The sequence below is a fragment of the Carex rostrata genome, chromosome 26 (genome assembly GCF_964058835.1).
Source record: "Carex rostrata chromosome 26, lpCarRost1.2, whole genome shotgun sequence".
Classification (NCBI taxonomy): Eukaryota; Viridiplantae; Streptophyta; class Magnoliopsida; order Poales; family Cyperaceae; genus Carex; species Carex rostrata.
This window is the reverse complement of record NC_135943.1, coordinates 2,201,648-2,319,688: the sequence shown is the minus strand read 5'-3', so window position 1 is coordinate 2,319,688 and position 118,041 is coordinate 2,201,648. Positions and strand designations below refer to the sequence as shown.

Genomic DNA, 118,041 nt, shown 5'->3' with positions numbered 1-118,041 from the left:
GCTAGTCGGTACTTGAGAAACCCAAGAGCCGTAAAGGCCATCCAAACAAACAAAATCCCAGCCGCTGAGAAAGCATAATACAGTTTCTTGGTATTGATTATTGGGTTAGAGTGGATGTAGAATCCAGTTAAAAAACCAAGTGCCAAGAAGGCCAGCAAGTGCTGAGTACACTGTTCCAGCCATCCAAAATCAAAACAACAACAAAAGGCCAATCAGGCCACCAAGTACTACACGCATAGCGTTAGTCACCCAAAAACCCAGAAACTAAATTTACCAGCAAAACCAAAACCCTCATACTGATATCTGTTCTTATCAGTACCATAAACAAAAAGAAAAACCAGAATCAGCAGAGATTGAGCTATACTAGAAAGTAAAAAAAAAAAAAAAATTTCCAAACAAAGAATCAACAAACAAGTACAAAAAACAGAACCAGAAAAAAAACCAAAAGTGAATATTTCGGATCTCTTAAAAAAAGGTGGGAAGAGTTAAGAGTGTACCTACCTCACATAACTCAAGCTTGATGCGGTGAGATCACAAATTCCTCTCACAACCGAACTACCACCATATCTCTCAGCCGTATCCGCTATGATTCAACCAGAAGAGCCACGGCGCAAAGCCATGGGTGACCCGTAAGTCCGCTGAGGCAAGGGACACGAAACCCAGGCCTTTGCGGTAGAAAACCTTGCTCCCGTCAAACCCTAGCTCCAAAATTGAGACCGATAAGTGCACAAATCAAAAATGAAGGGCATGTGGTTGATCGGTGTTAGTTTCTCCATTTCCATCCTCTGCCAAAGAGAGGAAGGCAGCGGAGAAGGAAGGGAGCGAAGAAAGGAGAAAGGGAGAGAGAAGAGATGGACTTGCCTCTTTTGTCGGACCGAGTGGATTTGCTGAACCGGGCAAAGCAAACACAAAATGGTGCCGGTTCAATAGCCAATGGGTGGGGGAGAAAGTAGCAGACCTGCAACCCGCTTCGAAATCATCACCTCCATTATTTTCCCAACTAAATGGGCTGCTACATATAGGGCCCATAACAGGTTCTGTTAATTTAGTTTTTTATTTTCGATCAAATGGATTTGAACCAAATCATAAAAGAACTATCAGCCCAAACCAGTAAATTAAATTGTGGCCCCAACCAAAAATAAGTATAATACCAAATAAAAGAAACAATGGGAGCCCAAACATATTTCAAACCGAAAATATAATTAATGAAGTTTTTGGAAACCTTCATAAATTTCAACATTTTAATTATAAAAGTTCAAAACTTACTTTTCTGCATTTTTAAAGCTATATATTAATATATTGAATGGTATACATAATTATGTTTCTGCAAGTCAATTACACTACATGATATTTAAAAAAAAAATTGAAGTTCTTAATATTACCACATTATTATATCCAGGTTCTAATTATTTATTTTTATTTAAAATAATAGTCTTAAAAATTATAATTCAAATTATGAGAGAAACACAAAATTTTTGAACATCCTTTTGATAAAATATTTAAATCTTCTAATTTTCCTATAACGATAGTATTAATTATAAATAGTTTGTAAAATTGCAAAACTAATACCTTTCAAAAGGTTGTCAATTTACTAAAACTCCAATTTAATGCATGAATTTGAAGCAATTTATTTTACAATTTATTTAAAACTTATTTTACAATACCAGTGCCGAAAAAGTCACTATAACAGTACCAAGAGCCAAAACAGACACCAAAACAAACAAACAAAAAAACAAACCAAGTGGCTGGCCAAACCGCAAAAAAATCAGTAAGAAATCCAAAAAATGGGTGGCTGATTGAGGTGGCTGATCAATAACCAAAATATGGGGTGGATGACCAAGGTGTGTCTATAATACCTCAAATTATACAAAATACCAATATCAAATGAAAATAATTGTACAAGAGCATGTACAATTAGAAAACAAATACTAATACCAATTATCAAATGACCAAATAGAAGAAATACCAATACAAAATACGAAGGTCATGGAAAATAAAAATTGGTACGTTAGTAATTGTGTGAACATAAAGAAAACAATAATGCTAACCTTGAGGGGGAGCAAATTGATGCCTCTATTTTAAGGGAAGTTTATGAAGAAAAATATGTAGCGGGTCAGAGCAACCCGATTCAACAAAATCAAGATCAAATGAGGCAATCTCTTCAACAACTGATTGTGGTGTCGACTCAACAAGATAACTCAAAAATGCGGTATCTTTTTTAATATAAATTAAAATTTCCTTTCATGATAAATTGATAATTGATAATCTAGACATAACAAAAATGACAAATTTAATAAGTTAACACAAGAATTTAAATTTGGCTAAATACCTTGTTTTTACATTAATTTAGATACAAAGATCGGATTACTGCGATTGTTTGAATTTTTAATTGTAGGATTGAAGAAATACGAAGAACATCGAGGGTGATGCAACCATCTTCAAGACTTGGAGACGATGCAATCCCTTTGGGATGGAAAAGGTGCAAGTCAAAATCGAAGTGTCGAACAACTTGCCAATATCTTCACTAAAGAATTGGACCCGAGTCCATTCGAAAACATTACAAGCAAGCTAGGATTGCTCGATATGACAATCCGAGCTTGAGGGGGAGTGTTGAAAATAATAAAGAATTGGAAGATTGATCTTAGTCGTTCATCATCAATCAAGCGGTCTAGGATCAATCAAGGATAAAATATTTGTTCTTTTTATTATCTTTAGAAATAGATATAAAGTAGATGAATAGTACCGTTGGTACAGTAAATAGAGATAATACCGTTGGTACAATAACGGCTAGTTGAGCCTTGTAAGCTATAAATACTACATAAATCATTGTAACAAAAAGATACGTCAATACAAAAATGCATTTTTACCATAAACCATTCTCTCTGTCTCTTTTCTATTTTTCTCTAAAATTCAACAACAATAATTTTATATTGAGAATCACGACTAATATATAAGTAATAACTAAAATAATGCCATTTTATATAAGAGCGTGATATGTGAGCTTTGACTTTCATCTTGTACTCCAAACAAAATCTCTCCGTTTATAATTCTTTTGGATAAAAGTGTTATTGTTCATTTACATTTATTTGCAGCTTGTAACTGCAACCAAATTTTTTATTTTTACCCTCTTCCAAAAAAAAAACAAAAAAATAAATAACTCTTTTATTTCCAAAAATTTGAATTTTACTAGTGTTTTAAATAGCGCACTATAGCGTTTTGAGACCTTAAACATCAAGCCATAGGATAAAAGTACATTATTTCAGCTACAACCACTATAGCAGTAATAGCGGTCTGCTATAGCGCGTATTGTGTAGCCAAATAGCGGACACTATGCTACATAGACTTTTAATTCAAGGTTCAAATTGAAATTTTTTTATAAGAACCAATTTTATTTTAAGGCCCAGATTGTTTTTACATATAAATTAAAAATTATAGATAATTTATGACATGATACTTAGGTTTATTTTGAATAGAAAAAAATTAGTTTATGTCATTGTGCTTAGGTTATTTTCAATAAAATAGAAAAATAATTTATGATATTATTAGAGATATTTTGAATAGGAATTTGTATTTTGCACTGGTTCAATATGAATATTATAATGTTTTAATTAATTTAGTATTACTTATTACTCTATGAGATTTTCACTAATGTTGATGATTAGTAGAATTATATAATATAATTTTTGAAAAAGAAAACATGTAGGATAGATTTTGCAAATTGAATTAGCGACCCAATAATAGTGTGTTTTTGATTAATTTTTTTCAGCCAAAATGAGAGTCACCGATTCAATCGAATTCCCAGAAGAAGAAAAAAAAATATTTGGTTTTTTCTGAAGATGGTAAAAGTAAATTTTCGGAATTTGCAATCAATTAAAGTCTGTCTTGAACAGTATTTCCTGTCACACTCTCGTTGTTCCGATTTTTTTATTTATATCCAAAAAAAAAAAATATAAATTTAAAAAACTAACCAAACCTCTCGTCAATTTCGAAAACTATTCAAACCGGAAAAAAAAAATTCCGGTTTCAACACCAATTTCCGGAAAAAAAATTTCCGGTAAATGAATATTAAAGCCGGAATAATTTTTTCCGGTTTTAGGATTTTTTTTTTAAGGAAAAAAAAATTTTCGAAAATTTTTTTTTTAGGAATTTTTTTTTTGAATTTTTTTTTTGAATTTTTAAGTTTTTATAATTAATTTTTTTTTTATTCAAGTATTACAAATATTTAATATATTTTTTAAAAATAGATGGAATACTATATAATTTAATTTATTCGAAAGACTGCTACAAATAATCCGGATCAACATTTTTTATGCTGGATTTTTTACGGCCGTAAGAAAAATTAATATAATATAATATATGTATAAGTATATATAATATAATATATGTATATATATGTATATATAATATATGTATATATTTGTATATATAATATAATATATATGTTAAAATGTGCTTTCCTATCAAATTTTATATTTTTTTTAATTTTTTTACTATTTATTAAGTATTTAACAAAATCGCTATATTCTGACCATTGAATTTTTGTACCCATCTTAATAAATAGTAAAAAATTTAGAAAAATGTAAAATTTGATCTGCAAGCACATTTTAAAATATCCATCATGTTGAACGGTTTGGATCGACTGTTTGGACTTTGAAAATAATTTGAAAATACCGATCGTTGAATGCCTACCGTTGAATGAAAACTTAAACGGAATTTTTGAGGCACTAAACGAGGGTTCCAATGCCTCATTTTTTTTTATACCTCATCATACCTCATATTTTATATCTTCATTTTCTTCATATTCAAAGTCTAAATTGTCGATCCGAACCGTTCAACATGATATCCATACTAAAATATGGTTAGGAATGAAATTTTATAATTTTTGAAAAAAATTTACTATTTTTTAAGATGGGTAGAAAATCACTGTTTTTTGAACGGTTCAAAAACAGTGATTTTGTACCTATCTAAAAAAATAGCAAAAAACAACAAAAAATTCCAAAAAATAGCAAAAAACAGTGATTTTGTACCTGTAACACTGTGAACTTTTAAAATTCAGATTTAATTAAAATAATAAGTGGTTAAATCGAATAATATATATATATACGTATATACGAAATTAGTGACGTGGATGGTGAACAATAATTATACGATTAATTGTGTTAAGAAAGAGGAGCAATAGGTGTTATATAAATCATTTAATCAATATCGAACAAGTGGAGGGTTTATTTTGCAAAAAGACCACTTACAAGTGGGGGGCCCTTGTCATTCTTTCCTCTTTCCCCTCCTTCCTTTCCTTTCCTGCGCCCCCATCCCTTCTCTCTTTTCCTTTGTTTCCGCCAAGAGAGAAAGACAACGAGAGAGTGAGAGAGAGACAACCCTAAACCCTCCCCCGGTGACCGTATTGCCCGAAAACGGAGATTTAGGAAGAGGAGCTCAAACCTCGCACATCCATCCGTTCCATTGGTAATTCCCCTTTCTATTTCTCTCTCATTTCTTGATTCCGTGTTTTTAGGGTTTCGGTGAAAACCCGTAGAATCGTACCAAACTGATTATTCCGTGCCTTTGTTGTTTCTATAGTGTAAATTGATTGATTCCGTGTTCCAAAGTGCAACCAAATTTCCAATTTACGGATTTTCCCAAAAATTGATTAGGGTTTAAATTGTAAAAGTGCCGGAATTTAATAAATTGACCTATGTATAGATCCTAACGAGCACGGCTATCGGGATTGACGAGCTTACCGAGTCGAGAGATCGCGGACCCTCTACGTGCCCTACGTAACCAGGTGCGGGGGTTCACGGGATCTGTTTTGGGGTTTATTCGTAGAACTAAATAACGGTGCATATTATTATATTTATGTTGATTGCTTGATTTAAATAAACTGTGGATAGCATGTTGAATCTCTGATTGAAAGCATTTGTTGCCGCATTGCATTAATTGTGATATTAGTGTAATTGAATTGTATAACTGTTATGATTCTCATGTTGGTACGGTTTATCGATTGTTGATCTGTCGTTTTGAATAAGTGAGTGGAACCACAGTATGACTTGGATTGATTGTGTGAAGTGAACAGTGTATCATAGTGGAAAGTCTAGCTAGCTACTAGACTTTCATCCAGGACCCTTATGCGCATCTGGAGAATGGCCCTAGTGAACCCAGTACCGGTTGGGTAAGGGAAGTGCAGTGTAATTTTAGGTAGAACTGTGGTTCAGTGATTCAGTGAAAGTGTCAGTGATTTCTTTTTGAGAAAAGTGATATTCTGTTGCATATTCGCGGAATATGCCCGTGTATATTTTAAGTGATGAATTGATGAGATTGTATGACTTGAAACCAGAAAATAGAACTGTTAAGCCGGAGGTCATCGATAGTTGATATCTGTACCTCATAACCAGACTTATATATATTATATCTGTGAGACCAAATCTTTCTGGAAATTCGTTGATTGATGTTGATGAGATGTGAATTGAAATCCGTTTGAATCTATTCCCGGTACATGTGCATTTTTTATTATTGGTGAATAAATAAATAGATACCCTTTTGCTAGTGTATTTAGTTCTGGTGATGGATTTCTCACAAATCCAGTAGCCCTTTAAATTCCGCACTGAGAAAACGGATGACAAGTTTTTCTCACCCCCTCCCCTCAGGGAATTTTTCCCTTTGAATTGATATGTGTAGGTAAACGCGAGTGAAGTGGGACTCGGGCTCGATGCGTGAGTATAGGCCGAGCTAATAGGTTATGCCAAACCTTTTATGCCCATTTTGAATGTGTAGTTGAACCCGTAGTCGGTTATTTTGATGTATAGGTTATTATCGAACCGTATTATGTTATAAAACCCTAACGGTATGTTTTAAATTGTTGTTATGACTTAAATGTTGAAATTGCATGTTAAATGTCATTAAAATTTCTAGTGAATGGGAAATAATTGTTTAATTATACGGGGATTTGATCGGGTTTGAAAACGGGGTGAAATTTCACGAAAATGGGCAAAGGAATGAAAAACAGTACCCTTATTGCGGGCCGCAATAACCCTATTGCGGGCCGCAATAACCCTATTGCGGGCCGCAATGAGAGTAGACAGAGGGAAATTCGTAGATTAAAATCCAACCAGGTCATTGCGGGCCGTAATAAATTTATTGCGGGCCGCAATGAATGGAGGTAGAGGCGATTTGCAGAGGCTGGAAATTTTGGAATTTGTTGCGGGCCGCAACAGCCCTATTGCGGGCCGCAATGGGGTTCTGAAAAATGCTGTTTTGGGTATAACTTAGCCAAATTAAATCGGATTTGAACCAAACTTGTTTTAAATCAAATCATATGATAATTTGATTGTATTTTAATTAAAATTTATGTGAAAAAGGACAAATCTGGACCGTCCATCTTGATCGGTAATTTGACTAATCTGGGCCGTCGGTTAAAGGATTTTCATGCAATTTGACTTCTCCGAAATAAAATTTTCCGATTTATCGGTAATTTGCTTCGTAACCTCTGCAATGCCGCAATGGGGTCCATCTTGATCGGTAATTTGCTTCGTAACCTCAGACAACGCTCGCAGGGGGCTGCCGCCCCCCTGCCACCCCCGGCATACTCCTAGAATCAGCCCCACATACATAAACATAACAATATATATATAAATCCGCATGAAAATCCGCATATGCGTCCGCATACCGCATATGCGGTATGCAGTGGTCTTCCGCATGCATGAACAAAAACGCATTTTAAAACACTGGCGAAAACTGCGCGACCCCCTGTTCCGGGGTGTGACAGTACCTTAGCATAAATATTTTGTTGAACGGCTCGGATCGACAATTTGGACTTTGAAAACGAAAATATAAAATAGGAGGTATGATGAGATATGAAAAAAATGAGGCATCAGAACTTCAAAAAAACTTCGTTTAGTGTCTCAAAAATTCAGTTTAAGTTTTCGTTCAACGATCGGTATTTTCAAATTATTTTCAAATCTGGCATGAAAAATGTTGATCCGGATTTTTTGTAGTAGTCTTTCGAATAAATCAAATTATATAGTATTTCATCTATTTTAAAAAATATATATTAAATATTTGTAATACTTTAATACAAAAAATAAATAAATTATAAAAACTAAAAAATGATAAAAAAGAATCCGAAAAAAAAAATTTCGGAAAAATTTTTTTCCTAAAAAAAAAAATCCTAAAACCGGAAAAAAAAATTCCGGTTTTAAAAAAAAAATTCCTAAAATCGAAAATAATTATTCCGGTTTTAATATCTATTTACCAGAAAAAAAATTTCCGGAAATTGGTGTTGAAACCGGAAATTTTTTTTCCGGTTTGAGTAGTTTTTGAAATTGACGAGAGGTTTGCTTAGTTTTTTTAATTTATATATTTTTTTTATATAAATAAAAAAATCGGCTCATTGTTATTTGTTTACATTAAAATCGTGTTATAAAGACCCTTAGGATTAAAACAAGAAAAATAAATGCAACAATTCAAATTAAATAAAAGTTCGTACAATATTGATGGAGCGATCATGTCACAAATTAAATTCGATAAGTCTATTTATGAAATTATTTTAACTGCAGAAATTGAATAAACAAAAAAGAGAGTTTGTGCTGAAGTAAGGATTTACAAAAGGTGAGGATTCGTTAACAATACATCAATTGGACAATCTTGACAATGATAACAAAAAAATTTGAAAAATTGAAATTCGACGTTTAAAATATAATTTATGATTTCTCTCAAAAAAAAAAATGGTATATTAATATGATGCACATTAAAAATGATAAGTTCGATGCAATTTTTTTATTCATTAAATGATTTAAAACTTATAATTATTTATATTTAATTTAACCACACTGGATACAAGACAGAACTAGAACATTGAGATATGGTGGCTGGGTAAATAAGTGTTCTGCAATTTTATTTTATGAAGAAACTAAAAGAATATTTTTTCCTAAATTATTAAAAAAAATTAAAGGATAAAACTAAAAGAACTTCTGGGGTGTGCATAGTACCCTTTTTCCCTCTATCTATTTGCACCCCTAATCGGATAATGTCAAATTACACTTAATTTTACTAAATCAATGCATTAGTTGAACAGCAGTCCATAACCCCCCCCCCCCCCCAAAAAAAAAAAAAAATCAAAAATATATTATTAAGATTTTAAAACTATTCATTATCAAATGTCACAATCCTTAAAAAATAAATACAGGACAATTTCAAAGTCAGCATTTGTTTTTAGTGTTAAAGAAGATATACATTGCTTACAGCCTTACACTATTGAGGTTTCTACGTATGTACGACTATTTAAAGACAGGTCTACTGCCACCTATTCTTGTCCCACCTTTACAACTCAATTTGCACAAAAAGTGGTCACCAAATAGATCCACTGACTATAATTTTCGTATCCCAAGCAACAATAAAGAGAATAGTATAAAAAACAGAAATTGAAAAAGAAAATTAAATTAAAAGCTATTAATTAGAAAGTGCGCTTTTAAATAGGTTCCATTGCCATATATTTTTGGTGCCAAAATATGTCACAATATTTTATATAAAGTTAAATATTAAATTCAAATGGTCAATCTTGTTTATTTATGCCAGAGAGATGACGTCCAAAGTAATATTAATTATGAGATCAAAACTGAACAAATCTATTTAATTGTAATAGGTTGGTTTTAGAGCATTCGCCTTTTGACCTCAAATCTAGTATAAAAAAGCTCAAAAATATATAATTTTACTTTAGTACAACATTTGTGAAAATAAACAAGATTTATTGTTCGAATCTTGATGCAAATTAAATGGCTCTAACCGGATATTAATCGGCCCAAATATGATCCGATGTCTCCCAGGTACCTGACTGAAACGGACGGTCCAGATTTACTCTCAGTTCATATTTTTAAATTGGCACGAATCTCAAAACAAAAATAATACTGCCCCCTATTCATCCCGAGTAATCACCGGCTGAGAGTAAATATAGGCCGTCCGTTTCGATCAGGTTCGGTCTGATACCTGAGAGGATACGGATTCAAAGTGAATCCAATTCTTTGGTTGTGATTAATTAGGTTTGATGCCACAACACACCAAATGGATCAATCTTGGGTTGGTTGCGCATGACATCAAGGCGTTGACGCTGGATGGCAAAATTTATTCAAGGTTATAATATGATATGGTGTGCTGCGGTTTGGGGTTTTATCTTCTTCATTATAATAATGGTGAATTTAGTAACAAATCTATTTAAATGACCTCTTCAAACCTGCTATTTTTGTAACTCATATGAAACCATTGATCATTTGTCTGTCACATGCCCAGTAATCTCTTCAATTTGGACATGGATAGCACAGCACAACAATTTTATTTTTAATTGTGAAACTATTTCTGACCTTTGAATTCTAGATGCTTATGTACCCCTTAAAGATAGTTTATTACTAGAACTAATTAGAGTTGCTATCATTTGGACAGTTTGGTTAACTAGAAACAAAATATGTTTTAACAACTCTCCAATACCTAGTTTAGCTAGTTTAAGTTTCCAAATAATTGTTCTAACAACCTACTGGTGTAAGTCCAACTCTGATGAATCTTATTTCAAATTAACCTTAGTTTTACCAATGGATGTAACACATTTGTATCAGGCAGATCCAATTATAATCCACTGGGGGACTGATACATCTATGGGGGACACCAGCAGCTGGGATTCAAAGGACGATCCCTGTCTTGGGTTAGAGGGATCCAACCTTCTGGACAAGGTAGAACTTGATGCCATTGACGCAGCCTATATGCAATCTACTGCCCCCAACCTTCTTACCAGCTCATCCCATGCCAGTTCCTCTGTGGATCATTAGTCTCCTAGCAAGACCTCTCTACTTACATACATGAACTGTTACTGCTTTATTTCTATTTGTTCTATAGGTCATCTATATCAGACAATTGTTTTGTATGATAATTCTGTAGCTCTCTAGTTGACTAACAACTAGACAAACTGTAGCTATTTAGCTGTTATTCTTAGTAAATATAGCCCAGACCCATATTTTGTATAAACAATTCCAGTTTCTAATGAAATAGGTGGTTTTAACACCACTTTTATAAAAAAAAAAAAAATGAGCTCTTTAGAACGAGGAAGATAGTTTTGTTTTTTATTGAGTTAATACTTAATAACAAGGGCATGGTAATATATATTATTACGGAATCTCTATTTTTAATAGTTCAAATAGTTGATTCAATATGTTAGAAATAAATAACTGTCGAAATTTAAGATTAGAATTACTGCAACGAAAAACTATTTGATATTGGAGGTTCCTTTTACGTCTAGTTATTCTAAGTTTTCACGTAGTTTGTTCAGTCTGTCTTGTCTAGCATCTGAAAACGCTAGTTGGAGACATGCCACAGAAATATACCGAACGTGTTTTATGGATACACAACTGAAGTACCTATAGTTCTCGGGATTCTCTCTTTTCGCGGATATCTAGATCTAGCTAACTGGCAAAAAAAATCGATTTCATATTTATCAGTTGTGAAGTATGTCACTATATATATTTATAGAATATGAAGAGACTCTTTTAAAATCACGAATCTCTTCATGAAAGAATGCATCTCTCATACATATAAAATACGCGTCTTCTCAAAAGAATACATTTCTCATATAAAATAGTTTTCATACCGAAAGTTGAACGTAATAATGAAAATTATTATGTTTAACGGGTTTTGATTGATTATTGAGCTTTATAAACATACATATGAATTTATAGCACGGGTGTCAGGTTGATCCATAATATGAATATTATCATGATATTATCATTTGTTATTTAAAAAAAAAAAACTTAGGATGCCATCCCATAAGACGAACAGTTACAAGGATTTTTTTTTTCTTTTTGTCATTTCAAATGTAATGCCCGTAGGCTGCTTACAAGGATTTTATATCGGACAATTTATACTCACCAAAGTCTTAATTAATGGACGTACTTTCAAAATGCGTTCAACATAGAAACAAAAACATTCAGGTCCGATTCATCTCTCTTTTTTTTCTTCCTTAGGTAGATGGAGAAGAAGAAGTGGAATCAAAGTTCTTCTCTTGCTCTGGATGCAACACCTAAATTCGTCCTTTTCTTTTTGAAAACATGTGTACTATAACTTCATCCTTATTATTTTTGAAATTCAGCTGTTAATATTTTAGGAGTTAATTAAAGGGGGAATTTCATGTATACCCCTCAAAAGTCTTGAATTACGTATTTCCCCCTCTAAATTTCATAATATCATATTTACCCTTCTAAATTTCAGAAACTCACACATTTACCCAACTTATTGACTTTTTTTTTATTAAAACTCATTTTAAATTTATAAAATTGTCCATTTTACCATTTTAAATAGTAATTCGTATCACCTAAGGCTGTGCTTCACAAAAACGAGAATAATTGTCATGAATAGAAAGGGAAGGGAAGAAAATGACTTCATATCACCTTGTCTTCACTCCAATTTGGGGTGAAAGATTTCCCCAAAACTCTATAGGGCGTTCCCCTCCGCACTGTAGCGTTCTCCTCCGCTCCCTCTCCATTTCACCTCTTATGGAACAGGGTGAACCCACGGACTCGGTGAAATCTCCCCTCTGCCCGTGTTTCTCCCTTCCCCTCCCCTTGCTTCCACTCGTCTAGTGCACACCCTAAGGTAACATAATATTTCTCTTTAGATCTGGACCGTTCAATTATAATTTGCACGACTATTAAAGTAGTGCATGAGTTTCATCTCGAGCCGAATTGGTCAAAATTGATCCAAACATAAATAGGGTCCGTTTTATAAGGGTTTTTTTTTTTCTTTGAGATGAAAATGAGAATTTAAGCTTTTTCATTTTTAAATATCCACAAAAGATTCCACAATGTAATTTGATGTACTGGGTATTTTTTTTTATCACATTTGCGGTCGGTGTTCAAAATAACGCGCTATAGCTTTTACATATATGAATATTCTAATTTTTTAATCAATTTTGTGTCATTTATTGCTATATGAGATTTTAGATAATGTTCGAAAATATAAAATATAAATTAAAAAAAAAACTATGTAAAAAAACTTTTGTTATAGCAATGCTATTCGTAATAGCTTTTTTCTTTACTTTTTCCACAATAACACAGTAATCGCTATTTACAACCTTATTTACAGCTATTTGTTTACAATCTTTTTTATGAAAAAATGATATGTCACCGCATAAATTCTTAGAGGTGGTTAAAAAAATAACAGTGTTAAATAATCAAATCAAATAATTTTTTTTTACATGATCACGTGTTCCATTTTGATCCATATGAGTCTAAGATAAAAAAAAATGACATATATAAATATAGTAACCCAACTTCGGGGCGATTATTTGGTGCTATGAGGACGGTTTAAATGCACCATAATTTTGTGCTCTAATATGTTCCACATCTTTTATTTTTATTTTTGAAGTTCGAATAGTCGATGGTCACATCTTCATAATAAAATATTCGAATAGTCCGAACAGTTCGAATAATTTTGTGCTCTAATATGCTCCACATTTTTGAAGTTCTAATATGCTCTAATATGCTCCACATCTTCATAATAAAATATTCTTGAAGACCAAATTTTATAATTTTTATATTTTTTTTCTACTTTTTTACATAGGTACAATATCACTTTATCGGATGGTCCAGAATCTCCTTAAAACAATGATTTTGTACCAATGTAAAAAAATAGAAAAAAAATTATAAAAATTATAAAATTTGGTCTCCAAAAATATTTTATTATGAAGATTATGTTGAGCAGTTCGGATCGACTATTCGGACTTCGAAAATAGAGATAAAAGATGTGGAGCATATTGAAGCACAAAATTATGATGCATTTGAACCCTACTCATGAAACTATTTTTTATTAGTCAATATACCAATTACACAACTGGGGAGTAAAAATTAGGCTTGTGTTTAGTAACTTAATTATTATTACAAAATATTTACTTGGACACATCACAAATATACACACTATTTATATATGAGGGTTCAAATGTCTTCTTTTTTGTGCCTCTATTTTTGGAAACTTTAATAGCTCAAAATCTAAAACTTAAAAATCAAAATAAAACCGTTAGATGTGATTTATGTTATTTTCTCTACGTGCTCATAAAAAATTATCACATTTTGATTTTGTTTGTATGTGAATAAATAAGTTGAAAAATCAACGTCTAGAAATTATCAACATTAGTGTGTTTTTTACAAGCTCTTGATGACAACCAAAACAAAATTGAAATGTTATAATTTTTTACATGTGCATAGATAAAATGATAGATCATATCAAACGATTTTATTTTGACTCTTAAATTTTAAATTTTGAGTTATTAATATTTTTAAAAATGAAGGCATAGTGGAGCATTGGAGGCATAAAAAATAGAGGCATTTGAAACCTCCTCTTTATATATAGTCGTCAATAAGGGAGAATGGTGGAAATATATAGTTGAATTTAACAATTATTATACCCCAATTAAAGCAATTTGCCTTTTCATATATATTGTTGGGATGCATAACTAGAAAAAAAAAAAAAAAACTTTGGCTTAAAATGAGATATCAGTGTCACGGTCCAATTTAACTGATCTATTGCTCTTCTCCATAGAATACATGGCTGTCTCAATTTCCTATGTGACCTTTGAGTGGGCAATATTTAATTTTTCTATAAATCAAAATCCTATATAACAAGAAAATGATTCTAATATAGACCCCACAGAATTTTAATCTCTAATCTAATTTATATATACACTCTCAATCTGAGTTGTAAAAAACGTCCGTTTAGACCGATTAATCGGACGATTAGTCGTTAGCGGTGATCAACCGTTATGATTTTTTTTATTAATCAGCCGATTATTTTATATTATTTCCGATTATCATTTGGTGATATCCTATCCATTCGACGACTGCATACTGTTATTTACAACACTGCTCTCATGTTCATAAGCCATCAAAATCTGGAGACAGCCTCAGCAATTCGAACAGTGACCGAAACTATATCACTCATCTGTTTAAGATTTACTGGTATTCCCTAACTAGAGGGATTGGCATAGGAAAAAATATTAACTCTGATGTTATTATCATTGGCAGATATAACTGGATAATTGAATATATTCTATCCTAATAGACCAAGAATGACAACAAATTTATATCCATTTTCCTTTGATTTGAAGGTGAAGCTACTGATCAGGTGAATGCGAAACTTACTTTCATTATACTTGAACAGAATAGTGCCCCTTTCGCATGGCTCAAGCGAGAATAGTGTTGTTCCGATCCATAGCGAGAATAGTGAGAATAGTGCTGTTCCAATCCATTCAAACATACTCAATTGCTATATAGAACAGCGAGAGTAGTGTTGTTCAATCCCTCTATCGCTATTCTAAATGTTCAATTCAAACAATATTTTCGCTATTCCGAATAGCACCACATTAATACTATTCACACACTCTTCCAAAAATTATTATTCTCAAATAGTAACTATTTTAGTTATTCTGAAATGCATCCAAACGTAACTTAAATCCAGACATTCAAAAGAAACAGCGATATCTTTTACGTATCTTGGGGTTTTATGCAATTTGCACTGAGAACTGCATTTAATGAGAAGGGGAACTAGTGATGAAGGACGCTTTACTTTATCAGAGACAACTGTAGAGAGAGAAGGGAAAACTTGAAATTTTGGATGTCTACACTTAAAATAACCGAAAGACGCATTACTTTATCAGGTTCAGGCAGGGACAACTGTATTAGAAATATGAATCAATGATACCGACCGATTTGTGTTACCATAACCTCACTATTTTTGAAGTTATACGTTTTTATGACAATGATATAAATTTAATATATTCATCAAAAGGACGCTTTCAAAATATATTGTTGGTTATATGTTTTTGTAAATAACGAAACATTATTTTTTTCATGTATGTTGTTTAAAGAGAGAAATCAACATTATTGATAAGCGAGAACAATATTTAATTTAGTGGCAAAGACAATATATTGTGTTGAGGTTTCGGGTTCAAAATTCGAATGAAATTTTATTTTAAGATAATATTAAAACAATTGAATGACTTGACCTACTTTACTAAGAAAAAAAAACATTTTTGATAAGCATGTTTGAATGTTGTAATGGGACCTCATATTGTATTATTCTTTATCAAACCACAAAGTTTTTCTGAAAAAGTTACTTCTTTTGTGTGTTAAATTGAATACAATATTTGATTAAAAAATGAAAAACAAAAACAAGTAACGATGAATATTTTGAACAGCAATAAATAGTTGGCCGCAATGAGACAACAATAATTTTATATTGAGAATCACAGTTAATATTTAAGTAATAACTAAAATATTACCATTTTATATAAGAGAGTGATGTGTGAGCTTTCACTTTCATCTTGTACTCCAAACAAAATCTCTCCGTTTATAATTCTTTTGGATGAAAGTGTTATTGTTCATTTACATTTGTTTGCAAACTTGCAACCGAAATTTTTAGTTTTACCATCTTAAAAAAAAATATATATATATAACCCTTTCATTTCCGAAAATTTGATTTTTACTAGTGTCATAAATAGCGCACTATAGTGTTTTTAGATCGTAAATGTTAAGTCATGGGATAAAAATGGGCTATTTCAGCTACGACTATTATAGCGATAATAACGGTCCGCTATAGCTATTGTGTAGCGCAAATAGCGCATGCTACATAGACTTTTATTTTAAGGTCCAAATTGAAAATTTCTTATAAGGACTAATTTTATTTTAAGATCCATATTACTTTTGCTTCTAAATTGAAAACTATAGATAAAATAAATGCTGTAAGAAATATTTTTTATAGCGTTTTTATCACATAATGCTTAGGTTTATTTTGAATAGAAAAAAAAATAGTTTATATCATAATGCTTAGATTATTTTGAATACGCTAAATAAATACTTAGTCATAACCATACTATACAACATGGTTATGACTAAGAAGTAGTCATAAGTTATAACCATACTATGCAACATGGTTATGACTAAGTAGTCATAAGTTATAACCATACTATACAACATAATTACTAGAAATATTTTAGGAATTTGAATTATACAACATAATTACTAGAAATATTTGAATAGGAATTTGAATTTTGTACTCGTTCAATATAAATATTATAATTTTTGAATCAATTTGGCATTGCTTATTGTTTTATGAAACTTTGAATAATATTGATAATTAGCATAATTATAAAATATAATTTTTGAAAGAAAAAAAAAAACTCTATGTAAGATACATAGCTTTTGCAGATTAAATCGGTGACCTTAATAATATATATATTTTTTTAATTTTTTCAGTCAAAATTAGAGTCACTGATTCAATCTGCTGATAAAAATCGAATTTCCAGAAGAAGAAAAAAGAATTATTTGGTTGCTTTCCCGAAATTTTTATTAATACTCAAAATTATTATAAAATTATACAATTTATCTATTTTTTTCATAGAATTTTGAAAATCGTTCCTTTCCATTACTCAATAACTAGACTAAGGCAGGCTTTCCGGTGATTAAATCACTGAACCAATTTTTTTGGTTCAGTGACTAAATAACTGGAAAGCATGCTTGTCCTACGGAAATGATCGGAGAAATCCAAAACCGGTCAGCTCACCTCCTCGCTATAAGTTTACCGTTGTTCTTATTTTGAACTTGTTCATTCATTTTTTTTCTCTAAATGGACTCGTCCAGTCAACCAAAAAAATGATATTTTGGGTATAAAGGACCTTCCATTTTTTTTAAATGGAGAGCTTGATTTTGATTTTGTTTCGTATTTATTTGGATTACTTCCTAGACCTGGCACAACAGACTGTTGTTCTCGTCGTTGGACCCCATCATTCGTTCTTTTCATTTTCGAAATGTATGCTGAGTCTATTCAAATTACTATTTGCTTTGCTTGGCTCAAACTGCGAGGTAGTCCCTGATTTTCACTGCACCGTGGGACCAAATTTCTAGAGTTCGTGTCCGCCAGAAGGTCAAAACAAAATTCCGGTTACTAAATAATTCGATAAAGATATGCTTTTCGGTTATTTAGTTATCAGATCGAGAAAATTGATTCGGTGACTAAATAATTAGAAAGTATGTCTTGATCCGGTTATTTAGTAACCGGAAGAGACAATTTTTAAGATCTCACGAAAAATGGATAGATTGCATAATTTTATAATAATTTTGAGTATAAATTAAAATGGGTAAATTTCGTTGTAGGTCACTAAACTTTGTTATTTGTCACGAATTGGTCACTGAAGTTTGATTTGTCTCTTTTAAGTCGCTCAACTTTGTTATTTGTCCCAATCAAGTCTCTCTATTTTTTTCATCCAAATTTTTAATGAAATATGCTAATTCTGTTAGTATTTTGGATGAAATATGCTCATTCCGTTAATATTTTGGATGAAATGAGTATATTCCGTTAATTTTTTGGACGGAATAGGAATATTCCGTTAAAATTTTGGATGGAAAAGTATAGAGGGACTTAATTGGAATAAATAACAAAGTTTAGTGACTCAAAAAGGACAAATCAAACTTGAGTCACCAATTCGTGACAAATAACAAAGTTTAGTAACCTACAGCGAAATTTACTCTTCTTATTTGCTTTCATTAAAATCGTATTGTAAAGACCTTATGATTAAAACAAGAAAAAATAAATGCAACAATTCAAATTAAATAAAAGTTCGTTCAATATTGATGGAGCGATCATGTGACAAATTAAATTCGATAAGGCTATTTATGAAATTTTTTAACTGCAGAAATTGAATACAAAAAAAGAGAGTTTGTGCTGAAGCAAGAATTTACAAAAGGTAAGAATTCGTTAACAATACACATCAATTGGACAATCTATAACAATGATAAAAAAAATAATTTGAAAAATTGAAATTTGACGTTTAAAATAATATTTATGATTTCTCTCAAAAAAAAATTATGGTATATTAATATGATGCACATGAAAAATGATAAGTTCGATGCAATTTTTTTATTCATTAAATGATTTAAAACTTATAATTATTTATATTTAATTTAACCACACTGGATACAAGACAGAATCAGAAAATTGAGATATGTTGGCTGGATAAATAAGTGTTATGCAATTTTATTTTATGAGGAGTAAACTAAAAGAATAACTTTTCTTAAAATAAAAAAATTAAAGGATAAAACTAAACAAATTCATTTAGTAGGGATTGCATAGTACCCTTTTTCCCTCTATCTATTTGCACCCCTAATCGGATAGAGGAGGGTTCCAATGCCTCATTTTTTTTATACCTCATCATACCTCATATTTTATGTCTTCATTTTCAAAGTCTAAATTGTCGATCCGAACCGTTCAACATAATATCCATACTAAAATATGGTTAGGGATGAAATTTTATAATTTTTGAAATTTTTTTTTACTATTTTTTAAGATGGATAGAAAATCACTGTTTTTTTAACAGTTAAAAAATAGTAATTTTGTACCTATCTTAAAAAATAGCTAAAAAATTCCAAAAAATTATAAAATTTTGGGTATGGAGTTATGGACTGCTGTTCAACTAATGCATTGATTTAGTAAAATTAAGTGTAATTTGATCCGATTGAGGAGGGTTCCAATGCCTCATTTTTTTCATATCTCATCTTAACTCAGATTTTATATGTTCATTTTCAAAGTCCAAATTGTCGATCCGAACCGTTCAACAAAATATTTATACTAAAATATGCATGGAGATGAAATTTTATATTTTTTGGAATTTTTTTGCTATTTTTTAAGATAGGTACAAAATCACTGTTTTTAAACCGTTCAAAAAACAGTGATTTTCTACCCATCTTAGAAAATAGTAAAAAAAATTCAAAAATTATAAAATTTCATCCCTAACCATATTTTAGTATGGATATTATGTTGAACGGTTCAGATCGACAATTTAAAATGAAGATATAAAATATGAGGTATGATGAGAAATAAAAAAAAATATGAAAAAAATGAAGATATAAAATATGAAAAAAATAAAGATATAAAATATAAGATATGATGAGATATAAAAAAAGTGAGTCATTAGAACCCTCCTCCATATATATTATTAAGATTTTAAAACTATTCATCATCAAATATCACAATCCTTAAAAAATAAAAACAAGACAATTTCAAAGTCAGCGTTTCTTTTTAGTGTTAAAGAAGATATAATTACATGGCTTACAGCCTTACACTATTGAGGTTTATACGTACGACTATTTAAAGACTGGTCTACTGCCACCTATTCTTGTCCACCTTTACAACTCAATTTGCACAAAAAGTGGTCACCAAATAGATCCACTGACTATAATTTTCGTATCCCAAGCAACAATAAAGAGAATAGTATAAAAAACAGAAATTGAAAAAGAAAATTAAATTAAAAGCTAATAATTAGAAAGTGCGCTTTTAAATAGGTTCCATTACCATATATTTTTGGTGCCAAATTATGTCACAATATTTTATATAAAGTTAAATATTAAATTCAAATGGTCAATCTTGTTTATTTATGCCAGAGAGATGACGTCCAAAGTAATATTAATTATGAGATCAAAACTGAACAAATCTCTTTAATTGTAATTGGTTGGTTTTAGAGCATTAATTTGCCTTTTGACCTGAAATTTCTATTTATGCCCTTTAAAAAAAAAAAAAAAAAAAACCCCAAAACATTCTCAAAATAGAGGACTTTCACATTTATTCGGGCCGCTAAGTCAATCTGCGGTTCATTTATGGGGGAACCGCAGATTGGCTTAGAAGTCCTTCAAAACTTAAATATATTCAATATTCTAGTGTAATTTTTCAAATTTTGGAGGATTGCCAAGCCAATCTGTGGCCCTCTATAAATGGATCGCAGATTGGCTTAACGGCCCGGATAAATATGGAATTCTCCCATTTTGAAAGTATTTTGGTTTATTTTTTTATGTTATTAATAAAAATTTCGGCCCTTTGACCTCTTGATCTAGTATAAATAAAGAGAAAAAGTTTTTGTCCACTAGATTTTGTCCATCATTTGTCCACAATCTTATCCAACTCCCGTTCTAACTGTCGGTCTCCGCCTCGTCTTGCTATTTAAACAGCCGATCCCTCAAAAAGTTCTGATCTCTTCTTTCTCTCTTTCTGATCTCTCATTCCGATCTCTCCTTCTCTCTTTCTCATCTCTTTTTTAGCACAAAACAAAACAAATCAAAGTTCTGATCTCCTTTTATCTTTCTCTCTTTCTCAAACAAAACAAATCAAAGTTCCGATCTCCTTCTCTCTTTCTCATTTCTCATTCTGATCTCTCGTTCTTTTTTTTTTATCGAATTGGTTATTATTTTCTTGCATTACTTGATCAGTCTAAAAAAGAGATGATCGGATCGGATCGGATCGGAAGAATAATCTGGATCGACCGCAACGCCAACGAAATCGTAATTGTTGTTTTTTTTGTATTTATATTCTCTGACTCATTTTTCCTTTGCAATGTCGATTTTAATTGAGATTACTGACTCGATCTCGTTTTTTATACATGATCGCAATGGAACCTTCAATCGTGGAGCGCGATTGAATAGAAGTTGTTTTTGTTGAAGAGCACGGCAAAATTCAAATCTAGTAAGTTATTTCTGTTGAATTTGTTGTTTTCGTTGTATGCAGTAACAGATCTAGCATTTCAAATGAAATATGGAGGAAAGAGATGATAGAGAGGCGATATCGAGTATTGATCTGTTAATTTTACTGTATTGCCCCGTTAATTTTACAGTATTCATCTTGTCATTTTACAGTATTCATCTTGTGAAAATCTGGAGGAAATAGATGATAGAGAGGCGATATGGAGTATTAATCTGTTAATTTTACAGTATTGTCTTGTTAATTTTACAGTATTCATCTTGTCATTTTACAGTATTCATCTTGTAGAAATCTGGAAGAAAGAGATGATGGAGAGGCGATATGGAGTATTGATCTGTTAATTTTATAGTATTGCCCCGTTAATTTTACTGTATTCATTTTGTCATTTTACAATATTCATCTTGTGGAAATCTGGAGGAAAGAGATGATAGAAAGGCGATATGGAGTATTGATTTGTTAATTTTACAGTATTTATCTTATAATTTTACAGTATTCATCTTGTATTTTTACAGTATTCATCTTATAAAAATCTGGAGGAAAGAGATGATAGAGAGGCTTCTTATTCATCCGAACAATGAACACAAGAGGTTTTTAATGTAAAAGTTATTTGTCCATAGTTTTTTTTATCTTGTGTTGAACAAATGTTGTTTGTGGTGAACATATTTTTTGTGTGATGATGGATGTATGTATAGATTTAGCAATTTTAGAGTATTCATGGTATTATTTTATGGTTTATATTTTGTAATTTTACAGTATACATGATTCTTTGTAGGTTGTAGTTTAAACTGAAATGTAGCATTTGTTACATTTTATCTTACAGTATAGATGGTATTATTTTATGGTTTAGTTTTAAAAATTTTACAGTATACAATATTCAATTGAAAATTTACAGTATTATGTGAAAATTTTACAGTATACAAGATTCAATTGAAAATTTACAGTATTATTTGAAAATTTCACAGTATACAAGATTCAATTTTACAGTATATATTGTACAGTATGCAAGATTCAATTGAAAATTCTACTGTATACAAGTTTTAATTTTTGCAGTATACAAGATTCAATTGAAAATTCTACTGTATACAAGATTCAATTTTACAATTCTGCTGATTCAATTTTACAATGTACAAGATTCAATTGTAAATTTTACTGTGTAGAAGATTCAATTTTACAGTATACAAGATTTAATTGAAAATTTTACTGTATACATGATTCAATTTTACAGTATACATGATTCAATTTTACAGTATACAAGATTCAATTTTACAGTATACAAGATTTAATTTTACAGTATACAAGATTCAACCCAGTGCGGACGCTAATAATTAACTCTAACTGCCAATAACCGCTAATAACTAACTCTAACTGCCAATAACTTCCTATAACTGTAATTTTCGAAAGTACAGTTTGAAAGTACATTTATTTTGTCCTGTTGTGCAAGTTGCAATCTTTTTCTAACTATCATGGAACCACTTCAAATAGTGGCTGGATGTTTTGTGATTGTCACACCCCAGATTTTGACCATCCGGAGCGTGATTATATAAGCATCTTCACACCTTCCTTGGCCCATCAACCTACGTCGCCAACAGAAATGAAAACAAAATAGCAAAATGGAGTCAGCTACAAAGCTCAGTAACCGGTTATTTAACGACACACTTCTTTATAATTGACTTAATTTAACAATTATTCAAATAGGCCGGATTAATCCACACAAATACACATCTAATTATGCACGCATATTTAACCAGCAATAGCACGTCGGTCTAGGTTATCCATAAAACCAGTCACATCATATTCACACACGTGTAATCCCTGTCACAGGCGATTCCCACATTCTCATAACACAATTCCTTTAATCCGTCAATCCAATGGGAAATCCATCCAACATTGGAAGGCCGCCAACTCACTGGGAAATCCATCCAACAGTGAGAGGCTACAATCACATATCAAATTCCAACCTCAGACCCGCTATCCCGTTAAATATGTCATCATAATCCAATATGCAAATACCAATATTCAAATCAACCATACAAAACGAAAACACAGTTATAGAGAAGTCCGGTTACCTTATATATAGCGAGATGTTCAGAATTTCCAATCGGATTGCAACGACGGTTGAGAATAAGTACGATGTAGTTGGAATTTGAATCAGACATATAATAGGGTTCTTCTTAATCGGTTGTGCAAGGAAAAAAAAAGTGAGAGAGATAGTATGGTAGGAAGTTAAATAAAAAAGTTTGTCATCGAATCCAATTATATGATCATATTAATTGAAGGAATTATAAGGATAGCGGCAGGAAATTTGAGGGGAAGTTAAAACGGGAGAGCGCATAAAGCGAAACAAAGAGGCGGCAGGAAAATGAAATAAAATTAAGGGTGTGGTTAAAATCCAAAACAAAATGGAAGTTAATTTATATAGGCTATTTAATTCAAGGGGTGCATGGGTGAATTGGAAGGGATGCATAGAGGGGTTACAGATATTTATAAAATTGAACTTTCGTAAATACAATACAATTAATAGTGGTTATTGCCATATTAAATTAGCATACATAAATGTTTGTGACCTTGTTATATTAACGCTATAAAGGGTGAAGATCTATTAAATTTAAAGTATACTCTATGGTGTAACACAAGTAAGATAGTAGATATATTATGTATTACCGTAATATTTCAAGTATAGTAGTATAACATATTATACTAACATCTAGAATATAAATCAAAGAAACGTGAATATTAATGACTAAAATTATTTTATTCATATTTTTTTTTTATCACAAATAAAATATGCTATCAGACACCTATAATCTTCATTATATTATAAAAAAGTCTTGTAGGTAATAATAATCATAATTCATTTTTTTTTCCGAGATGTTACAGTGATTAACTGATATATTTTATGTTATATATTGTATAATTATACAGCATGTAGAAGTAATTTTACAGTATTCGCGCAAGTCAAAGCTGTGGACAAATGGTGGACAAAAGGCTGTGGACAATTAGACGCTTCCTAAATAAAAGCTCAAAAAATATAAAATTTTACTTTAACAAATAATTTGTGAAAATAAACAAGAATTACTATTCAAATCTTGATGCAAATCAAATAGCTCTAACCGGATATTAATCGGCCTGAATATGATCCGATATCATTAATTCCCCTCCGATATCTATCCCCACCACCAGTGATGCCCGGGTTTCAAAGTGAATCCAATTGTTCGGTTGTGATTAATTAGGTTTGATGCCATAACTAGTGATTGGTAAACGGGCCGGGCCAGGCGGTCTGGGCAAAATCCGGGCACGGGTAGCCACGATCACGGGCGTCACGGGCACACGGGTACAACGGGCCGGGCATCACGGGTTTTTTTTTCAAAAATCTTGCCCTACCCGTTTAATACATGTGCCCGTCACGGGTTCGGGGCCACGACGGTCCGGGTACGAGCGGCCGGGCGGTCCGATCCGGTCCGGGTCCGGACCGGTTTTTTTTCTGTTTTTTTTTTGGTTTTTTTGTTCTGTTTTTTTTTTCGATTTTTTTGTTCTTTTTTTTTTTTTTTTTTTCTTTGAAAATCAATAAATTATAAATCCAAATTCATACCAATTTAAATTCATTTGACATGGTTGTATATTTGAACTCAATAATTTTTGTTATAATAAAATATAAATCAAAAATTTCTTCACATATTCAAAAAAAATAAATCTAACATCTTTATTTAACCTATTAAAAATAAATCCGAATTTCAAAAATAAAATCTAACCTATTCAAAACAAATCAAATTACTTCACATATTCAAAAAAATAAATCTAACATCTTTTATTAACCTATTAAAAATAAATCCGAATTTCAAAACTAAAATCTAACCTATTCAAAACAAATCTAATTACTACACATCTAACAAATCTAAAATAAACTAAATAAATCTAACAAATCTAACATAAAATAAATCTTTCAAATCTAATTACTTAACATTCAATAAATCTAACATAAACTAAATCTAACATTCAATTTAAATTCTAAATTTCTCTACAAAAATAAATCTAACATCAAATTTAATTTTTAAATTACTCTACAAAAATAAATCTAACATTCAATATTTCAATCTAAAAAAATTTAATCTAGCAAAATTTAATCTAACAAAATGTAATCTACCAAAAATTAATGTTACCTTTTTAATTTCACGGAAAAATCTTCGAGAATACCTTCGTAATTCCGTTTCCGTTTGCGTGTTTGCGTATTTGTTAAATTAACAACTATATTTTTTTAACAATAAAATTAAAATTGGAGAATAATAAAAATATTGAGATTGAGATTGAGAGAATGAGAGATGAAAATATTTTAGAGAGATGTGAAAATTTGTAAGGAATGAGTGTATATTTATAGAATTTTTTTTGGAGGGATTAAAATTTGAAAATAAATTAAAAAAAAAAAAACATGGGTAGGGGTCCGGGTAGAAAGTGGGGCTGTGGGGTATGGGGGGGGGGGGGGGGGGGGGGGGGGGATTTGAGTTTAAATTTTGAATTTTAGACCAAAAGTAAAAAAAAAAAAATCTGCCACGGGCTCACGGGCGCATGGGTTCACGGACACGGACTCACGGATATGGGTTCAAGGGTATGGGGATCCGGATTCTCACGAATTTTTTTTTTCCAAAAAACCGGGTCCGGCCCGTTTAATACCCGTGCCCGTGTGCCCGTGCACCCGTGCATACTCGTGGCACGGGCACAGTCCGGTCCGGGCACAGGCACGGGCGGACCGGTCCGGATTGGGCCCGGGGGCATTTACCAAACACTGGCCACAACACAGCAAATGGATCAATCTTGGATTGGTTGCGCATGACATCAAGGCGTTGACGCCGGATGGCAAAATTTATTCAAGGATATATATAATCTGGTGTGCTGCGGTTTGGGTTTTTATATTCTTCATTACAATAATGATGAATTGAGTAAAAAATCTATTTAAATGAGCGTTTTTTTTTTTAGGAAATATTTAAATGAGCTCTTGAGAACGAGGAAGAGGGTTATATTTTTTATTGAGTTAATGCTTAATAACAAGAGTATTGCAATATGTATATTACGGAATCTCTATTTTTAATAGTTCAAATAGTAAGAAAAAATACAAATAGTTGAATTAAATATGTTAGAAATAAATAATCGTCAAAATTTAAGATCAGGATTACTGCAATGAAAAACAACTTGATATTGGAGATTCCTTTTACGTCTAGTTATTCTAAGCTTTCTCGTAGTTTGTTCAGTATGTCTTTTTCGTGTCTAGCATCTGAAAACACTAGTTGGAGACATGCCATAGAAATGTACCGAATGTTTTTTACGGATACACAACCGAAGTACCTATAGTTCTCGAGATTCTCTCTTTTCAGGTATCTAGATCTAACTAACTGGCAAAAAAAATCGATTTCATGTGTATCAGTTGTGAAGTCTGTCACTATATATATTTATATAATATGAAGAGACTATTTTAAAATCACATTTCTCTTCATGAAATAATGCATCTCTCATACATATAGAATACGCGTCTTCTCGAAAAAATACATTCCTCATATAAAATAGTTTTCATACCAAAAAGTTCAACGCAATATGAAAGTTATTATGTTTAACAAATTTTGATTGATTATTTGAACTTTATAAACTATATTACATATGAATTTATAGCACGGGTGACAGATCGATCCATAATATTCAATTATGATATTATCGCTTTTTATATTTTTTTTGTCATTTCAAATGCCCGTAGGCTGCTTACAAGGATTTTATATCGGACAATTTATTCTCACCAAAGTTTTAATGGACATACTTTCAAAATGCGTTATTCAACATAGAAAAACAAAAACATTCAGGTCGATCCGATTCATGTGTCTTTTTTTTTCTTCCTTTGGGAGATGGAGAAGAAGAAGAGGAATCAAAGTTCTTCTCTTGCTCTGGATGCAAGAAGTCATGCAACACCTAAATTCGTCTTTTTCTTTTTGAAAACGTGTGTAATATTACTTTATCCTTATTTTTTTTTAGAAATTCAGCTGTTAATATTTTAGAAAAAAAAATTTAATAAATAAGAAACAAAAGAGATATGTCATACTATCACACCTTAGCAAATGTTCAAATGAGAAACAACAAATAACGTACACAGGCAAATATTAACAGCTGAATTGAATTACATGTTTAATATTTATTAAATAAAAAAATTGGGACATAAAAGTTCGTAATGAGAGAGGTATATTGTTGTCTAAAAATTTATGAATAAGATATTTTATTTTTTTAGTAATATTAATTTTGACTTAAGATAGGGTTGATTTTTTACAATCGGATGTCCACTTCTCCTAGAATTCGTATTACCTAAGGACTAAGGTAATATTACTGTTTCAAGATTATTAATTAAAGCATCTCTGTGAGTTCTACCTCGAGCCGGATTGGTCTGAATTCTGATCGAACGGTTGTGATTCAAACATAAATATTTGATTATTTTAGAGAATATGGATTCATGTGCACTTGATATGTACAAATTTTAGAAGTGTCGTGCGAATTTTAACATAGATCAAACTGCGCCAATGAAATATCAGACCGACACCGATTCAGAATTTTGAGTCGATCAGTTTGCGCAAAAACAGAATTTGTATTTATCCTTCCAACTTGGAGGAATGGAGAAAACTAACTTGGGGTCCGCATGATGCTAGAACAACACAGCACATTTATGATGGTGCGTCTTGCATGGTTCCAACTTCCAAGTTAAAAGCATTGCTAGCGTTGAGAAAGCGTACGTATAGTATGGCAAGTTGGGAAGCAGCTTGGGTCCGATGTCCATTGGTGTTACGTTACGAAATTTCTATAATTAAATTCAAATGATTTGAAAGTAAGAATCGAAAATCGTGCTAACAAAATTGAGGTTTAAACCTTAATTAAGGTTCCTCTAATGAAGTAAATTAAGTGTGAATCGAAACCGTGTCGAAATTTCGAAGTTCTGAATCTTTATAGGCCCAGTGCGTCCGCACTGGTGGTGAGTGCGGGTGAATGACCCGCACTGGATTCTGTTTTCCTTGGTTGTATTCTGAATTTCTTCTCAGTGCGTCCGCACTGAGAAATTCTGTATTGACTGAATTTTTCAGAATGAGACTAACTACTGAGTGCGTCCGCACTGAAGTATTCTTTTCTGTGTATTTCAACTACTGAAAATCTGTTCTAAGTGCTGAGTGCGGGTGGCCGACCCGCACTGAATTGAGTGCGTCCGCACTCAGGGGATCTTTTCATAAAGGCCCAAAATTTCTTTCTCTCTCTCTCTTCCCCTGCGCCCCTTCCCCCATTTCTTTGTGATTTTCGCCCAAAGAGAAGAAAAAGAGCGTGAGAACTTTCTGTTCCTTTCAAACCCCCGATTGTTGCGAGAAATCGAAATCGGAACCGAGTAAGCTGCCGAGGATCTCTCCTATCTCTCCTATTTGGTATTTCTTTCTCTTTCTATTTCTCTCGAAAAACTCAGATTTCTCGATTTCTCAGATTTCCGTTTTAAACTCGAGATTTGTGTTCGAATTGCTCGAGGACTAGTTCCTCTACACTCATTGCTTGTTTATGTTCAATCTTTTTCCCGATTTCCTTCCGATTTGTGGATTTTGATTTCTAGGGTTTCGTGCCAAAACCCAAATTGAGTATAATCGTGAATTGACTAGTTTAATCCAACTGATTAGACTTATAATCGATAAGGTTACCTTTTGATCTTGAATTTTTAGAACGTTTAACGGTTAATCTGAGGTTTTGACCAAATTAGGGTTTAACCAATCGGTGAATTAAATTGATCCGAGAACCAAAGTAGTGAAACGGTGAATGAATGGTAACCTAATTGGAATTATGTAGGGTTTCAAAGGACCCAGAAGTAAAGGTTTTAAGTAAGAACGAGGAATAAGAAAGATCGGTACCAAAAAGGCCTAAAACTGATTAAAGAAAGTATAAGCCCTAAAAGTAACCCGAGTAAGCATCTCGATCGTGAACCAATGTTAAACCAAGTATACGTATAATATAGGTGTAGGCTCGGTCGAGCAAGACTTAGCGAGGCAATTCGAGACGCCTGATCCGTAACTAAGCGGTACACTCGTCGTAACCAGGTGCGGGATTCTTGGACTTGTTTGATACTTTATTTTCATGAATTAAACTGTGTATTCGTTTGTCATGTTGAATATCATTGATTGCATCATTGAATTGTGTAAAGCATTTGCATAGCCCAATCAAATTAAACTCGAATTGATGTGACTTGAATGATTTGCATGCTGGTATGGTTATAGGTAGTGTCGATCTATCATGATCTGATTTTGATTGAAAGTCACCACGAACTGTGTATGTGAATGGATTTACGAAGTTAAGCACTTGGATCCAATGAATTTGCCAAGTCGGGCTGTATGCTGGCTTGGATTCCCAGGATCCTAATGGCCTTAGGTGAACGGCCCTCGATATTCCCAGTACCGGTTGGGACGAGGGAGGGTGATTATGTTATGAGATGTGATTGGAAATCGTGGGTGACATGTGTAACGTCTATGGCTCGGTGGCATTCTCCTACGTGTTAATGCATTTGGAAGGTCAATTGAATATGACGAATATTGGAAACGATTCTAAAAAGGATTTTCTTTATATGATTTGAACCAGACCTTAATAAACTGTTAAGCCAAGCGATTGCAGATGGGTGTCAGATAAAGGGTCCAGCTTGGTTGGCCATCTGTAGGTGTCAGTAACCCTACAGATGTGGGTTTGATAAAGGGTCCAGCTCGAAAGAACATCTGTAATTGCTACAAGCCCTAATGAATCGAGTTAAGCCAAAATATGTGTTGTGTTTGAAATTCATCTTGGAAATTTCGTGAACTGTGTTTCAGGTTGATAAATTGTTGTCGAGCACTGGCATTCTGTTATTTATGATTATGTATATATATATCTGCTTGCATTGTTATTGTTTGGGTTTCATTTTTGAATATAGAGTTTGATTGCAAGTCCAATAGTCTAAACTGTGGCAAATTCGCAGTGAGAATTTATTCTCACCCCCACCCTCCCGGTTATTTTACATGTACTGGTGCGACTGATTCCGGAGAGGCACGCGAGTAGTAGGCCATAGTAGCTTACCATCTCATGACCCTAGATATATTTTGGTGTATAGTTTTAGGGTAGGCCTCATGGTTGGTATCCGGATGAGATACTTATGTTGTATTATATTCTGATCAGACTGTGTACTCTGATTTGTGTATATATAAACTTAGTTTATATTATGATCTGTTGAATTGTTGAGTAAAATTTGATTAGCCTTGTAAGTATACACGGCGTTGTATGCTTACGGCGAGAGACTGTTACGACCCGTGGCCGCGGGGTGTGACAATTGGATCCAAAGTGATTCCAATGGGTTCGATAACCGTCGGATCTGTTTTAGGATTCACACCCGCAATTTTGCGTCTGCTTTAAAATTCATATACACGAATCCTAAAGCAGATCCGACGGTTACCGAACTCATTGGAACCACTTTGGGTCCAATGGGCATCGGACCCAAGCAAATCTCGGCAAGTTGACAATGAAGTGAAGTACCTGTGCTTTTATTCTTTTGGTTAGTAATTCATGAACAAGAGTATGGCTAATGTAACATCAGTGTCATTTCAGTTTATATAACATCAACTCTAAAATCTATTAAATCGAGTTCAAATGGTGAATCCAAACCGTTCAAACTAATTTATTTTATGAGTAATGCGTTTACATGCCAACTTTTTATATTTTCAAGTTATTTTAGTATCAAATCAAGCGGCAAAAAAATTAAAAAATGAATGTATTAAAATTAACTTAAAAACTCACACATTTGACCGCTTGACTTATATCAAATAAATTCAAAAACTTATAAATATTACATATAAACGCACAACTAATGAAGTAGATCGGTTTGAACGGTTTGGATTCATAATTTGAACTCAATTTGATAGGTTTTGGAGTTTGTGTTATATAGACTGAAATGACACTGATGTTATATTAGCCATACTCCATGAACAAATACTTAACTTCATAATTTGAATACGTTTTTCTTAAACTAAGTTAAAAAAGAAATTCAAAAATGAAAATATACACATGTAGTCTTATGTATATATGATTTTTTTTAAATAGAACCAATTTTAAATATTTTAACAAAATAAGTAACATTGTTTCGTTTTTACAAAAAAACAGTTCCACTAATCCTGTTCCAATCGATGGAGCTATTTACTATTGATTTATGTGGTCAGATTGTGTATATATATATGAGTCATAAAATGGATCCACCGATCCAGCGGATCAGTGGAGCAAATATCTTTGTGCTTCCACAGATCCACAGGATCGGTGGATTCTTTTTTTGTAAAATTTAAATTAATGGTGCTTTGTTTCGTTAAAAATATTAAATTTGATTCTATTTTAAAAAAAAATCTGTATATATTAATTGGTAACAAGCTTTTCTTTTAAAAAAAAATCATATTTAAACTTGTCGTTAAGATGTTCAACTATTCTGTCGATCTCTCCCAATGTTAAAATCCTCTAAAAATGCATCATCGTTAAATAACGTAAAAGTGTTTAAATTGATTAAATTGCAATTTTAGTTTTAGAAAATTTAGTTTCATATTTCAATAAAATACAATGTCTTAATGATGATGTTTCAAAAACTTTATACACAATATATATTAAATTTACACCTCTCATATTTTCAATATTTTGAAATTGTCTCAAGTTTCAAATTTGAGATGTCAAATTGTATAGCATTGAATTAAAAAAAAAATACTATTTTTAAAATTATTTCCAAGAAAATGGTTAATTGAGAAGCCAAATTTATTAGGATGAAAATTCAGAACGCTGAAACAAAAAGTATATACTGCTTTTAATAAAAAAAAAGGGTGTAAATATTAAGAACTTCAAATTTTCTATAAATCATATATTATCAATTCAATAATAAAAATATTATTATTAGTTTGAAAGTTCGAAACAAAATAATATATCATATTTAAAAAATAATAATTTGAGATTAAAGAAAAAAAAATCACGAAAATAATGAAAGAAATATTTTCGAAACTATGTAGGAAGTTGTCTAATTGTGAAAATAAAATTTTTGTTTGTGAAATACAACTTAACTGAAAATATGAAAATCTGAAAGAAACACTTTTTGGAAGAGATTCTTTTATTCTCTCCTATAAAGTTGAAAATCTGACCATTCAAATATAATTCCAACGCAGCTTTTCAGAACGATATGTACAAGGCGATTTTTCAACCTAGTCTTTTCTATGGAGGAGAAATTTAAAGCAATACATACAAATATACAATAAATGTGTTTTCTAATTCAATTTAAAATTTACTTTGCAAAAAGAATAAACTACGGTTGTTCCATCAGAACAAAAAAAAAATGTGTCTCTGTCTTACACTTATGTCAGGATCGAGACACGGGATATATATGACACGTCATTATACAATTGATATGATTTACGTGCTTACACATCTAAGTTCTGTGAGATTTAAATTTGAACACGTGTTTAATATTTTAACCATGCACTGAAATGGTCAAATTCTGATCTTCCCGCTTTGCCAACGATCAACGGATGTGTAAGTCTGACCTTCTAAAGGTATAGACTGACGGCGTTAGTTTACAGTGTCAATTTTTTACATATTAAGATTAAAATACTAAAGTAAGCCCCTAGAATTGATAGTTAGTTTATGGGTGCTTAGTTAGATGCTTTCAACCATCATGTCATCTGTTGACCGGGGCAGTTTCTAGGTTTTGGATTCGTTACTATCCCTTGCCACGTCGATATTTTGGATTAAATCAAAAATGTCAAATGCTCAAACCAAGGAAAAAGTATACGGAAACAACTTAAAGCCTCCATAGTACGCATACTTTATAAAATTTGGTATTCTGGTTAGGATAATTTCCGGTTAATATTTTTAAATTATTTCTAGAAACTTATGAGATACAATTAGTGGTGGATATATTGAATGAGGTAAATTTATTCTATTATTTTTTCAAATTTTGTATGTATGTATATATATATACTTTTTTGCATAATTTATAATAAAATGCTATACTTTTGTAAAATTAATTTTTATTTTCAGTTAAATTTTTTTATACAATTGACTCTTATTGTATGTTTGACTCAATTATTTGAAAATCTGACTGCGTCTCTGATTTTAATTACATAAACACCTCTTTGATCAAACCTCGTTTGGGATCACAATTCTTTATAAATGTTCCAAAAAAAGTTAATTCTATTTTTAATTAAGACAAAATAAATATCCACGGCAAAAACCAATTTCAACAAAGGGAGCATATATCTTTTGAAGTTGCCAAAACGAGAATTCGTATAAAGGCAGTTTGTCTTACTTAGAGAAAATATAAATTAATAATTAAAACATTTGTCTTAGAGAGAATCAACTAAGCACTGTCATTAATTGGATTTGATCTAGCCATCGCCGTAGACTGATTATAAGAGGTGAGAAGCCGATATAAATTTGACTAATTATTATTCCCATGTGGATCCTAGATTCGATCCACGAGAGAACCTGCTGTAGCCTTATCATAAATCTTTTCATAAAATATGGCGATTGTAATGGCGATTGTAATGGCGATTGTAATGGCGATTGTAATGGCACCGACCTAAACCCTTGGCGGCTAGCCTTATCTTCTTCTCCCTAAACTGTCTTTTCCCCTCTCCTACATCTACCTCTTCTCCACCGATCTTCTTCTTCTCTATTACTTTATCCTCTTCTTCTCCATTATCCCTTCTTCCCCTTCTCTAACACTTCTTCCCCTTCTCTAACACTCTATCTTCCTTTGACCGGACCAAATTTCCCAAAAAACCCTCTAATACTTAATTTATCCATAAACCTCAGCCAAGCTACTTAACCTTCTACAAAGTGTAGTCTAAGAAAGTATGAATTCCCAGTACCCTTATGCCCAGTGGAGTTTTGATCAGAATTCCGTCTTCTTCTCACGAAATCCTCACCATGAAAAACTTGTCAAAGACGCTACTCAAGCGTTAATGGTTATCTTCTTACCGGGGTCTGTTGACAAGGACTACACCCGTATTCAAGATTACCTGGTCCGCCGGTATGGGGGAGAAAGACACCACTATAGAGTAAGAAGGTGCTCTAGAGTCAGGTTTCTGATAGTCCTGCCTGAATATCTAGACAGAGAGACAGTCTTGGGGGAGGGAAGAGCCTGGGCCGATTCAAACAACATAGCTATCTATCTGTACGATTTCAAGGAGAAGTGGGAGGTAACACCCAACCCCATTAGAGTGTATATTAGAGTGCTCAACTACCCCTACGAGTTCTGGCACCCCTCCTATTTCAGCATGTTCACCGCGGGGTTTGGCGAGGCCTTGTATGCTGATGGTGAGAATACAAGAGGTATAGACAGGTCCACTCTCAGGCTAACAATTAAGGTGTATGACCCTTGTCTCATCCCCTACAGTTCAATTTTGCACTACGAAAAAGGGTGGACCCAATGTCGCATTGAGATCATTGGTTGGGAAATGGATGATTTCAGCCTGCCGGCTGACTATGCCGGGAAGACATCGGGAGGTTCCATGGAGGAGGTGGATAGTGCAAACGAATGGTCAGGCACGAGTCCTGGGGGCGACACTGTGCTCCGGCATCAACTAGCTGAAGCACACACAAGGCTATCACAACCGCCGCCGGCAATGGCAAACTTTCGGAGGGGACTTGCTGACTGTATCACTGCCCGGTCCATAAGACAGAGGTGTAGTCCAGGTCCATGGAACAAATACAATGCGACAACTCATCCCATAGCTGTGGGGGGTGATTTCAAAAAGGATACGGGCACGCGCGTCTGCCTAAGCAGAAATGGGACACATACGCTGAGGAGGAATGTGCTGACCCCACTTGATCTTCTGTGGCCTTCTGGAACTGGCATCAGCAATGTCATGTTCAGCAACTTCCTCAAATACCCCCGCCACAGGGTCTCAAAAAAAACTCTGCCTCACACAATCCACCCTTTCTCTTCACAAATAGCCAAAAAGGCTCTCATGCTTTCCAGAACGATTCTTCCCTCTCACCTTTTATTACCTGCCTCACGGGTCCCACTGAGGAATAGAACAGAACCTTCTGCACCTCTTAACAGCTCATTCTCCATGCAAAATAACACAACACCACCCATATTAACCCTATCAATTTCCAAATCTCACTTCAAAACAAAACCAGCCGCCAACTACAATCACTTTCCAGAACAACCTTCTATTCTAGGCCCCCCACCAATAAGAGTCGCTACCCCTCAGTCCGAAACCTTCCTTCTCAAATCTCCCCCCAAACCTAGTCTAACTCAGAAAGGGATTAGAAAGAAGATGAATCCATCTGATGAGGAACTTATAAAAAAGTTTGTTGATCTACAAACTGAAAGCCAAAGTGTTGATCTTACTGTTGCTCTCCCCTCAACTGCTATACAAAGTCGGAACTGGGACAAGTGCGTCTTAGTTAAAGTTATCTCTGACCGCACGATTTTTGATGCACAATTCGAAAGGCAGATGAGACGTGCATGGGGGGTTCATCCTTCTACCAGTTTCACTATGACCGAGAGAGGCATTTATCTGGTGGAGTGCGAAAATAAGAGGGATTTTAACAAAATCATTTCTGAGGGTCCTTGGTCATATAGAGAGGACTTGGTGGTCACAACTGAATGTGCCTCAATGGAGGAGGTCGACAACGCAAAGTTCACACATGCCGAAATTTGGGTTCAGTTCCATAACCTAAGAGCTGCCACCTTGACAGAGGAAGGGGTGCGCATACTCACTGAAAAAATAGGGGTGGCAGTGTCTGAACCGGCCATTGGGTTTGTTAATGGTAAGCAATTTTTCAGAATCAAAATCTTAATTCCGTTGCAAAACCCGATTAAGGATAAGTTACGGGTAACAAATTCCTTATTGGGGGATATTGAGGTTTATCTGGTTTATGAAAGAGTGGGCCGTATCTGTTGCTTCTGTGGCATGCTGGGCCACGAGTTATCTTCTTGCGCAGATAGAGCTAGATTGGCAAAAATCAAAAGCAAGATGGCAGGTCAGAATAGGCCCGACCTAGAGGGGATCCTAAAGCCCACAAGGGGAATGTGGATCACAAACCAAACTCTACTGCCTATCCCCTCGCAAGGCCCAAAACCAAAAGAAGGTACACGGCCCAGCTCGGGACAGAAGGAGAAATCAAAACCAGATCCAATAGCGGGTTTTAAGAGGTCTCTCAGTGAAATTACTAAAAACACCCCTAATTCCGGATCCTCTATTGGATCGGGTATTTTGGTGTTAGCAGGAGACTCGTCTTCTCCAACTGTGGAGTTAGATGAAGGGGAAAATGAAGGACAGGAAGAAAATGTTACTTTTCGCAAATTCAAGGCGGCAAGACCCTCGGCAGGTGCTGGGGCGCCGCTGCTCCAAAAATGAGTATCTTTTCATGGAATTGTCGAGGCAGCGGAGGGCCTTCGACAATCTCCACCCTCAACCGTTACCTCCGCAGCACTGGGGCTCCTCTAGCCTTTATTTCAGAAACAAAATGCTCAGACCGAACAGCTAGGAAACGAATCGCAAGGTTACCATTACAAAATTGTGAGATAATTCCCTCTCGAGGAAGGGGAGGGGGTTTATGGATGTTGTGGGCGAATGAAGTGTCAGTTACAGTTCTAGAAACCTCCTTTTTCCTTTATTGTCGCTAAGGTTCACTTCGGACCAGCGGCGAAGCCTTGGCTGCTCTTTGCAGCATATGGCGACTGTGACGATAGGAGAAACGATGAGATTTGGAGCAGGCTTCATGATTACTCCTCCACTAATAATTTGCCGGTTTGTGCAATTGGTGACTTTAATTGCATAACTGAGCAAAGTGAAAAACAGGGGGGCAATTCCAAGTTAAAGACAAAACATAAAAAATTCCGTTCTTTTTTGCACATGGCTGGGTTAATGGACTTGGGTTACTCAGGTCCAGCATATACCTGGGCAAATAATCAAAAGGGTCGCTCTTTAATCCTTGAGCGGCTGGATCGTGCGGTGGCAACAGCTGATTGGGTCAATTTGTACCCGAATTCGAAAGTTTTTCATATTCCGAACTTCTCTAGTGATCATCTCCCAATCCTATTGCGAACTGAACCAAAACCGAAAAGAAAGGCCAAGGTTTTTCGGGTGGAACAATGGTGGTCATCTCAACACGACTTCGGTGATGTTTGTGAGAGGGTGGGAAGAATTGGGGGGCAGAACTGGGAAGAATTATGTGGTTCTTTCAAAAGGGAAGTGAGGGTCTGGGGTAAAGGCAGTAGAAACCCGAATTGGGAGGTGGAACAAATAGAGAAAGAAATGGAAGTCCTCATTAATCAGCCGCTGACAGATGCCACTAGAGATAGGATACAGGTATTGCAAGCAAATCATCAGGAATACTTGGTTGCACGAGAAGCATATTGGCTGCAACGATCGCGGCTTAACTGGGATTTAATGGGGGACCAGAATACCAGGTTTTTCCACATGACCGCGGTTGTTAGAAGGCGAAGAAATAGAATCCAGGCGATCCAAAACAATGAAGGGGACTGGTTGGTTAAGGAAGAAGACATACGAAGGCTCTTTGTAAATCATTTCAAGGAAATTTACAAGGCAGACCCTCCCATTGAAATTAATACTCTCAATCAGTTTACAAATGCCATCAAGGATGAATTTGTAAGTATCCCTCAGACTGACTGGGAAGGCCTTGATAAAATCCCGACTGCGGCAGAAATTCTCTGGGCTGTACAATCTCTGGGCCCATTGAAGTCGCCGGGCCCAGATGGGATTAATGCAGCCCTCATACAGCAACAATGGCACTCTTTTGGGCCGACAGTGATCAGTGAAGTGCAAGTCTTCTTCCAAACAGGTGTAATGAAGGCTTACAATGCGCATTCAAACCTGGTCTTAATCCCAAAAGTTGAGACTCCAGCAAAAGTAACTGACTTCCGACCAATCAGTGTTTGCAACATCATCTACAAGATCATATCCAAGCTTCTTGCTAAGAAGATGCAGCCACTGATGAATCGAATTATCTCAAATGCTCAAACAGCCTTCATTCCTGGAAGAGAGATAGCAGATAACGTAATTCTGTTGAGAGAAGTCATACACAGCTTCAAAAGACCTTACTGTGAAGACCAACAATTCGTGCTCAAGGCCGATCTTGCTAAAGCCTTTGATAGGCTGAACTGGGACTTCCTTTTTCACATACTCCCTGTGTATGGCTTCCCTCAGCGGTTTTGCAAGTGGGTAGAGGCTTGTGTCAAATCTGCCAGGTTTACAATCCTCCTAAACGGTACTGGTGACGGCTTCTTTCTACCGTCAAGGGGTCTTAGACAGGGTTGTGCTATGTCCCCTTACTTATTCATTCTCGCAATGGACCCCCTAGCCAGATTCCTGAATCACAACCTCAAAACCGGCCTCATATCGGGTCTCAAATTGGCGAGATCCGCTAATCCCTTAACCTGCTCATTATTCGCTGACGACCTTCTCATCATGGGGAAACTTACATCAGCAGAGGTAATTAACATTACCTCCACTCTTAACAGTTTTTTCCTTGTTTCAGGTCTTTCGATTAATGAGGCGAAATCAAAAGTCTGGTTTTCATCCAACGCATCAGCTCACAACAAACAAATACTGATGGCATGTTTCCAAGTCACTGAAGCAACAGCTGATGAGAAGTACCTAGGGTGTCCAATTGCTGTTGAAGGGGACACATCTTTTGATTATCTAATTGAAAAATTCGAGAAGAGGCTAAATCACTGGAAATCGAATTTTTTAACACATGCGGGGAGGCTAGTGCTAATTAAGTCAGTTTTGGATAGTCTACCGATCTATGCCATGGGGACTATACTCATACCGCCTAAGGTGATTACAAAGCTAACCGCAATTGCACGTAATTTCTTTTGGGGGGGCAAGCATGACAAAAGAAGTTTAGCGTATGTGGCTTGGAAGGATGTAACGTTACCTAAAGGGATGGGTGGTTTGGGGTTGAGAAGTTTGGCTGAAATGAACAAGGCCTTAGTGCTCAAAATGATGTGGAAGTTGGCAAGAGGGGATGATGTTCAATGGGTACAGGCTTTACAAAAAAAGTACTTTCCAAGAGGTGCTTTTTGGTCAATACAGAGAAGTAGTCGGTGTTCTAAGCTATGGAAGCAGTTTGTTCAGCTGAGACCAATTATGGCAATTCATGTGGCATGGAAAGTTGGTAATGGCGAGAGTATTAATATATACTCACAACCATGGTATCCGGGTTGGCAAGAGCTACGTGCTACAAATGCTCAGCAAAGAAGTGAGCGAGTCTCATCTCTACTAGATCCAGTAACCCGACAATGGAACTTCCAAGCTTTACTGCAATTGTTTGGTTTCACTAAAGCACTCACCATTGCAACTCTCGACTCAATTAAGCCAGCACCAAATCCAGCCCCTGACACTTTACTGTTTACCTATGCCAAAGATGGGAAGTTTTCGGTGAAGAAGGCATATCAATTGCTAAAGCAGGACCCTGGTCAAGCCAATGAGAGGAAATTTTGGGATTGGCTCTGGACTGGTACCAGCTTGACTCCGAAACTTAAGATCTTTGTATGGAGATGCGTGAAGGGAGCTTTACCAGTAAGGGCGATTCTGTCATATAGGATCAGGAGCATCTCTCCTCTTTGTCCAATTTGCAAATCAGTCCCTGAAACAATTATGCATACATTGTTCCACTGTGACTTTGCAAAAAGGGCTTGGCTGGTCTCAGCTGTACCCTTGAGAACCGAGCATCTGGTTGGCAGCTTCGGGGAAACAATAGCATCTATGGCTAATGGGCTGTCGGTCTATGAAACGTGTGATTTCGTTAGCATGGCATGGGCTATATGGAGAATGAGAAATGAAGTAGTCCTTGGAGGGAAAAAGCTCTCAATGGAGGCATGCAGAGCTTTTTGCAAAAAAGAAAGGGACTCATGCCAAATTAAAATCCTGACATCCAGGATGGTACCAACCACGCAATTGAGGGAGGGGCAGGAAATCTCAATATCGCAAGGTCAACAGCATCATGCCTACTCATGCTATGTTGATGGTTCTTGGAGCAGTGGAGGGTCGGCAGGGATTGGAGTTTGCCTTGTGAGGGAAGGGAAGGTCTGCGAGTGGTTATCCAAATCAATACGGGCTGTCAATTCATCCCAGACAGAAGCAAGGGCTCTACTTGAGGGGTATCAATTGCTAATTGAAAGAGCAAGTGGAGAGGGTATTGTATTCTCTGACTCTAAAGAAACAGTACAGGCTCTGGCAAGCAAACTGCCTGTTATTGGAGATTGGAGATCATATAATGAGATATGGAGTGCGTGGAACATTCAAGCTCATAGCTCATATCATGTCAGTGCAGTTCACTGTGGTAGAGATCATCCTCTATTAGGAATAGCGCACAGATTAGCAAATCAAGGAAGGTTGTATGGATGGGAAAAGAGAGGATATGCAGAACCAGTTTGTAATCTAGATGAACTGGTATAGGCCTACGGGCCATGTAAGAACCAAAAAAAAAAAAAAAAAAAAAAAGAGAACCTGCTGTCATCAGAAGGAAAAAAGAAGAAGTGAGCAGCCTTCAAATCACCTCCGTTTCTTAAAAAATGGAAACAGTGTTTATACACCAAAACATACACAGTGGATAAATTAACCGGAGAGAAGCGTATACACAGCCGATTGGATAATTTGGATCTTGTGGCAAAGGAATGACCAAGTATGTGGGTGCGGAAAGAGCTCCCCTCTGTACATATCCTTTGTTTATCCATATATCTAATTGGCTCACAGAAAACCGTGTGCATTCAACAGAAAGTTCTTTATCGTTGACGAGATCTCCACTTTTTATTGCACGTGAATGCCTGACTGTCGTCTGCTAAAACGATCACCCCCTTAATTCTCGTGTAATAATCATCCTAATTTTCTCTGTGTCACGGGTTATATAATGTCCAACCTGACCTGCTACACGGATTGATATATCAATAAACTTACGAAAATGTGATCAAGGACGATGAAAGCGGGAAGGTGCGGCCGTTAACATCACCGTGTTAGTCGTGGAGTAAGTTTGACATTTACCATTCGTGGAAGAGATGTGGAAACCTAATCGTTTCCTCTTCGCTTCGCTTACAAAAGAAACAGTTAAAGAGGGCAATATGGTCATTTCTCTTGTGGCGCCAGCCGTCATTCAACCGTGAAGACTGTAATTCTGTAAAGCGCCGAAAAGCCCATGTCAGCCCCACTTTGCAAGAGCCGCAATCTGATGGGAGATCTCAGCCTTTGGTTTCTGGATCGAACGGTTGGCTGTCGCTGACGCCAGCTTTTGTATGGGCCTGTTCGTCTTTACCTTGTCCGTAAATATAAATGATCAAAAGTTTGCGGAGGACCTTTAATTAATGTTATTTACTTTTGTAACGACAATTTTACATTTTTTACGGCCTATGGCCGTGGGCCTCCGAGAACAAAATAATAATTGAATATTTCATCAAGTATTTAGCAACCACAATCATATCTGAGAAAATTACAATATTGTGAAATAAAGAGCTTTTTATACCGTCATTTATTTGTTATATATTTTGCTTACAAATATTAGAAGCCAATGTGGTTCATTGTTTTTTTTTTTTTTTCTAATTTGTCGAGGTTGATTAAAATTATAAATATTAATTGTTTTAGGACAGAATATTAAGTTCAAAGCCAATAAGATTGAGCCTTATAATCTTCACGTGTTGTAAACTTGCAAATTTATTTGAAATGTCAAAGATTAGGTGTTGTAGAAGATAAATCACTAATTTATTATTCCTTTCAATACAACATAATACTATGAGGTAACATAATATTTTCTGTTTATAATTTGAACCAATCACATTCCAAATGAATGTAAGGGGTCCTTTAATAGATGTATATTCTAATCGGATGATTATAACCTATTTATGTGACCATAGGTGATATACATATATAGGAATATGCTAGCATGCTATGCATAGCATAGAGTCCCTCCATGCAACGCCTTCGACTTTTCAAAATCCTAACGGTCGATCCGAACCGTTCATCTTGTTCTCCATATTAATATGTGTTTGGGGACCAAATTTACATTTTTTGAAATTTTTTTACTACTTTTTTAGATTTATTGAAAATCGCTGTTTTCAGCAAATCTGGACCATAAAAAAACAACGATTTTCAATAAATCTAAAGAAATAGTAAAAAAAATTCTAAAAAATATAAAATTTGGTCTCCAAATACACATTAATATGGAGAACAAGATGAACGGTTCGGATCGACCGTTAGGATTTTGAAAAGTCAAAATCCAAGGCGTTGCATGGAGGGGCTCTATGCTATGCATAGCATGCTAGCATATTCCTACATATATATATATATATATATATATGAGGAGGGATACATTTACACTCTTTTTTTGTTGGCACCTGATTACACTCTATATTTTTAAAGTCCAGACAGTTGATTCAAACCGTTCAACATAATGAATACATTAAAATGTGCTTGCAAATCAAATTTTATATTTTTTTTGAATTTTTTTATTATTCATTAAGATATGTAGAAAAATTCAATGGTGTAAGTGAATCCCTTCTCTATATATATTCATTGTCTAAAAGTGAAAATATTTTTAAAAATCAGTAAGAGCATCTACATCCTTGAAACTCTTGGAGTTTCTAATCTGATGTGACAGTTTCTAAACCACTTTCAGGGATGCAGATGGATTTCTTATTTAGCAACTTTGCTCCAAAGTTTATTAATAAGAAATCGTTTATAAACTCTGACGTGGCCAAATAATTCGTTGAAATTCTTTTCTCCTGTAATTTATTTACTTATGTGGCAATTAAGAAACTCTAATTTTAGTTTCAGGGATGTGGAGGTTTAGAAACTTTTAGAGACAAAATATTTAAAAATTAGTTAATAGTTATTTAGAAACTCCAAGAGTTTCAGAGATGTAGATGCTCTAAAATCAGTGTTCTAAATAGCGCGCTATAGCGGCGCTATATCGCCCTATAGCGGCGCTATATCGCCCTATAGCGGCGCTATATCGCCCTATAGCGGCGCTATATCGCCCTATAGCGGCGCTATATCGCCGCTATAGCGTTTTTGGAGACCAAACGCTACGCTATGACATTAAAACACGCTATTTGCGCTACAGACGCTATAGCGGTAATAGCGGTCCGCTATAGCGTATAGCGTGTAGCACAAATAGCGCGCGCTATGCAACATTTGCTGTTTTTTTTTCCAATTTATATGAGCTTTAAAATAAATAAATGGTGAAGATATTGTTTAATTTTGATGAATATTACATTATATCAAATTCAAGTCTGCTATAATAATTTTTTCATTTTGCTCTTGGTTTTTTTTTAACTGATGATAAATCAAATAAATAATTGCTAAATTATGGAAATTTTAGGGACTAACAAGAATTTCTTCAAGGATCATCTGTTTATTTTACTAAAAGTATGATTTTTTTCTTTTCAATTTCTAGGTTATTTTGAAATTTAAATAGAAAAAAGATAAATTATGTTATGATGTTGAAGATATTTTAAATAGAAAAAGATCGATAGTTTATGATATTAGTATTACTATAGATATTTTGAGTCGCAATTTGGACTTTGTATTGGTTCAATATGAATATTATAATTTTTTAATCAATTTGTTATTATTTATTGTTCTATGAAACTAAATAATGTTGATATTTAGTACAAATATATAATATAATTTTTATAAAAATAAAAAAACGCTATTTGGAATAGCTTTCGTTATAGCGTCACTATTCGCTATAGCGTCGCTATTTGCTATAGCTTTTTTTGGAGGCTCCCTGCTATGACGCGATAAACGCTATTTAGAATCTTGTCTAAAATCAAAATTATTGTGCTTTATTAAAGCCAGGATGTCATATTATCAAGTTCAACAAAACTATGATTTGTACGCATCTAATAAATTAAAATAATTATGGACATGTATGAAAAATCTAAAAAAAAAAAGAATAATTGGAAACCACTGTGCCACTACGACGATTCCGTCCAACCATGGCACAGCTCATTACAATCCCCACACGCCTCAATTGACCTTCTTTCTTATATATCTCCCTTATCTCTCCCTAACCTCTCCGTTTTAGTTTTCATTCACCTCATTTCCCCAAACACAAAATAAAAAATGGCGATTGATTCTTCCTCTTGCTCTTCGTCCTCTTCCTCTTCTTCTTCAGCTCCTTCAGATTACGACCTTCTATGCTCTCTTCTCCGCCTATCCCGTGACGTATCTCTCTACCCCCAACCCAAGGCCCTGCCACGTGGCAGTCAGGCGTCGCTCGCCCGCCGATGCAAGCTTCTCTCCGCGTTATTCGAGGAGCTACACAATGGGCCTGATAGAAATCTCCCACGCGGCGCCTCCCTCTGTCTCCGCGAGATCCAGCTGGTGCTCCAACGGTTTAAGGCACTCCTGGCCGATTGCTCAGCCCGCAGCCGTATGAGATTACTCCTCCAGTCCCAAACTGTTGCTTCAGAATTTCACGAGTTAAATCTCGAGATCGCCACGCTGCTAGATATTCTTCCCATCTCTGAACTTGAAATCAGTGATGATACACGAGACCTTGTTGATCTTGCAAGGCGCCAGTGCCGGAGATCTCGACCAGCCGTCAATCCAAACGAAGAAGACTTAAAATCCGATGTGCTTAAACTGATCGAGCAGATCGAGCGTGAGATCGTACCGGAGAGGTCGACACTCGACTCAATTTTTCAGAGATTGGGTCTGGATGACTCCATCAGCTGCCGTGACGAGATGGAGTGTTTGGAGAGGGAAATTGGGGACCGTGTGGCACAGAAATGGACAGCGGCAATGATTGCCCTAGTCGGATTGGTGCGCTATGCGAAGTGTGTGCTGTTTGGTGCATCGACCCCGAGAGCGGATCTGTCAGCTGGAAAATTCAGCTTCTCAGACAAATCTGAGCTTGCTGTGCCGCAAGATTTCAGGTGCCCCATTTCTCTTGAATTGATGAAGGATCCCGTTGTTGTGTCCAGTGGTCAGACTTATGATCGGGAGTCGATTAGCAAGTGGTTTGGTTCAGGCCATGCCACCTGTCCCAAAACGGGTCAGATTTTGACTAACCTTGAACTAATCCCCAATAAATCGCTCAAGAATTTAATTGCTCGTTGGTGCCGTGAAAACAATGTGCCCTTTGAAGGATCTGAACCAGTTAAAACAGAGTTGAATTCGTCGAGTGCAAACAAAGCCGCTCTCGAGGCTGCACGGATGACAGCCACATTCTTAGTCGAGAAACTGGCAGGTTCGCCGTCCATGGAGGCGACAAACAGATTTGTGCATGAAATCCGTCAGCTTGCAAAATCTGGATCCGATAACCGGATGTTCCTTGCTGAGGCTGGCGCGATCCCGTTGCTGGTCCCACTCTTTTACTCAGCTAATTCAAATCTCCAGCTGAATGCCGTTACTGCTCTGTTAAACCTCTCAATTTTGGAGGCCAACAAGCGGAGGATAATGCATGCTGAGGGAGCCGGCAATGCATTGATTCATATCATGGCAGAAGGCGCGACGTGGTCGGTCAAAGCGAACGCTGCTGCCACTGTTCTGAGTCTATCGTCGGTTAATTCCTACAGGAGACGACTAGGGAGAAAACAACAGTTGTTGGAAAGGTTAGTAGAATTGGCTTGTAATGGTCCTGCTAGCACAAAACAGGATGCACTGGCTGCGGTTTTATGTCTTGCTGGTGAGAGAGAGAATATTTCAAGATTGGTTGAAGCAGGAGTGGCCAAGATGGCAGTGGAGATGTTGGATTCTGAGGAAACCGGTGAGACAGCGGCAGCAATTGTAGCTTCAGTTTCTAAGCGTGGTGGTGCAGAAGCAATATCAGCTGTCCCAGGTGCAATAGCAAAACTAGTTTCATTGATGCGAGGTGGCACTGAGAGGGCCCGCGAAAGTGCGGCTGCAGCATTGGTTTTGTTATGTAGAAGGATTGGAGGCCCCACGGTGCAGAAGGTGGCTGGGGTTGCAGGGGTTGAATGGGTAATTTGGGAATTAATGGGGACAGGGACTGACCGGGCCCGCAGGAAGGCTGCATCACTTGGTAGAATTTACCGGAAATGGGCCATCGCATCAGCCGTGGCAGCTGGTGAGACGGGACGAACTCCGGCTTTGTCGGCTGTAAGCATGTCAGAGTCGAGTATGGTTGCTTAAATCGGGTTGGTCTCTAGATAAATTGATTTTTGACAAGCTTTTATCTAATTGTACAAAAAGTTTGGTTTAGGGTGGGATTCTTTGATGGGCAACTGAATTCTCGCGAAACTTGTAACTGTGCATACGAGATTTCTGTTATTTTTTTTAATTACTAGTCAAGTGTATTGTTTTCATCACTTTCTGTAAATGTGATTAATTTAGTTTTGATTTGTTCATCAGGTAATCTAAAAAAAAAGTGGCCTTAAGGTTTCATATTGGTCTATGATGATTTTCTTTACCAGCTCACAAAATATTTTGATCAAATTCCTTTTTTATCCCTGGCTGCATGTAACAGGTGCTTACCTTGACATTGTTTCATACCAGTTGAACATTCATTTATACATTGATGTGAATTCCTTGATGATCCTGGATTGCTCCATAGGCGATGTCCTTGCATTCTCACCTCTATATTTTATATATTTACAAATGAGTCCCTTTAGTAATTTTATTTTTGCAAAAGATGTCTTACTTTATAAAGATTCAAATTTCTTCATTCTGGTTTGTGGTTTGTCAAAAGTATAAGAAAAAAAAATCAGTTCAGACCAAATGCTGTAATTCAGCTAAAATTGTATACCTAATGGCAATCCAATTTGCTCCAAGAAAACAACAGTTTATTATAATTTCGTTGGTTGCTGTACAAAATTTAGTGCCAATCAAGCCAAGATGAGTTATAATGTAGTCCGACTAGTATTATAGTTTGACCTCATCAAGGCTGTTTGTAGAGTGAAATTACTGCTCTTAGTTTTCTTTTATTTATGTCAAATGAGTTTGTTAAGATGTTCAAGGCAAGAACAACTTACCAGATAGTGTAAAATTTTAATAGAGAAATTTTATTTTGTGAATTCAAGATTTTATTAATTCTTGATTGATTTTACAGTACATGGTTGACCCCCTATTTATAGGGAACCAATTACAGCAGCTAATCATGGTTAGACTCTTTTTAATTAGAGTTCTAACCTCCTAACAACTATTTACAAAAGTAGATACAGCTAACAACATTGGCTAACTAACTTGCTTACCAGCATTGCTAACTAACTTGAGCTGCTGACTTGTGTTCTGGTATTGTATCTGATTCGTCGGATGCCAGTATAGCCTTATTATAGTGGAGGCTGCTAACATGGTAATTTCTCAACTTGACAGATATATGGTATATAAATAATAGAAGAATTAATCAATTTTAAAGTAAGAAAAAAGAATATATATAAAAAATATTAAATGTATATTCAAGTACAAATAAAACTGCAATGCAGAATCTATGAAACTTATTATCACACACAGTAAAAAAAAAAAAAATGCGAAAATAAATATTTACTAGAATAAACAGAAATAAAAGAGAATAAACGGACAATTAAATGGGAATAAACGAAATAATCAGCCGATTAATCGGAAAAATCCATTAACAGACCTTCGATTAGTGTATTCGTAGTGGTTTAATTGCCGTTAACGATTAAACAGGTGTTTAATTGGCCGTTAAGACTGTTTTTTAAACTGGCACCCAAAAAAAATGGTATATACAAACTTAGCCCATCTTCACGGAGCCGCCATGATCGAATTCTTACAAAAGAACTCCAAAAAGATGGTATATACAAACAAGCATCGTCGTGAAGCTCCTCTTGGGAGTAGAGGCGACGCTCTTCGCCATTTACTTCACTGTTTCTTTTCTTTTTTCCTTCTCTAAATGGCCAAAAATTTTATTTATAGCGTAAGAAAAAAAAAAAAAAATCAGAACACCTTTGTTTATGGGGAATTTCAAATTTACCCAGACCACAAAGCCATTATGCGGATTCAAATATTGAGGTTCACACAAACAATCTGCAGCGCTAGACTAGAGTCTGCAGAACCAATCTACGACCCCTACTATTTATTTTTTTATTTTTTTTCTTATAGAAACATTTAATAATAAAAAGGCAAAAAACTTTGAGGCATAAACTTTGGTTCTCAGAGGACGCGAATTCCAAGAATAAAAAAAAAAGGTAAAAGTAAAAGTGGGGCCGCAGACTGGCTCTGAAGACCTCAAGTCTGGAGCCGCAGATTGTCTGTGCGGACCCTATTAATTGGGGCCACAGACTGGCTCTGCGGCCTGAGTATTTGTGGAATTCCTCCAAATTTAGGGTGTTTTGGTTTTTTTTTTCTGCTATAAATAAAAATTTCGGCCCAAATGGCTAATCATTTACTTCATTGTTTTTCTCTCTCTCTCTCTTACCGAGGGAGGTGAGCATCTCTCTCGACCATGGTGAGACTTTTATCTATCAAAAAACGCATTGCGTCGGGAAGGAAAAACGCATCCTTCTGTTTGTTTAAATGAAACAATTTCAATGTGACGTTTCACGTGGTGAGCATGTGTGTAACTAAATTTAGATTTTTATATATTTGACAACATGAAATAGATGCATAAAATCGAAATTAATGATTAATGACAGAGATTGAAAATGATTTAGATCAATGGTGAGATTTTGTGAATAGATGACTGATATATTCTCTGGACAAATAGGTGTTTGGACCTAAAATTTTTAAGGTGATATTAGTAGTACTGATAGGCTTTTTATTTGCACGGTTAACAATTTTTATTAAAATGGAAAAAAAAAATTATTTCTTAATCTGATAGAATTAATACTTGACAAATAACCCCCCGAGTGCTCCTTGAGCTGTCGTCTATTTACTTAATTTGACTAAGACGAATAATTTGAATTTTGCAATGTCTCCCTGTTATCAACTCGGCAATTGCCCCAACTTGGTACGGGACCAGTTAGTTTGGTAATACACTAAGGCATGAAATAAAGTATCTTTGGGACCTAGCACCAACTCTTGTAGTCTGTTTGGCGCACAATTTTTTAGGAGAGATTTCTGCGATGTATAAGCTAACCTAACGAATAAACAATCGGTTTGCCCACCAGCAGGTATGCATTAAAGAAGGCACATATATATCTGAATGGAGGAAAGCAACCAGCACATAATTAGTCCTATTAAGCTACCTCTCCTTTTCTTTTCTTGAGAGGAAAGGGATTATAGTCCATTACAAGGGTAAGAAAAGGCGCTTTTCTTTGTCCAGTCGGCTCTAATTTTATGCTACTTTGCTTACATTCCATCGGACAGCTCAAAACATTCAATCCCTTTTGTCAAAAGAAAGCACAGGGATGATATATGGTTCCTTGAAGGGTAGTGATACGTTGGCTTGGAACATTTTATAGAGTTTGGCTAGTATAACATAAATATCATTTTAATCTATATAACACCAACTCTAAAATCTATCAAATCAACTTCAAACGGTGAATCCAAACCGTTCAAACTGATCTACTTCATTAGTTGTGCGTTTACATGCAAAATTTATAACTTTTCGAATTTATTTAGTATTAAGTCAAGCGGTCAAATGTGTGAGTTTTTAAGTTAATTTTAATACATTAATTTTTCAATATTTTTACCGCTTGATTTGATACTAAAATAACTCGAAAATATAAAAAAATTGTATGTAAATACATCACTCATAATGTAAAACGGTTTGAACGGTTTGAATTAGTTGTTCGAAATCGATTTGATAGATTTTAGAGTTAGTGTTATATAGGCTGAAATGGCACTGATGTTATGTTAGCCAAACTCCATTTTATGAAGTTTATTAGCACTTGAATAATTTGTTTAAAGTAAGGCTTGAAAACTAACTCCTTGGAATCAGTAAGAATCTGCATAAAGAAATTTTAATTCTCTCTGAAATTTGCAACGAATCGAATCTTATTTGATCCTTGTATGTTGTATCTGCAACTTTGAATATAGATATCCGTATTTGATCTGTATCTGATCCGTATTTTAGACGCACCAGATGGATTGAAGGATAATTACAATAAGAATGAGACACTTTTTGTGAGGATAAAAAAATAATTTTTCACGACGGAGTACCATTATTGTTCTGCTTTTTCTATTTGCGACGGTACTTTTTGCGACGGAGTGCTGTCATAAATGCGTTTTTTTCCTCACGAAAAGTGTCTACTCTGTTGTTATAATATAGTGCATCATGTTTCTTGATTTCTGGAAAAATAATTCAACATTTATAAGGCAAAGACAAGTATGGTCTGTGTATTGCACATTTAGTGCAATTTCATTTGCTAATGAGGGGGTAACAAAGTGAGTACCTCATGCAGATACAACCTGTGTTTGATATTTTAAAGAGATAATATGAATAAATAATAATATTGCAATGACTTGATCAACAATCTCAACATACTTTTTTAAATAAAATACTCTAATGATTAGTAGTAATGATCCAATGCGGTATAATACCAGTCTATCTTGGTAGTTGAATAATATTTTTTGCGTCATTTCTGTTCTTATAAAAAACGAATTTGTGTATAATTAATACCGGTCCAACTTGGTAGTCGAATAACATTTTGTTTGCATCATTTTTGTTCTTACAAAAATCTGATTCGGTGTTGATTTGTTCTTGAATGAGAATTAGATGCCAACTTGAAAACCATTGGTTCTTTTTTTGGAGTAAAGGTCTCAAACTCCCATTAATTTTCGTAAACCTCAAAATTGTTTATTTATTTATTTATTTTAAACATGCTAGCATCCATTTGAAAGATTCCTCAAAACCATTGATTTTTTATTTACATATAATTTTCTGGTAGATACAATGTCAAACCATTTAAGACCTTTTCTTCCCTTTTGCCTTCCATCTATTTTCCTTGTAGTAATCTAAAACATGAATCACACGCACCTTGTTTTTATATTTATAATTATGAGAATCTTTTCCCGGAACTGTTCTTTGGTTGTTGAGACAGAGACAGATGTTAGCACGAAGTTGTAATCAATGATAAGCAGATTTGAGTCAAAATTAGCTGTGCCTACTTAAGTCTTATCTAGAGATATGAAATAATGTTAACAATTAAAAAACTAGTAGAGCAAGCAAGGATAACTATTTTGTTTTGGTTAACCAAATAAGATACTAAGATTAAATTCACTCCTTTTCTGAATCTCTAATAAAAACAGAATATTACCATAGAACAAATGCATGATATGGTTAACCAACGAATCAGGGAAATTCAAAGACTGGGATCTACACAATGCTGATGCGGCCTCAGTCAGGCCCACACAATGCCTCTGCGGTCCCATTGTTTTCTTTTTGTTGTTTTTTCGCAAGTGATTTGGAATTTGTGCATTTGTTGGTGATTGCTGCTACTTTCTAAATATATAATATTAAATAATGGAGCTGCAAAGTTTTGGAATTGCCAAATTTATGTTAAATTTTTGTGCTAAAACCAAAAAAAAAAATGAGTGCCCTCCTGACTTGGGCTGCATCGGCATTGTGCAGACCTCAGTTTTTGGAGTCGCAGAATACCTGAGCGGCTTAGGTAAATTTTGAATTTCTCCAAAACCGGAGTGTGTGTTTTTTTTTCTGGTTATGGTAGAAATAAAGATTTTGGATAGAGACTGAGCGGTAGTCTTCAAGTCGTGTCTTCCATTTGATTTCTTTTTTTTATTCAATTTATTTTAATACAGTAGAAAATCTCAAATTAGTGTATAAAATTATAAAAGAGTGTGAGAGAAAATGTTAATGACTTGATTATCTCCTTGTATTGTGAAAACTTTCATTGATCTAGTGAATTTGTACCGTGTGATTCTATGATTTTTTTTCAAAAGAGTTTCTACGTAAAATCTTGGTCTCTTTTTTTAATTTCTTGTGCTTGTTTGTGTTGATTTCTGGTTTGACTTTTATATTTCTTTATACTTGGGACACATACATTGGGTAAAGATTTTAACATAGTTTTAATTTTACGGAGTGCACTATAGAATCAAAACGGTGCTTACATATGGTTAGTGTGCTGCATGAAGTCAAACCTGCTCTGTTAAAATCTTTAACACACATTGTTTATGTATACTATAGATAATCAATAAAGTGAAATGGATGAAATAGTTGAATTTAACAAGTAATGCTACCCCCATTTAAAGCAATTTGTCTTTTCCACATACATTGGCACGCATAATTACAAGAAAAAAAAGAAACGAACAGGTTTGGAAAGTAAAGCATTAAATGAGATAATTAAACAGTGTCACTGTCCAATTTCCCTGATTCGTTGCTCACTTGCTCTTCTCCATACGGATACATCCCCTTCAAATAAATTAAAAAGCTCACTGGCCATCTCAATTCATAGGTGACCTTTGAGATAATCAAAATCATATATAATAAGAAAATAATTTTGGTGTAGACCGTAGAAAATTACAATCTGTAGTCTCTAAGCCAATATATATCAATATCAATCTCAGTTGCATGAAAGAGAAATCGACAAACATCATAAAAGTTAAAGATATTGAAACCGCAATTTCAAATCCATGCTTTACTTCATTTATTCCGATTCACTGCCCGATTCCGAGGGGAACAATGATGGTGAAAAGCACGATCTGATGTTGATGGTTCTCCATTTGCTCATTGCTGTGGATAGGTATGTATAAGTTTTTTTTTTTTTTTAATTATTATTTTTTATTTGATGAGCAAATACTAAAATATAGGTATCAGTTGGAGAGGTTAAGGTTGATGTGTGAAGTTTTACTGTGTAAGAATTTCAGCTTGAGCAATGTTGGAACTATGTTACTTTTGGTCAGTGTTTTAAAAATTTGTCTATTCGATCGAATATTCGTATTCGGTTGAAAACCAAATAGAAAATAAGTATTCGGTCCAATATTCAGTTTCGAATATTCAGCCGCATACTATCTATTCGACCGAATTTTTTCGAATAGAGAATAAGAATCCGAATAAGTTATAATTTAAATTATTTAATATTTTGATTACTTTCTCCTCCCTGTGCAGCTAAACGCCTAAACTTAATCCTTCTTGAATATCATCGACTAAACCTAACCCCTTTCTCCTCTCCTGTGCGGCTGTGCGATCAGTCACCATCACCTCAATCACCAAGTTATCGGATCTCTTCCGCCGGCCTCCTCTCTACTCTCAGTCACCAAGTTATCGGATCTCTTCCGCTGGCCTCCTCTCCACTCTCAGTCACCAATCGCCGATCGCCTCTCCTCCGTCAAGCCCAGCCCCTCTTTTCTTGATTGTCTGACTTTTTTCGGTTGTATTAAACTGTTGAGTTTATTTTGCTCAACATGTGACAGATTTGTGTATAATTCTAATGGCAAATTATTTTGCTTCTGATGAGATTATACACAAACTGATGAGATGCCTCTGATATTTTATTTTGCTTGTTCTCTCTTTTTATTATCTTTATCTATGTTTATCTATGTATACAAATTAATATGAGCTTTCATTTGAAAATCCGAATATATAAATCCGTATATATGGCCGCATACCGTATATGCGGTATGCAATGGCTTTCCGAATACTGATTAAGAACCGATTATTAAAACACTGCTTTTGGCTGAACAACACAATTGCAGTCAACTCAAAGCAGAGTGTCTCAAATTTATGAGTTCTCTTGAGGTTTTTAAAGTTGTAGCAAAGACTGATGAATTTCTCAATTCGTAAGTATTTGTCCATTTATTTTGAAAGATATTTTAGTTTTTATTTTAAAAATGTTCATCTTGATAAGATATGTCTGTCATTTTCTTTTTTTTTTCCGTTTTAATATGACTTTTTAAGTTGTCACTCTTTAGGAAATCAGGAGTATCTTATTTTCCACTTGCATATGTTACATGGACATTCAATGTGAAAATGACTACCACTTTGTAATGGGAGAGGGGGCGTCCGACGCCCATCGGACCACTTTTGTGTTCGATGGGTTCGCTCACCGTCAGATCTGCTTTAGAATTCGTGTATACGGATTTTAAAGCAGACACAAAATTGCGGGCACGAATCCTAAAGCAAATCTGACGGTGAGCGAACCCATCGAACACAAAAGTGGTCCGATGGGCGTCGGACGCCCCCCTCTCCCCTTTGTAATTGCTTTCAGTGTTGCTAATCTTTTTTATTTTTTGAAACCAAAGTAATAGAAAGCCCAATGCTAAGCCCAGCCCGCGTAGGAAAATAAAAATAACACCTCCCTCTCCACCCATATATCAATGTATCTAGTTTCCTTAACCCATGTATCATTGAAGAAGCAGCCTGTTCCTGGATGCAAAACTTATTATTTGTAATTTGTTTATCATGAATTATGAATTATATGTTGGATGTACTTATTGTGTATTTAATTTTCTAGACACATTATTCATTATTAGACATTTATTGTGAGAGAAATGGAATACTCGTAAGATGTTTGATCAAGTTTTTAGAAGTCGCAAATAGTGTGGTCATGTAGAAATCATTTACTAAACCAAATAACAATCACTACGCAAGACTGAATTTACTCTATTTCATTTTTTTTTTTTTTTTACTTTCTATTTATATTGAAAGAAAATCAGAACTATTGAAATTAAAGAATAGAAACGGACGGAAATCTGGCAATGCATTAAAAGAGTGAGTCTATGGTACTATGCATATCACGGGTTGTTACCGTGCTACGGCTCTATATTCGAGTTTTCAAATCCTAACAGTTGATCTGAGCCGTTCATCTTGTTTTCCATATTAATATGTGTTTGGAGACCAAATTTTACATTTTTTGAAAAAAAATTACTATTTTTTTTAGATATTTAGAAAATCACTTGATCTGAAAATTCTGGACCATCCAAAAACAGTGATTTTCAATAAATCTAAAAAAATAGTAAAAGAATTTCAAAAAATGTAAAATTTGGTCTCCAAATACATATTAATATGGAGAACAAGATGAACGGTTCGGATCGACCGTTAGAATTTGAAAACTCGAATATAGAGCCGTAGCACGATAACAAATCGTAATATGCATAGTACCATAGACTCACTCGCATTAAAATTGTAATGAAGGGTTTAGATCCAGTGGTATCTAATACCACGAAAAGCCGTGGTACCATATTCCTGCTTAATAAAATTGCACACCTTACATACATAAAAATTATATTTAACCAATGTATCAAGATTTTATTCTCCAGCTCCTTTGAAAGGTTTATTGAAAGATATCTTACATAATCCCAATTGCAGCATTCAGTTGTTTCATTGGAAGATATCTTACCACTATATCTCTTATTAGAAAGATTATTGAATTGATTGTTGTAAACTTTTTAAGAATGCAAAGTATAAGTACTGCATGTTTATTATTTGTTTGTTCACTGAAGATACTGAGAAGAGAACTGTCTAGCAAAATTTGATTTTGTTGCAGATTTATCAATGCTATAATATCAGAATTTTGTAGGGTTGCATGTGTGAAAATGCTTCTCAGACTGCAGAATTTTTTATTTATAGATTTAATATAAAGATATAGGATAATAAAAAAATTCACGGAGAAATTTCATTTTGTAGTCTTTTTTTTGTTTATTATAGACGTATTATAAAGATATAGGATAATTGATAGATTGTATGGAAATTTTGATCTCATAGAAGAAAATTTAAAGAAAATTTCAGTTTTTTTAAGATTCAACATACCGTACCTTGTTATATTCATGTCAAAATCAAACACACACAACAAATACAATGTATAAGGTGTATCTATTCCAGTTTTATCAGCATATAATTTTGTCCGTGCAAAATAATGCTAGAAACAAACGCATCCAACATTTGTATTGATCTATTTTACATTTTTAGCTCTAACTTATATCTCTCTCAATTTTCCATCTTGAACATCACATCACAACACAAGAAAGATATCTATGCAAATAAAAATAGTTAATATCTAAAAATAATATCAACATGTAACAATTTCAAATAGATGGAGGTTTCAAATAAAGGGCGAGTCGAGACTAATTAAACACTAAATCAAAATAATTTACAAAAAGATTCTATGCAAGGATAACACGAGTCGCTCTATCTAGTTCCGAGTGAATTCATTCACCGAAAGAAACTTAATTTTTGAGTTTAGATTCGGACCCTCAGATCTGTTTCGGCACCAAAATTAAAGCGGCAATGGGCGAGTGCGTTTCCTCTGAGATATCTCAACTTTTGCGTGGCCGACGTGTCCGGTGCCTATTCGGGGGTAATGTAGGGGGTCAGTATTATGTGTGCTTTCAGATTTGTGCAGAACGTATTTAAACGTGCATTCTGATCGGACGGTTCCGATCTAAACTAAAAATTTGAGTTATTTCAGAGGAACCGGACTTCAGCAGACCCAAGTCCCGATCAACTACGCAACCCTTTCCTTTTTGAGAAATGAGAAATAATAAAGGGATTGATTTATTGTTAGCCGAAAACGCAGGGTCTTAATCGATAAAAAATTTCAAGTTCCCAAGAACCCGACCGACCAGACCAAGAGAGCGAGCGAGCCATCTTCCCCCCTCTCCCGCTCAGAGTAGAAGTTTGATCGACCAGACCAAGAGAGCGATCACTTCTCTGCCATGCCATGGTTGGTTAATCATCTCCTCCCTCTTCTCTCTCTCTTTTTAATCTGATCGGCGCTCAATAGTTGAAGTGGTTTTTCTCTTTTTGACAGTTCTCCATTGCCGCTATAAACGATACAGACTCGGACAAACAGTGGGAACCCCTCGCGCCTACTAAAGAAGCTAAGGTCTCAATTCTACTTCTCATTTTGACCTTTTTTTTTAGTTATATCGCTCTTCTTGTACATTTCTTTATGTGAAAATTTATTTGTTTCAGTTAGTGAGAAAATGGCTTCTGTAATTCGTAAACCCTAAATATACATTGCGACATAGTTTCTTTTGCTTGAAATTACAACAATAGAATTTCGCGCAACAAGTCATGCTGTTTGTTTCTTGAAATTTTAATTTAACTCATGCTTGTTGGCTTCCAATCAATCAAGCGACCACTTCAAAGCTTCCAGTTTCCGTATTGATTTTTAAATCATGCTGAATTTGGTCATGGATAGGAACAAAATGTGAAGGTATTATTGAAAACAAAAACCAAGCTTCAGGGAAAACCATTCATTTACTAAGTTATGGAATGCTTCAATTCTATAAATTCAGGAATTCTTTCTTTCTCAAAAGTACCATGAGGGGCTACTCAAATTGCAAGAAAAAGACTTCGCAAAAGCACGGGAATTGCTTGAAGAAGTACTAAAAGACCCACTCATATCAGATATTCTAGCAGATAATGGTGGTAGTGACCATCATTTGCGTCAGCTAAGGTTAGTAGACAGTGATTTGTTCTGTTGAGCAATTTAGAAGCTAAGAGTCAGGCTTTAGCAGAAATAAGACAATTTCCTTAGTAGGGCATCAGATTATATGATATAGGTCCCTGTAAGAGTGGCTTCTCTTCCATTTTAGGCTAAGCTGATCTTTTTCCTAATTTATTATGCAGAGGTTAAATACCAATCTTGAAATTTGATAATTTTTAGAAGTTATCCAAGGCTTTCAAATTGTAACCTCACAGTCTGAAAAAAATATGTACAGGTATTATTGTTATTTGTAAATTTAGCCTGTTACTTGTGAAAGGCTTAACTTTACTTTTATTGGCCGCCAAATTTTTGTTAGTTCCTTTTGTCAAGAAGTGGAAATTCATAAACGGAATAGGAATAAGCAGAAAAGAAAGGAAACAGACTGATAAGAAGGTACCTTGTTCCAGTCTCCAAAATGCACCTAGAAGTACCAAAAGAGCCAAAACAGAGAGTGCCATTTTGTTCACACTGCAACAGAATAAATGGCTTTTACTGAATAAACCACATCTAACTAGGTTAGGGCCTAAGATAATTCTTTTATTGATTAATTTGTGCTAATTCTTGGTCTTGCCTAGGTTTTTGTCTCTGAAGAACCTTGCAAGTGTTTTCCTTCAGCTAGGGCCTGAGTACAATGAAAATGCAATGCAATGCTATCTTCAAGCAGTTGAACTTGATTGGGGTGATGTTGTTGTTTGGAACCAACTTGGCACACTGTCGTGCTCAATGGGTTCACTTGGCATGGCAAGGTGGGCTTTTGAGCAAGGGCTCATATCTAGCCCAACTAATTGTAAGCACTTATATTTCATGTCCTTTATTATTCCATTTTGCAAATTTTGTTACGTGCTATTTTTTCTAGTATCACCATTTGCACTGATATTGTTGAATGGCCCTGTTTCTGAACATTTTAGTGTGATGGAATTGATATACAAGAATATGTAATATGGGGCAACAGTAGTAAGTACTAACCAATAGTTTCAGGGTGTCAAAGCCAATAGCTAAACAACTAGAAACACTTAAATGCATTACTTGGGGTAAGAATTAAGTACCTTCATTTTTACTGCCTTTTCCTTTCCACCGACTCGGTACAAAATGAAGGAACCCTAACTCTAATTTCCAACCCTTGAAGAACATTAATGGAACATAGGCTCACACACAAAAACGTACAATTCCGATCAAGTGAACAACACATGAGGTGCTATCATCAAAGAAAAAGGAAAGGACAGACACACGACATGCACGCACTAGGCACAAACTCACAGAGACAGACAAGCAGCCCCCCTTGACTTGACAATTTGGAATAAGCAATACTGTCAAGTTTGGCAATAATCGAGTCATTATGAACCATGAATTGACTCCTTATCTTCATGCAGGGATCTGTATGGAAAAACTCATGGAAGTATTAATTGCTATAGGAGATGAGGTGCAGTGCCTTGGTGTATCAAAACGGTTACTTGAGAAGTGGCCTTCTCATTCCCGTGCCATGCATGTGATGAATGCAATTGAGCGGTCTGAATCGGGACCTCAAGGTTTTGACAAACTTGAGCCGGAGCATCCCAGACTGAAGTTTAAGAGAAAATTGGATTTGACCAACAGCCCATCAAAAAGGATTAGACAGGTTATCCAATAGGGTTTAAGCCTATCAAGTCAAATACTACAAAATATAGTGCACAATTGAGTAAAGCTTGCATGTGATTCCAAATAGGTTTTATGCATTCAAACTGATGGAATTGTTGAGGTGTCTATCTGACAATGTGTTAAATACTAAAATCTTGTTTAAGAGGAATATGTTTTCTATATCATGTGTGTTTTATGTTTTTGGGTCACAATGCACCAGTCCAAGTCTCAAGAAAAAACAGTGTGGAAACAATTCATATTGACGTAATCCAAACTGCTATTTGAATTGTCTTTATAATTGTGAAATTGAGTTGTACTTCTACCTATTGTTGGTATAGTAAGGTAAATAAATAATTATTTGTTTGCTTTTGTTTTGTTTGAGCTTTCAGTTGTAGGAAAATAATGAAAAATATATATTAAAGATTTTAGTGATTTTTCTTTTGTTTCGGAATTTGCATCTACTAAGACCCTAACTTCCCACACACCAATTTGCTTTGACAGGACACTGACATGCAATTGACGGAGGCCACATGGTCAGCTCTTGTGAAGGGAACCCTTAGCATCCTAACCTCAACTGATGTGCATTCTTACTGCAGTGTAAAAGCTTATGTAGATGGCAGCATATATAAAGAATCAGATGAAATGGACAAAAAAACAATTGATAGTACTCCTTGCACAAAAGAGAAAGAAGCAAGTGCTACTGACAAGGAGCAGCAATCTCAAGAGAGGCGTAGCACAAGGCTTGAGAGGCTCAGGAGCCGAAAATCAGGGAAAGACGAATTTGAATCAGGAAGGGATACAAATGTCATTTCCCAGAACCTTGAACAGTTCATACTAAAACAATCAAGCAATAAGGAGGTCGACTGCGCCAGTCCTAGCTTTCAAGTTCCTGATGTTTCAAAGTACACACCTGAGATCGAAGCTAGTGATGTGAAGCAGTTCATAGAACTAATTCCAGAAAATTGCAATGCTGTTAAGCTAGGTAATATGTTGCTAGAGGAGTTTACTGAACTAGCACTTCCCTATCGGGATTACTTTGTTAAACTTCCCGAGTTGGACAAGTTGACTAGACAATGGGGTATGGAGAGATCCCAGTGCTGCCATATGTATCTTGCTGAGGTATGTTTTGACTTGGGATCACGTTCCGATAACAAGCTGAAAAGTGAAGAGTTCCTCTCTGATTCGAATTACCATATTTGCAAGATCATTGAACATGTTGCTTCTAACCTCCCCGAGTCTGTCACCAAAGAAGGCCTATTAAATGACATGACCACTGATAACTTTTTGGAGGAAATACATAATACCCCCCGGAAAAAAGATGATAGTGAAATCGATAATACTGTCGAGAAGGAAATACCTAGTACCTTAGCAAACAAAGATTCTACTGATAAAGAAGGTAATAACACCGCTAACCAGGAAAGCTGTGATGACATCTCGTCCTTCTGGGCCCGTTTTTATTGGATTAGAGGTTGCCTCTCTCTTGCATCCGGTGACAAAGGGAGAGCTTATGATGATTTTAACCGTGCCATCTCTCTTCTAAAAGAGCCTGTCTTTTTACCTCACTGCATGAACGAGAAATTGCTAACTATTGATAGGATAAATCGTGAACTAAATTCCATAAAGCTTGACTTTCTACTGAGGGATGAGAATGAAATAAAGAAAAAGGTGCCACCCACAGAGTGTATCAAGTTGCTCCCTCCTCTCCTTTTCTCTACCAAGGATGTGAAGTTGGAAAGTCGTGAGGCTGTTGCACTGCAGATATCTGCTTTGGATTTGTTAATATCAGCATGCGAGAAGGAAGAGAAAATGAAGTTAGATGTGTATTTGGAGTGCCACAAGAGGAAGCTACAACTGATGACAGCTGATGCTGGTATAAATGTAATAACTTCTGATTTGGAAAATTTAGAAAGTGTGAAATCAAGGCAGATTGAAAGGATTGTTGGAATTGTAAGAGATTTAGCCAAAAGCACGGGTCTAATCAAATCCTTTGCTGGCAAGGGTGACTCCGATGTAAGTTAATATTCCTTTAATTTGCAAAGTTTGGATTTGATAATAGCTAATGGTTGACGTCCTTGTTTTTTCAGTTTTGTTTTTGTTGTATTTCCTCATATCCAGTCCTCCGAGTGACTTAAAGCAAAGAATCAAGCCCTTTGGTTTCTTATCAGATTCCTACTTCATTGAGAAAATCTAATTAAGGCCAGTATAGCTTTTCAGATTTTGTAGACCAGTACAATCCCCAAAATCTTGTGCAAAGATCAGAGAGACATAGAGAGCAGGAAGTGCCATTTTTAGTTATGATAACGTCAAAAATTTATGAAAATTTTGTCACAATCATGAACGAGAACATTTATATCACCTCACTAATTGTAGTCTGTGCAGGGAACTTTTACTTCTCTGGCATGCATAATTGCCGATACACAATCTCTGCTCCTGACAGTTGTGCACGGTTGTGTGAAGTTACTCCTTTCCAGAAGATCACTTGTGAACAAGTCAGAACAGATAGAGAGCACTTGCCTCGTAGATGCGGCTATTTCCTTCTGTAAGCTTCAGCACCTCGATCCATCCGTCACTACTAAATCTCAGGTAGTGTCTGCTTCCTTTGAACTAGAAGCTGACCATTAATTTTTTGGAACTATGTTATATGTACCCCTTTAAAACATTGAAATGTTATAGACACCCCTATACTTCTATGTTATCTGACCACTTGCATGTCAAACTACCATATATCTCATCTTCTATTTTGTTTTGTAATTTCCGTGCTATCCTATTCTTTCTCATTTATGTAGTTGATTGGAGTAAAGAGGGTTGTTTACTCATCTTTTTGGATAGTGATATCATTTTTTTTTTTAATTTTGTATCGTGTTTAATTTTTGTATTTTAGCATCATCGAAGCATTTTTGTGACACCTTGGCATTTTGGAGGGGTATTCATCTAATAATTGATATGTATCAGGGGCCTACCTGAAATTGCTTAAATTCACAATGTGATCTTGCTTTTTTATACGCTGACCACAGGTGGATCTCATTGTTACGGTGCATGAGTTACTAGCAGAGTATGGGCTTTGTTGTGCTGGTAAAGACAGTAAAGGGGAGGAAGGGACGTTTCTGAAGTTCGCAATTAATCACCTTTTGGCTCTAAAATCTCTTCATTGTATGTTTTCTTTACACATATCTGGAAAAGAAAGATTAAAACAAGCCTTAGGTTATGAGAGATTTATCTTACTTATGTGGTTTCAACTCAGGTACAAACAGTGTAGAGGAAGATGCACCTCATGATGAACAAACCAAGGATGACGATTTGGAAGATAATGGTGCTAAAATTCAGTATTTGCATTGAATGAATAAAATACAAGTATAATGATAATTATATATTTATGGAAACAGTAGTTGCTTATGGGTTTTTTTGGGAGTGCAGAGATGGAGGAACTGGAATCATGTATTGATGGTGCCTTGGATCAGAGCTTCTTCTGTCTTTATGGGCTTAATATGAACCCAGATTCAACCAGTGAGGAGGATCTAGTGACACATCAGAATACTAGTCGTGGAGACTATCAAACCAAGGAGCAATGTGCTGATGTATTTCATTATATACTGCCATATGCCAAGACATTATCTGTACATATATTCTTACCTTTTTCTTCTTTATTTTTTTGTTTTGGGGGGGTCATCATTTCTCTACTTAATGCCAGAGTATTAATAGAAACCAAAAACAATCTAAAGCACTACCAATTTACAAGAACCATAATGCTTTATTTTGGTCATCTCAAATGGCAATTCTAAATCTTCTGGTTGATCTGTTTAAGTTTGGTGGACTGTTCTTGATTTTATTTTCAAATTATCAACCAAAACTGACCTGTTGCCATTTGTGATATCAAACTGCTATTACCTTTTGTGTTCTGGGTCCTAATCTACTTTAATTATTCCCATTTTTGCACTTAAATAACTGTTGTTTTTCAGAGATCTGGTTTGGTGAAACTGAGGAGGGTGCTGAGAGCTATCCGCAAACACTTTCATCAGCCACCAAATGAGGTGATGGCTAGCAATGCTATTGAGAAATTCTTAGATGGCCCAGATTCTTGTGAAAAAAAGCTCTTTGAAATATATGAATCTAATGGAGGCAGGGATGCTATCATGAACATATTTTTCCCTGATGAACGGAGTTCGAAGGAGTTTGAAAAGCTATCTATTTCTAGGTCTGGTCCATCTCTGTAGACTTGTACTTCAATAAGTTTCTCTGTGTTGCTGTAGTAACAAATTTAAGCACATGAAAGCACTGGCAAGTACTAAGGTTTATTCACATGCATCATTGTCCTTAAGAAGTAACCCTGCCACTTCATAGTGTGAAATGTACATATAGTTCTGCAAATCATGCTTTCACATCTTCTAAAAATGCTTAAACCACTCCTTGCCCATGATTATTTATCTCTTTATAAATAGTAGAATTGTGGGTGATATGGTACTTCCTTTCTACAAACAAAGTAAGGGAGGAGCATACTCAATTAGAGACTATGTTTTGAGGTGTACATGACAGTTTTCCATCCTGCAGCGATACCGCCTGATATTTTGATGTTTCGGGCACATAATTCTATCAAGTACCAGTTGTTTCAGCACATATCTATTAGCAAGTTGCTTAATGTATCAGAAGTTCCTATGCAATGATTATCATGTAGGTCATCATATTTGTTATAAGCATTTCCTAATGCAAAGGCAATCTATATATGGTTGTTTTTAATAGGAAACTTCTATTTAGTAAAAAAAAAAAGTCTCTGCCATGTTGATAGCATTAGTGTATACTACGTCAGATGATCCCATCTAGCGTCAGACTTCCTTCAAGATTTAGCTTACAACTAGTATTGATCTTGTTGTTTGAGATTCTTATGTTTAGGTTATATCATCATCTCAGATCGCCCATTTGGATCTCCACAAGTGAAATTAGGACAATTAGTATAACTCTTATAAACATAGCTGTTAGGATCATAAATCATGTTAAATTGGCTAAAGCTTTTACAGTGGCGAAGCTAAGAATTTCTCATTATCCTAAGTATAGGATGCTTCAGTTGTTGAATTGAAAATATTTTTTTTTTCTTTTTCTTTAAGTCAAAATTCTATCGGAGGAAAAGAAATTATGAATTATCATCTTCCATTAGAGCATATATTGTGTTATTTGAGCTATCTGCTGTAGAAGTAGGCCAACATCTCTATTGGCAAATAGGAGGTTTACAAATCCATGCCCAAGTATTTATTATTGTAATTGCAATCTTGTTAGTATCGGTCATCATAGCTGTTCTGACTGATGGTTAGAATTTCTTTGAATATATTCTTGAATTTATACTAAACTTAAGCAAAACTCAGATTGGAGACAAATATGGTCCTTGGGTTCCCTTTATAGACCTACATTCCCTTTTATTTACATTTCTAATTGGTCAGATGCTCTTTTCCCTTGGAAAATCGTTGAGTTACCTCATGGGAGTTAGCTTCCCCCACGAATGATATAAATACTAAAGTTGCTTTAGTTTTACTCACGTAAGTGACATATTTTATGCAGGTCTTAGCAAAAATGGATTGAATTATTTCGAGAAATATATTAAGCCAACTCAGAGATAAAGGTTTTGTGAAATCTTCTAGAAGATTTCACAAAACCTTTATCTCTGAGTTTTTGCATTTTTTGGAAATATATACTTGCTCTGCTATTAATACTTTCCATTTCAACACATGAATTATACCCCGAGTTAAAGAACTCTGTGTTCGCTATCCCGATCATGACTTTCCTACCCCTAGAGGGGAAGTCAAGGGCCTTCCATTTTAAGGCTTTGGGCGAGGGAGTTGAACCCCCGGCACCGTGGTTTGTAGCCATATGGTCTAATCCTTCTGAGCTACAGTCCCCACTCCGTCTCCACTGGATCTGTTCCTATGAGTACCCTTAAAAGGAACCCTTTCTTAGCCATTTGATTTTGGGTTAAGGTTAAGAAGAAGGGAAAGCGTTTTTCTTCTAGATTTTATAGAATAGAGAGGAAGGCGCGTTCTGAGGTGTAAAGTGGAAGGGATGTTCTAATTGAGGTTTTAATAAGACAGATTTTGCAGCTTCACTAGCACTGAGCTCTTATGTTGAACTTCTAACCAGTATAATAACCCAAACCATTTATCTCAATCCAGGATGGTTGACTGGATTATAACCTGAACACCAACAGGCATGACCATGCCTATTGGCTAAACATAATCTGGTAACATTTTGGACCATGGGACTTAAGTTAGGTCTCGCTTCTCTGTATTTGCACCTAGGATATCTGGTGGTTATGGCAATAATGAAGGATATTGGTATTGCTCTAGCATACCCAAAGCATGTGCACTAAAATTAGTTCATTTGAATTGTGAGTTGCAACTTGCTGTGTTGTGGTCTAATTCTCTTTTTATTTTGTACGTGTCAATTTCAGCTCAGAGCCATACTTGGAGGTGTATAGTAACCTTTACTACTTCATCGCGCAAGCTGAAGATACAAGTGCTACAGACAAATATGCTGGATTTGTGCTGAAAAAGGAAGGCGAAGAGTTTGTGGAACAAAATGCAAATATCTTGAAGTATGACCTGCTGTACAATCCTTTGCGTTTTAAGAGCTGGCAGAAGCTTGCACATATCTATGATGAGGTAGTACATGATTAATTTTTTCATTTTCTTTGTTATGGTTGAAATCCTTGATTGTAATTTGAACGTGTGATCTCAGAGCTTAATTTCATTCTACCTACATGTCATGGGGCATATGCCCATAACTGTTCCAAGGTACTTTTTATTCATTTGTTCATTTATATTTTCAGAATTACTTTAGGCTAGCACAAGTTGATGCTATGTGTCATTTGTAAAACCTTATCCGCTAGAAGTCTAGAACAAAGTATGTATATCTGCTTAACTTTTTTTGCATGTGAGTGTAATGATGGCATTAACCTGAATTGCAGGAAGTGGATCTGCTATTGAATGATGGTAGTAAGCACATGAGCATATCTGATTGGAAGAAGAATACGACTATGCATGAAAGGGTTCATACAGGGAGAAGGCGCAGTAGGCGGTGCTTGTTAATGAGTTTGGCCCTGGCAAGCACTTCCGCTGATGAGGTACTGCTGCTTCCAGTTACTGCTCTTTATTAGAGTTTTATTCTTTTATGCTCTGATATGAATTGGCTTCTTTCTCAGAGTGAAATAAATGAGTTACTGGCGCTGGTATATTACGACTGTGTACAAAATGTTGTGCCATTTTATGATCAAAGGTCAGTGATACCCACCAAGGATGCTACATGGATGGAACTTTGTCATAGTTCAATGAAGCATTTTGAGAAGGCTATTGCACTGAAGTATGTTTCCTCAACTGTTTCTCTTCTTTTCTTGGCTGTAAACCCTAATACCTGCTCTTTCCCAAGAGCTTTATATTTCATTAAAAAAAGCTTGAAGTATGTGAAATGACTAAAATAAACCTTGCATTGTTATTTACTATGAATGATATTTAATTCCAATAATAAAGCAGAAAAAGTTAAGGAAGAGGAAATTCAATTATTTCACTGTTCCAAGAGCTGACATGATCAATTGTTTTGATGAGTAAATAGAAAGGGTGGGTTGGGGTTCAGTAGGTATTATTGCCTCTCTTGGCTACTGTAGTTTCTTATAACAACTCTTTTCTCCAACTTCAAATTATAGACCTGAATGGCTCCATGCATTTTACCTCGGGAAGCTCTGTGAAAAGTTGAAGCACTCTCCTGCCAAAGCATTTTCATACTATGCCAAAGCCGGAGAACTAAATCCAACTGCTGTTGATCCTGTTTATAGGCTTCATGCATCACGTCTGAAGCTACTTTATACTCGAGGGAAGCAATCTGATGTCATCCAGGTTTGTTCCTTTCCACATGTATAGTTCCCTACTGCTATGAAGCAGATTTATGTCATATTAACATTGGAAGAAAGAATTGGAAGGAAATTATCCAAACAGTGAAATTAGTGCTCTCCTGGAGCAGTGAGGTTAGCTACCAAGTTCAGTAACCCCTTTTACAGTAACAAATTTGAAATATTTATACGTGCTTCGTGCTTTATATGTAAGAGAAATGTTTTCTGTAGTTAATCTGTGGGAAGTAATCTGTAGTCCTTGCTTCTGTTTCCTTTTTGTGCATTAATTTTTTTTTATCCAGATAGTTGCTGCTTATGCCTATAAGGACTCGACAAAGGAGACCATATCAAGCATGCTTGGTTGGAAAGCGGATGATCTCAACTCTTCAAAATCAGATGCCAGCATGATTGATTCACCTAAGGGGGAAGAAAGTATCGACCCCAAATTACTGGACAAGGTTTGGCTTGTACTCTATGATGACTGTATATCAGCCTTGGGTATATGCGTAGAGGGAGAATTGAAGCATTTTCACAAGGCAAGATACAAGATGGCGCTGGGGTTGTATAGAAGGGGAGATGCTGGTGACTTGGAAAGGGCCAGAGACGAGCTCTCGTTCTGCTTCAAGTCTTCACGGTCTTCGTTTACGGTGAACATGTGGGAAATTGATGGCATGGCAAAAAAGGGAAGGTAAGAGTTTCTCCTTGCAATTATGGTAATTCAGTATGCAGTAGTATGGTACCAAACTAGGTTAGCATATTTTGTTTAGTAAGTAGCCCTAAAGGAGAATTGTCAAATAAAATATTGCTGATGTTCTCTTCATAGTTATAACCGTAGTATGGTTATACAACTGCTAGAGAAGTCAACTGATAGAATTTCTTCCATAGGTAAATAGCTAGAATCAATGGATCAGGTGCATTTTAATTGTTGCTAACTGAAAAGTGGTAAAAATGGGGAAAAAAAATTAATTGACAGGGTTGGAAAATTGGTAAGTCTAAAGCCAGACAACTTGTGAAGAGGTAAGTCCTCTGCCCCGTGTATCAATTTTCATGAGGAATCTCATCTTGGCCTAGAAAAGGCCTTCTTTTTCCCAAAAGATATTACTATATTAAATGGCTGTGCACAACCCTTTCTAAACTTGTGACTATGATTTGAATTAAATGCTGAGGTTTAAAATTAGATGGGATCCATGTATATCTAACCTAACTATGTTGGGTTCTTTAACCATTATGAGGCTCATATTCTCATTGAATGTGTTTCACACCTTGATCAGCATAAGATATATATAGTGTTGGTAGCCTAGGAAGAGATTTGTACTGACAGATTAGGTTTTTCCTCAAATGCTACTAATTTAACTTTGAAGACCATCGACTCTCTTCACCTGGTGATAAGCTCTTTTGATCACATTAGGGCAAGGTTTAGATTGACAGAAAATGATGCTCACTCGAGCTGGAGCTCCAGTTTTTGCACCAAATTGTTGGATCACTTCAGCTTGAGTCTATACCCGATCTTTGCCATCAGACCGGGTGTAAACCCATCATGGAGTTCATACTCATCCTTCAACAATACTTGTATGTTTTGTGGCCTAATGTGCTTGAAGAAAGATCCTAACAGTTTTTTTATGATTCTTTTATGACAGGAGGAAGAATCTGAGTGTTGGTGGGAGCAAAAAGAACTTGGAAGTCAGCTTGTCAGAAAGTTCGCGCAAATTCATCAGTTGTATCAGAAAGTATATGCTCCTTTATTTGAACCTGTTGGAGAGAATTCGTGACCTGCCTACTCTAGAGAGGGCTTACAGCTATCTTCGAACTGACAAAAGGGTATCAGCTAGCTCCCTAGATTTATCTTACCAGTGTAACAGTGTAGTAGTGTATTAGTTTGTGGTCTCGAACAATTAAGCCAATCCAGTGGCAATAAGAAACTACTTTTATGGGTTCCATACTACTAGCATATACCTATTAGTTACCAGCTGCATCCCTCTTTTGAAAATTATCAAAACATAATGTTTTGCTTTGGAGTAGCAGCTGATTGTCTGTTACTTGTACTTGGAGGCATTTTCTTATCTATGTCTTCATTTAATCTTATTGGAGTAATTTCATGTGATCCCACAAAATGTAAATGTATTGAGTAATCGATTAATTGGTTTTGGTCATTTTCGTCAGGGTTCTGTTTTTTGTAGCTTAAAACGGGCCATGTGACTCTTATTGACTGAAATAGTTGGTAATATGCCACTTCCAAAGTAAAGTAAAAAAATTTCAGATTGAGAATTGCTGTGCATCAAGAAAAGCATATGAATTTTAACATGGACCCCAAAAGTTTCATCTTCTGCACCATTTCCAGTCCCATTATTTTAGAAGATTTTCCAAAACTACCCCATCTATTTCACTTGTTATCTCTAAATAAATAGTATCCCTCTAAATTAAAACAGGGTTATTTTGGGTAGTTTTGAGGGAATAAAGAAAAACGGGATTTCTATGACTGTTTAGGATGTCTTCATCTTATCAAAAGGGGATAATGAGATATTTTGTTTTTGATCAGTATGCTGATATTTGTTTTGGTGGATGACTTTGGTTGTATACAGTTCTATCTGTGCATAGTGGACATGGTTCCTGTCGCACTAGGGAAATACATTCAAGTTCTTACTTCCACAATAAAAGTTTCGAGTGATGCTGCTGCAGTTGAGCAGCTGTTGGAGAAAATGTTCTCTGCATTTATGGATCATGCAAGCATGTGGGGTGAGGTTGGCAGTCTACCTGAAGTCAATTGCCCTGAGCTATCAGAGACCAACTTATTTGGGTAACTTACAATAACGAAATTTGTATCTTTGGAACCAGGGGCGGAACCAGACTTTCAGACTATGGGGGTCAACCATATAAATTTTTCTGCAGAAAATGGGGGTCAATTTTGTAGTATCATGTCATTTTACTCTAAATTATATAGAAAATGATATATAAATATAAAAATTTTGAAAAAAAATGGGGGTCAATTGACCCCCATTCCTCCTTTCTCCCTCCGCCTCTGTTTGGAACAATTTAGTGGGGATTAGGAAAAATGTTATTGAAGTTGATTGAGCTTTAAGAGTCCAGCAGAAAAGATTTGAAACAGTTATTTCAGTCTGAATTTATACCAGGGGACATCCTGACAAATTTCTATAGCTTCTTAAAAATGGCTGCTGTTTGGCTCAGATTCCTATAATAATGCTTACTATTGATTTACTCTTTTCATTTGCCAATTCCTGGAATGATGCCTTGCACTTATGAGTCTGTAATGATGCCTACTATTTATTTATTCCTTGGCTAATTCCTGGAATGATGCGTTGCAAGTAATGCTTATATATATTATTCTTATTGCCCATTGTTACAGTTATATTCACCAATTCATCCGGCTGCTGGAGAGTGACGTACGACTGCATCAACTTGAAACAATAAATGAGAAAGTTCGAAAGCGTTTCAAAACCCCCAAACTTTCCAATAACAACCTTGCAAAAGTTTGCAAAAATGCTTCCCTCGCCTGGTGCCGTTGCCTCTTAATAAAACTTGCATTGATCACCCCTGTCCCTGATTCAGCTGGGACTAACCTCACTGATGACCGGTCATCATCAGGAAACAATTTAGTGCTCTATGTTGATCTTCAACCTGACGAGCTCCTGATGTCATCACCTGAGGGGCAAGAGAAGTCCAAAGGTCTTGACATGAACTTGTTTGAAATTCTGTCCAGAATAAAAAATGTCCAAATCAGGCGGGTGGCAGATGAGAAAATGGAGGAGGCAGTTGGTTTGATGAGGTCTACTTATAACTTCTATCGAGAGAGCTCTTGTGGGACATTTCCTGCTGGTGTTAATCTGTACACGGTTCTGGTGCCTCAACCTGTTTTGATGAGCGATGGCATGCAAATACAGGTGCAACCTTCCCAGGATGTCGTAGGAAACTTGGACCTTAGCATCCCTAGGAAGCTGCTTTTGTGGGCTTATACTTTGGTTCATGGTCGGTACTGTAACATATCTATGGTTGTCAAATATTGTGAAGAAATGAAGGTAAAGGAGTATTTTTTTCACATCTTAGTAAAGATTTGCTTTCTTTTATAAAAAAAAAATTGCTTGCTATTTAGAGAAAATGTTGGTGAGTGCAGATAAGAACAAAAAAGGGGCTTCCGGCAATTACTAACACATCTGCTTCACCTGCTTCACCTGCTTCACAACCTTCCCCATCAAAAGTTATCAGAAGCACAACAGGTTTGCTTCAAAATTTATTGTGTTTTATCCATATCTGTTTTCTAGGTTTTTTGAAAGAATATTGTTAGAGGAAAAAAAAAGAGGGAGACTTTGTCTGTATTCTTTAGGTTACAAGTTAAAATCAGATGCTCTTTTACCTTGAAGTTTCAACAACCACATTAGAGTGTTTTATGATTTGAATAACTATCAAACAAAGTTTAATAATAATTTTTTTGTAAGCATGCTATTATGCTAAGGTGGTAGAAGATAATAGTGTTTTGGTGAGCTTCAGTTGCTGATAATGAGGTTTTTTCTTTTTTTGGCTTATGTTTGACCATTAGTTAAGATGGCAGTTTGAAATGGTAAATAATGTCGTATTTGTTCGGTGCCATGTCCTTAGACCTCCTTTAGCCTTAATCCTTCTTAATCCAGCCGAACAAAGATTTCTTAAACTGGATTAAAGCATCTCCTTAGAATAGATCCTTAAGTCGAGTCTGGCCCCTCTTTAGCAAACTGACCTCTAAAGGGAACTCCTTAGACTCATTTTGCGGACATTCCTACCCCTCCTTAGAGGTCCTTTATTTTTTATAATTTTTTACCTGTTTCTTCTCCCCACTCCAACCCACATCCCTAGGTAAGAAAAAATAAATCCCCTCTTCTTTCCGGCCTTGATTGCCGGCTCTCCAGCGACCATATTCCAAATCTGACACCACAGATGACTTCTTCTTGAGATGACCTATCCATAGACATCTGTTTCGAAGGCACTTCTCCTCTGCCACCCCCCGCCGCCCCCCTCCCCACACCTCCGGCGACCTCAATTTGATATTTTTTTTTGTTATTTCTGTTTCTTTTTATTTTGTTAACTGTAGGAACAATTTGAAAGGCAACATACACAAATTACAACAGTTGGTATTTTTGACCTTGATTGTTGTTTCTTCCTTTTCTTCCGTTCTTGCTGTTTCTTCTTGTTGATTGGGTTGTTTCTTCGCTTAAGAAATCTGATTGGGTTAGATTCATATGCACATCATTAATTAGCCGCTTCAATAGGTGGTTATGGTTGGGACTGCTAAGTGTAGACTTTCAATATAATGGGATAGCACCGGTGTACAAGCCAGATATGAATTCACAACATACTAGAGTCCAAATTCCTAATGCTAAAATTCAAATAATTCATACTCTTTTTGGTTGATCAGATCTTGTGTTTCTTTTTATTGTTACTACATTGCTAGTATTAGTATGAATTAAGTACTGATTCATGGCCATATTTGCATAATGGATCAAGTATTCACGCTGCTTGCTAGTATACACCAAAGTGCTCTATCTTCATATTACCGGTATGGCTTTTCTAATAATATCAAAATTGTAAACTACCAACAAAAGCAACAACTCTAAACATATCTCATTACAAATAACAGAGAACAAAATCGATACATAACTCAAGAGGAAAGGAAATGTCAAATCAAATACCTACTCAAAATCCAACTGGTACGTTGGTACCAGTCCAAAACATCACTAGGACAGCTGGTAAGGGACATGAAAACCAAGAAATAAAGTTTAATTGAAGTTATGAAAACCTGATTTTTCTTAACTATGCCAGGCAAGATAAATGCTTAAAAAAGATCTATTGATGATAAGAAGGTTGCTAGTATGATAAATACAAACTGTCGGAAGCGTAAAAATCAAGTTCATCCAACTTGATCATTCTTTAATTAGTTAATTAATAATTTCTGAAAATTAATTAGGGTGTAATATGCAGCTAATAATTATATTGCATAAATTATATGTGAAAATAAATTTATGAAATATAAAAGCATCATTCACTATATTCTATGAAAAAAATAACTTAAAGGTTATATTGGTCTATTACAATCTTTCTCATACTATGACATGTTTTAATTGTATTGATTCAACTTTCTTAAACCACCACTCCTTAGCAAAGATTATTTTTTTAATCCTTCACCCTTAAGGAGGGTTGCCGAACATGGACGTCATGATCATACTTTGAATATCTAAATCAAGAGGTTGGGGGCCTTTGAGAGAATTTCCCTCAATGTAATGCTATATGTAATGCTATATTTCAACTTGCACATGGTGCGTTTTTGCTTTTCAACATGCCTTCTTCCTGGTTAGTAGGTACAGGTGGCAGTAAGGAAAAGGTAGACAAAGAAGAGGTGGGTGAAGCTGAATCAGTTGTTAAGCATAGCGATGAAATGGAGGTAAGGAGGTTTTGCACTTTTTTTTTCTGAAATTATCCCAATTTAACGGATGGCTTTTCTTCTGACCTAGAAACAAATGTGGGTATGCAGATAATAACGACAAGGCTTCCAGGGACTTCTGAACTGGCTATTTCTCAACCTTCAGAGTCAAAAGTTGATATTGACACTGCAGGTTTGCTTTAAAATTGTTTAGTCCACATTCTCAATTTTTTTTTAGAAATATAAACAAAAGGAACACACTATATTATACCTATTTGCAAAAATAATAGTACCGCTACTTGTCTAGTAAAAGGTCAATTAATCCAGGTTCTTTAAAAACATTAGTTATTCATGCGTATCGCAGAGAGTTAGTTTTGAAGTTGTTTATGAATGGAAGATTTTTTTACTATTCCGGTAAATACAGGCAACTAAGTAAAAAGTCCGGCGCTTAGATACAACTATCTCTTGTATTCATTAGGTGCATGTAGTACCAAGGAAAAAGGAAAGACTGATGAGATATACGAACACAAGCATGCTAAACAACCTGAGGCTATGAAATCGAGCATGGCACCGATGCAGTTACAGAAGTGTGACTCATCCAATGCAATTGAGGACGCTCAAGAAGACTGTGGAGGGAACAAGAATAGTAATACTAATTGAGTTTGAGATTTTGTGCAGTGGCTCCTGTGCTGCTTGCTAAGTTAATGTGTGACCGATTTTATTGAGTTGGTCATTCGTCTTCTCCATTTATTTAGTTGCGCCTTTAGAAGTTGAATGGGCATAGCAATGTGGGGCTTCAGCTTTAGCTGGAACAATGGAGATTATTTTGGCAATTTTGTTGTATGGTTGTTTGTCTGTCGAGCCGTGAGGATGTTGATGGCTACCTTTAAATATCTCAAGTTATTGTTAGGGGCCAGCTAATTGTTCTCCGGGACAGACAATTATTTTCCTATTAAATATACCAGTTCTAATATATTTTTGTAACGAGGCTAATGTAAATTCTGCCAAAAAAAGAAAGAAAAAGCAAAATCAGCATGTCGTCTGAAAATGACAAGTTACCCCAAAAAAATGCTAACAAATTAAATGGTTGTCGCTATACCCTCGACTCCTCGAGAGGAACATGGAAAGCCTCGTTTCTTTATTGATATTACCATTTCTCCATTATCATATCACTGATGAGGGTGTAGTATATGCCTTTGATAAATGCATGTAAATTTTCTTTTAAATGTATTACTGTAGCTTATGTTTGCGTAAAAATTGATGCAATTTTTGAAGTTGATTTAATAATTATTTGTGCAAGTATTAGATAATATTTGATTGTTTAATTACATGAAATAATTTCATAATTAATCAAAAACATCTATTATCCATGCAAATTGCTTTAAATGCTATATTTTAATTATTTTATAAATGTTTTTGAAATTACCCTAACAATAATAATTTGTATATGTTTTAGATACTATTTGGAGCATAACTATCAATGTTGACAATTTAATCACTTTAATATGTTCAGGTCCATAGCTTTTATTGAAAAACTAGATGTATTTAGGATCGAACTTTCTTAAAATTTTATAGATATATGTTCTTTTTTTAGTTATATTTTAGATCCTTTGTACCAGCTTTCTAATATGTTCTTTCTTCCGATCCTAAACTTCTTTTTCTTCACAAAACGGAAGCCGCAGAGAATCTAATGTAACTGAAAACAGAAAGAACCATTTGGATTGAAAATTTGTTTTGATCCTCCTATGCATCGAAATTTCAAAATACTCTCTCTTTTTTCTATATAAAAAAAATGAGTGAGTCTGTGGTACTATGCATATTACGATTTGTTACCGTGCTACGGCTCTATATTCGAGTTTTCTAATTCTAACGGTCGATCCGAACCATTCATCTTGTTCTCCATATTAATATGTGTTTGGAGACCAAATTTTATATTTTTTGAAATTTTTTTACTATTTTTTTAGATTTATTGAAAATCACTGTTTTTGGATGGTCCAGAATTTTCAAATCAAGTGATTTTCTAAATATCTAAAAAAATAGTAAATTTTTTTCAAAAAATGTAAAATTTGGTCTCCAAACACATATTAATATGGAGAACAAGATGAACGGTTCGGATCGACCGTTAGGATTTGAAAACTCGAATATAGAGCCGTAACACAACAACAATCCGTGATATGCATAGTACCATAGACTCCAAAAAAATTCTCATCAGTTTCCCATCAACTGGGCCTCGCCATGGAGTGCGTATCCTCTGAGATATCTCAACTTTTGCGTGACCGACGTGTCCGGTGCCTATTCGGGGGTGATGTAGGGTCCTTATTATTTGTGCTTTGAGATTCGTGCAGAACGTATTTAAACGATTGGGATTTTCCACAAAGTCACGCAAAGTTTGAGATATCTCAGAGGATACGAATTCCTCGCCATGGGCTAATCTGAAATTGGTTTCCACGATTTTCTGAGGCAAGATCAAACATTCAATCTTGTTGTGAACTCCTTTGACCCACAACTCGAGTATATATCATTATACCGCGTGTGAGGTGTGACCCGGTTTTCGGCATATTCATCGAAACAGAGAAATGCAAAAAATTAAAAGATCCGAGACGTTTATCATCACAGTAGATGGCCCTGATGGAGTCTTGCTGTCCCGTGTTGGTAACGTGTCCCCCTTCCATTCGTTGTTGTTACAGCCGTGGGTTCCCCATTGTTTTCACCTCTATCACCTCTTCGGAGTTCTCATAAGAGCGGACACTACATCTGGATCATTTGACCCATTAAACTGCTATGTACCATCTGTTACATCTGGATCATTTGACCCATTTGACATCGTAGAACAAGTATGTAAAGTTTTATTTAAAAGGTCTGAACAGATCGTGAGATATCATCTCTCAAAAATTGCTCGAACGGCTAAAGGAGTGTTTCTGAGTCCAACTTTGCATTCCTGGTTAACATAGGAAAACATCTTCAAAATTCATGAAAATTGACCGACATGTAGTCTTGACATCATATAACAAGTTTGTGAAGTTTTATTTAAAATATCTGAACAGATCGTGAGATATCATCTCTCAAAAATTGCCCGAACTGCTAAAAGAGTGCTTCTGAGTCCAACTTTGCATCCCTGGTTAACATAGGAAAACATCTTCAAAATTCATAAAAATTGGCCGACATGTAGTCTTGACATCGTAGAACAAGTCTGTGAAGTTTTATTTAAAATCTCTGAACAGATTGTGAGATATCATCTCTCAAAAATTGCCCGAACTGCTAAAAGAGTGCTTCTGAGTCCAACTTTGCATCCCTGGTTAACATAGGAAAACATCTTCAAAATTCATGAAAATTGGCCGACATGTATTCTTGACATCGTAGAACAAGTCTGTGAAGTTTTATTTAAAATCTCTGAACAGATCGTGAGATATCATCTCTCAAAAATTGCCTGAACTGCTAAAAGAGTGCTTCTGAGTCCAACTTTGCATTTCTGGTTAACATAGGAAAACATCTTCAAAATTCATGAAAATTGACCGACATGTAGTCTTGATATCGTAGAACAAGACTGTGAAGTTTCATCAAAAATGTCTAAACAGATCGTGAGATATTATCACTCAAAAATTGCCTAGGCCATTTGAAAAAAACAAAAAAATAAAAAAAATTTTGGACCGCAAATATTCTATACGGTTCGAATTTTTAATTCGGGCCGCAAAGAATATATGCGGTTTGGGTAGAAATAAAATTTTTCGGAAAACGTGATTATTTATAATAAAATTATTTATTTTTTGGATAAAAATAAAAATCTCGGATATAAAAGATCGGTTGGTTCAGGTATTATTTTGACAAGCCGACAAAATCTCGATCTGGACCGAACCAACTGTTTGCACAATTGCACACTTCATTTTTTTTTTTTTTTTTCTGATATTTCTGTTTGCATGCTTTTCGAGTGAGGCAAATAGCCTAATAGGCAATGTAATATTCGCAGATATAACGGTGGAGACTGGAGACGATGCGCGAAACTTAACCCCGCGGTGATGAGGTTGCAACCCCAAGGTCCGCAACGCCAAGGCGAACTGGAGCCTCCAGTTCCTCTATTTCTCCTCTCCAACGATTCGTGGAACCCTATCGCTTCCACGGCGAGCTATTGGGGGACCCGCACGTCAGCCAGACTCCACGCATTCGGCGCAACAACACCCGCATGTCTTCCACGGTTTGATGTCCTAACTTAATTACTACTTTACCCAACGAAAAGGTGCAAACATGCTGACTTGTAGCAAATCATTTATGACCTCCAGTTGGATCATGACCTAAAAACGGGTTTGTCATGCTGCTATCAAATTGATTGAGTCAAACATAAAGTTTTAGCTCTAAAATAAAACTGTAGCTCTTTGTGTTTTAATAGTCACTGTATATATAGCTCTAGAATAAAATTTTCCTATATCGGGGTGCATAATATTTAATTTCTAGGTTCACAAGGGGGCAGGGACCTTGTATGGGCCATTTCTTTACTAGTTAGAAAGATCATATGAACCCACTACGACTTGTGAAATTGTAGCTCTAATGTAACGTTGTAGCTCTTAATGTAAAACTGTAGCTCTATCCGTTTTAATATTCCATGCAATTATTGCTCTAACATAAAAAATTTCCTATATCGGGATGCATAACATTTAAATTCTACATTCACAAGGTGTGTGGGACCTTGTATGTGCCATTTCTTTACTAGTTAGAAAGATCACATTAACTCACTGCAAATTATGAAAGAGTTTTGGTGATTTTGTAAAACAACATGGACATATTGCATGATGCCCCAATTTCTAGATTCACAATCTGGACCGACTTGAAATCCTAGACCTTGAGCCATACTAGTGCTTATCATGACATTTAAGTTCAAATTCACAAGGTGGCCAAACTTTTTTGGGGCCCATACTCATATTAGTATGGGAAGTGCTTGAAAAGCATTAGGCAGGTGTAGAATAGATTTTAGGTGCTTTTGTAGAAACAACACTATTTCTAGATTCTGAGCCTTGTTCAAGGGTTCTGCCCCGATCAATTTCGAAAGTGCGTATTACATTTTCAAAGCTTGCTCGTATAGCAAAACTTATGTCCTATTGCTATAAACATTTGTTTTTATTTAAGATTCTAGTGGAATACAGGAATAGAGAAGCATAATCTTTTATAGGGGATGTTTGGTACCCCAAATTTTGTGGACTATATAAGAAGAGATCTTCTGGAAGCAAATTGCCAAACACAAGTATAATAGATTGGAAGTTGGTAAAATAAAGTTGGACATTTTCTTCCAACTCTTTGGTGGAAGAAGACCGAAGTTGCCTACATTTTATTACAAAAATGGACCTTCATTTGCTCTTCTTTATTTTTTAAGCATTCCTTTTATAGTAATTACTCTTTATCAATAATAATAACAATAATAAAAATATTTTTTATTGTCCTTATTTGTATCATCATCATCATCATATATTATTACTTTATATTAAAAATATTTATATGATTACAATTAATAGTATTATTACTACTATGATTATTCTTGCAATCATCATCATCTTCTTATCATTATGTTGCTGTTATTTTCATTTTAGGATATTTATTAAAAATGATAATAAGTAGTAATAATAATTATATAATAAAATTTATTGATAATTTTAATTTCATAATAGAGTAATAAAACTATGGTATATTCGCATTAATGATGATGATGGCGGTAGTTATACAAATTATTATTATTATTATTAATTTAATCATTGCCATAAGAAAATTTAATGTAAAAAGATAATGTTATTTTTTATTTCTATTAAGAATCAATACCTTTTTCTTCCAAAATAGAGGTACCAAACACCCTTACAAAAAATGGAATTGTGTGGAAGAGAGTTCTTTCGGAAGATCTCTTCTTCCACCTAATTCTGAAAGTAAGGAGGATTACCAAACGGGGCCTTATTTTTCTCCTTTTTCCCTATTCCACTTATTGCTGGCCCTTGCACAATTTCTATGTTCATGAGAAAAACCGCTGGCGCAAATGGTTTGTTATAAATTCTTTCTAGAAGTGGGACACATGGGCCTTGTTTATCATTTTAATCCAATGGTCACCATTAGGTCCGTTTTTCCTATAAATAGGTTGAAGTCTGGAAGCACTTTAGGGTTGCAAGAGAAGCTTTGCGTAGAATTGCGGCTTTGTGCAATTTAATTAAGAAATGAAATAATTTTTGAGCAGACTGAGGATATGTGTTTAGATTGCGAAGATTTTGAAGATCGAAAAATTCAAGGGAGCTTTGGCTGATTCGTTATTTATCACGTAAGTAATTTATATTTTATTTGTTTCAATATCTGCATTGCCATAGAATTTTTTTTAAACAGACAGTGATTTTGCTTCTTGGATAGTGGATACTGTATCATCACTTGATTAATTTGTGAATCCCAAAGATCTCGATAAGATGAAATGGAGGTAGGGGGTTCCAATGCCGTATGGATCCAAAAATTATTTTAGTGGGTCTCTCAAATCGTCCAATTCCAAGGTTCAATTTAGATTAAAGGATTTAAAAGGAGTTACAAAAAATTCATCTTGGAGTTGGACAAAAATTTGTCTTGTGTACTCTTTCTCCTCCATATTGTTCTGGTTCATTTCCTCTCCTGCTCTACCAAGAGAGCGATTTCTAAGTGCTCATCAAAAGCCGATCTTTCATAATATCTCAGTATAGAGCACCTTTGTTCTTTTATTTCACATTTGGAAGGATGAGGCCTGAGCGTTGCGGCCCTTCTGATAAGGTCCTCGCTTGGGCCTCGCCATTCTTTTGGAGTGCTATCTTAATCTCCAGACCCCCAAATGTAGAACTCTCTCTTTCTCTATTATATTTCTCGGTCCCTGATCATTCTCTGCTGTATGGGAGTCGCACTAATATTCTTAAGGTTTTTTCCCCTTTATTTTACTTGTCGGTATAGTTTAAGTTTTGGTAAAGCCCACTCAGATCATAAGCCAGGTTGAGCATTTTGAGATGTAGCATCCAATGGGTCAGGTTTGGAATATTAGATAAGCTCATAATACTATCGCTCATTTATACAAATTATTATGGGTTCCATCACATTGTTTGATTTGAGCATGTTAGATCTTCATCTTTCTATAATAAAAAGTTGCTTCTTGTCGTCTTGGCTCGGGTCATAAAAAGTCGTAACTACCATCACCTCACCCGAGCTAAGCTGTCTCAAGAGAACTGACAGTGAGCGTCTTGTTAACCAACTACTCAACATGGTATAGCTTCTCTTCCGGGTCATGCAACCCCTTGATGAGTTGACAACTTGTAACGAAACACATTGGCGCTCAAAAGAAGTTGGGAGGACCCGGCCAGCATAATTTAAATCACGCGTGTTCCATTTGGTCTCTTGTAAATGACATACATCGCATTTAGAGTTCTTAATAACATTTCTCAAAATTCCCCAACCCCTATAATTCCAAGACAATAATTTGATAATTTTCCATTAACATAAAATTATAACACTAGAAACTCTGACAGCTAACACTAAGTGCTTCCCTGGTTTGACCAAGTCACTCTATGTGTTCTTCAATGTTTTTGTCGGGCCTGTTGTTCTTGAGTTGCATGGACCGCTCTCTCATGGTTGTCTTCAGCCATAGTTTCTAAGATGTCTGCAGTCTTGAGTCCACAGCCCAATGCAGTGCCTGTACAATGCACGTACTCAACCTGGACCTGATAAAAGCCATCAGGATTCAAGTTCACCTCTACAGGCCGGTCCGTAGATGGGCCTGGTAAAAGAGATCTTTTAGTTGATCCAAAGGGCCTGGAAGGGATATTGATTTTCAAATTATACTTCCACTTCTATCAGGCTGAGCTGCGCAAGTCCCTTAGTACCTGTTCAGTAGAACTTCTTTAAGGCTCCTTAACCTCTTAATCTTCCCGGACATATCTTCCTTAGCTGGATTTAAAAAGTCTCCTTAGCAACACATTGCTAAGCCTGCCTCCTCCCCTCATGATGTGAGCCTCCTTTACGTCTCCTTAGGGTCACTTTTGAAAATATTTTGGATGTTTTAGCCCCGCTCCTTAAGGAGCAGCTTCTTTCTTTAATATATTTTATATGTTTTCTCTCTCCTACCAGCACACAATCCTCGGTAAGAATAAGAAATAATTCATCCTCTCCTGCTTAGATTGGTGATTCTAATGTGAAACTCGAAAATCCAACATCACAAGAAACTTTGTATCGTAAAGTTCTTCATTTTGACATCCATCTTGAGGGTATTTATCTTTTGTTTATCTTCTCTTTCTCTCTTTGCAAGGAAGCAGAGAGAAATCTCAAACTGACAACAGCCTTCCTTCAAATTCAAGAAGAACCAAACCAGTGTTATACCAACAACAGCCCTCCTTCAAATTCAAGAAGAACCAAACCAGTGCTAAAAACTCCATCAAACTGACCATTTCGAACCAGAATTTGGTGCAAGATTCAGTGGATACAGAAACAACTAGCCTCCACCAGCTAACGGAGGAGGAGTGTTCTAAAGTGGCCCAGGCTCTATTTTCTGATATCCATAAATCTGAAGTGTTCTCTCGAAGGTCTTTGAGGAGAATCTAACCAATGGTATCTCCATGCCCTGGAAGGTATTTGCTCGTGTAACTGAGGGGGTTGTTGACCTATCTCTTAATGATTATAGAAAGGTAAATGCCATGAATCAGTTATTCATCTCCCACATACTCTGCTTTTTTTTTTCCTTTTTTAATTTTCTCAGTATGATTTACCGTATTTGTACACAACGTAAAATGATATTAAAGAAACAGAAACTTCTTTAGTCCAAGAAGCAAAAGTTAAAGTATTTGTCTCTGTAGGATAAAGGGTTGGGCTGTGGATGTGCGAAGGAGAGATGTAGCCAAGAGAGCTGTGATCATGTGTACCTCTTCGACAACGACTATGAAAATGCAATGGATAAAAGCAAGCCCAAAGGTTTTCTTCAGTTTCCAAATACTTTCAAAAATTACTTTATTTCTTCCTGGAGAAATTATTTATTATGTACTGGTTGAATTCAAAGGTTGCTACCCCTCAAAAGAGGAAGCATGATGAAGATAAAGAAAACAAAGGTGAAGAATCAAAAGTCAAGGAACAGCTCTTCAAAAAGCCCAGAAAGTACTGGAGTTTGTCGGTGCTTGCTGGTGAATGGCAAGTCTCTCTACCCCTTGACTCGCCACCTCAGTCTCACTCTCTCTCTTTTGGATCGGTTACTTCATGCCAGCTTTTTTTTAAGTGTAATTTGTCGGTTCTTGCTGGTTAAGCTGCCTACACTGAGCAATATTTGCTTTTATGAGGAAACTGCTTAGAAAATATTCCTTTTTTTGTTTTTGTTTTGTTTTGATCCCTTAGTATTTCTATGCTTGTGTATAATAAGTATTTCTCTATATGGTTATTTTCAGGTGAGCAAATCTCTGAGGCAGTCATAAGCTAGTATATATTGAGCATAATGGCTGTTTTTCGGCTCATCCTCTCCAAAAAGACAAGTTCTACATGCTAAAAGTAGATTTGGCCATTGCGGTACTGAAATCAGAGACTGAGGTGAGTTCTGAAATTATTTATTTATTTCAAAGGTCAGGTACTACTGCCAAATTAAATTGCGAGATCTAATTAGTAGTTGAGTTGTTTATTCTGGCTTAGAGTAAAAGATGAGATAGTAGGGTTAAAGAGACATTTGAGTTGTTTTAGTCATGAGAGATTTGATTATTGTCTGTTCAATTACATTCTAGGCTCGGGTAGGGTGGAAGCAAGACTGAACCCAAAGTGATGTTATGTTATGTTATGTTGCCAATGGACATTTCAGGGGAACCCAACACTTCTGGCATGGCCTGTCAAGCTTAGATGGTAGGCCAGGATGGTAGAGTTGGATATTAAGCTGCAGAGAGATGGCTTTTCAGTGCAGGTTGATTTAGCTAGTCCATGAATTTTGCTTGTGTGTTCATAGGATGTGTGTGTGTTGTAAGGGTAATATAACATTTTGTACTAGGATTGGACTCTGATCATCAGAGATGTATTTCGAGGACCAGTAATATAGTGCTGATGTTCTATATATTTTTGTTCCGTGTGCATTTTGAAAGCTTCTATTACGAAGTTGAGGTGCCAAAAAAGGATAAAACAAAGGTCCCTTGTAACCTCAATTCCCAATAAAATGTTTGAAACCTGGAAAGTACTCCAATAAATATTTTTTAGTCAAATCTGTCACGATTTGATTAGGAGTCCGTATACCTAGGAATATACGCGCCTTCATAACAATTTGTTAACTGATTATTTTCATTTTCACCTTCGGACTATGTATTTATATCAGTTGGTGGAAACTGTTTATGCTTGCTTGATCTACTCTTCATACTTGTTGAACGAGAAGCTCAGCAGAGCCAAACCAGCACACCAGAATCTAGATTTAGCATCTGCGTGCTAAAAATATTTGACTAACACTACAAGTTATTGTCTACAATTTTTTCACATGTTACTTTAAAGATATAAGATCTAATTGCAAATCTAGACTAGCACTATCAGTTTTATAATAGAAGTTAGGTGTCAAATAATTATATTAACATTGCTTATATTATTATTTATATTTTGTACAATGCAAATAATATTTCATGATCTGGCTGGAGGATACATAGAATTAAATCGATATATTTAATTTAAGTTAGATTTTCTCAACCGTCAGATGTAGATCGAAAGGATCGGAACAATAAATGCCGATGGTAAATCAATTTAGAGCCATGCTTTAACATCTGAATGGTTTCGCATCCAGCTGGAATAACATATTCAATGATCCACCATCAGTTTCCCATCAACTGGTTGCGGAAGAAATTAGTTATGTTGTTATTGGTAATCAGTTACATGGTATGGTGTGATTTGCGCATGAAATGTCTATTTGTAAGATGTATTTTTTTTCGATCGAAAATAACATGTCATATTACATGATCAATTTTTTCAATATTATTTTTTTATTATTCAAAAGTTTCTTATTTTTTGATTTTTTTATGAACTTAAAAAAAAAAATTAAATGTGACTAGTCATGTCACATTTGATTCCGTCACATGTGGTAACGGCATGACCATGTAATTATTCAAATAATGTGATTGTCATTCATCATTTTAGTTACGTTTCGTTTTTCTTTAAATCTCTTGCTATGTGCAAATGTGCACTATTTTTTGAGGAAATATCGAAGTCAATCTGTTGTAAGCTTCTTTGACCCCGCAAGTTAGTATAGTTTGCATGTGACTCGATTTACTGCATATTCATGGAAAACAGAGAAGTGAAAAAAAAGAAGTAAAAGTGCGGAGTTTTTTATTAATATAAAAAAAATTGATAGTAGTGAAAGAATTTGGTAGATTTTGAAATATAAGAAAACCGTGATAGTTTGTGATGGTTTATAACATCCGACGGGACATTATAAACCATAACATTTAGATTAGTGGATTTAATTAAACTCCTAATTAAAAAAAAAGCAGGACGTTAAAGTATATATAATGTCCTGACCCTTGCAAAAAATTTCTCAAGTTGAATAATTTGATAGTTAACATTCAAATGATATAATTTCTCAAGTTCGAGTCCGGACATTATAGACTGCAACATCTGTTTTTTTTTTTTGGGGGGGGGGGGGGGGGGGGGTTTGTTAATTAGTAGTTTAATTGATTTCACTAATGTCAAATTTATTAACTATTGTCGATTGTTTTTTGTTTTTTGTTTTTTGTTTTTCCTATTAATAAAAAAATCGGAGGAAACGTGTTGCAGATTAAGTTGACCCATTAAAAAAAGTTAATGTCAGCTGATGCACGGTTAGCCTCATAGTTCAAATCACTGTAATTTTCAAAGAAAAACAGCAAACGGATGACCCGTTCAATCTGATTAATCTTTGATCCAATCGAACGGTTATGAAGTAAAAGGGCCGCCTCTGCCGTGGATTAGCATCAAGATTTGTAAGTAAACAAATTGGTTGGCTCAGATCATCAGTAATTTGACAAGCCGAACAAAATCTCGATTTGGACCGAACCATCTGTTTGCACGCTTCTGTTCGCAAACCATTTTTGAGTGAGGTGAGGCGTGGGGTTTGCGGATGTAATGGCGGAGACGGTAGACAAAGGCACGAAACTTGGCAACGCGATGCGGCATCTACCTGATGAGGCTGCATTGCCCCAAGGCCAAGGCGAACTGGAGCCTCCAGTTCCTTTCTCTCTCTCTCTCTCTCCGCTCCAATGACTCGTGGAACCCAATCGTTTCCGCGGCGAGCTATTGCAGGACCCGCATGTCAGCCAAGCCCCACGTATTCTGCGTAACAACTATCCGCCTATCCTTGTAAGCCTCCTATCTCATAATTGTGCTAAGATATCTTGAAAAGCATTAGGCAAGTATAAAATTCAGGTGCTTTTGCAGAAACAACGCTACTTCTAGATTCTGAGCCGATCAATATGGAAAATGCGTAGTTTAGCAAAAGTAAATGTACTATTGCTATAACATTTGTTTTATTTGGGACTCTGGTGATACACGAATAGAGAAGCATAATCTTTTATTAGGGGTGGTTTGGTACCCCAAATCTCTTGTGAATAAGGTATAAGAAGAGGTCTTTGTCTGTAAGAAAATTGCCAAACATGAGTAGAATAGAGTGGAAGTTTGTAAAAATAGTTGGAACATTTTTTATTTTCCAATTATTTGGTGGAAGAAGAAATCTTCTGGAAGAAGACCAGCGTTGCCTCCATTTTATTACAAAAATGCCCTTCATTTGCTTTTCTTTAAATTTTTTAATCATTCCTTTTATAGTTATTATATTTATATTCAGCATGATAATAATGAAATATTTTTATTGCCCTTACTCGTATCATCATCATCATAATATATTATATATATAATTACAATTAATAGTATTATTACTAAGAACTGGCCTTTGGTCTAGTGGCAAAGACACATGGTCTCTATGTGGAGGTCATGGGTTTGAAACCTGGATGGGAGAAATCATTTATTGTATTACAAAGGTATTAAATAGTTAGGTGGCTTGACCTCCAATCTTTACTCAAAAAAATAGTATTATTACTACTATGATTATTATTACAATCATTATCATCAATTCATCATCATCATTATGTTGCTGTCATTTTTATTTTAGGTTATATTTTTAAAAATAATAATTAGTGATAATAATAATAAAATTTATTGATAATTTTAATTTCATAATAGAGTAATAAAACTATGGTATATTTCGCATTAATGATGATGATGGTGATAGATATATAAATTATTATTGTTATTATTATTATGTTTATGCTTAATAATTTGATCATCGCTTAGGAAAATTTAATATAAAAAATATATATATTTTGAAATTTTTATTAATAATCAATATTTTTTTCTTCCAAAATAGAGGTAACAAACACCCTTACAAACCATTAGTGGAAGAGGAGTTCTCTCAGAAGATTTCTTCTTCCACCTAATTCTGGAAGTAAGGAGGATTACAAAATGGGGCCTTATTGTTCTCCTTTTTCTCTATTCCACTTATTGCTGGCCCTTGCACAATTTCTACGCTCATGGAAAAATCTGCAGGCCCAAATGGTATGTTATAAATTCTTTCTAGAAGTGGGACACGTGACCCTTGTTTATCATTTTAATCCAACGGCCATCATTAGATCCGTTTTCCTATAAATAGGTTTCAGTATGGAAGCACTTTAGGGTTGCAAGAGAAGCTTTGCGTAGAATTGCGGCTTCATGCAATTTAATTAAGAAATAAAATAATTTTTAGCGGACTGAGGATATGTGTTTGGCTTGTGGAGATTTTGAAGATTGAAAAATTCAAGGGAGTTTTGGCTGATTCGTTATTTATCATGTAAGTAATTTATATTTTTTTTTGTTTCAATATATCTTCATTCTCATAGAAATATTTTTTAGGCAGGCAGTGATTTTGCTTCCTGGATACTGAATACCAAACTTGTAATTTTCTTATGGTCACTTGATTAAGTTACAAATCCCAAAAATCTCGATAAGATGAAATGGGAGGTTGAGTGTTCTAACTCTGTATGGATCCAAAAATTAGTTTAGTAGGCCTCTCAAATCATCCAATTCCAAGGTTCAATTCAGATTAAAGTATTTAAAAAATAGTTAGCAAAATCTTGTGTCCTCCGTCTCCTCCATGTTGTTCTGTTTCATTCTCTCTCCTGCTCTACCAAAAGAGCAATTTGTAAGTGCTCATCAAAGCCGATCTATCATAATATATCTGTATAGAGCGCCTTTGTTCTTTTATTTCATATTTGGAAGGACGAGGCCTGAGCTTCTCAAAGCTGATGATAAGGTCCTCGCTTGAGCCTTGACATTCTTTTGGAGTGCCATCTCCAGATCCCCAAATGAAGAACTCTCTATTTCACTATTTCTATTTCTTGGTCCCTGATCATTCTCTGCTGTATGGGACTCTCAATAATATTCTAAGGTTTCTTCCCCTTTATTTTACTTGTTGGTATAGTTTAAGATTATGTAAAGCCACTCAAGTTAACATATTCATCTTACCTAAAACATGCTACTCACCAAATATAATTTAACATTGTTCACCATGAATTATTGGCGTAAAAAGAGATTCTTCCTGAAATGGTAGTGACAATCAGGCTCATCTGGTTGGGTCCGAATGTCCGATCATGGTGTTCGAACTTATTTTTATGAGTTGGGGTTGGGCCCATTGGGGTTGAGTGTATATTAAGGGCATAGGTTCTTGTATCAACCAGGTCAAGTTATTTTTTAGATTTACAGTTATTGAGTTAGAATTATACACGTTGAAATTGTCCCAGATTTCTGATGGGCATGGGTTAAGTATAGGTCAGTCAGGCACTCAGGTGAGAAACTTGACTCCTATCAGGTTATCATCCTGACAAAATTTACTGTTGTGTTTTCTTCAGCTTAGATCACAAGTCAGATTGAGCATTTTGAGATGTAGCATCTGATGGGTTGGGTTTGGAAATGTTTTAAATTAAATAAGATCATTATACTATTGATCACTTGTACAAAATGTTCTGGGTTCCATCACATTGTTTGATTTCAGTATGTTAGATCTTTATCTTTCTGATTTGTACCAGTTATACAACTGCAAATGTTCAAAGATCTTTGTTTACTTGGGTGTTATTTTTTATGCCTTTTGAGCTGTGAAAGACTCATGTTATTTTTTTTTGAGAAAAATGATGCTTTAATCCTCACCGATTTTTCATTGAAAAACCAGTGAAAATAAACTGAGGAAAGGTATCAAAATGGTACCTATTACCTCAGTGAGTACAAAAAGAACCTGAACGTTAATTTTTGTAGACCTGTCAGTTTACTGGATCTAAGAGTGCAAGCCTAAAGTATTACATCACAGTTAACAAAATAATTTAAAAGCAAGTTTTATAGAGAGGCCTGCATCAATTTGAGAACTACTAAGATAAGTCTTAACCATAGTGTTTTAACTGCATCAATTTGAGAACTACTAAGAATTACCAGACAGTTGAAGAAGTCCCCTAATTGGTGTTTTAACTGCCTCCAGAATTGCCTACCTGCATATCTTCCCCTTAGTGTTTTTTTTTTTTTTTTTAACAAGCCATAGACATAGACACATTTTTAATTTTTTTTTTGGGGGGGGTTAGCTTGCCAAACTGAAAAAAAAAAAAAACCCTCCATAGTCTAGCATAGGAATGGACTGAAAATAAACCAGTGGTAGACCATCTCCAAATAATCATTTCATCTATTATAGCAATTATAGCATCTAGATTATGGTGTGGAAGGTGATTATTGAGTTGTATCCATTCTATAAGTAGGGTATATGTTTTTTATTTTTTTATGGGAGGGGTACCTGTTAAATGTCTATTAAAAGACAAAGATAATGTAAAATTCCTAAAAACATCCTATACAGTAATATTTTTATTAGTAGCTACTAGCTACATGAAAGAGATGAGGATAGTGGGAACTTAAAGCACAATCACCACACCATCTATCCTGCCAGAAAAGAGTTATGTTTGTCATTACCAATAGAAAGCCCCGCGTTATAATTTGATGGCTTCAGTTATCTACAACCGTTAGTCCTATTGTATATTCCTTGACTGAACAAAGAAAAAAAAATCACCTAATTTTGCATGTTTGAATGATCACATTGTAATCTGGCTTGCAGGAAATGCATGAGCATTTCTGATTGGAGAAAGCACACTGCTCTACATCAAAGGGTTCAGGCAGGGAGAAGGTGCAGTATGCGGTGCTTGCTTGTAACTTTAACCCTGGCAAGTACTTCCTCTGACGAGGTACCTCTATCTATCGTTTGTAGTTTTCAATTGTTTTTGGTTTCAGATGGTCCTGATCTGAAGGTGAAAGCTAAATAATAATAATCATTTATTACCTTTGCTTTTTTTTACAGAGCCAAACAAATGAGTTATTGGCACTTGGATATTATGATGTACTACATAATGCTGTGCCATTTTATGATCAAAGATCTCTGGTGCTCACCAAGGATGCTACATGGTTGGCATTTTGTCAGAGTTCAATGAAGCATTTTGAGAAGGCTTTTGCTCTCAGGTACATTGTTTCGACTCGTTTTCCTTTTTCTCTGGTCATAACCCCTAATTGGTCCCCTCCACACTTTATGTTTCATCCTAAACAATTGGCCCAGTTAACTCAGTATATGAATGACTACAATGCCCCTTTGTGTTTTGTTCTTTTGCTGCTGAATTTAATTTATTGTAATAAAGAATTAAGAGCATCATGAAAAAAAGATAGTTATTTCCCACTTCAAAAGGCTAATGGGATATTCAAGGTTTGTTTTAACAATTCTTCTATTTCCCTCCATAAATCAAATTCCAGTTCAGAGTGGCTCCATGCCCTTTACCTGGGAAAGCTTTGTGAAAAGTTGGGGCGCCCTTCTGCCAAAGCATTTTGGTACTACATGAAAGCTAGAGAGTTAAAACCAACTGCAGTTGACCCTTTCTATCGGCTTCATGTGCCACGTCTGAAGTTGCTTTATACCCATGGCAAACAATCTTATGTGATCCAGGTTTGTTTCATTCTATACTTCAAAATTGCATTACCAGCATGAAACTGCCACGTGACATAGAAAACAGAAGGAAAAACAGAAATTGGGCCGCTTGTGGACCAACAAGGCTCAATGCCAATAAGAAGTTTATTAATAATGGCAGAAGTTTTAAATCATGGTTGTATTCATATCTTTATATAACTAATGAAGAATGTTATCTGTAAATTGACTAGCACAAAGTACTTCCACCAAAATTGGCACTCATCCTTGATTTTTATTATTTCATTTTCTTGCATCATTTTTTTTTTCAGACAGTCGCTTCTTATGCCTATAACGAATCTGCAAAGGAAGCCATCTGTGCCATGCTTGGATAGGAAAAAGACAATCTCGACCCCTCAAAATGCAATGACGAAATGATTGATTTGCCAAAAGATGGAGGAAATTTGGGTCTAGAATTAATTGAGAAGGCTTGGAGTGTCCTTTACAACGATTGTGCAAGGAGAACTTAAGCACTTCCTCAAGGCTAAATATAAGATTGCACAAGGGTTGTATAAGAGGGGAGATCTAGGCGATTTAGAGAGGGCCAGAGATGAGCTCTCATTCTGCTTAAAGTCTTCAAGAACTTCTTTTGCGATAAATATATGGGAAATTGATGCGACGGCCAGAAAAGGAAGGTAATATTTTCAAACGTAAAAGAATACAAAAATGGAAAAAGTTTCTAAAATATTTTTGATATATTATCAAAGTTAGGAGTGCGAGTCTTTTTCATTTGTATAAACGTACCAGTACATTTTTTACCTAGTGTACTATTGGAAAAATACTTTTTACAATTTTTTCTCTTGTTGTTTTTGTATTCACAGGAGGAAGAATATAAGTGCTAGTGGGGGGCAAGATATGCCTGCGGCCTAGCTTATCAGAAAGTTCCCACAAATTCGTCACTTGTATCAGGAAGTACTTGCTGCTTTACTTGAACCTCTTGGAGAGAACTGGTGACGCATGTACTCTGGAGCGGGCCTATACCTATCTTTGTACTGATAAAAAGGTATCAGTAATACTCGTTACTAGATATATCTCAACACAACACACCGGTTAAAGTACTAGTTGGTACAGTACCAACTAGTTGGGGGCACTGTTTCTTGTATGGGTCATGACTTGTTGGGGGCACTATTTCTTGTATGTATAATAATTAGTTAATTGGTAAGATCTTGTGTACTCCATCAAAATCTGAATGTGATATATGCCCTTGCATTGATAAATTATACCAATACAAAATATTTGATATCACACCGAGTCCTGCAAAAAATGATATAAATTGAAGTAAATAAATTTGAAGTTTTGTCCTCTTCTTTTAAAAGCCCTACACTTCAAAATATTCCCATAAAGCGGAGAGAAATTATACATGCTCTAGGTTCTATGTTCTAGAGGGGTATGCAAGATATTTTTCATTCTTCACTGTTATTTAAATTTGATATATTGCTGTTTGTGGTGATAAACTTGAAAATCATTCCAATCTTTATATAGGATACATCACCTCTAGCTATACAAAGAACAGCTTTAGTTGGAATTTTGTTTGTGTGCATCTTAGTTTTTATGCCAAGGTAAATATCCTAATGGATCTTCTGCATGACTTCATTTTAGCAGTTTTCTGTGTGCATAGGGGACCTTGTTCCAGTTGGTCTAGGCAATTATATCCAAGTGCTTTCTTCCTCAGCGCAAAATGCATGGGATGCTGCTGCTGCCAAGCAGCAATTGGGGAAAATGTTCACTGCTCTTATGGAGAATGTGGGCTTGTGGAGTGACAACGCATCCTCAAGCTGAACAAACAAAGTTTGGATATATATGTTACATCAAGATGCTTCTTTCTCTTGGTGCTGGTGTCTTTTAATGAAACTAGCATCCATCAGCCTTGTTCCTGATACAGCTGGGACCAACCTTAGTGACAATGGGGCCTCCTCGTCAGTAAATGGCATCATGCTCTACACCGACCTCCAGCCTGATGAGCTCCTGGTTTCATCACCCATTGGGCCCACTATGTCAAGATCTCTGGACAGGAACTGGTTTGAAACTTTAATCCACGGACAGAAACATGCAAATCAAACAGGTGACAGAAGAGAAGATGAGGCAGCAGTTAATTTTATAAATGTATGTAAAATTGTAAATGCATTACTTGTAAAGAAAACTTATTGGTTTTAATAGTTTGAATTCATCTTTTGAAGCTCGTATGATAGATTTTTGAATGTTGTAGCACACCATATCAGTATGCTAGCCAAACTCTTAATACATGGAATGTAGATGCTTTAGTTACTTTGTTTTAATGTCCAATGTTTCAACACAGATGAAATTATTCTAATCAAAAGTTTGGATATATATGTTACTTCTAGCTACTTTAGAAAGAAATATTTTAATCAAAAGTCTAATCTTGCGAAATTCTAGTGAACTTTTTTATGATTTCCTTCTGTGCAGCTTTCTGTGTGTATAAGGGACCTTGTTCCAGTTGATCTATGGCTGTATATCCAAGTGCTTCCCTCTGCAATTTAAAATGCACAGGATGCTGCTTCTGTCGAGCAGCTGTTGGGGAAGATGTTCACTGCTCTTATGGGGATGATGCAGATTTAAAGGATCGGAAGTTCGGAACAATAAATACGGAAGTAAATCGATTTGACAACCGATGGAGATTTTCTTAGAGCCGTGCACTATATATCAATGGTTTCGCATCCGGCTGGATTGACATATCAATCAGACAATCAATTGGATTATTGGAGAGCCCCAGTTTCCCATTTGGGCCTCGCTGTATGCGGATCTGCGATTGGTTCCCACGATTTTCTGAGGCAATATCAAACATTCAATTTTGTTGTAAGCTCCTTTGCCCCGCAAGGCCGCAACCATAGTGACAAGATACCCCAATTATACCCTTTTAATTCTTCCATAGTGACAAGATACTCCAATTATACCCTTTTAATTCTTTTTTGGGTGATACCGAACCGAACACCGAATTATTCGGTTGACCGAACTTTGACCAAATTAAACCCGAATAATTGTCGAATTTTACGAACTTTTTCCGAATTTTACGAATTATTCACGAATTATTCATAAATTTTTCCTGAATTTTTCCGAGAAAAATTATTTTTTTGGTTTTTTATTTTTTTGCTCCCTTGCAGGACTGAGATTTTTGATCCGGATAATTCCGAATCATTCCCGAATTATATCCGAATTATACCCGAATCACGAATTTTTGATCTTGCCGAACCGAACCCGAATAATTCATTTGTCACTATGGCCGCAACTCTGTATATATACTGCGTCCGACACGGTTTACTGCATATTCATCAAAACAGGGAAGTGCAAGAAAAAGTAAAAGATCCGAGCCGTTTAGATCATCATAGATCATTTTTGTAAATAATGATATGCGTTCGTCGGATGGACAAAGTACCGTCAAGTAATTATTCAGAAATAATTGAGAATAATTGAACATAATCAGAAATAATCAACTAATTATTCGAGAAAATTCATAATGATTTGATTACCGCTAATAATTAATCAACCGATTAATCATTGTAATCGGACATTTCTTACAAAACTATAGTAGATGACCCTGATGAGTCACGGTAACGTGACACCCTTCCATTCGTTGTTGTTACAGCCGTGGGTCCCCCATTGTGCACGAACGTGCTTTACCTCTAGTTGGTGAAGTAAATTAGTCAAGACGTGATCAGTCACGTCATGTGTATCTATTACGTGACGTGATTTGCGTGTTGCGTGACGTGACTGCATTCAAGCTAAAAGTACACGTCATGTTATGTCACAGTATAAAACATAGAGTATCCAATTTTTTTGGTACGCATAGAATATTCACGTTTCTCTTTTAGTGTAGATTAAGTGATACTGGTACTCATGTAGTACTGATTTTTATTTTTTATAGTTTAGTCTAATGAATATTGTAATTTAAATTTTTAAAGTAATGTTAGATATTTAAGGTCTTTCCTCAAAAAAAAAGAAAATTACAACATTATTAGTTTAGAATTTTTTATATTCTTTATATATTTTTTCTATATTTTCAACAATTTAAATTAAAATATTAAAAAAAATGACATGACTAATTTACGTCACATCACGTATAGTTACAACGTGGCTATTCGTGTGACGTGATCATCCGTTATCATTTTGATCACGTTACATCACATCACGTGGAAAAAAAAAATTAGTCACATCACGTCACGGCATGTTTCCTTCTCTACCTCGTTGAGAGTTCAGAATTCTCATAAAAACGGACGCCACATCTGTACCACTTGACCCATTAAACAGGAACATGTCATCTGATGCACGGTTAGCTGCATAGTTCGAACCACTGTAATTTTCAAAGAAAAGCAGCCAATGGATGACCCCTTCAATCTGATTTCTGCGCATCTTGACCCAATTGAACGGTCCTCCTCTGCCATGGATTTGCACCAAGATTTGTAAGTATACAGATTGGTTGGGATCATCAGATGTAATTTTGAGTTTTTGACAAGCCGAACAAAATCTAGATTTGGACCGAACCAACTGTTTGCACGCTTCTGTTCGCAAACCTTTCGAGTGAGGCGTGGGGTTTGCGGATATAATGGCGGAGACTGTAGACAAAGGCTGCATTGCCCCAAGGCCAAGGCGAACTGGAGCCTCCAGTTTCTTTCTCTTTCTCTCTCTCCGCTCCAATGACTCGTGCAACCTGATCATATCGTTTCCACGGCGAGCTATTGTGGGACCCGCATGTCAGCCAGGCCCCATGTATTCTGCGCAACAACTATCCGCCTATCCTTGTAATCGTCCTATCTGGTCTCTCATAATTTGTGCTAAGATCTCTTAAAAAGCATTAGGTAAGTATAAAATAGATTAAAGGTGATTTTGCAGAAACAACGCTACTTCTAGATTCTGAGCCGATCAATATGGAAAATGCGTATATCATTTTTTAAGCTTGTAATTAGTTTATCAAAACTAAATGTACTATTGCTATAACATTTGTTTTATTTGGGACTCTGGTGATACAGGAATGGAGAAGCATAATCTTTTATTAGGGGGTGTTTGGTACCCCAAATTTCTTGTGGAATAAGGTATAAGAAGAGATCTTCTTCTGTAAGAAAATTGCCAAACACGACTAGAATAGAGTGGAAGTTGGTAAAACAAGTTCGAACATTTTTTTTCCAACTATTTGGTGGAAGAAGACCAATGTTGCCTACATTTTATTACAAAAATGTCCTTCATTTACTTTTCTTTGTAACTTTTATATCATTCCTTTTATAGTAATTATACTCTTTATTCAATAATAATAACAATAATAAAATGTTTTTTATTGTCCTTATTTGTATCATCATCATCGTGATATATTATTTTTATAATTACAATAATAATATTATTACTACGAGTACGGCTAACGCGCTTCCTCTAGCATATGGGCTGAAATGCTTCCGGTGGAAAGTTGAAATTTCAAAATCCAAAAAGTCGATCTGAACCGTTCATCTTCTTTTCCATATTAATATCTACTTGGAGACCAAATTTTACATTTTTCTGAAATTTTTTACTATTTATTAAGCCATTTTGAAAATCACTGATCCAACGGTGGCTTACCAAACAGTAAAAATCAGAAGCTACCGTTGGATCAGCGATTTTCAAAATGGCTTAATAAATAGTAAAAAATTTCATAAAAATGTAAAATTTGGTCTCCAAGCAGATATTAATATGGAGAAGAAGATGAACGGTTCAGATTGACTTTTTGGATTTTGAAATTTCAACTTTTCACCGGAAGCATTTCGGTCCATATGCTAGAGGAAGCGCGTTAGCCGTACTCTTATTACTACTATGATTATTATTACAATCATAATCATCTTCATTATCATTATGTTGCTGTTATTTCCATTTTAGGATTTATTTTTAAAAGTAATAATAATTAATTAAATTTATTGATAATTTTAATTTTATAATTTAATTTCATAATAGAGTAATAAAACTATGGTATATTTCGCATTAATAATGATAATGGTAGTAGTTATTACATTGTTATGTTTATGTTTTTAATTTTTATCATCGCCATAAGAAAATTTAATATAAAAATGTAATGTTTTTTTTATTAATTTCTATTAAGAATCAATGCCTCTTTCTTCAAAAATAGAGGTACCAAAAAATTGGAAGTTCTCTGGGAAGATCTCTTCTTCCACCTAATTCTGGAAGTAAGGAGGATTACCAAACAGAGCCTTGTTGTTCTCCTTTTTCCCTATTGCACTTAGTGCTGGACCTTGTACAATTTCTAGATTCATGAGAAAAAACGGTAGGCACTAATAGTTTGTTTATAATTTCTTTCTAGAAGTGGGACACGTGACCATTGTTTATCATCTTAATCCAACGGTCACCATTAGATCTTTTTTTCCTATAAATAGGTTGCAGTGTGGAAGCATTTTAGGGTTGTAAGAGGAGCTTATTTCGTAGAATTGCGGCTTCGTGCAAATTTAATTAAGAAATAAAATAATTTTAAGTGGACGGTGAGGATATGTGTTTAGGTTGCGGAGAGTTTGAAGATTGAAAATTCAAGGAAGTTTTGGCTGATTCGTTGTTTATCATGTAAGTAATTTATCTTTAAGTTTGTTTCAATTTCTCCATTGCCATAGAAATATTTTTAAGTGAACAGTGTTTTTGACTTCCCAGATGCTGAATACCAAACTGAATTAATGTCTTATCATCACTCGATTAAGTCATGAATCCCAAAGATCTCGATTAGCAAAACATAGATGAAACTGGAGGTAGAGGGTTCCAAGTCCGTCTAGATCCAAAAATTAGTTTAGTGGGCCATTCAAATCGTTCAATTCAGATTAAAGGATTTTAAAGGAGTTGCCAAAAATTCGTCTTGGAGTTGACACAAATTAATCTTGTGTACTGTCTCCTCCATATTGTTTTGTTTCATTCTCTCTCCTGCTCTACCAAGAGAGCAATTTCTAAGTACTCATCAAAAGCTCATCTATCACAATATCTCTGTATAGAGCACCCTTGCTCTTTTATTTCATATTGTGAAGGACAAGGCCTGTGCTTCTCAACGCTTCTGATAAGGTCCTCACCTGAGTGCTATCTCCAGATCGCCAAATGAAGAGCTCTCTCCTCTCTATTCCTATTTCTTGGTCCTTAATCATTCTCTGCTGTATGGGAGTTGCAATAATATTCTTAAGGTTTCTTCTCCTTTATTTTATTTGTTGGTATAGTTAGTTAATGTAAAGCCCACTCAATTAACATATTCATCTTACCTAAAACATGCCACTAGCCCCAAATATTAATTTAACATTATTGTTCACCATGAATTATTTTCCTGAAAAAAGATTCTTCCTGAAATGGAAGTGACAATCAGGCTCATCTGGTTGGATCCAATCATGGTATTGGAACTTATTTATAAGAGTTGGGGTTGGACCCATTGGGGTAGAGTACAGATTAAGGGTATAGGTTCTCGGATCAACCAGGTCAAGTTATTTTTTAGATTTACAGTTCTCGAGTTAAGAATCATACAAGTTTAGGTCGTTCCAGATTTCTGACGGGCATGGTTTAAGTATAGGTCAGTCAGGTACCCAAATTGAGAAATTCATCGTGTCCTCTTTATCCTCCATGTCACGCTGTTTCATCCTCTCCTGCTCTACCAAGAGAGCAATTTTTAAGTACTCATCAAAATCCTATTTATCATAATATTTCTGCGCCATTTTACTTTCCCACCCTCTATTAGTGCTTTGTAGGCGGGCTTAGCACTGTACATCCCATTCCCCTCTCCCAGCGCCATATGAGGTTGTCTCTTTTATCCGAGAAGTGAATTTGTGCATTGAGCCTCTCATGTTGCATCAGGGCATTGAGTATTGGTTTGGCATCCCGTGGTGAGATGTTGGGACATGGGGCTCTTCGTGGTCATCATAGAAGCCTCTCAGAGGGATTCCTTGCCGTGAATCGTACCAAAACGAAATGGTCATTCCATTCCCGACTTCCCAATGTGTGCTCCAATGAAACGAAGGTTTGATCTTTTGTAGCTGTTTCCAGAAAACTGATCCTTGTATTGCGCATAGATGCGGTCCATGCGCATAGGTGCCTTTCCAGTACATTGTTGTCACGATCTCCGTCCATAGTGCACTTGTATCGGTAGATGATTGCCACCACCAAAGTAGTAATAGCGTTATGTTTTGAAATTCCAAGTCTGATACTCCCTTACATCCCCATTCTCTCTCTCTCTTTTTTTTTTTTTTTGAAAACTTGAGAGCGGCTTATCCCTACTCTCTCTCTCTCTCTCTCTCTCTCTCTCCCTCATGGCAACCCCCACCTCACTCCTTTCTCCAGCTCATGTCAGCATATTTATATATATGCGTTTGTCTGTTAGGTTTGGTGGCTTATGATATATATGCTCAAAATTATATTATTTGTTTAATTATTTTTTTCCCAATTGTGGGTATTATTTTTTTCCAATCTGATTATAAATTTTTGAATAGGATGAGTCATAAGTAGCAGTACATATAATTAGGGTTCTTTTAAATAGTTTCTCCTTAGGTTAATAAAATCTTTGATTTTTGACAGCTTAATGCATAATTGTATTATTCATCATCAAATGACAATTTTTTTTTAGGATTCACAAGACTAATGGGGAAAAATGAAGCTACAGATGTTGCTAAAAAGGTTGGAGAACTAATAACAATTTTAGAAGGAAGTAAAGGGGCGGGTTTGAGTTCAGTTGAAAAGGTGATTAATACAAGTTCTAATGCCCATGAAGATCAAGCCCAGTCTCAAGTTGCTTCTGCTGGTAAATTACTTACAAAAAGGAATATATATATATATGAAATTTTGCAATAGTTTTTTTTTATATGAGTTGGTGTTGGGGTTGGGTACAGATTAAGGGAATAGGTTCTATGATCAACTAGGTCAAGTTATTTTTTAGATTTAAGATCTCAAGTTACAAATCATACACATTTAGATTGTTCTGGATTTCTAGGGTTTAGGGTATAGATCTCAAGTTATTTTTAGATTGTTACAAATCAAGTTATTTTTTAGATTTATAGGGCCAGTCAGGTATCCATGTCAGGAACTTGAGTCCTATGGTGTTATCACACCGACAAAATTGACTTTATGGGGGTTGAGTTCTCTTCAGATTAGCTCAAATCACAAGTCTGGTTGGGCAAGTTGAAATCATGAGATGTAGGATCAGATGGGTCAGGTTTAGAAATGCTCAGACTTCAGATTAGACTAGATCATATGGAAGAACCAATACTATTGATCATTTGTACTTTCTGGTCTAATACCATAACTACCAGGTATAATAATGTAGTTAGATCTGATTGTTTCTAACAATTAATCAACAACGCATCCTCAAGCTGAACAAACAAACAACCAAATTAAGCTTCTAGTTTTAAGGACAACCACATTACACACCACATCATAACATCATAAATCTTTTTGTTCCAGGGAAGTTTCAACAATGGATGAATGTAATGGACCTATCACGAGACTCAGTAGTCATCGCCACGAGAAATAACTTCCTTGCAAGTAGGCCGAAGCAAGATTGTGTGCTCAAACTTTGACACATAGCTTCCTTTCACTTCACACAGAGGAGGTAAGGGCTACAATAACATGTCAAAGTAAAAAATGTTAGGTATGTGGAACTGATGAAAAGAGAATGTAATCAGATGGGTATGTGGAACTGATGAAAAGATGTCCATCTCTTCTGGTATAGTATCAAGAGTTTGACATCAACTTCCTTCCTTTCAAGAAACAGAGAACAGAGAAGCTTGCGTTCTGTAACTTTTTTTTTTTCTTTCATAAATTTTCTCAACAATTATAGTTGAACTTTAATGTATTCATTTTTTTACCACTTGACTTTGTACTAAATGAATTGGAAATTTTATAAATTATGTATGTAAATGCATTGCTTGTAAAGAAAACTTATTGGTTTATCAGTTTAAATTTGTTGTTTGAGGCTTATTTGATAGATTTTTGGATGTCGTAGCACACCATATGCTAACTACATTAGCACACTAACCAGACTTTTAATATGATACTCGAAGGACTGGACTGTGATATAACTTGGATAAGAAATTAACTATATCTTATGGATCCTCAATAACTTGAACATAAACAATGTCTAAAAGGAGAGTAAAAAGGAAGACTGGTATCCACCTAGTTGATAAAATAAAGCGCTTGAGAATATGAGGTATTGCAGTTTTCAATGGTATATGTATGTACTATGTAGTCATGTAGGCAATTTAGGCATATTTGAAAGGTAACCAAAGGAGTTTTCCTAATTGGATAAATGCTCGGTAGATATATGGAATATGGATCGGACAGTGATACAATCATATTTTTAATTTGCGGATGCTATCCGAATATAGATCAAATGTTAAGTGAATACGTATTGAATATTAAATGGATATTTAACGGATATAAATATGAATATGGATATGATTTAAATATTGTAATAGAATTAACATTTTTTAATGAGATTTTTTTTTATTAAAAAATAAATAACATATAGTATAGATATAATTTAATTCCATGTGTTTTTAGCTTTAACATAAAATTTTCTTACATCAAGGATGCATGCATAACATTTTAAGTTGTAGGTTCAAAAGGTGGGCGGGACCTTGTATGGACCATGCCTCTACTAGTGAGAACCATCCGAAATTTTTATTAATAGGAAATATAATAAAAAAAATATCCAGATTAGATAACACTTTTGATTTTTTTCGAGATATAGGGAAAACGTTTTGATTTATCACGGCCTCTGGCCGTTATGACTTATCACGGCCAAGATTAGCACTAATTATCGCACTTATTTAATATAAAAAAAAAAAAATTTCATGCCCGTGATTGATAATCACGGCCAGCATATATGCCATATTAAAATGGACAAACTCAGATCTCATTCTACACGTGTCCATATCTCATTCTACACGGTCAGATATTGCACTGGATTTGAATTCTGGCCGTGATTATCAATCACGGCCAGGAACTCTTTTTTTTTTTTTTTTTTTAATAAGTGCAGTAATTAGTGTTAATTCTGGCCGTGATAAGCCATAACGGCCAGAGGCCGTGATAAATCAAAACGTTTTCCCTATATCTCGAAAAAAATCAAAAGTGTTCTCTAATCTGGATATTTTTTTAATATATTTTCTATTAATAAAAATTTCGGTGAGAACCATCATATGATTATATGAACCAACTGCAAATTAATAAAAGGATTTTAGGGGATGTGTAGAACTATAGGCAATATTTTTTTTTTTATTTTTATCATTAAAACGCCCGTAGGCTAACTATAGGGAATATCGATGTAACATTGAACATGTTGCATGATGCCCCAATTACCAGATTCTTGATGTAAATTGAACATGTTTCAACTTCATTCTTTTAATCTTAGTAATGTAAATTGATTTCAACGTCATTTAAAATCAGATGAATTTTCAATTTCAACTTCATTCTTTAATTCACGTTGCAACGGACTGTAACTGACTAACTGTATACCGAGAACAGAGTTGTACATGACTCCATACAAATGTCAAAGCACGGCCCATAAAGGCCCAACCCATACATCAACCTCGTAACTTTCTCTTTTGATCTCACCGGCGGATAATCGGAATTCCCAGTCCCGAACCAGTTAAGGTAGATCGGAAAACTCTTGAGAAGAAAGTTTCTCCGTTGATAGAGAGAAGAAGAAGATGAAGTTCGTAATGGAGTTCGCAGAGAACCTGATCCTGCGTGCAATGGAGGATCCGAAGGCGCGCGACGAGGCACAGAGGCAGCACGTCTACCGCATGAAGGAGCGCTGCAACAAGACCAAGGCTAACTGGAGCCTCCCTCTCCGCCCCTACGGCTTCTGGACCTTTGACCGCTTCAACGCTCAGCTCTTCTGGGACCCGCAGATCAGCCAGGCTCCCGGCCGCCGCGACCCCTACGACGACCTCCTCCTCCGCAGCAACCAGCCCCCCTCCTCTTCCTCCTAAGCTTGTGAGCGCCTTTCAATCTCTCTCTTATGTATACCCCTCGTACTTATTGTTTAGATTCTTTGACGAGTTATTGTCCTCGATTTGCAATTTAGGGCTAGATAATTACATAAAGTAGTTGCTTGCTTGTCTGTATGAGTGACCTATCTGCAAACTGAATCCTTATTGTGTTATATTTTGTTCAGATTGGGGTAGTTCTAAGAACCAGTGCATTTGGACTTTTGTTCCATTTCTCTTTGTTTTTGTGGTCTTGTTAGTTTATGGGTCATGAATTAAATCATGTACTATGGCCTAAAAAGTCACTGCGTGGTAATTGTGTTGGCCTTTTGTTTTATTTTGGACTTTGTTTTCTTTCAGAACTCTCTATCTATTGATCTTTTCACCATTAATTTGTTTTTCCTTAACTATAGTGTTAAACTTAGAACCTTTGATGGTTGTTGCAAGAGGGCTGGAATTTTTCCACTATTTCCGTCACTGATTTAGGCCTAGATCCTTTGATGGTTGATTTATTTTGACTGAGTTTTATGCTGCTAAATTTGGCTGAGAGTCTGTCACTGGCCATCTGCTTCAGCATCTCTCTTTTTATTTATTGTTAAAAGTATTTCATGGTTTTTCATAAGAAAATGCTAAAGCATCTCATTTCCGGTAGATGTTTAATTTAGTTTCTAGAGAAAGTTATCCATTAGTACTGGAGGGATTTTTAAAATTACATTATTTTTTCGGTTTTTGTTAAGGTCAAACCACATGGTGTTTAATTGGATATTTCATTGCTCTGCATTTTTTTCAAACCATGGTGTTTAATTGGATATTCTGTTGCTCTGTCTTATTTTCAAATAATATAGGTTTGTTTTAAGTACTAAAAATTAAGCACTACTTTTAAGTTGTCTGGATTTGCTAAAGTGATTTTAACATCTTGGTTTATAGAAACTATAGAATTATTCTTTAGTTCATTACTTCCACCAATTGAGAAGTGCAACCTCGGATTCTTGTTATGCCCAGGCAGTCTGGTTTGACCCAGCAAGGTGTAATACCAGTATATACATCTCAATGCAGACCTGAATTGGTCCAGTAAATAAGTTATATTTTTTTCTAGTTAGTTCTCTTTGATGCTAGTTTATTTTCTGTTGTGAATTGGCTCTAATATAAATTTACTGGACAGCAACCTAATCACCTTTGAGGGATTAATCTGCACAAACATCTGATACACAACTTGAAAAAATATTTGTTCATAGCCTAGAACTATTAACAACTCGAAAGATTTGAAAAAAAATAGTGTAGCCACATCAAGCTGATAAATAAAATTGAATAAAATCTAATCATTTTACGAGTAATTTACTCCAAGTGATTGTTAAATATATATGCATTTCACTTTATTGACTAGTCAAAATTTTCCAATACTCTAATTGCAACTTCCATCCAATTTTATTATGTCTCTGGGTTTCTAATTGTTGCTTTGCGTTTTTTATTTATACAGGGGACAACAGGTCTGGCAGAAAGTAGGGGGCTTTAAAGTTCACTTGTTCATGTAATAATTGTGGTTCAAACTCCTCTGCGGTGGGCTTTTTGCCTTCTTTTTTTTGTTGATCACCTAATAGGATTGTCTTTTTTTTTTTAAATATTTTGTTATGTATTCCTTGATAATCATATCAGTAAACTGTGCATGTTTTTATTCAGCTTGATTTTGGGTCATTGATAAACAAATTTCTGTGAGTGAATTATTTTTATCACGTTAAATAATTCCTTTCACTATATTAAACATCTTTATTACATCAAATTGACTCATTTTGATTACCATATTCCCCCGTAGTTTATGACTGGTTGGGATCTTCTTTCAAATCCTCCATGCTTTTATCTCTGCATCGTTGAATTGCAATCATCAATTTGTTACACCATTGTTGACGACTAGATATTTTTAGGTCTTTATGTTGATTAATAATGGTCAGAATTGTTTTTGTTTTTAGGTTCAGTCACAAAATTCGTGAATTAAATCCGAATTAAATCCGAATAATTCGTCTTTTTGGTGATGCCGAACCGAACGTTGAATTATTTAGCTGACTGAACTTTGACCGAATTAAATCCGAATAATTCGTGAATTTTCTGAATTTTTCTTGGAACATTTTTTTTTTTGGTTTTTTTTTTTTGTTCACTTAGAGATTTTTGATCCGGATAATTCTGAATTATTTTCGAATTATACTCGAATTATTCCGAATCACGAATTTTTGACATCATCAAACCAAACCTAAATAATTCATTTGTCAGTATGCTAACAAAGAGTGCCACGGTATTATGATTTGCTACATGAATATTGTCAGTACCATGATGAACTGAGCATAAATTTTAGTCTCTCCATTATATAAATTTTATATTGGGCCCGTTGTACGAAGTATCTTTCTTTACCTACGAAAAAAGCGCTTTTCGTCTTGTGCCTTTTAAAGAGTAGAAAGAATCAAGGATCAGGGAACAAGAAGTTGGTATTTGTACTAACATTTTAATTTAATCAACAGATGCCTAGGAGTATGAATCATTTACCTTTTAGTTACTTCTGAAGCAGCATGCGTGTACATAGCTTTGTAATTTAAATAATCTTTTATTCACCCGAAATTTATTCAGCTAATACTGTACGGTTTGGGAACTAAACAAAATCTACTTCCAGCCTTTTCATTTTCTGATGCAAATGGGTAATGCAGTACAATACAGAAGGCTAATATGTTATAACTGAAAAGGTCGTCCTATATACAAAACCACTAAAATTGATCCAAATGACTTGGATACCAGTAAAAAAGTTTGTTTGGTAGAATTACAAAAAACCTCCCAAGAAGGGAGCCAATTGATCCAGTCGTGCAAAAGTAAATCCCTAAATATCTACAAAACTGCGATCTTAAACAGAAACACCCCACTTTCTCCAGCTACAGTTTCATTGTACGCTCAATACATCTTGTAACAAGCCGTTTCAAATATCGTAATAGGATTCGCTGACACAAGGCGACAATATCTCTTCCTCGAGCATCTTTAGAACCCGGTTCATCGATGGCCGTCTGTCAGGATTTGCATCAGTGCACATGGCAGCTATGTCGAGCACTGCTTCAACTGCCTCCACCTCCACATTGTCGCACCTCTCATCCACTATTTCTTCCAACCGATGCTCCCCTGTCAGTGTATTTAACTGAAAATAAAGGACAATGATGAAAACAAAGTTACGTAAAACAATGGTATATTAGGGGGCTTGGATCTAACATTTAGGGCATGGTGGAAGGTCATGGTGGAAAAAGAAAGGTGAAAAAGGTAATAGAAGAATTAAACAATCATGACGCATGGGTGCTGAATCTAACAGTCATGAACTCATGACAGTGAGATTTGGTACTTCAGTTTTTTAATCATGCAATCAACATCTAAAATGTTTCTCACCCATCCAACAATGTTTAATCCTTTTCTGATGAAGCTTGGATCAGTTGGTCTCTTTCCAGTAACTAACTCCAGCAACAGAACTCCGAAGCTGTACACATCAGATTTCTCAGTTGCACGTCCATTTTGCAGATACTCTACAAAAAAAAAAAACATTAAATAACTTACAGTTACAGTCGTGTTTGTACCGTACCAGTTTACCACACTGGTACAGTTCAGTGGTAGTAGGTGAAAGCACAATGCCAATCTAACCAACACAATATAGAACCAACAAAAAAGATGGAACTGGACCCAGATGGGTAATTACCTGGTGCCAAGTAACCAAAGGTGCCAGCAACAACAGTCGTGACATGTGCATCTTCATCCACAAGTAATTTTGCAAGGCCAAAGTCTGACACGTGAGGCTCGAGGCTTGGGTCAAGAAGAATATTGCTTGACTTAATATCTCTATGCACTATTGCAGGAGAGCAATCATGGTGCAAGTAAGCTAGACCTCGGGCAGAGCCCAGTGCAATCTTCATTCTTGCATTCCAGTTTAAGGGTTGATCCTCTTGTCCCCCCTCTGAAATGACAGAAAATTTAGTGATGCGCGATAGTAAATCCCAATTACTATCACCTCAAGCTGTAAAGAAATACATGTCCATAGAAGCTGGGTAATTTAGCAATATTGAGGATATTCTTAGTTGCGTTGGTGTGCTGTAAGTTGAAAGATATAAACATGTTTAAAACAAAAATAATAATAATAATAATACATGTACCATGCAGGTAACGATCCAAACTGCCCAAGGCCAAGAAGTCATAAATAAGCAGCTTTGCAGAAGTAAGTCTACAGTAGCCCCGTAGATTAACAAGATTTATATGCCTAATGCTTCCCAATATCTCCAGCTCTTTTTCGAAATTCCAATCCCGCCCTTCCCGGCCCCGTTCGATCCTCTTTACAGCAAACATGTTGTTGTCATCCATCACCATCTTGTAAACCGTACCAAACCCACCTGATCCAACCACATCATCTTCATCTAGTAGCTCTATTGTTTTTATTATCTCGCTTGATGTGTATGGAAGGTTGCCGTGATAGGTTACAAGTTTAGTGCCTATTAGAAGTATTTAAACAATAAGAACTGTAAAAAAGGGTGATAAACAATTACCTTGACTGATGATTGAAACCTCTGGTTACAACCAATTGAACCTTCTTAAATTATTTTTATTTCTTTAGTTTTACTAGCTCAGTTTAATTAATAGTTTTGTACAAACTACTCAGACACTTTTACCAGTTAGGTTGCAGCAGAACTCCCCTCGTTAAAATACTTTTCATACCTTTTGGGTTCAGTTTTTGTTTCAATTATTTCAAATGCTTATCTGAAGGATAGATGGTTGTAGTAGTTAAATCTAGTACCAGCAAATACTATCCTAGCTACAGATACGATAAATTAAAAGGACTTCTAAATCATACTTGCATCTTGCGCTAATTGCTTATCCATTTTAACATATTTCCCATCGAAGTTTCTCTTTCTTGACAACATGCAAATCCAAAGGAAAACTAGCACTGCAACCACTGCAACAGCCATTGTTGACATTGAGCCGATTATGAGGCCATTGAGAAAATGCGATGTCCTGTTTGTCGCAATCGGTGATACCCCTGTGATGTTAGTATGATATGAGTGTTAATCTTGACAAATTTGTCCCTAATTCTAATTAACCTGTTTGAAACTGAGGCAGGTTGAGCTAGCTTGCAAAATTAAGTGGAGTTGGAACTGCTAGGCCCAGAGTTGCGTGAAATAGTGACGAAACCAGGAAAGAGGGTAATTTTATATTTAAAGTGCAATTTGCCACTAATTCAATGATACTTTTTCACCCAACCCCAAATTGGACTTGATAGTAAATAGGAACCATGATTAAGCCAAGCAGATTTTAGAGTCAGAAACCTATTAATATGAGCTGGTTAGAAAGTTATTTTATTGTTGGCACAATATGAAAATTTCAGGGCAATGCAGTAATCTTATGCTTATTTTTCATGGTTGGTTGTCATTTTCTAACTATAATAAGAACATTAAGTATAATCTGCAACCACAGTAAATGCTCGGTGCACTTTGTGAAATTAACCATAAGAAATTGGGGTGGCTAACAGCTCATCTTAAGATTCATCATCTGAAACAGATATTCAGTTTTTAAAAAATATATCATAAATTTGCCTTGTGATGTGATAGAGCCGGGATGAGGTAGAACTGCTGGGAAACCCAGCGTTCCTCTGCAATCCTTCTGAATTGGTAATCCGCATAGCTCCAAATTTCCAACAAACCTGTTTTATTCATGGGTTATCGTGATAGAAAATCAAGGGAATAGTGACACAATTTTCCTACGAACATTATAAAATCATACAAGCACGTGTCCAACATGACTTTGGAAATATCTGTAAATGTTACAAATTTGCAACTTCCCAAAAAATTTATCTAAAAATAACCAGAATATCTTCATCATCTATGCAGATGTACTTTTAAGAACATGGAATGAGTTGTTTCCATCCAAGTTTATTTTTCCAATGCCTATGAATGATATTTTTGGTGCACATGAAATTGCATCCAACTTCCAACAACTTTAGGGTCGAACTTTATTTATTTATTTTTTGTTGCTGAAATTAGAAATACTTCAAACAAGGGTTAACTTACGAGGTGCTCTTGGAAGTTGCAAGAACTCCCACATTTGGGATTTCACCAGAAAAGAAATTGGTTGATAGATTTCTGGGGCGGCAAAAAAAAAATATAAACAAAAAGAAATATCAGTATAGAGAAAAAAATAAATGTCAGGTGTAGTTCCAAATGGACCAAAAAGTAAATAGCCAAATCCTCACAGGAAACGCAGATTAGTTAGGCGGCCGAGGGTTGGAGGTATCGTTCCTCTAAGCAAGTTGCTGGAAAGATCCCTATAATAAAATTAATAACACTTGGTAAGAAAATTAACAAGACAGACAAAAAGCTATAGAAATCGTGTTAAGTATACGTACAAGATGGTCAAATGAATGAGTTCGCCGATCTCCGGAGGTATTCCACCTTGTAAATAATTGGCTCTCAAATATCTTTCGAGTAAGAAAACATTTGCATTACTTATAATTGAAGTGGCAACTAAAATAATAAAGGAAAAAAAGTATAAGAAAGAAAACCTACATAGCTCTTAGCCCTGTGCAATTCTTGATTTCAATTGGAATGGAACCATGTAAGCTGTTTTGGTGCAAAGCCCTACAAAATGAAAAAAAAAAAACATAAAACATTGGAACAAAACGAAAAATGTATAACAAAATTAAGAGAAAAGAAACAAAAAAGGAGGGTTCCTAGCTTGCTCTTACAATCTTTGGAGTTTATGGAGCTTGCCAATGCTTGGGGATATGATACCGCTGAGTTGCATGTATGGCAAGTTTCTACATCAAGCCGCAAGAAACAAACGCAAAAGGGGGGTCAAGAAATTTTACTTTACAAACAGACCAGTTCATTTCATGTATTTGCCAACTGAACCTCTATATATAATTTTCAGGAGATCTCTACATAATTTGAAATGTACAGCTTACACCTTCAGGACAACCATTGAGTACCTTCATCTTTACCCATTTACATCGAAAAATTGTCCCAATTACTCTTTCTTTCCCAAATAAGTGATAAAAAGGGGCTTTTTAAGATCCCCAAATAAAGAAATGATTGAGGAGAATGGGAAATTTCTACCATGTTTTTGTAGGGCTATTAAAACCTTTTTTTTTTAATTTTCTCATTATAAAAGGAAATTTCATTGAAAGTTACAGACAAAGCAACACATTGTGTGTGATTTGACAAGAAGGAAAGAGAGAAAAGAAGAGCGGTTATTAAGGAAAAAAAAATTACATGGAACGAACTCTCAGGTCAGGAAATGAGCAAGAGATTCCAGTCCAGCCGCATGGATTTGGGTCGCTTATCTTCCAGCTGCTAAGCGTTCGCTTTGTATCATTAAATGCCTCCTTTAACTCCATTAAAACCTCTCCTAAAACCCCCAAAACACACCCACATTTTACAAAAATGGAATAAAAATTTTTTTAAAAAAAACAGATGATCAGACAAAATTGTTACCATCTGGAGTCAAGGCGATCGCGCTCATTGATAGAGAGACCACGATAGCTAAACTCCACCAAGGGATCAGTCTCTCCATGGCTCTCTCTGTGTCACAAGACTCACAGTGTGTGTGTGTGTGTGTGAGTGTGTGTGCGAGTGCAAGTGCGTGGTAAAAAGAGTAAAGATTGGGGGAAGTGTGCTTTAATTATGATCGGACCAAAATCTAGAGACCAGACCGCGCGTGGACCGGGTGCACATGATCTTATAGATACTGATGCAGTGGGGTTTCGCTTCAGAAAGTCTGATCGAGGCACATTGAAGAGAGAGAAAGATTAATGTGGAGAGAGAGGGAACAAAAAACAAGCTCATTGGAGATCGTGCGCCTAGCCGTTGCGTCGGAGATTTCAAAAGTTGGAGGATACGAATATTTTGGCTGAACCTGGTTTAATATCAAATGCTATTCAAATGCTATTGACTTTTGCAAAAAGAAAAGTTAAAAAGTCTTATTTCATTTGAAAAGAGTCTTGATACTTTTGCAAAAAGAAAAGATAAAGATCTGATTTTCATTAGAAGAGTGGTAAAGTTTACAAAATATTGTTCTTCCTAAAAATTTAAAAACAAAGGACCTATATAAAAAAAAATTATAACAAAATATCCTTCTAAAATTTAAACAAATTGTCCCATATACTTCATTTTCCTTTTCTTTCATCAAAGTGTTCAATTTTCCATAACCACCAACAATTCAATACGACTACATTTATTTTGTAGCTTGTTAATTTCTATAATTTCAAATCAAGGTAGTAATTTTACGGTTCAATCGAATCTAATATGAAGTTTTGAAACTTTATATTTTATAATTTTCATAATTTCAAGTTCAAAATTTATCCTTACGAAAAACTTCAAATTCAGAAAATTTTGCATGTACAAAACTTGTCTTTTTATTCATATTTTCACAATCAATATAAACTATTATAGTAACTTTGTTTTAAAATATAAAAAAAATGATGTACTTACATTTGAAGTACTTAATACTCATCATGTTTAGTTTCTAAGTTCTCAATTATCCTATTTTATAATTTACTTTTCTTATGGCATTGTTCAATAATAAGCAACACAATTTGATTTCTCGATTTTAAATTTTAAATTATCATAACAACTACCAATTTTCAAATTCTAATTCCAAATATATATAATTCTTTGAGCATCATGCTTGAAATCTTTAAAGAAACACTAATTTTAACATTATATCCTATTGAAACATAAAATTTCATAAACAATATTGAAATACACAAAAACACTAACTTTTTTTTTATTTTGAAGGAAAATCGGTGGGGAGGAGAAAGGAGAGCAAGACTGGCGATTGGCGAATAGTAAAAAAGGTAGAGAAATTTAGATATACGTCCATCATAACTTCATCAATTAGATATTTCCCCATCAACACTTGAAAATTAGTTATTTGTCCATCTAAACTTATCTATGTTGGATATATCCCATTGAATGTTTTAATCAATAAAAAAAACTGATTAATATTATTAAAAAAATAATATGACATTTTTGCCCTTTCCGCTCATACCTTCTTATTCATTCCGTTTTGTTTTCTTATTTATTGGATTACCAATCAATTTGAGAGGGTGTTGTCAAAATGGATTTCTGGACAATGAAAATCCCTCAGAATATTCGTCTCTAATGCAAAGAAACCTTGTCAGCTGCTTCTCCAAGCATGAGTCCCAGTAATGTGGATTAAGACCTACGTTAGTAATGAAACCTTTAACACAGAACTGAAGAATGCATTAGTGCGATTTAAATATTGTTATAAGCCCAGGCAAAGAATCAAGCAAGCAAGAATATCAATTGATTGGACAATCAAAAGCAAAGAGAAACAAGAAATGAAATATGAGAACGATGCCATGGCCTAACGAAGCTGAGAAGGATTATATTTCTCTTTTCTTCAACTAGAGTCATCAGGCGTATCAATATTAAGGGAAACATCATATCAGATTTGAAGAGAAGGGAAAAAATATCATATTATTTTTTTAATAATATTAATCATTTTTTTTATTGATTAAAACATTCAATAGGGATATATCCAAAATTGATAAGTTTAGATGGGCAAATAACTAATTTTGAAGTGTTGATGGGGAAATATCTAATTGATGAAGTTATGATGGGTATATATCTAAATTTCTCAAAAAGGTATTTGTTGATTAACGGAAGATTATATTTTAGAATAAGTTAGAATATTAATAATTATATTTTTTTTTGTAAAAGTATATTACAATTAAATATATTATGACATAAAAAATATTTTGTAAAACTGAAATATCTATATAATATGAAAAAAAAACTAATAATCATACAAAAATTCACACTAAAAAAATACAAACTCGATCTATTTACAAACTCACAAAAATGACAAAATATGAGTCATCTGATAATAATAAATAAGAAGAGAAAATTAAATCAATCAGCCGAGAGTGTTAATGATGTGACGTGAGTGAACATATTTGATACTTAGATGTTAATATAATTCGGAACATTTTTTTTTACTTAAAACTAGGTCTTTAAAAGTTCAAAATAATGTAATTTAGTTATCTTTAACAACTAAATCTTGTGGGTACGTGTAAAATATACTCAAAATGATGTTTGAGATAACTTCTATTTTTTAAACAAAAATTATAGCATTCTAGTTTGCATTAGGTAAACATTATCTTTTTGGGTAGGATCATTATTTTCTAAAACTTTTTAATCTTTTGTAAAATTCACGATACAGTAGGAATTACAAATGATTAATGCAGAAAAAAGTTTTAAAAAACATGATTTAAATAAGGCCTTTTGGGTCATATGGATTGTTGAATTCTGCTCTGTATTATTATAGTACTGCTTAGATCATGGATTCTGTATGTTGCTAAAAAAACAAACATGGCGCCTCTTGTTTTGTTCCTTCATATTCCCTCTGTCTTCAATAAAAAATAAAATATTCTCTGTCAAGTGGGGGTCCGTTAATATGTGAGCGGATCGAATCTCCTGCCCCCTTGGGGGCAGAAATTTCCTGCCCCAGAGTCACTGTTAGTGGGCTCCACCCACCCCAAACCCTAAACCCGGCCCCACCCATCCTAAATCCGACCCCACCCCACAGTGACTGAGGGGGCAGGTGATCTGCTCCCTATGTGAGCGCTCTAGGGGTGTCAATGGGTACGATACGGGTCGGGTGGAGATATTTTCATATCCGTACCCGTTATGATAACGAAAAAAAATCTTTACCCTTACTCATATTTTCGAATACGGTACGGGTCGGGTAAACGAATAAAAAAGTGTCATTAATATTTCGATTTGTGTTTTTGATAAAATATTTTTCAAAATAAGAAAAAAATAATAATGAATACAACTAATTTGTATTATGAAAATTTAATAAAATACAAAAAGTTTATTGTATCATGTATCATCTTCATACAAATATATATCTATATATAATTTTATTTTTTAAAAATTATCTTATACGAAAACGGGTAAGATAACAAAAAAAAAATCATTACCCTTACCCGTACCTGATTAGCTAACAGAAAAAAAAATCCTACCCTTACCCGTGTTTTCGGATACGATACAGATCGGATAAACAGGTAAAAGGGTGCCATTGACACCCCTCACTGTTAATAATAATAGATGTTGATAAAGACACTATATTAATAGTTTTTACTTGAATTGTTTCGTCATGATTTTGAACCTTCGATCCATTCCATGTATGTGAAAAGTAATAAAGACAAGGATTTTTAGAGCATATAACAATGTTTTTTTTTCAATTTAAAATTTGACGTGGCAATTTGATTTTTCAGGCGTTAAGATGGACGCTAATTTTATATAAAAAAAAATCTCTTAAAGAAATAAATTCAGAAGGTGATGTTTGTAAAAAAAAAAGTTCTCGTTCGTTTAACTGATTAACTCTACAGGAATGCAATTAATTAGTAATTAATCATAGCTGTAACTAAATTAATTAGTAATGAAATCGGTGCATAGAGTGGAAAAAACGTGCCGTGCCGTGACCAAAATGTCAAGGGGTGGTCACGGCACGCGACACGTGAGTCACAGCACGGAACAGTAACACGTGTTGTGCTGTTCCGTGACGGAGCCAGCTCCGCCGTGCTATTTTTCTCACACTATCGATGCATTCGTGTTGCTTTGCACACATGTGCAGCTTAAGACCATTTTTTTAAGAGAAAGACAAATGTTTAACCTTTCAAATTTTAACATTTATGAAAAAATTTATTCAAATTTTAAACCGACAATCATTCAAGCTTAAGACCGTGTTATTTTTACTAAATTCAAAGAATATACATGATGTTTTTTCTACTATCTTTTACACTAATAAACATAATCTTCTATTAACGGTTTTACCTTTTTAGTTTTTGTTTGATTTCAACTTCAATCTAGCTTTCTTTGCAAAAGGTTGTGGGATTTCAAAGCTTGTTTCAGAAACACACCTCTCATTTGACCAAGTAAAATTAAATTATAATGTAGTACTGCTAAGTAAAATGTATATAATGTGGTAGATATTAAATTTATATTTAAAAGACCAAATATCCTCATGTGAATTGTAAGATATTTAAAAGTAGTATGGTGAATTAAGATGTAGTAATTAGAAAAGGTAGTGTTAACTAAAAAATATATAATGTGGTAAATTTAAAAATTATATATAAAATATCAAACTATCCTCATGTATTAAAAATCAGTTTTGAATAAGTTTTTTTTCAGAAATGATTTTAAGTTGTTTGTTATGTGGAGAGATTGATGCTCAAGAAAACCTATTCAAATTAAACTGATGTCAATTATGACAGTGTTGCAATTTGATACGGGGTTCATAAATAAATTTGAACTTAATTATGCATAATTTGTAATATTAATTTAAATTAAGAGTTAGGCTGGGGTGCTATGGATAGCATAGTGGCCTTTATGCTACGGCTCAATATTCGAGTTTTCAAAATCCAAACGGTCGATCCGAACCGTTCATCTTATTCTCCATATTAATATCTGCTTGGAGACTAAATTTTACATTTTTCTGAATTTTTTTACTATTTATTAAGTATTTTACAAAATTGTTGATCCAACGGTGGCTGCACAAAACAGTAAAACCGTTGGATTAGCGATTTTCAAAGTGGCTTAATAAATAGTAAAAAATTCAGAAAATTATAAAATTTGGTCTCCAAGCAGATATTAATATGGAGAATAAGATGAACGGTTCGGATCGACCGTTTGGATTTTGAAAACTCGAATATTGAGCCGTAGCATAGAGGCCACTATGCTATCCATAGCACCCCACCCTAACTCTTAAATTAAATACGCTTATAGACAATATATCAGCATGTAATAATATTTGACCTATGCTTAAGATTATTTGATTATACAATAGTCAACTATGAATCCAACACAGTAAAAAAAAAATTATCAACAACAATAAGCATTTATAAACTATGTATTATCATAGTCAAATACTTAAATAAAGTACATTTTTGACGCGCATAATACTAAGTCTAAACATTTGCTTGTGAGAAAAATAATAACGATGTCTAAACATTTAATGTAACACCGGAGACGAGTGCTTTACAGAATAGCTTTTCCTTAAATGTAGCCGGTACACTCACGTGCCATACCTGGAAAGGCTAAGAAATCAAAATTCTCTCTTACGAGTTAACGATTAAGCCACAAAGAGAGAGACAGAAAGATTTCTCTTACGGGTTTAAAACACAGCGCAACGGGTTATACCAGCCACAGAGGATCAAGACTTGCGCATCATACCGTTCTGCGAGCAAAATGATAGATGTCGATACCGAGCATGGCTATCAGTGTTATTTCAGTCTATATAACACTAATTTCAAAATCTATCAAATCAACTTTAAACGATGAATTCAAACTGTTTAAACCGATCTACTTCATTAGTTGTGCGTTTACATGTAAAATTCATAACATTTTGAATTTATTTGATATCAAGTCAAGCGGTCAAATGTGTGAGTTTTCAAGTTAGTTTTAATACATTCATTTTTCAATTGTTTTACCGCTTGATTTGATACTAAAATAACTCGAAAATATAAAAAGTTTGCATGTAAATGCATCACCCATAAAGTAAATTGGTTTGAACGATTTGGATTAGTCATTTGAAGTCTATTCAATCAATTTTGAAATTAGTGTCATGTGACACTGATATTATACTAACCGGACTCGTTGATACCAGAGTGACAATTGGTAAATTTCAAAAGTTAACAATGAATTATAAGATTTGTAATACGAACATTATATAGATATTAATTTTATTTTACGAATGTAACATACGTATAATTTTGAAAATTAAGAAGTGAGGTTATGTTATTAACTTACTATGCATAGTATATATGAGTTCGTATTATGAATGCATATTTTAATTTTTAAAGTTTAAACAGCCAACATAATAATTTATATGAAAATGTATTTAATAGTCAAATTTTATATTTTTTTTTTTGCTACCTATCTAAAAATGTAGAAAATCACTGTCTTTGAATATATAGTTTAGAATCTTTAGACCAAATAATTTGTATCTATTTAAAAAAAAATTGTAATTTTCTTTTAAAAAGTCTCTTGTATCCAATTACATTTTTATATGGAGATCATGTTGTTAGATTCGAATCAACTGTTTGAACTTCAAAAATAAAAATATGCATCTATAATACGGACCAATGTCAATGTGCACTATACATAGGATCATAGCCTCACTCAAAATTAAATATATTATGAACTTTCTAGAAAGAAAATAATTTGTAAATAATTCAAAAATCGTCAAATTTGTGATCTATTTGTTTCTAATTAATTTGTTTATTTATCGGTGACGATGTTAAACTCCAACAATTCACAAATTTTATCTATATAGTTGAGACCGTCTAACTAATCTAAAACATTATCTATTATTTAACACATATTAATTTATATTTCTAAACATCCTAATTATTCTTATCCTACTCACTAGCGAGCATATAGTTGAAGTATGGTGAGATCAAGCAGAGGCAGACCTAGTGTAGTCCAGGGAGGCCAGCTTTCCTCTAAATTTTCGAAAGTAGTAGAAAATATAGGTTGATTTCGGCTTTGCACCCCCTCTGAAAATTAGATTGCCTCTCTCTGGAAAAAAAAAAACGGGTCTGGTTCTTTCTCACTTAATTGCTGGTGAAAATAAGCCACGATATTTCATCTTTCTCTTGAATTTTGTAGTTCTAAAAATCTTATTCTCTAGACTAATTTTTAGATAACAAAGGAGGGAGAAAAATCTTACGAAGGGATCCCATATGTCATTGACCCGATATAATGCTTATTGTTTTATTTTAATTTTTGGATATGCTTCGTTTATAGTGAGCCCATGGCTTTTTCATATTTTTCGTGTTTTGATCTATGTAGTGTGAGTGTACCCAAAATGAAGGGGTCACATTAAATGAGAAATTCAAATTAATTCAAATGGTCCCTCTATAACTGTGGGTCCCACTGGTCGGATTGCCATCTAACACAACCAAGTTGCACCCAAATGTGCGTTAAATCTTGTAAAATACATATAAAATCAATCGTTTGGAGGTTTTTCACATTCTTCATATCGAAATTATCGGTTTAACGCGTGGAACATTATTATGGATTTTATTTTCAATAAATCTAAATCTCGTTTTTGTAAATTTAAAAAGAAAAAATTGATTTTAAGACATTGAATCGACCCGATGAGCTAATGGATTTGAACCTGATAAATTATTTAAATCCGATTCCTGCTTCTCTTTGGCAAAAATTATGCACCTGCACATGAGATGAGGAACGAGATAAAAATAAATTTGAAATAAAATTAAATCAAAAAGCAGGTTGCATTTACTTTAGTCAGCAACTCCATTTTTTTTAATATATTAATATAGAA

General features: G+C 34.9%; 6 protein-coding genes and 1 pseudogene across 24 annotated transcripts; 6 read left to right on the top strand and 1 right to left on the bottom strand.

Annotated features, from left to right (window-relative positions):
• The first annotated feature begins 44,564 nt into the window (after positions 1–44,564).
• On the top strand, positions 44,565–46,811 carry SAUR21 (ARM repeat superfamily protein). The gene has a single exon (XM_078292648.1). It carries the CDS (start codon positions 44,670–44,672, stop codon positions 46,701–46,703), a length of 2,034 nt encoding a protein of 677 aa, XP_078148774.1. The 5' UTR covers positions 44,565–44,669; the 3' UTR covers positions 46,704–46,811.
• Positions 46,812–56,947: 10,136 nt separating this feature from the next.
• On the top strand, positions 56,948–74,650 carry LOC144544219 (Tetratricopeptide repeat (TPR)-like superfamily protein). Of its 5 annotated transcripts, none has more exons than XM_078292647.1 (23): positions 56,948–57,088; positions 57,176–57,250; positions 57,666–57,826; positions 58,432–58,643; positions 59,227–59,471; positions 59,972–61,480; positions 61,850–62,053; positions 62,485–62,620; positions 62,712–62,780; positions 62,885–63,084; positions 63,427–63,662; positions 65,901–66,111; positions 66,417–66,572; positions 66,651–66,808; positions 67,149–67,338; positions 67,634–68,019; positions 68,969–69,149; positions 69,911–70,125; positions 70,693–71,362; positions 71,458–71,560; positions 73,679–73,755; positions 73,846–73,927; positions 74,213–74,650. In XM_078292647.1, exons 1-23 carry the CDS (start codon positions 57,086–57,088, stop codon positions 74,392–74,394), a joined length of 5,661 nt encoding a protein of 1,886 aa, XP_078148773.1. In that variant the 5' UTR covers positions 56,948–57,085; the 3' UTR covers positions 74,395–74,650. The 5 variants fall into 5 exon arrangements, with proteins under 5 accessions (XP_078148773.1, XP_078148770.1, XP_078148772.1 ...); XM_078292644.1 differs by having other exon boundaries at positions 73,670–73,755; XM_078292646.1 differs by having other exon boundaries at positions 61,841–62,053.
• LOC144544019 (ATP synthase subunit a, chloroplastic pseudogene) lies at positions 64,549–65,521 on the top strand (annotated as a pseudogene).
• A 3,001-nt stretch (positions 74,651–77,651) lies between the features above and the next one.
• Positions 77,652–83,817, top strand: LOC144544217 (uncharacterized). 4 transcript variants are annotated; one of them, XM_078292641.1, is made up of 6 exons: positions 79,623–80,017; positions 82,007–82,382; positions 82,551–82,665; positions 82,751–82,936; positions 83,130–83,268; positions 83,457–83,817. In XM_078292641.1, the coding sequence occupies exons 2-5, from the start codon at positions 82,369–82,371 to the stop codon at positions 83,154–83,156; spliced, it is 342 nt and encodes a 113-aa protein (XP_078148767.1). In that variant the 5' UTR covers positions 79,623–80,017; positions 82,007–82,368; the 3' UTR covers positions 83,157–83,268; positions 83,457–83,817. The 4 variants fall into 4 exon arrangements, with proteins under 4 accessions (XP_078148765.1, XP_078148766.1, XP_078148764.1 ...); XM_078292639.1 differs by lacking the exons at positions 79,623–80,017; positions 82,007–82,382 and adding an exon at positions 77,652–77,923 and having other exon boundaries at positions 82,751–82,911; XM_078292640.1 differs by lacking the exons at positions 79,623–80,017; positions 82,007–82,382 and adding an exon at positions 77,653–77,923 and having other exon boundaries at positions 82,751–82,871.
• A 1,947-nt stretch (positions 83,818–85,764) lies between these two features.
• Positions 85,765–100,614, top strand: LOC144544216 (calcineurin-binding protein 1-like). Of its 10 annotated transcripts, XM_078292637.1 has the most exons (7): positions 85,765–86,031; positions 89,846–89,972; positions 90,086–90,243; positions 90,529–90,718; positions 91,009–91,371; positions 91,558–91,739; positions 92,339–92,892. In XM_078292637.1, exons 1-5 carry the CDS (start codon positions 85,856–85,858, stop codon positions 91,069–91,071), a joined length of 714 nt encoding a protein of 237 aa, XP_078148763.1. In that variant the 5' UTR covers positions 85,765–85,855; the 3' UTR covers positions 91,072–91,371; positions 91,558–91,739; positions 92,339–92,892. The 10 variants fall into 10 exon arrangements, 1 of the variants encoding a protein (XP_078148763.1); XR_013508170.1 differs by lacking the exons at positions 89,846–89,972; positions 90,086–90,243; positions 90,529–90,718; ... (1 more) ...; positions 91,558–91,739; positions 92,339–92,892 and adding exons at positions 97,102–97,282; positions 99,306–99,479; positions 100,139–100,614 and having other exon boundaries at positions 85,914–86,031; XR_013508169.1 differs by lacking the exons at positions 85,765–86,031; positions 89,846–89,972; positions 90,086–90,243; ... (2 more) ...; positions 91,558–91,739; positions 92,339–92,892 and adding exons at positions 95,339–95,490; positions 97,102–97,282; positions 99,306–99,479; positions 100,139–100,614.
• Positions 100,615–102,253: 1,639 nt separating this feature from the next.
• Positions 102,254–104,443, top strand: LOC144544443 (NADH-ubiquinone oxidoreductase). Of its 2 annotated transcripts, none has more exons than XM_078292952.1 (2): positions 102,254–102,673; positions 104,144–104,443. In XM_078292952.1, exon 1 carries the CDS (start codon positions 102,385–102,387, stop codon positions 102,667–102,669), a length of 285 nt encoding a protein of 94 aa, XP_078149078.1. In that variant the 5' UTR covers positions 102,254–102,384; the 3' UTR covers positions 102,670–102,673; positions 104,144–104,443. The 2 variants fall into 2 exon arrangements, with proteins under 2 accessions (XP_078149078.1, XP_078149079.1); XM_078292953.1 differs by having other exon boundaries at positions 102,254–102,700.
• A 906-nt stretch (positions 104,444–105,349) lies between these two features.
• On the bottom strand, positions 105,350–110,333 carry LOC144544215 (Leucine-rich repeat protein kinase family protein). 2 transcript variants are annotated; one of them, XM_078292634.1, is made up of 13 exons: positions 110,157–110,333; positions 109,935–110,070; positions 109,409–109,480; positions 109,230–109,301; positions 109,070–109,141; positions 108,917–108,988; positions 108,735–108,806; positions 108,261–108,367; positions 107,522–107,707; positions 106,830–107,162; positions 106,379–106,633; positions 106,075–106,208; positions 105,350–105,832 (listed from the first exon to the last, which is right to left on the bottom strand). In XM_078292634.1, exons 1-13 carry the CDS (start codon positions 110,233–110,235, stop codon positions 105,620–105,622), a joined length of 1,803 nt encoding a protein of 600 aa, XP_078148760.1. In that variant the 5' UTR covers positions 110,236–110,333; the 3' UTR covers positions 105,350–105,619. The 2 variants fall into 2 exon arrangements, with proteins under 2 accessions (XP_078148760.1, XP_078148762.1); XM_078292636.1 differs by lacking the exon at positions 109,070–109,141.
• Positions 110,334–118,041: the final 7,708 nt, after the last annotated feature.

Bases quoted from the DNA above. Each gene is read 5' to 3' on its own strand.
- SAUR21 (XM_078292648.1), top strand. From the start codon at position 44,670: ATGGCGATTGATTCTTCCTCTTGCTCTTCGTCCTCTTCCTCTTCTTCT.
- LOC144544216 (XM_078292637.1), top strand. From the start codon at position 85,856: ATGAGGCTGCATTGCCCCAAGGCCAAGGCGAACTGGAGCCTCCAGTTC. The intron at 89,973-90,085 runs GTACCTCTATCT...TTTTTTTTACAG, and splicing joins CAAGTACTTCCTCTGACGAG to AGCCAAACAAATGAGTTATT. The intron at 90,719-91,008 runs GTTTGTTTCATT...TTTTTTTTTCAG, and splicing joins AACAATCTTATGTGATCCAG to ACAGTCGCTTCTTATGCCTA.
- LOC144544217 (XM_078292638.1), top strand. From the start codon at position 77,748: ATGAGGTTGCAACCCCAAGGTCCGCAACGCCAAGGCGAACTGGAGCCT. The intron at 77,924-82,550 runs GTTTGATGTCCT...TTGTCTCTGTAG, and splicing joins ACACCCGCATGTCTTCCACG to GATAAAGGGTTGGGCTGTGG. The intron at 82,937-83,129 runs GTTACTTCATGC...GGTTATTTTCAG, and splicing joins ACTCTCTCTCTTTTGGATCG to GTGAGCAAATCTCTGAGGCA.
- LOC144544443 (XM_078292952.1), top strand. From the start codon at position 102,385: ATGAAGTTCGTAATGGAGTTCGCAGAGAACCTGATCCTGCGTGCAATG.
- LOC144544215 (XM_078292634.1), bottom strand. From the start codon at position 110,235: ATGGAGAGACTGATCCCTTGGTGGAGTTTAGCTATCGTGGTCTCTCTA. The intron at 106,634-106,829 runs GTACATGTATTA...CTGTCATTTCAG, and splicing joins TTTGGATCGTTACCTGCATG to AGGGGGGACAAGAGGATCAA. The intron at 105,833-106,074 runs GTGAGAAACATT...CTTTATTTTCAG, and splicing joins GATTAAACATTGTTGGATGG to TTAAATACACTGACAGGGGA.
- LOC144544219 (XM_078292642.1), top strand. The intron at 63,663-65,900 runs GTCTGGTCCATC...TGTCAATTTCAG, and splicing joins GAAAAGCTATCTATTTCTAG to CTCAGAGCCATACTTGGAGG. The intron at 70,126-70,692 runs GTAACTTACAAT...CCATTGTTACAG, and splicing joins TCAGAGACCAACTTATTTGG to TTATATTCACCAATTCATCC.